We start from the raw sequence: 106,607 nt of genomic DNA, 5'->3' as shown, positions 1-106,607 counted from the left end.
TTCAGGATTCTTAGTGGGCTTGAACAGGGTAGATGGGATGTTGTTTCACTTTGTGGAACAGTCTAGACCAGAGGGCAACCTCTCGGAATCAAGGATCGCACTTTTTAAGGCCGAGATGAGGAGGCATTGCGTTTCCCCGAGGGTGGTGAGTCTGAAGTTGTTTCTGGCAGAAGGATGTTGAGGCTCGGTTACTGAGTGTATTCAAGGCCGAGATCAATATTTTAACGAATCAAGGGTTATGGGGAAAAGGTATGAAAATGGAATTGAGAATTTATCAGATCAGCCATGATCTCATTGAATGGAACAGCAGACTTGGTGGGCTGAATGGCCGCCTCCTCCTCCTGGATATTATGGTCTTAAGTTAGGAATAGATAGTTGGTTTATCGAAATATCAGCATGGAGCAAGTGTTGAAATATAATCTTGTTACAATTTAAACTCGACAATCCTCATTAATGAATAAGCCTCATGGCCTACCATCTCTTTGACATGTTGGAGTAATAAAGCTGCACTTATTAAAAGCACTTTTTTGCGGCAGGTTTCCCTGTTTGGACTGAATGTCAGCAGGCGGTGTCTGACTCCTCCTCACTCCTGTTTGTTTTCATTGTAGGACCAGAAGTTAGGTCTGCAGCTGATCACGGGGACATCCGGGGTGCTTTCCTACTCCTTTACACCCCTGAACGTGCAGCCTTGCTTTGTAAACAGTGTAACTGAGGGCTCACTAAAAGCCAGGACAAACGCTGTGAGTAACGGCCCCAGCTCCACGCACAAGGTAAGCTCATCCATCGCTTCAGTAGCTTCCTTAACACCAGCTCAAAGATATATCCACAGACTATTTCACTGGGGGGATGGTGGAGGGGGGTCACGTGTGAGAGAGTAAGAGAAAATCTTGTCTCCCTCACCTAACCCCCCTCCAAGGTGCTGCATCATCATTTCACTGCACTGACTGGCCTCCCTAGAGAGTTATGAACCCTCCAGGGTTAGTCTGCTGGTTTTGGGAATTGAAGATTAACCTCCCGGACATTGTGGGAGGGTCACCGAGGAAGTGCACCCTAAATCTGGTCGTCCTCAACATTTCTGGAACAATGTCTGTCATATCATCAAATTTTCCAGTACAGCTGGAGGCCATTTGGCCCATTGTCCATGCCGAGTCCTGAAAGGGCTACCCAGCCGTATCTCTGTAGCCTCTAAATACTTTTATTTTCAAATATATATTCGGCTCTTTTGAAACCATCTATGGAATCTGCCTCCCATCCTTCTCCCAGGCAGCACCTTCCAAATCCTAACAATTCCTTGAGTAAAGAAATTTCTCATCTCACTCCTAGCTCTCTCGTTGGCATTGTGACCCCTTAGTTATGCCAACTAGTGAAACAGCATGTCCTCCTTTACTTTGTCAAAACAGTTCATGATGTTGAATACCTCAGTGAGGTCTGGAGCAGGGAACGTTAAGCCCAGTGTCTCTTTCCAATCTCAATCTTTCTGTTTATCTAAAATCCCTCATTCTGGGTATCCTTGTAGGCAATCTCTTTTGAAGTCTCTCCAGGGCTTTAACTCCTTCCATACATATAGTGCCCAGAATCGAACTTAATGAAAATCTATGTAATATCATTAACCATCTCAACATCATGTGTTACTAGTTGTCAACAACAACTATATCTTGTTAAGCACCAGAGACTCTTCCAGTTAGACTAGGAAGTGGTTTTCCTCTGCTACACTAGCAGTTGTCACTTTCTACTTGAACAGGATCTTATCAGTAACACTCATCATGAGCATCAATTTATACATTGCCATTAACTGGCCCTGGCCCTGGCCCTACAACAGTTATAATCTGAAATGTACCACCCCATCAGGCTGGTTAAAGCAGATGAAATAGAAAGTATTGTGACTCGTGAGAAGTATACCGAGGGCATAGATGGGCAGCCTCATGGCCAATAAAGTGTAATGCAAAGAAATTATGGATTTTAGTGGGGAGAAAGGAGATGAAGAAATGTTTTTAAAAGGGTACAATTCTGAAGGGTGCAGTAGACATCATGGAAAAGGCGCAGCGGGAGCACATGAAGTGATTGGGGAGGAATGAAAAAAAATTAAGACAAAGAGGAACTATGAAGCCAAATAATCGAGATTAAAAAAAACAAATTAGCAAAATGTTCTGAAGGCAGATAAAGAAAAGGAAAGCCAAAGGGGCAGTAAAGGATGGTGTCAGGATAAAATCACAGGTACATTTGCACAATTGTCATCGTTTTGCTTCAGTATTTATTTGGAAAGTTGGTCAGGTGGGCGTGGTATCTCAAGATGAAATTAGAAGTGATGTGATTGTGATTAAAATTAGAGCAGCAACCCTTGCCTGAATCAATTACGTTCCTGTATTGTAAAAGAATCTGGGCAAGAAATAGCAGATGCATTTTTTAACACATTTGATAATTTATCAGAAAAATGGAGTAGTGAATTACTCATGCTGTAACTGTATGTTAGGAGGGAAGTTTGAACAGTATAGGGCGCAGGCTGCGACAGACCTGGTCAGTTTAATAATGGAGGTTGGAACAATAATGGCGCCCCCACAATAGGGAGGAGAAGTGAAGCATCTGGAAAGCAGAAATATAATTAAAAATGAATGGTCCTAAGGATTTAGAAGGGGTTACTTGGCCAACCCTCTTGAGTTTTTGAAGAGTTAATAATAAGCAAGATTGCTCGTAAAGCCTCTGGTAAGGTATCACAATAGACCAGTGGACTAAGTTAAAGCATGTACAGTCGGGGCAATGAGAATGGATTGCTACTTGGCTGCCAGACCAAAGGCAGAGTGTGGAAGTACAGAGTACCAGATCAGAATGATGGAAAATAGGAAATGAAGTCCCACATAAATCAGAGAGAGAGAGCAGTCTCAGTCAGAGTCAGCAGTCACACAGCGCCAGGTTATAGTCCAGCAGGTTTGTTGGCAATCACAAGCTTTCGGAGGACTGCTCGATCATCGCAGCATTCCGAAAGCTTGTCATTCCCAATAAACCTTTAGATTAGACTTACAGTGTGGAAACAGGCCCTTCGGCCCAACAAGTCCACACCGACCCACCGAAGCGCAACCCACCCATACCCCTACATTTACCCCTTACCTAACACTACGGGCAATTTAGCTTGGCCAATTCACCTGACCCGCACATCTTTGGACTGTGGGAGGAAACCGGAGCACCCGGAGGAAACCCACGCAGACACGGGAGAACGTGCAAACTCCACACAGTCAGTCGCCTGAGTCGGGAATTGAACCCGGGTCTACAGGCGCTGTGAGGCAGCAGTGCTAACCACTGTGCCACCGTGCCGCCCACAAACCTGTTGGACTTTAACCTGGCGTTGTATGACTTCTGACTTTGTCCACCCTAGTCCAATACAGGCAGCTTCACATCATGTCTCAGTCAGGATGGGGCCAAACACCATGGCATGTCTCCTGTGGCATTGTGTCTCAAGCTCGTGCCTAATCATAGACCAGACAGGTCAGCAATTTTCACTCTGTTCAGAGATTGTTGTTATTCCCATCTCCATGACACGTGTAGAAATCTCTGGGACTTGGCATTGGGCCTCAGCACTTGTTCTAACCATTGATGGGACCCAGTTCATTGGTGGTTGGTACTGGTCTGGTGCAGCTTTTGTGCCAAGGAGGAGCTTTTCTGAAACTGGATGTGCCAGTTTTCCCCCCTCATCGGGGTGAAGTAATTTAGTGTCACACCTCACGTCATCTCCATAGGCCTAACTTGAAACCGGACAGGTGCATTCTCCCCACTGGCAGCTTGGTCCCATCAGTGTTTCAGGCTCATGGCTCTCAGCAGGGGATTCATCTGTTAACACCAGGCAAGTGGCTACTGAACAATCTGACCCCTGTGGCTTCCTGCTTGGGAGTTGTCACATTGCAGCACCTTCATTGGTTCTTTCCAATATTAGTTTGCACTCGGTAATGACTCCACTGTTTTTACTGCCCTCAGGAAAACTCCAGAAGCCAACAAATGGATGATTTGTTTGATATCCTCATTGAAAGTGGAGGTAGGTTCATGCTGTCTACACATATGCTTGCTTCGCTAAAAGCTTTAAAGCCGAGCTGTTCAAGATGATTGCCTGTAAGATCCCACCCGGCTGTCAATGTGCCTCTGATAGGTACCCCCTCAACCGTGGACTGGTGAAGTTACTCTCCCACCCCACGCCCCCTCGTTGAGCTGGGCCGCAGTGTTAGTATAATGGAGGATCCTTACTTGGAGATTTACATTCTAAATCTTACCACCTTGCACCTGCAATCCTTTTTAAGGTGTACCTCCCTGATCAGGCTTCTGAACGCTCACCCTAATATATTCTGATGGGCTTCAGGGCAAGCTTTGTCTAAGAATGTGACAGAGGAAGAATCTTGGGCTGTCTCGCTGTGAGAAAGATGCTGTATAAATGTGTGTTGTTATAATTTATACTCTCGGCCCCTTGTGTTGAAAATTCCATTGGTTCCCCAAGAATCTCCCAAGTTACTGAAGGATGTGGCCATCAATGAGGCAGCAGTGCTATGAGGATTGTGCTTTCGAAGCTCCCTGGCTCATGTCGAGTGTGGCCGAAGCAAAGTTCTGTATAAGTTGGTCATTGCTGCCAACTCTATTTCTCTAAAACCCTAATTTCTGCTTATGCTCCTTTTGGCCTGACCACTTTGAGTTGCTAGTTTTGATAGTTTTTGTCTCTCTATTTCCCATCTTGCTGTGCTCCCCATCCTAAGTCGCTGCCTTTTACCTTCTAAAAGTAAATCCTCTCTGAATTTCTCCTGTGCTTCCATAAAACTGCTGTTAGCATGAAGCCAGATAGTGAGTGCTACCATTGCAGGACGTACGTGGCCAACTCTGAACCTTTCTGGCTGTTTGCCAGTGAATCACGATCAGGAGTGTAGTTTTAGATTGAAAACCCCGGTCCCTGAAATTAGTTGTACCATAATTGCCTGAGCCCTGTGCCCTCCATGTCTTTGGTGAAACTCTGTATATTGGCTGACTGAGACCGACCCGTCCAAGGGTCTGAGGAACTGAGCTTGGATTACGGAACCAACTGAGTTGTTTATTCTCTTTGACAGAAATTTCGCTCAACGCCAAGGACATTTCCACATCTTTAAATACGCCGTCTCCCCAGAACGTCTCGCCCACGCTGGCCGTCTCTTCGCCGCCGCCAGTGGCCAAAGCACAGCTGCCGTCACCTCAGTTGCTGCTGGAACCTGTCACCGACAGTCAGCCCATTGACCACGAGAACCGGCTCGAGGACTTCCTCGTGAGCACCACCGGCGTGCCGCTGTTATCGGTGGATAACGACGGGACGGAGCCCCTCTCCCTCATCGATGACCTACACAACCAAATGCTGAGCAGCTCCAGTATTCTCGAGCACCCTCATTCTCCCATGGACACTTCAGACATGCACTTCACGGCAGACAGCACCAGCCTGGCTCTGGACCTCACTGACACTAACCTGGACAACATGGAGTGGCTCGACCTGACGATGGGCAGCACTCCTGTGGGTCTTGCTCCTTTGAGCTCCGTAGCCCCCAGTGTCTTTTCTACTGACTTTCTAGACAGTCAAGACCTGCAGCTGCACTGGGATTAACATCAAACAGCCAGAACGTGGAGGGCGATTTGTTTGCGAAATCCCCAGGTCCGTGTGGGCCTTCAGTGCATGGGACCTGATCAGATTCACTTCCAAGTGTGCGCTTTTCGCGGTCACTTTAATTGACCGGGAAATACACGTGCGCTGGGAACGCAGGACCCTTGGCTAAACATCAGAGGATTTTCGCTGTTTCAGAGTTGCAGGCAAGAATGGGCTGGAGCTCATGACTCGACTCTGGGCCTGACCATCTCTGCTGGGAATCTACAACTGGACAAGATTCCCAACTCTGAGCCTGCCCGCTGATTGACCTGGGCAGCGTGGGTTTCTTTGACCTTCACAAGGCTCAAGAGCTTGGTCCTAATGAAGCAGGATCACCCTCTCAGCGCCTACCCACTATTTGGTTTCTACGTTGCCAAGGTTGTGTTTTTGCACTGATTGGGGAGGGTGGGTATGTTTTTTTTAGAAAAAAGAAATAAATTAATACAAAAAACCCAAAGGTACACTAAGTGAGCAGGTATCAAAATTAACTGACCCCTCCCCTTTCATCCCAAACACCAAGCTGTTCAGGCCAAGTCCAATGGGTGTTGCCTGCACCCGGGACAGGTATCTTGGTCCTCCCCATGTTCTCTTGTACTTCGCAAAGCGAGTAACCACAGTATCATGACTTGTCAAGAAATAGTTCCCTTTTGTTTTATCCTGAGGTGGGAGGTAGACTTTATCCCCAGGGGACAGCTGCTCACAATCATTGTACCACTTATTCTGGAGTCACACTCGGAGCTGTTTCATCGGACTGAGGGACGTGGGCTCTCGTGCTCTGCCCAACATCAGCGACAGCTTTCCCCATCGATTCTGAAAACGCAGAGCCTAAAATACAAACCCCTCGAGGCTACAAAATGAAACAAGTTAGGGTGCAATCCTGTTGGGTGGATGTGACACGTTGACCTACCGAGAAGTGAATCCACCAAGTCCCTGAGTTGTGCGGGGGAGGTGGCATGAGCCTGTTCTCCTGGTCTTTGTAGCACTGATGGCAAATCAGCACTTCAGGCCATGCGCCACTCAAGTGCAGACAGTGCTCAACCGATAAATAGCTACCACTGCCAACTGGGGTCTTGGAGCCTGGTGCATGTTCTCTGGGTCTTCTGGTTGCAGAGTTAGGAAGGAGGAGGGGTTGTCTGCCCAGATTTCACTCCCCCACAGACTGAAGCAACACGGCCTATGTGGGAAAGTCGTCCACCACCTGCCCACCTTGCCTTTCAGAGTGGGGGAACAGTTATTGTCACCCAGTGTAGTATTTCTCAAATGAAGGAGGATACAGCAGGAGGGGGAGGAGGATTCTTGAACCTTGCCAGCCAATCCAAGGATCTCTTTTAAATCTGTAAAGTTACAATCATTTAGAATGTAAAATGATTGCACGATGTAAAACGTGCAGTTTAATCATATCTGTGTATAGGTCACATCGCTGACGAGCATGGCACTGGTGTACAAGCTTTGCTTGTCACTTCATACCTTGGTTATGAGCATCAAACGATATAATCTATCCGGCCTGCTCAAATGCTTCAAGCTTTCTGGTATCCGAGCTTGGAATGATTCTCCAGTTTGTCACCCGCACATGAAGCATTTGCTTGCGAGCCCTTGGCCAAGCTGATGCATTTCCCTCTCTCACCAGGTGTCCCTCCTGGCTGAGAAATGGATGGTAATTAGCTTTGGAGCTGGGGAAGTGTGTGTGTGGGGGGGTTACGTCTTCTGGGCATGGACACTAAGCTGAAGGAGACTCTTAGATCATGAACCCTTGGAGAGTTGGACGTGGTGATGGAGATTTGAAAATCAATTGAATGAAAATTGTCTTGAAAGTCTGGTTTTAAAGTCTAGTTAGATCGATCATTGATTGCTGTCAACATTGCGGCAAATTTTTTTTGGAAAAAAGAATACACAGCCACCAATTCTCACTGTGGGTCTTGTGGTCGTAAGCAGTATTGCAAATTAGTGGCCAACGTACTCTTCGCAGTAGCCAAAGTTGAAGTTACTGTGGCCATTACCTAGCCGGAAGGAAAGTGATTGGGTGTTGCTGCTTTAGTCACCAGCATTGTCTTGTTTCCCTCGAGCACTGGCTGGGTTGTTGTTTTGTGGTCAAGGTTGAGGGAAAGGAACAATTGTACTGTCCAGGTCTTGTCGTCCTCCTGTGCTGAATCCAAGAGCAATCCTATCTGAAACAGGGCAAGATCATTCTGAGATGTGAAGTGGGATGTCAAGTGTTGACAGTTTGTGTTATTCTTCCAAACTGAGATGCAGGGGATCCTTCTCTAAATGTTGTCAGTGTGTCAACTGGAGCAGGAGGAGTTTGGGTTACTGTTGAAAGTTCCTAATGTCACTCGTCCCTAAAACCTTTATGATGTTGGGAATGAATCTTGCATTGAAAGGTGCAATACACCAGTTAAATTCTTCAACATCCCCGAACAAGAGCTCAGTTGTTTTAGTGCGCCTCATTGTATTTTCTCATCAAATTTGTCATGCGTGCTATTTAGTGCTGGAAAGGCCGGCTCTCAAATACTAAGGGTTTCAGACTCTTTTCCCTGAAAAATCCTTGTTCCTGATCTACACAAAGCAAAGGACCTTTTTAATATCTGCATGCTGAGTCGTTTTCACTGCACTGCTTTCCCCCCCTCACCGCCGGGTTACTTGGCCAGGAATGTCAATGATCTGCACAGAAATGAATAATTTTCTGGGATTGGCAGATTGTCTTTGGCAGGAAGAACCCTTTGGAATGCAGAGCTCTGAGCCATTAGGGAGTAACGGGGGTTTGAGGGTTTCCAAACCATTTAGCTGCTACCTGACATCCCTGCCCACAGCCAAGTCCTCTGACGAGCCAAAGAATCTCCGACCCATCCCACACCAAGTATTGATAGCAGGTTATAGCAGCGGATGCTGGAAATCAGAAATACAATGAGAAAGTGCTGGTGAACCTCAGCAGGTCTGGCAGCTTTGATGAAGACAGAAGCAGAGTTAACGTTTTGAGTCAGTTATGACTCTTCAGTTCTGAAGAATAATCAACTTCATCTTGAAAGGTTACCTGTGCATCTCTCTCGACGGATACTGAATACTACTGCCTGCGTTGGATCAATATTAGTGGCAATCCTATTAATGTTTTGTAATTGTTGACTCTTGGTAATCCATTGATTTTAAGTGTTGAATCCTATTAAAGCCCATTAATACAGTCAGGTAGCCAGCAATAATATGAAGCAAGATTGTATTGATTCAGTTGTCCAATCATGGTCTGCAACCTTCAGTGGCACCAATCAAAATTATGGCAACTCAGTACCAGTGCTCAATGTTTTTAACTTGTAACTGTTTGGGGTTTGTGGATCACTGTGCAATATTTGGTGCCTTCATTGGGATGCACGGGTTTGTTACCATCACTGGGTTTTAGCTGCTTGAGGAACCAAAAAAAAGGTCACATTGCAATCTGAGACAATCCAAGGCCAGTAGCCTTCGCCTGATGGTAAAGCTGTCGCTGCTATTCTAGTCGCAGGCTCGTGACTCCTGGGGGCCAGGATGTAAATGAAACACAAACAGGAATGCAGTTCCGAAGGCCCTTGGAATGGGGAAGCTCTGGTCAGGGGGTGGTGGCTGTGAAGCTGAAGGCACTGCATTCCCCAGGCCAGTGAGGGGAGTATCATTGGTTTCCTCCTCTTTTATGTCCTGCACATCAGCTTATGGAAGACACTATATGCAGAATGCAAGGCAGGATACACTAATTTGGATGCGTTCTGCTCTTTCTCCTTACATATATGTCTTTCTGCTTCATTCACTTGACCCATCCCCAACCCTGTGCCCATGCACCCCTGAACTGCTGTCTGAATCTTAATGCTTACACTGCCATGAGTTTGAATGTGAAATAGAGTTGTGTTGCAGAGTTAGAATGCCAGACTGCACTCTTGTACAATTCTGATAATCTTTCACTGCATCTTTGGTGGCTCTGCCTTTAGCTACCTTGATCCAAAATTCTGGACTCCCTCCCTAAACCTTCTTCCTGTCCTCCCTCCTTTTGAGGCACTCTTTAAAACCTACCTCTTTGACCAAACTACCACTATTGTTCGAATATCTCTTCTATGTTGGTCAGTATCTTTGTAAACTGCTCCTGTAAAGCACCTTGGGATATTTTACGTGTCCAGACTGTCAACAATAGAGTTTCTACTCATTAAGCTAAGGTCCTGTGGCGCAGTTGTAGTGCCCCTATTTCTGAGCAAGGAGGCCCCAGTTCAAGTCCCACCTGCTCCAGCGACGTGCAGTGCAGAAATTCAGGAAGGCTCCTCAGACAGCACGTTCCAAATCCGTGCCCACTCCCAGCTCATGGGACAAGAGTAGCTGATACATCCACCTTCTGCAAGTTCTTCTTGAAGCCTCTCCCCATCCTAACTTGGAAATGTCTCTCAGTTTCTTCAGTGTCACTGGGTCAAAATCCTGCCATTCCTCCACAGCAGTGTGGGTGGGTCTGCCTACATCAGATGAGCTGTAGTAGTTCATAAAGGCAACTCACCACCAGTTTCGCAAAGCTAGCTAGGAATAGGCAACAAATATTGGTCCACACGCCCTCATTTAAAACAAAAGATGTTTGTCATTTCTGACATCTGAAATGGTCAGGCAAAAACTAGGCTCAAGAGCAATTAGGGAACAGATAACAAATGCTGGACTTTCCCGTGGCTCCAGCATCCCGTGAAAGAAATGAGACCATACACTGACCTACTGGACATCAATCTGTAGATCCCGATGCCATACTGAGACCAGAGAGACAGACATTCACTGAAGATGAGGATGTGGGCAATGAGGAGACATTGTGGATCCTCATCAAATCTGATGTTCTTAAATCTGTCACAAAAGTGGAATATAAACCAGGAGAAGAGATGCGAGCTTATCTCTAAATCCTTAAATAAATCATGGTGTAAGAATTGATGTAGATTGGATAAAAATAAGTAAAATCATGGTGGAGCGAGGCACTTCTTTAAATACACACCGTTTAATATTTTTATTATATATTCTTGGCTGCCTGTTGAGTGGTTGGTTTTGTGACACCGCATTGATCAGTTGGGGTGCTTTGAAGCGATAAAACTGGATTTGCTGTACGTGCCGTTTGTGTGCATGAGCACAGGCAGTGTCCAGAGGAGCTGCTGGGATCTCAGCACTTCCATCTGCCCTCTGAGAGTTGCTGTTGAGTGGTCCAGTTATAACCACTCGCTCTCTCTCAGCAGCAGCAGTGGTAGAATAGGCAGGATCACTCTGGAGTCTGGGCTGGGGGAAGTGGAGGCCCCTTTGTGTAAATCTATAAAGAAAATGCAAAAATTGATCTACTTGAACAATGGGCTCTGACCCACACAATGCTCTTTTGGGAAAAATACACGAGTTCATCCAGACCAGGGTGGAAAGTGTCTGGTTCAATCCCAGGCTTCCGAACAGGTAGATGATGCTAAATTGGCCTTTGCATGGGAATCATGGCTGGGGGAGGGGCCTGAATGTTGACTGTTTTCAAAGTGTATCACTGATTTATATAACACAAGTTGTTGGGTGGCTTTTCAGGTTCATATTCTCCACAGGTTCCACAGCCTGACCCAGGCTGGGTGGATTAATTGGGAGGGACACTGAAATACCTGGTCCCAGTGCTTGTAGCAAACAACTTTCCTTTCATTACTCCATCCCATAATTCTAGATAGGAACCTGCTTTTTCTGCAAATTTCCATGTGGCAAATCACTAGCGGCTAAAACTGGAGTAATGTTGTCTTTGTTGTAATGAGTCCTTTGTTGTTACTTGCAGGAAAGACATGATTTAATGTATCATGGAGGGCACCTTGTTACGGTTGAATGGGCTAGTTACATGGTATGTCTAATGTTCCCTGACTGAAATCTTGCTTTGGCATTCTTGATGCCATTGAAAACTGATGGCTGCACACTCGCATGTGTACCATGTCCAGCCCATGTATCCTGTACACACTCAGGGCTGATCAGTTACTGATTCATATCCCTTCTGTTCTCTGGGCAGTGTTAGCTTGGGTTTGTGGACAAATTGTAAGCTGACCGTGTCCGTTACCTTCACTGTCCCCCTCGGGGCACATGATAAGAATGAACTAGTGTAACCGTCCCACTCTTGACTTCTGTGGAGAGAGGTGGGAGATGAAAAATCAAGGAGGGAAAATGTGTTCAACCCTGCCATGGCAGAGAAACAACAGCATGCAAGAGAGGCGACAGTGTCCTGTGGTTGGGTGAATGCCTGTATCGAGGAAGCAGTTGGAATCACAGGCCACAGGAATCCAGTGATCCAGTCAAGGTTCCAGTGTGAGAAGGTTTTTGTTCTGTTCATGTTTTGCCTTTTAATTTATCTTGCACTCTAATCATCAAACACCCTTCCTTTGCAGTTGGGGTGGAGACCAGCAATAGACACCTGTATGGATGATGAGACCAAGCTCTCCAACCCCCCACCCCCCCCCCCCCCCCCCCCCAAAAATGGCCCAGCCGAGCTACAGCAGCCAGGGGCATATCTTTGTGTACTCGCAGGATCACTCTGGAGAGTGGCCAGAGACTTGGTCCCAGAGTGGGAAAGAGAGGACTGTAGATGTTGCAGGTCAAAGTCAAAAAGTGTGGTGCTGGAAAAGCACAGCTGGCCTTGCAGCATCCGAGGAGCAGGAGAGTCAACGTTTTGAGCATAAGCTGTTCATCAAGAATTCTTGATGAAGACCTTATGCTTGAAAGGTTGACTCTCCTGCTCCTCAAATGCTGCCTGACCGGCTGTGCTTTTCCAGCGCCACACTTTTTGACGTGGTACCAGAGCCTAGTTCCGAGCAGTTTGGTGTGAGTGTGCCATCTAGATCATCAAAGCCTCAAGTCTGTCACTTCCTGCAAGCCTGTCTTAGGCTAAGGGCAACCCTCATGGGTCTCGGTGTTGGTGAAGGGAGAAGATCGGTCACAGATACTGCCTTTTATGGACATGGTTACCACTGCGAAGTGATACCGTCCACTACAGGTTGGCTCGGACTGTTGATACATTCAAAACGTGTGCTGGGACCCTTGGTTTGGACTCTGGGATGGGAGAGGGTGAGGACTGCAGATCAGGGTCAAAAAGTGTGGATGAAGAGTTTAAATCTGGATCCCTGATGAAGAGCTCGGAACGTCGATTCTCCTGCTTCTCGGATGCTGCCTGACCGGCTCTGCTTTTCTAGCACCATATGTTTTGACTCTGGGATGAGAAACCCGGGGCTGATAAAATCTGTGGAGCAATACCTGACCCCCCCCCCCCCCCCCCCCCCCGTAAGAGCCAACAACCCCAGCAGCGTAGCAAGGAAATTGGAGACCGTTGAATACTCCTCATTTATTTCAGTGCCACGATGTGAAGCTTGCCCTTACCTGTGGAATGTTGCTGATGATGGTAGATAAGGCAAGTGACTTTGCAGAGCCATACCCACTAGCGGCGGTGCCCTTTGCTAATCTGTGTGTACTGTGGGTGTCATGAGTTGCGCTAATGTTGCTGCGACTTTGTGTTAAAAAAAACTTCTAGGGTAGTGAAAAATGTCGGTGCCTGAGTGATAATCAGTCTCTTGCTGTACATGAGCACTTTGTGAAAAATTCAGAATTCTGAAGTGAAGCGGTAACCAATCAGTTTGCTGTACAGGAGCGGAGGTCCTCACATCAGACTGGTGTGCCAGAACTTTTGTACAAACCCTTTCCCTTTTTAATGCCACTGTGAATGTGTATATTCCAACTCTTGAGGTGTAAACATTTATTGGGAAACCATTTGGAGGAATGTATTTGGATCTTCCTTCCTTTTCAAATTGTAGTGACTCTCTCTTCGTGGTCAGCCATTAGCAAGGAAAAGGGGGAGGGGTAGAGTCAGAAAGCAGATGTAATGAATGAATTTTACTGCTTGCTTTTCTCTTTATCTTTTTATCTTTTTTAACTGTCTGTAAACACTGTTTTGTGTTGAACTTTTTAAAAAACTTTTTTTAAAGAAATATCGTGTTTGTGTTATTCAGACTTCCTCTGATTTAATTACAATCTTCAGTGATGTGAAGTTGTTATCCATCCCCATCAGCTTTTAATTGAAGGTTTTATGGGGGTGTGCTGCTATAGTAGATGGGGCAGATCAGTTTAATTTTGTGCCGGGGAAGGTGGACTTTATCATGTCACTCCACTGCGTTAGAGAGAAGGAAAGGGCAACAGAAGTCAGTCAAACCTCCAACACTTACCACCATCCCGTGTGAACGGTAAAGTCACTGAACCTTGGCTCAGTATTTGTTTCTGAGCGAGATGGCTGTGATATTTCACACAATTTAGGTCAACAGCCCAGTGCGCTGTAGGAGGAGTTGTCTCTTGTATGCGACTTTAAACGCTCTGGACCTTCTCTGGTACAGGCACTTTGTGGAGCCGGCAATTCTGCTGTCCTGGGCATTTCAGATCTCTGCATTGAGAGCCTGCAATGGCCAATGAACTCACTGCGCATCTGTCTGCTTTTCTTTTCCCCCTCAGTCTCTCCACCCCCAACATTAATGCAACCCCCCACCCTTCCCATTTCCCTGCAAAATCATTGGGGGACACTTAATTTGATTGAGTTTCTTTAGGGGAGGTGGAAGATGCCACATTGCATTTAGTAGAATGTTCCAGCACCTTGGCCCATGTAAGTTGGTGTTTGTATCAGCATGAGTCTCTTACCACTGGCTCCCTTTCCTCCTCTCACCTACACACGTCAAACCTTCCCTTTACTGAATCGCTTCTCTCTTTCAGTAACTCATGGGTGGCAGAGTATCATATTTTTGCTACTGTAAAATTTCTGCTAAATTCTTTGATCTTATTGTCGCTACCTGCTCTACACTCCTATGTGCAAAACCAGTGCATTTAAATGATTGATGTACTTGTTCTGGCCCATTTTAATTTCATAGATCCCAAGAAATGAATGGTCTCTTTGTATTTCCAACCATAGTCATCCACTCTGTTCTATTGAATGTCAAGTTTATCTATCTTCCTTCATTCTGCCACAGTATGGTATACTCCCACCACCTCTCTTCCCTCCCCCCTCTCCCACCCCCACCCCCAAGGTTCTAAAACAGTCACTACATTATTGTGAATATCATTGAGACAGTAGACCATTAGTATTGCACTAGAATAACAAGCTGGAGGTCTGTGCAAATGTTCTGAGGACCCAAGTTCAAATCCAATCATGGCAGCTGGTTGAATATCAGTTTAATTAATTATTAAAAATCTGGAATTGAAAACTAGTCTCAGTCTTGGTGATCGTGAACCTATCATTTCCTGATTTGAGAAAAAACAATCTGGTTCAGTGATGACCTTCAGAAAATCTGCCCACTTTACTCATCTTGGCCTACATGTGACTCCAGACCTACAGCAAAATTGCTGATTCATAACTGTCCTCTGAAATGATCCAGCAAAACCACTCAGTTCAAGGGTTTTTGGGGATGGGTAATTATTACTGGCCTTGCCAATGATGCCTTCGTTCAGTGATGGGAAAGGAGATTCCTACTTGCTGCTAATTTCAGCAGTCCTGCACTTCACCATTAATGTAACTGCACTCTGGTGCATGTGAAGAAATGCCTTTAAAAGGATCTGGAGGTCCTTGTGAATCAGAACCCAGTTAGGAGTCACCTTTTGAGTTGAGGGAAGAAACTTTAAGGGGAGGGAGAAGTTTTTGAATGTAAATATTTCATTGGAGGAGGGGGAGGGGGAAGAAAATGGCAGCTGTATGGGGGGGGAAGGTGCGGCACTAATTAGATCAATCAGAAAGCTGGCACATTGTTAGGGCTGAATGGCCTATGACTGTGCTGTACGATTCTACAATGCTGAGATGAGTTGGCAATAACTGTGCTGTAGAACCTGACACTATCTAGACTAATCGGACACACTTACCCTCCCCCAAAGCACCATTAGGGTGAGGGCTTGATGCTGCTATTGCAAATTTATCCAGTAGAGAAACAGCTTAAACTCCATTGTAACACTGTCTTGCTCACCCACCTTCGAAAACTGCAGTTTTTACCTCTATCACAGGATGGTGGTGTTGGAGTTGTATTTGGAATGTAGCCATATATGTTGTAGGTTTGGGGACCCCAAAGATCGGAGGCTCACTGGAATTTCAGTGCCAGAATTATCAACAGGGAACTGTTCCTGGAGGTTCAATCAGCTGCCTCTCTGTATATCTCCCATTGCCCGATCAAACAGTCTTCCCTGCCCCCAGATCCAGTCCTGTTGGAATGAGTCAACAGTATTACGCTTTTCCTTGGGGTGGGGCGGGGGGGGGCAAGCAAATTATCCTTAAACTCTTAGAGACTCTCAGACAATCCCAGAGGGATGGCAATCAATGTGAATTGGAGCTGTCAATGACTCCTAAGTTTAATATCTGCCTGAATCTAATCCTGCCTGTCCCCGAATCTTGATTCTTGTCAATTACACTGCTATTTCTCACGGAAGTAATCATTTCACATAATAAAATCCATAATTCATTTTTGATCTTGTCTGTTTCTTTTGTGTTGCAACTTTGAGGCTGACTGTTGGGATGGAGGCCGTTTGCTCCATAATATTGGTACTGACTCGATGAATCTTTCTCCACTCCAGGTGGACCCTCTAAGCAATGTTTCAATCAAGATTTCTTCATGACTTTAACCAGTTAGCAGTTTGACCATTTCACCTGTTACAGTCTTTAGTATTGGTAATTAATTCTCCCAACGCATTTGCAAACCTAAGCCCTATCTACAGTATTTCACATGTACTGTAAAATGCATACACACTCAGTAATCATGTCACAAACACGGAGCAACATAAGCAGCTAAATTCAGTGGGTCAGGAGGAAGTGGGGAATTAAAAGGAATATTGAATTAAAATTGCAAACTGATATAACATTCCAGATGTTGAATTATGTAGAATTTGCCCTTTCCAATTAAAGCTCAAAGAATGTAAACAATAGACTGCATTATTCACCTTTCTAACTAAAAACTGAAAAGAACTGCAGATGCTGAAAATCAGAAACAAAAATAAATTGCTAGATTATTAAACTTGGTCAGCCACCAAATGTAGTTCAGTTGTATTAAATGCACTGGACATGGTGTTGGTGGCCAGTTGGCTTGATAAGTGATTAAGTTTATAAGAATTTTTCTGAACTCAGCACAAATGTTAATTCCTCTTCTTCAGTGACACAGGAAGGGTGTGTTCATAGGTGTGTCCCTATTTACAGTCAGAACGTTCATTGGTTTAACCACCTCCTGTACCTTCTCTTCAGTGGAAGTAATCTTAATATCGCAAGTGTGCAAACTGTAATTTAATTCTTGTTATACTGGTGCTTTCCGAAGCATCAGTTCCCTTTGTACCACAGGAACTAAAACTGTATGTGTGCTCTTGACAAAGCCTAACCCACATCACCTCATACAGATATTTTCTAATCAGCTTGTTCAGGGATAGAATGGCGCAATTATAGAGATGTACAGCACGGAAACAGACCCTGAGGTCCAACTCATCCAGGCCAACCAGATATCCCAACCCAATCTTCTGGAGCAAGTGGGACTTGAGCACAGGTCTCCTGGCTCAGAGGTTGGGACACTGCCACTGTACCACAAGAGCACTCTTGACATCTCGTCCACATAATACCTTTGAGTCTCTGCATCTATTTATAATGGGTTTGGTTAGGTGGTTAATAGATGAAAATAAAATAGGTGATTGGGCTTTAAGTAGACATTCAGTTGTGCGTGAGGATGGGTAATAAATGCTGAGCTAAGCAGTGACCCTCGCATTCTATGAATAATTTTCAAAAAATACTTCTGGGTATAAAAGTTAAAGAATTTAAAAGGATAAAAGAGGTATTTTAAATTCTGCATAACTCACTTAAACAACAACTCATTCACAAAGCGCCCTTAAGCCACAGTGGTGACCCATAGATCTGTTACTAAACAAGATATCACATTGTGCCATGTGCAATGGCTCAATGGGTGACATGGTGGTTTAGTGGTTAGCACTGCTGCCAGGGACCTGGTTTCAATTCCAGCCTCTGGTGACTGACATTTTTTTGCATGGTCCTCCCTGTGTCTATATGGTTTCCACCAACAGTTCAAAGATGTGCAGGTTAGGTAGATTGTCAATGATAAATTGCCCCGTAGTATCCGAGATGTGCAGGCTAGGCGGATTAGCCTCGGGAAATGTGGGAGTTAAGAGAAAGAGTGGGTCTGGGTTGGATGCCCATCGGAGGGCTGGTGTGGACTCGATGGCTGAATGGTGTCTTGCTGCACTGTGGGAATTCTGGGTAAGTTGGAGTTCCTAAAGACAAAGCCAATTAGGCAGGATTTAGGGCAATGCTTCACAAACTATTCCCCCATTTGCAAATTGTCATGAACCCCTCATCGAGGTGAAGTTTGAAAGTCAGAACAGGGGTGGGTGGGGGTGGGGTGTGGTAGCTGTTATAGCTCCGGTCAAAGCTCCGTGACTAACTGGCACAACCTGGAAACTTTGCAGTCTAACATTTCAACTTGTGACTCTGCTTAGGGTCCCAACCCCCACTTTGGGGAGCCTTCATTTCCAAGGAGGGGCTGGATAGAAAGAGGGCAAGGATGGGTTTAGAGAGGAAATGATAGGGACTTAAGGTCATGTCTGCCAGTGATTACCCCCAAAAATAAACTGGGGATGGAACAATTGGAAGAATTTACATTGCAGTGAGCTGGAGGGATGGGACAGGTTACAAAGCTAGGAAGGGGGTAAGACTGTGAAAGGGGTTTGAGAGCCAATGCAGTTCTTGTGCATTTGCTTGTTGCTCAGTTTGTTTGCAGTGTGATTATCGAACTTGTTAATGTTGGGAAACAGACTACAGCTAACTGAATAGATGTATCAATTGCAATATTTGGAGGCTAGCTCATACACACAGCTGCTGTAACAGTGCAGGGGTATCTATAATGGGAGGAAGAGAACATTATTTTGACTTTAGGCAGTATGTAGTGTGAGAATCTGTTGTATCAGACATTTATACAGACATCATCGACAATGTTCCCATACAAGCTGGAAGTCTGAAATGTTTTCAGATTTTTCATCATCTGTGAGTCATGACCTATTACTCAGAGCACCCATACACTTGGCTATTCCTTACAGAATGTTGCAATGTGGCTGCAGTAAATTTTCGCTCCGATTCTTCTTTCAAGCATTTAGTTGTGCATAGCAGTAATCTGTGGAATGGGAATCCAGACCAGACTGCTTTCTGTCCTCAGCACTAACATTCACTTAACACAGTCAGCAAAAGTGTAAATTCTTGGAGTTGTGGGATAATGTAATCTAGAAGGCATGTTCGGTTTGTGGTCGGTCTTTCAAAACCCCACACTAAAAATAAGTTTTGGCTGCTTTATGAAATTCTTCAAATCAATTTCCCTTCTCACCTCTCAATGTTCCCCTTTCCAAGTATCTTACCTAGAAATGTTGTGGAGGTAGGTTTACAATTTGAGCAAGATGCCACACTCTAAGTGCAGTAGAAACTCTAAGACGTTGGAATTCTCATCACTCATAGTCACACAGCACAGAAACAGACTCTTTGGTTCAACTCATCTATACCGACAAAGTTTCCCAAACTAATCTAGTCCCATTTGCCCGCGTTAGACCCATATCCCTCTAAACTTTTCCTATTCACGTACCTGTCCAAATGTCTTTTAAATGTAATTGTACCAGCCTCCACCACTTCCTCTGGCAGCTCATTCCATACACGTACCACCCTCTGTGTGAAAAAGTTGCCCCTTAGCTCCCTTTTATATCTTCCCCCTAAAACTATGCCCTTTAGTTTTGGATTCCCCTACCCTAGGGAAAAGACCTTTACTGTTCATCTTATCTATAACCTTTGTGATTAACCTCTATAAGGTCACCCCTCAGCCTCTTCTACAGCACCTTCCCTGGTGACTCCAGGGAAAATAGTTCCAGCTTCTCCCTACAACAGGGTGGCACAGTGGTTAGCACTAATGCCTCATTGCACCAGGGTCCCAGCCTCGGGTGACTGTGTGGAGTTTGCACATTCTCCCTGTGTCCTGTAGGTTTCCTCCGGATGCTTCGGTTTACTCCCACAGTCTAAAGATGTGCAGGTCGGGTGAATTGGCCATGCTAAATTGCCCATAGTGTTAGGTGCATTAGTCAGAGGGAAATGGGTCTGGGTGGGTTACTCTTCGGCGGGTCGGTGTGGATTAGTTGGGCAGAAGGGCCTGTTTCCACACTGTAGGAAATCTAATTTAAAAATTTTTTAAACCCAAACTCACTATACCTGGTGATATCTTTGTAAGTCTGTTTTGCACCCTGTCCAATTTAAGAATATCCTTCAATCCACCATTTACATTGTAGATCAGATTTGAGGATTTTGATTGAATTGGTAGCTACAGGTTATTGTGAAAAGATTGTGAATGTCGATTAGATTCCTTGCATGAGATGTTGGAAACTTTCTCATTGTCCAGGTTGCTGAGATAAATAACATTGAAACCTCAAAACTACATGTGAAAAATTAAGTCCTCCATTCTGTTAATTTTCAAAAATCCGCAATTTGAACAATGTACAAGTTTTCTTTTTGCAGTGTTGAAATGTCATTCAGCCTGTGTGTTTCTATTCTTTATGCTGTCCCTAAATTCCACCGTGACTGTCACCCCTTTCCCTCAATCTCCTCTTAACCAATTGCTTTCCCCTTCAAGTTTTTCAAACTTTCTGATAAAGACGTTGATGCTATTCATCTTGACAACTCCAGGTGGCAGCAAATTCCACATTTTCAACACCAGATGCTTATCCTGATTTGGAGGTGCCGATGTTGGACCGGGTGGACACAGTTAAAAATCACACAACACCAGGTTATAATCCAACAGGTTTATTTGGAAGCACTAGCTTTCGGAGCACTGCTCCTTCATCAGATGCTTATCCTGTTGGGTTTACAGGACTGCACTAGAATAATCTCCACCTGCCTGGCGGATTGTAGCTCCAGCAACACTGAAGAAAGCTTGATGACACTCAGGACAAACAGCTCAACCCCACCAATTGCTTCTACATTTGCTCACTGCCAGAAGTGAGCACCAATCTCCAAGATACAGTGCAGCAACTTGCCAAGGCTCCTTCTACAGCACCTTCCAAACCCATCACCTGCAAGTTCCCCTCTGTCTTGCAAATACAAGGCCATTCCTTCAGAGTCGAAGAGGGTGGTGCTGGAAAAGCACAGCCGGTCAGGCAGCATTAGAGGAGCAGGAGACTTGACGTTTCAGCTCTTCCCAAAATGTCGACTCTCCTGCACTTGACCGGCTGTTCCAGCACCACACTCTTCAACTCTGATCTCCAACATCTGCAGTGCTCACTTTCTCCCCATTCCTTCAGTGTTCCTGTGTTGCAATCCTGGTGCTGTCTTCCACACCCCGAGGGGCGCAGAGGTTTGGAAAGGCAGCTCACCACCACCTTTTATAAATAGCAAATAGGAATAGGCAATAAATGGTGCCTCAGTCTCACCCCGTGAACACATAGTGACTCCAATGACAAAAACAGAGTCCATACAGCCCCAACAAGTCCACATTCACCCCTCCGAACAGTAACCCACCCAGACCCATTCCCCTACCCTATATTTACCCTTGATTAATGCATCTAAGTACACATCACTGAACACTATGCGCAATGGCCAATCCACTCTAAACTGCTCATCATTGGATTGTGGGAGGAAACCCACACAGACACGGGGAGAACGTGCAAACTCCACACAGACAGTTCCCCAAGGCCAGAGTCGAACCCAGGTCCCTGGCACTGTGAGGCAGCAGTGCTAACCACTGAGCCAATGTGCCACCTGACACCAAGTCCTTTTTAAATCTTTCCCCTCTCACCTTAATCCTACGCCCTCACATTTTGGACACCCTTACCCTGGGGAAAAAGACCTTGGCTATTTCACCCTACCTATGCCCCATCATGATTTTACAAAACTGTATGGGGTCACCCCTCAGGCTCTAATGGTCCAGGGACAATAGCCCCAGTCGATACAGCCTCTCCCTACAACTCAATCAGCAACATTCTTGTAAGTCTTTTCTGTATCCTTTCAAGTTTAAAAACACCCTTTCCATAGCAGGGAGACCAAAATTGTATGTAGTATTCTAAAAGCGGCCTGACCAATGTCACCCACAACATGATAACCCAACACCTGTACTGTCTGACCAATGAAGGCAAGCATACCAAATGCCTTCTTCATTATCCTGTCTCCCTTTGACTCCAATTTCATGGAACTATGCATCTGCACTCCCCACTCTCTCTGGTCAGCACCACATCCCAGAACCCTACCATTAAGAGTATAACTCCTGACCTGGTTTGCCTTACCAAAATGCACCACCTCACATTTATCTGAATTAAACTCCATCTGCCACTCCTCGGCCCATTGGCCCATCTGGTCCAGATCCTGTTGTACACTGAGATAACCTTCTTGAGTGTCCACTACACCTCCAATTTTGGTGTCATCTGCAAATTACTAACCATACCTCCTATATTAACATCCAAATCATTTATATCAATGACAAAAAGCAATGGACCCAGCACCAATCCTTGCAGTACTCTGCTGATCACAGGCCTCCAATCTAAAATATAATCCTCTATCACCTTCTATCTCCTACCTTCAAGCCAATTTTATATACAATTACACAAGCAGGAGGCTGGAAGAACACAGCAAGCCAGACAGCATCAGGAAGTGAAGAGCTCAATGTTTCAGATGTAACCCTTCTTCAGGACTGGGGGTAGGTGTGCGGACAACAGTGGCCTAACCAATGTCCTGTACAGCCACAACATGACCTCCCAACTCCTGTACTCAATACTCTGACCAATAAAGGAAAGCATACCAAACGCCTCCTTCACTATCCTATCTACCTGCGACTCTACTTTCAAGGAGCTATGAACCTGCAATCCAAGGGCTCTTTGTTCAGCAACACTCCCTAGGACCTTACCATTAAGTGTATAAGTCCTGCTAAGATTTGCTTTCCCAAAATGCAACACCTTACATTTATGTAAATTAAACTCCATCTGCCTCTCCTCGGCCCATCTGATCAAGATCCCGTTGTACTCTGACATAACCTTCTTTGCTGTCCACTACACCCCCAATTTTGGTGTCACCTGCAAACTTACTAACTATACCTCCTATGTTCACATCCAAATCATTTAAATAAACGATGAAAAGCAGTGGACCCAGCACCGATCCTTGTGGCACTCCATTGGTCACAGGGCTCCTGTCTGAAAAACAACCCTCCACCAACACCACCCTCTGTCTTCTACCTTTGAGCTAGTTCTGTATCCCTGTATTCCATGAGATCTAACCTTGCTAAGCAGTCTACTATGGGGAACCTTATCGAACGCCTTACTGAAGTCCATATAGATCATATCTACTGCTCTGCCCTCATCAATCCTCTTTGTTACTTCAAAAAAAAAACTATCAAGTTTGTGAGACATGATTTCCCACGCACAAAGCCATGGTGACTATCCCTAATCAGTCCTTGCCTTTCCAAATACATATACATCCTGTCCCTCAGGATTCCCTCAAACAATTTGCCCACCACCGATGACAGACTCATTGGTCTATAGTTCCCTGGCTTTTCCTTACCACCTCTCTTAAACAATGGCACCACGTTAGCCAACTTCTGGTCTTTTGGCACCTCACCTGTGACTATCGATGATCCAAATATCTCAGCAAGAGGCCCAGCAATCACTCGGGCACATCTGATCAGGTCCTGGGGATTTATTCATTTTTATTCACCGAACGGAGAATTCAGCACGAAGGTATACAGGAAAGCCACACACACAGACCAAATCCTGAACTATGAAAGCAACCACCCCAACACACACAAACGAAGTTGCATCAGGACACTATTCAAAAGGGCCACAACACACTGCAGCACACCAGAACTGCAAAAAGAGGAAGAAGAACATCTATATAAGGTATTCACCAAAAACGGATACCCGTGCAATTTCATCAACAGATGCCTAAGGGAAAGACAACAGAATGAGGACATGCCACAACCCAAAGGACTGGCCACACTCCCATACATCAGGAGCATTTCCGAACTGACAGCCAGACTGCTGCAACCACTAGGACTCATAACAGCACACAAACCAACAGCCACTCTCAGATAACAACTCACCAGGACAAAGGACCCGATACCCAGCATGAGCAAAACCAACGTAGTGTACAAAATCCCATGCAAAGACTGCACAAAACACTACATAGGACAAACAGGAAGACAGCTAACGACCCGCATCCATGAACACCAACTAGCCACAAAACGACACGACCAGCTATCCTTAGTAGCCACACACACTCAGGTGACAAACAACATGAATTCGACTGGGACAACACTACTATTATAGGGCAAGCCAAACAGAGAACAGCCAGGAAATTCCTAGAGGCATGGCACTCATCCACAGATTCTATCAACAAACACATCTACCTGGACCCAATATACCGGCCACTGCAGCAGACAGCAACTGAGAACCGGTAGCAGCAGAGACACACCACTATAAATGCCGGAGGAAACATCACAGAAGCGCTTCACAGGAGGCTCCCAACCACTGAGGATGTCACCTAGAAAGGGGACGAAACGTTTGCAACAAAAACTCCCAGCTCGGCGAACAGAACCACAACAACATCTTTATGTGTTTTAAGATATCCAGCACTTCCTCCTCTGTAATATGGACATTTTGCAAGGTGTCACCATCTATGTCCCCACATTCTATATCTTCCATATCCTTTTCCACAGTAAACACTGATGCAAAATACTCGTTTAGTATCTCCCCCATCTCCTGCGGCTCCACATAAAGGCTGCCTTGCTGATCTTTGAGGGGCCCTGTTCTCTCCCTAGTTACCCTTTTGCCCTTAATAATTTGTAAAAATCCTTTGGATTCTCCTTAATTCTATTTGCCAAAGCTATCTCATGTCCCCGTTTTGCCCTCCTGATTTCCCTCTTAAGTATACTCCTACTGCCTTTATGCACTTCTACGGATTCACTCGATTTATCCTGTCTATACCTGACATATGTTTCCTTTTTTTCTTAACCAAACCCTCAATTTCTTTAGTCATCCAGCATTCCCTATAGCTACCAGTCTTCCCTTTCACCCTGACAGGAATATACTTTCTCTGGATTCTTGTTATCTCATTTCTGAAGGCTTCCCATTTTCCAGCCGTCCCTTTACCTGCGAACATCTGCCTCCAGCTTTTGAAAGTTCTTGCCTAATACCGTCAAAATTGGTCTTTCTCCACTATTTTAAATCCAGTAGAATTATGGTCGCTGGCCCCAAAGTGCTCCCCTACTGACACCTCAGTCACCTGCCCTGCCTTATTTCCCAAGAGTAGGTCAAGGTTTGCAACTTGTCTAATAGGTATATCCACAAAGTGAATCAGAAAGTTTTCTTGTACACACTTAACAAATCCCTCTCCATCTAAACCCTTAACACGGTGGCAAGTCCCAGTCGATGTTTGGAAAGTTAAAATCCGCTACCATACACGGCAGCATGATGGCCCAGTGGTTAGCACTGCTGCCTCACAGCAGCAGGATCACAGGTTCGATTCCAGCCTCGGACGACTGTCTATGTAGAGTTTGCACATTCTCCCTGTGTCTGCATGGGTTTCCTCTGGGTGCTTCGGTTTCCTCCCAAAGATGTATAGGTTAGGTGAATTGGCCATGTTAAATTGCCCATAGTGTTAGGTGCATTAGTCAGAGGGAAATGGGACTGGGTGGGTTACTCTTTGGAGGGTCGATGTTGGGCTGAAGGGCCTGTTTCCCCACTGTGGGGAATCTAATCTAGTAACGTCCTATTATTCTTACAGATAGCTGAGATCTCTTTACAAGTTTGTTTCTCAATTTCCCTCTGACTATTAGGGGGTCTATAATACAATCCCAATAAGGTGATCATCCCTTTCTTATTTCTCAGTTCCATCCAAATAACTTCCCTGGATGTATTTCCGGGAGTATCCTCCCTCAGCACAGCTGTAATGCTATCCCTTATCAAAAACACCACTCCCCCATCTCTCTTGCCTCCCTTTCTATCCTTCCTGTAGCATTTGTATCCTGGAACATTAAGCTGCCAGTCCTGCCCATCCCTGAGCCACGTTTCTGTAATTGCTATGGTATCCCAGTTCCATGTTTCTAACCATATCCTAAGTTCATCTGCCTTTCCTGTTAGACCTCTTGCATTGAAATAAATGCAGTTTAATTTATCAATCCTACCTTGTTCTCTGTTTTGTTCCTGCCTGCCCTGACTGTTTGACTTGCTCCTTTTCCTAACAGTATCAGTCTCAGATTGATCTCTTTCCTCACTACCTGGGTCCCACCCAAACCCCCCACCATCACCTTACCAGTTTAAGTCCTCCCACACAGCTCTCACACATCTCCCTATCAGTAATATTAAACCCCTTCCGTTTCAGGCGCAATCCGTCCTTCTTGTACAGGTCACTTCTACCCCAGAAGAGATTCCAATGATCCAAAAATGTGAATCCTTCTCCCATACACCAGCTCCTCAGCCATGCATTCATCTGCTCTATCCTCTTATTCCTGCCCTCACTAGCTCCTAGCACCGGGAGTAATCAGATATTACTACCCTCAAGGACCTCCTTTTTAAATTCCTGCCTAACTTTCTATATTTTCCCTTCAGAACCTAATCCTTTTGCCTTCCTATGTCATTGGTTCCAATGTGTACAATGACCTCCTGCTTGTCCCTCTCCCCTTTGAGAACATTCTGCACCCTCTCTGAGACATCCTTGATCCTGGCCCCAGGGAAACAACACACCATTCTGATGTTTTCCTGCTGGCTGCAGAAACGTCTGTCTGTGCCTCGGACTAGAGCGCCCCCTATCACAATGGGTCACTTGGAATCCAACATACCTCTCATTTACATTAGAGCCTGTCTCAGTACCAGAAACTTGGCTGTTTGTGCTGTATTGCCCTGAGAATCCATCACCAATATTTTCCAAAACAACGTACTTGTTTGAGATGGGGATAGCCACAGGAGGCTCCTACACTTCCTGCCTCCCTCTCCTACCTTTCCTGGACCTCACCCCTCTGCCTGTGTTTTAATACCTCCAGCACCCACTCTTCTATAATATGGACACTTTTCAAAACATCACTATTTATTTCCCTAAGCTTCCTAGATTCCATGTCCTTCTCCACGGTAAATACTGACTCGAAAAATTCATTTAGCATCTCACCCATTCCCTGTGGGTACACATATTAATAGCCTGACTGATCTTTAAGGGGCCCTATTCTCTCCCCAGTTACGCTTCCACCCACAACATACTTGTAGAATCTCTTTGGAATCTTAACCCTATTTGTCAAAGCTATCTCTTGTCCCCTTTTTGCCCTCCTGATTTCCCTCTGCCTTTATATTCCGACTGCCTGCATATTCTTGTAGGGATTCACTTGATCTCTCCTGTCTATATTTGACATACACTTCCTTCTTATTCTTAACCAAACCCTCAATTTCTTTAGTCATCCAGCGTTCCCTATACCTACCTGCCTTGCCCTTAACCCTAACAGGAACGTACTGCCTCTGGAAAGCTCCTCACTGTCCAACAGTCCCTTTACCTGCAAGTAGTGCTCCCCCAATCAACTTGTAAAAATTTCTGCCTAATGCTGTCAAAATTGGCCTTACTCCAATTGAAAACTTTAACTTTTAAAGGATCTGTTTAAGAAAGGGATCCTGATATCTTTTGATCAGCTGCATCAGAAATTTGGATGACCTAATGGTGATCTCATTTGATACTTCCAAATTCGAGATTACATACAGAAGAAGACCACGTTATTAGATAGTCTTTATAAATCAGATAGAGAACGTAGAGTGCTATGGCCAATGGGGGTATCTTCGGTCAGCATTCTTTATCATTTATTACATGATGAAGTATCGGGAGATATGGGCAATCTGCTTAAAACATGGGATCAGGATTTGGGACTAGAAATCGCTATAGAAACGTGGAATGACATTTGGGAAAACGCCAGAAAAATCACCATCTGTAACAGAACTCAGGCTATCCAGCTGAAGATGCTTCATAGGGCCCATATAGCACCGGACCGATTGGCAAAATTTAAGGTAGGAGCATCTCCAATGTGTCCCAAATGTAAAATAGAGGTGGGCACTCTTGTACATTGCCTATGGACCTGTCGTAAGATCCGTAGATATTGGACTAAAGTAGCAAGTGCTCTGACAGAAACCTTAGAAACGGAAATTAAAGTGGACCCTGTATCTCTCCTTTTAGGCTTTTTGAACTTTCCCTCCCTGGATATGCACGGGAAGAGATTATTTTCTGTTCTCTCTTTCTGTGCAAGGAAAAATATTTTGGTGAACTGGGTGGCTGAGGGCCCCCCTGGACTTTCAAATTGGCACAGATTAATTATGGAATGTATTTCCCCCTGTCTTCCTTACAAATATGGTGCACCGAAAGACCAAATTATTTCTTAAAATATGGCAGCCCTTTTAGAATTACAAAAATACAGATATTTCGGCCATCCTAACAAGGGCTTTTATTTAATTGAGATGGTGAACCTGGCTGGTCCGTGGCCCCTTGGGAGAGGAATCCCGCACGAATACGGGTTTTGTTACGATTTGATGTTAATACATTCCGAGCATGTATCTCACTATCCAATTTCTGTGTTCCCCTTCAGTTTTTTTTCTCTTCTTTGAATAATGTAAGAGACTTAATTATACACTCTAGATTAGATTAGGAGTTAATTGAGTTTTGTTTTTTCTCTCTCGGTATCTTTTCTTCTCTGTTTGATAAATTTTTGTTATTATTTATTTAAGATTTAATTGTATATCAATGTTTATACTTAAGGTTTTTTCTTATTGTAAACTTGTAAAAATATGTTACATTTTCAATAAAAATATCTATATATATAAAAAGACAATTCCCCCAGTGCTCAGGGTCAGCCAAGTGAACCTTCTCTGTCCTGGCTCCAATGCCAGGAATATCTCTCCTCTGGTAACAAGACCCGAACAGTATTGCAGCTTTGGTCTGACCTGTACAAATGAAGTGAAAACTCTACATGTATATATTCCGTTCCCTTTGAAGTAACAGCCAACATTCCCAATTTCCGGCTGAACTTGGAGCCTCGCTTTTCCTGATTCCCCTATATCCTGCAGCTTTCTGCTGCCCTTCTCCATGTCAATAATATTCAGCTCTTCTGTTTTTCCTGCCAAAATGCATGACCTCACATTTTCCCACATTGTATTCCATCTGGAAAGTTTTTGCCCATTCATTTAACCCTCTCTGTCCCTCTGTAGACTCTTGGTTTCATCTTCAATGCTTACCCTCTATTTTTGTGTCAGTTGCAAACTGGGTGATAGTGCGTTCACTTCCCACAGCCAAGTCATTAATAAATATTGTAATTATTTGTGGCCCCAGCTCTGATCCCTGAGGCACAGGTAGCCATCCTGAAAATGCTCCCTTTATTCCAACTCTCAAAGTTCTATTCATTGGCAAATCCTCAAAACATACTAAATCAGCTCTAAACACCAAATCCTATTATCTGATTAAGAAGCCTAATGTGTGGTACCTTAACACACGTTAGCCAAATATATTACATCTACTGCTTCCCCCTTATCTATCCTTCTTCCATCCTCAAACAATTCTAGTAAATGGGTCAGACAGGCCATGCTGACCCTGCTTGAAAATAGAACATAGAACAATACAGCGCAGAACAGGCCCTTCAGCCCTCGATGTTGTGCCGACCTGTGAACTGTTCTCAGCTCATCCCCCTACATGATCCCATCATCATCATCCATGTGCTTATCCAAGGATTGTTTAAATCTCCCGAATGTGGCTGAGTTGACTACATTGACAGGAAGGGCATTTTACGCCCTTAGCACTCCCTGAGTAAAGAATCTACCAAGTGGAACCTTATCAAAGGCTTTATGAAGTCCATGTACACCACATCAACTGCCCTACCCTTATCCATATGCTTGGTCACCTTCTCAAAAAACTCAGATGTTTGTGGGACATGACCTGCCCTTGACAAAACCATATTGACTATTTCCAATCAAATTGTTGCTTGCGAGATGACTATAAATCTTATCTCTTATAATCCTTTCTAAAACTTTCCTTCCAACAGATGTAAGGCTCACTGATCTATAATTACCTGGGTCATCTCTACTGCTCTTCTTGAACAAGGGTACAATCCATCAGTCCTCTGGTAGATGAGATTATATTACTGACTGTGTGAAATCAGTCCAACAAGTCCACACCGCAAACCACCCAGACTCATTCCCCTACACCTAACACTACGGGCAACACCCAACCTGCACATTTTTTTCCTTTAGACTGTGGGAGGAAACCAGAGAAAACCCACGCAGACACGGGGAGAATGTGCAAACTCCACACAGTCAGTCGCCTGAGGTGGGAATTGAACCTGGGTCTCTGGCACTGTGAGGCAGCAGTGCTAACCACTGTGCCACCGTGCCGCCCGGTACTAAACCTGTAGACAATGATGACTCAAATATCAAAGCCAAAGGCTCCAACACCTCCTCCCTAGCTTCCCAGAGAATTCTCGGATAAATTCCACCCAGCCCAAAGGACTTGTCTACTTTCACTCCTTCCAGAATTGATAATACCTCTTCCTTACTAACCTCAACCTTTTCTGATCTAATATCTCGTCTCTCATTCTTCTCCTTGATAATATTCTCCTTTTCCTGAGTGAAAATCGATGAGAAATATTCATTTAGCACCTCTATGATTTCCACAAAGTCCGCACACAACTTCCCACTTCTGTCTTTGACTGATCCTATTCCTACCCTAGTTATCCTTTTATCCCTCACATACTTATCAAAAGCTTTAGGGTTCTCCTTTATCCTACCTGCTAAAGACTGCTCATGTCCCCTCCTTGCTCTTCTTAATTTTCTCTTTAAATCCTTCCGAGCTCTCCATCGCCTCACCTGAACCATGTCCTCTCATCATCACATAAGCCTCCCTCTTCCGCGTAACAAGAGATGCAATTTCTTGAGTAAACCACGGTTCCCTTGCCTTATCACTTTCTCCCTGCCTGACAGGGACATACCTTTCAAGGACACGCAATATCTGTTCCTTAAACCAGCTCCACATTTCAATCACCCCCACCCCCTGCATTTTGCCAAACCATTCTACACATCCTAAGTCTTGCCTAATCGCATTATAATTGCCCTTGCCCCATCGATAACTCTTGCCCTGTGGCATGTACCGATCCATTTGCATCGCTAATCTAAATGTGCTGACTTATGGTCACTCTCTGTAAAGTGCTCCCCTAACACTAACTCAAACACCTGGTCTGGTTCATGCCCAAGCACCAGGTCCAGTGTGGCCTCCCCTCTTGACAGCCCTTCGACATACTGCGTCAGGAAACCCTTGATGATATTATCTATTTCTAAACACTCTGCTATTACCTCCTTTAATAGATTTTAACATTTCCCCCCAAATCAAACATGAAGCTAACTGGCTTTATAGTTTAGATTAGATTAGATTACTTAGATTAGATTAGATTACTTACAGTGTGGAAACAGGCCCTTCGGCCCAACAAGTCCACACCGACCCGCCGAAGCGCAACCCACCCATACCCCTACATTTACCCCTTACCTAACACTACAGGCAATTTAGCATGGCCAATTCACCTGACCTGCACATCTTTGGACTGTGGGAGGAAACTGGAGCACCCGGACGAAACCCACACAGACACGGGGAGAATGTGCAAACTCCACACAGTCAGTCGCCTGAGGTGGAAAATGAACCCGGGTCTCTGGCGCTGTGAGGCAGCAGTGCTAACCACTAACAGTTGTCTGTTTCTGTTTCACCCCACTGCCATTCGAAATAAAAAAAAATGACATTGCCAGTTTTCCAATCCCCTGGGCTTGTCCAGAATCAATGGAGTTGTGGTCGGGTGGTACAATTGCCAGACTGGTCATGTTCTGGGGACACAGTTTTGAAAACAAGTATCGACAGATTTAAGAACAGCTTCTTCCCCGCTGTTATCACACTCACAAATGGACCTCTCATATGTTAGAGTTGATTTTTCTCTGCACTTTCTCTCTGTATCTGTGTCAAATTGAATTGGCTTTATTGCCACGTGTATTCAAATGAGTACAGTGAAAAGTTTACAGTCGCCCCCATTACAGCACCATCTGAGGGACTGAGGTACAGATCCTTAAGATCGAATTCTTAGGAAACAAAATACAATGAGGTAAGAATGACATATTCCAGCATTATAGTTCATAGGAATAAATTAGAAAAATAAAGTAAAATGTTCAGAATGTTAGTCTTTCCTGCCCAGTCTATGCCAGCCCCAATTCCCCCCCGCCCACACTGCTCCCCCCGACTGCCTCAGTGCAGCTGAGGATGGAGCCAACAATATAGACCTCACTCCACTGTAGGAGCCATCTCTTCACCGCTGGGCCCACTCTGCTAACGCCACTGAACCCACACTCGCCCTTTTACCCACAGGCCCCGGCTCTGCTCCCAGGCCAGGCCAGGCCAGGACACCAGGCCCACTTTGGTGGCAGACATCACCTGGAAGACTCCGCTGCTGCCATTCCACCATCGCTGGAGCAGCTTTGCTGCCATCGGCCTCGCTGCCAGGAGAATGACCAGTCAAGTCAGGTTGTGGGATCCCATGACTCAGCCAATGTCAAATGGCTATCAGATCAGCCCCCACAGCCCCTTCCCAACCCCCGCCCCACCCCCGACGCATCAAATTGATCCAAATATTTTCTTGAACAAGAAAGAAATGTCTTTGGTCTGTTTCCTGAATAGAGTGAAACCTCCATCTCTGTTTGTTTCTTCGCAAACTACTGTACGGAAGCGACCTGCTTTAGTAGCTACGTCTGTACGTAAAGATTATTCACGCAGACGATCGCCCAAGGCTGGAACTGGCTTCAGCTCCCTGGTGCCACCAGGCAGCCGTACTAACCACTGATCCACTGTGCCACCCGTACGATTTGGAACGATTTGTCATCATTTGCGGTGCAAGTAGCGAAACAGTTGTCAGTTTGTCAACTGGGTCGGATTATAATGTTGTCAGCGATCTGCAGCAATGTGAACGGAGATGTCGAATCGAGCTGCTGGTGGTGATGAGGCGCGCTTGCAGCGTGACATGTTTACACGGGGAGATCAGCTCCCTCCCCATTCTCCACAGAGAGTCGGATACAAGTAGAGAGGATATTGAAAGTCTATGATAAATAAAGGGGGCACAGATGTAATTTACTAACACAACTTTTCAGATTGATGTGGAATGCCAACGAGCGAAACCTGTAAGTAAAAACCTGGTCATCAGGTGTGAGGCACTGTCAGTGTTGTGAAATGTGGCGCAGGTCTGGCCTATTCCCAGAACCTGTGTCATCGCAGTCACCTGGGCCATCTTCCATTTTGTATGGAGATCAAAGATGGACCTGGTCCGAAGGGACTCGCTATACAAAGATCTGGGCAACGGGGGAAAAATACACCCAATGCCACCCTCACCCTGATGGCCACCTTTGTGTGTGGCTGCATCAAGCTGTGCGTGGATCCCCGGTACGCAAATACCAAGTGTCACTACGTACTGAGGTTCTACCTGTCCCCGGTGTTGCGAAGGATGGGCCTGGCCTCGCTGCCGCGGAACGCTCCGAGTAGTTGGACCGTTCCGTGTCACCTGTCCTTCGTGGAGAAATTTATGAAGGAAAACACCTTTGACCACAAGTCCATCAGGAAGTGGTCAGCACGTAGCATCCTTGAGATTGGAGAGGGAAGAAAGGTACACCAAAGACTGTTCCAGCAAATTTGGAGGAGTTAACAGAGCAGGGACAAATTGTAGCAGAACAGCACCGCCTACTGGGAAAACACAACTCTGATTCTATCTTGCGTTTGGAAATCAGGGGAGAGCGCGAACGCAGTCCCCCACTACCACAAATGTTGCAGTCGAGTATCCCACCTGTGGGGACATCGCAGGCGTCGGCACACCCAAAGTGCAATGGGATCACCTCGTCCTGGGAGCGCCACCTTTTTATTTATTTCAAAAATATACTCTATTCATAAAATAATTTGATGATCTGTACATTTGGTCATGCCATACATACGTAAATGTTTACCTTGGCCCCCGAGGCCCGTTCGAACTGGTCACAAATGCACATGAGTCTGCGCACGGACAGCGGATCCGAGCAGAAAACGGCGACGTCATCCATGTACAGGGAGGCCTTAACCTGCTGGCCCCCGCTGCCCGGAATAGTCACCCCTCTCAGGCTCGCATCCTTCCTGATGGACTCGGCAAATGGCTCTATGCAGCACACAAACAAGGCAGGAGAGAGAGGGCAGCCCTGCCTGACTCCAGATCTGACTGGGAAGCTATCTGATTCCCACCCATTGATTGAGACTGCACTTACGATGTTGGTGTAGAGCAGTCTGATCCAATTGCAGATTCCCTCCCCAAAGCCCATTTTGGAGAGAACATCTCTCATATACATGTGTGATATCCTGTCAAAGGCTTTCTCCTGGTCCAGGCTGATCAGGCAGGCGTCCAACCCTCTGTCCTGCACGTAGGCGATCGTATCCCTGAGGAGTGCGAGACTCTCAGCGATCTTCCTGCCTGGCACAGCACAGGTTTGGTCAGGGTGAATCACCGACCCCAGAGCAGACCTGACCCGGTTGGCAATTACCTTTGACAGGATTTTGTAATCTGCATTCAACAGTGTGATCGGTCTCCAATTTTTGAGTTCCTCGCTCTCCCCCTTCCGCTTATAGATGAGGGTGATGATGCCTTTCCTCATGGATTCGCTCATGGTACCTGCCCGAAGCATACTGACATACACCTCCAGCAGGTCCTGGCCAATCAAGTCCCACAGAGCGGAATAGAGCTCGACCGGTAAGCCATCGCTTCCGGGAGTTTTATTCTTTTCGAAGGACTCGAGGGCCTTGGTCAGCTCGTCCAGAGATAGCGGCTGGTCCAGCCTCTCGCGTGTTCTGTCGTCTAAGACCTCCGTGATAGACGACAGGAACGACTGGGAGGCCGCGCTGTCGGTCGGCTTCGCGTCATACAGACTGGCATAGAAGGATTTACTGATCCTCATGACGTCAGCCTGAGATGACGTTGTCGAGCCGTCTTCTTCCTTCAGGCTGCTGAGCACAGAGCTCCCTTTGTGCACCTTCTGGAAGAAGAAACGTGAGCACGTCTCGTCCTGCTCCACCGAGCGGACCCTGGACCGGAAGATTATCTTGGAGGCCTCTGAGGCAAAGAGCGAGGCTTGCTGGCCCTTCACCTCCTTGAGGTCCTCCGTGACATCGACCCCCATCGTCTGCAGCAGGAGCAGGTTCTGCATATTTTCCTGGAGCTGGGACAGTTTTCCCCGCCTCTCTCTCGCCTCCTGAACACCTTTGAGGATGAAGAACCTCTTGATGTTCCCTTTAACTGTTTCCCACCAGTCTGCTGGAGACTCAAAGAGGGGCTTCACGGTTCTCCAACCTGCGTAGTCCCTCTTGAGCTCCTCAATGTTTCCCGGGGTCAACAGCTTAGTGTTCAGCTTCCACGTTCCCTTACCCGCCCGCTGCTCGTCCTGTAGGTGACAGTCGGCCAGCAGGAGGCAGTGGTCAGAGAAGAACACCGGCTTGACGTCGGTGGATCTGACCGAGAGCGTTCGGGACACAAACAGGTAATCTATCCTTGAGCGGATAGACCCGTCTGCCCGTGACCAGGTGTATCTACGCTGCGCTCCGTCTGCAGGGGTGCTGAAGACGTCGTGCAGCTTGGCATCTTTTACCGCGTCCATCAGGGCTCTGGACGTGGCGTCCAGTTTACTGTCCCCCCCGCCGGATCGTCCATCTGCATCAATGATACAGTTGAAGTCTCCGGCCAGAATGACCGGCCTGGACGTAGCCAGCAACAGTGGAAGCTGCTGCAGGACGGCCAACCGTTCACTCTTACCCACTGGGGCGTACACATTGATCAGTCTCAGGGGAGCATTCCTGTACATAACGTCGGCGACGAGGAGGCGCCCGCCCACCACCTCCTTAACCTCGGAGATGGTGAAGTTGCTTCCTCGCAACAGGATACCCAGGCCGGAGGCGCGGCTATCGTTGCCCCCCGACCAAACTGACTGCCCATGGGCCCACAAGCTCGACCATCTCCTGTAGCTGCTGAGGTGCGGTATCCCACACTCCTGCAGAAACAGGAGGTCGGCTTTAACGCTGGCCAGGAAGGCCATCGTTGAAACACATCGCGTAGCCGATTTGATGCTACGCACATTGATGCTGGCAACTTTAAACCCCATTTTAACAATTTACAAGGTTAATAGTGTCCATTTGCTGCTGGTCTTGCTCCTCTGGGGTAGCTGCGTGCATCCCCGTGGTGACGGCAAACTGCTGGACCATCCCAGGGCTGAGGTAGCTGTCCGGCTCCACGCTGGAGCCATTTCCCCGCTCTGGTGTCTTTGTGTCAAGCCCAGGGTCCGCACCGTCCAGTTCTCCATCTGACAGTGGGGCTGTCACAGGACCGCTGCTCCCAGTTACCTGGAGCTGTGGGCCGGTGGACACCTCTTGGTTCTCACCGGGTAGGGGGAGGCCTTTACCCATCCCCACAGAGGGATCGTCTTTCCCTTCTTGGGTGGTGCTGCCCTCCTTTCTCCCCATGGCGCTCTGTCTCTTCCTCTGGTGGCGACCCTTCTTGCGCCCGTCCTCACCATCAGAAGAGCTGCCTGTATCCTCGGCTTGGAGGTGTCGTTTCCCCCTTCTCTGGGTGGCTTTGGGGCCCGAGACAGGTTTCCTCTTCCTATTTCTGACTGTGATCCAGTCATCTGCCTCCTTTGATTCCTCCTCTTCCATTTCCTCCGTCTGCCTTGAAGGAGCTTGGATCGGCTGCTGTACCTCCCCGCTGTCTGCCGTCTGCTCCGCTACCGCCTGCTCTTCCTTCTGGGTGTCTCCAGGCACCGTTTCCGTGCTATCTTGTGGTGCCCTGCTGTGCTTTGGCGGTCCCCGGCTCGTGTTGCCACCTCTGGCCATCTGTGCGTAAGTGGCGGCTCCTCGTCTTGGGCAGGCCTTGTACATGTGGCCCGCCTCTCCGCACAGGTTACAGTTCTTGGCCTCCTTGCAATCCTTGGTCAGGTGGCCTTCCTGTTTGCAATTTCGGCATACAGTCACCTTACAGTCGGCCGCCATGTGGCCTGACCTCCCGCAGGTTCGGCACACCTTCGGCTGCCCTGCGTATGTCAGGTAACCTCTGCTTCCTCCGATGGCGAAGCTGGAGGGTGGGTGGAGGATGTTCCCGCTGGCATCGACCCTCAGGGTTACCTTGACCTGCCGCTTACTGGTCCAGATCCCGAAAGGATCGAACACATCGGTGCTTTCGCTTTCAATCTGGACATACCTCTTCAAGAAGGTGAGAACATCTGCCGCTGGGACGTAAGGGTTGTACATTTGGATTGTCACAACCCGACTCCTCTGCGCAGGAAGCACACACAACGGGACCGCCGACAAGATGGAGAACAGAGGTTCCCCTTCCTTCTCCTTGAAGACCTTCAGGAGCTGCTCACAATGCTTCACGCTCCTGAAGGTCACGTCGAAGTAGCCTGCCCCAGGGAAATCCTGCAGGCAGTACACATCCTTTTTTTTTTATTTCAAAATATACTTTATTCGTAAATATTCATAAATAATTTGATACACTGTACATTGGGTAATGCCATACATATGTTCACATTAACATACACAGTTTAGAATTTTCCTTTTTATATGCAAGTCTGTGCATTTCTCACTCCTATGCCCTTATATTGGGCTGAGGCGTCAGCAGAGCCCAAATGACTGCATGGGCCCCCTGATCTTCTTTAGACAGGCAGATGTTAAACGGTGGTCTTTCCCCACCGCGCCTTGGCGGCAGCTGCCCCAAGCTTCAGCGCGTCCCTCAACACGTAGTCTTGGACCTTGGAATGTGCCAGTCTGCAACACTCAGTCGGGGTCAACTCCTTCAGCTGGAAGATCAACAGGTTTCGGACCACCCAGAGAGCGTCCTTCACCGAGTTGATGATCCTCCAGGCGCAGTTGATATTCGTCTCGGTGTGCGTCCCGGGGAACAGGCCGTAGAGCACGGAGTCCCGTGTCACGGCGCTGCTCGGGACGAACCTCGACAAATACCACTGCATTCCTCTCCAGACTTCCTCTGCATAGGCACATTCCAGAAGGAGGTGTGTGACAGTCTCGTCCCCCCCGCAGCCACTTCGAGGGCAGCGTGCGGTGCGGCAGAGAGTCCGGGCGTGCATAAACGATCTCACGGGTAGAGCCCTTCTCACCACCAGCCAAGCCATGTCTTGGTGCTTGTTAGAAAGTTCTGGCGATGAGGCATTCTGCCAAATTGCTTTGACAGTCTGCTCAGGGAACCACTCAACAGGATCCGCCCTCTCCTTTTCCCGAAGGGTCTCAAGGACACTACGTGCTGACCACTTCCTGATGGACTTGTGGTCAAAGGTGTTTTTCTTCAGAAATTTCTCCACGAAGGACAGGTGGTACGGAACGGTCCAACTACTCGGAGCGTTCCGCGGCAGCGAGGCCAGGCCCATCCTTCGCAACACCGGGGACAGGTAGAACCTCAGTACGTAGTGACACTTGGTGTTTGCGTACCGGGGATCCACGCACAGCTTGATGCAGCCACACACAAAGGTGGCCATCAGGGCGAGGGTGGCATTGGGAGTGTTTTTTCCCCCATTGCACCGGTCTTTGTACATGGTGTCTCTTCGGACCCGGTCCATCTTTGATCTCCACATGAAGTGGAAGATGGCCCGGGTGACTGCGGCAGCACAGGTTCTGGGGATAGGCCAGGCCTGTGCCACATACAACAATACTGAGAGTACCTCGCACCTGATGACCAGGTTTTTCCCCGCGATGGAGAGCGACCGTTGCTCCCATCTGCCTAGTTTCTGTCTCATCTTCCTGATCCGCTCCTCCCAGGTCTTGGCGCACGCCCCAGCACCCCCGAACCAAATACCCAGCACCTTCAGGTGGCCAGTCCTGACGGTGAAGGGGATATAGGATTGGTCGGTCCAGTTCCCGAAGAGCATGGCCTCGCTCTTCCCTCGGTTTACCTTGGCCCCCGAGGCCCGCTCGAACTGGTCGCAGATGCACAGGAGTCTGTGCACGGACAGCGGATCCGAGCAGAAAACGGCGACGTCATCCATGTACAGGGAGGCCTTAACCTGTAGGCCCCCGCTGCCAGGAATAGTCACCCCTCTCAGGCTCGCATCCTTCCTGATGGATTCGGCAAATGGCTCTATGCAACATACAAACAAGGCAGGAGAGAGTGGGCAGCCCTGCCTGACTCCAGATCTTACAGAGAAGCTATCTGATTCCCACCCATTGATTGAGACTGCACTGACAATGTTGGTGTAGAGCAGTCTGATCCAATTGCAGATTCCCTCCCCAAAGCCCATTTTGGAGAGGACATCCCTCATATATGTATGCGATATCCTGTCAAAGGCTTTCTCCTGGTCCAGGCTGATGAGGCAGGTGTCCACCCCCCTGTCCTGCACGTAGGCGATCGTATCCCTGAGGAGTGCGAGGCTCTCAGAGATCTTCCTGCCCGGTACAGCACAGGTTTGGTCGGGGTGGATCACCGTTCCCAGAGCAGACTTGACCCGGTTTGCGATGACCTTTGACAAGATTTTGTAGTCTGTGTTTAGCAGTGAGATCGGTCTCCAATTTCTAATTTCATCCCTCTCCCCCTTCCGCTTATAGATGAGGGTGATGATGCCTTTCCTCATGGATTCACTCATGGTACCTGCCCGAAGCATACTGACATACACCTCCAGCAGGTCCCGGCCAATCAAGTCCCAAAGAGCGGAATAGATCTCGACCGGTAAGCCGTCGCTTCCGGGAGTTTTATTCTTTTCGAAGGACTCGAGGGCCCTGGTCAGCTCATCCAGAGATAGCGGCTGGTCCAGCCTCTCTCGCGTTCCGTCCTCTAGGACCTCCGTGATAGAGGACAGGAACGACTGTGAGGCCGTGCTGTCGGTTGGCTTCGCGTCATACAGGCTGGCATAGAAGGATTTACTGATCCTCATGACGTCAGCCTGAGATGACGTTACCGAGCCATCTTCTTCCTTCAGGCTGCTGAGCACGGAGCTCTCTTTGTGCACCTTCTGGAAGAAGAAACGTGAGCACGTCTCGTCCTGCTCTACCGAGCGGACCCTGGACCGGAAGATTATCTTGGAGGCCTCCGAGGCAAAGAGCGAGGCTTGCTGGCCCTTCACCTCCTTGAGGTCCTCCGTGACATCGACCCCCAACGTCTGCAGCAGGAGCAGGTTCTGCATACTTTCCTGGAGCTGGGACAGTTTTCCCCGCCTCTCTCTCGCCTCCTGAACACCTTTGAGGATGAAGAATCTCTTGATGTTCCCTTTTACTGTTTCCCACCAGTCTGCTGGAGACTCAAAGAGACACTTCGCGGTTCTCCAACCTGCGTAATCCCTCTTGAGCTCCTTGATGTTTCCCGGGGTCAACAGCTTAGTGTTCAGTTTCCACGTTCCCTTGCCCGTCCGCTGCTCGTCCTGTAGGTGACAGTCGGCCAGTAGGAGGCAGTGGTCAGAGAAGAACACCGGCTTGACGTCGGTGGTTCTGACCGAGAACGTTCGGGACACAAACAGGTAATCTATCCTTGAGCGGATAGACCCGTCTGCCCGTGACCATGTGTATCTACGCTGCGCTCCATCTGCAGGGGTGCTGAAGACGTCGTGCAGCTTGGCATCTTTGACCGTTTCCATCAGGGCTCTGGACGTAGCGTCCAGTTTACTGTCCCCCCCGCCGGATCGTCCATCTGCATCAATGATGCAGTTGAAGTCTCCGGCCAGAATGACCGGCCTGGACGTAGCCAGCAGCAGTGGAAGCTGTTGCAGGACGGCCAACCGTTCACTCTTATCCGCTGGGGCGTACACGTTGATTAGTCTTACGGGAGCGTTTCTGTATTTAACATCCACGACGAGGAGGCGCCCGCCCACCACCTCCTTAACCTCGGAGATAGTGAAGTTACCTCCCCGCAAAAGGATCCCTAGGCCTGAGGAGCGGTTATCGTTGCCCCCCGACCACACTGACGGCCCATGGGCCCACAAGCTCGACCACCTCCTGTAACTGCTGAGGTGGGGTATCCCGCACTCCTGCAGAAACAGGACGTCGGCTTTGACGCTGGCCAGGGAGGCCAGTGTTGAAACGCATCGCGTAGCCGATTTGATGCTACGCACGTTGATGCTAGCAATTTTCAACCCCATTTTAACAGTTTACAGGTTTACCGGTGTCCGTTTGCTGCTGGTCCTGCCCTTCTGGGGTAGCTGCGTGCATCCCTGTGGTGGCGGCAAACTGTTGGACCTTCGCAGGGCTGAGGTAACTGTCCAGCTCCGCGCTGGAGCCATTACCCCACTCTGTTGTCTTCGTGTCGGGCCCGTGGTCCGCACTGACCAGTTCTCCGTCTGACAGCAGGGCTGTCATAGGACCGCTGCCCCCAGATACCTGGAGCTGTGGGCCGGTGAGTACCTCCTGGTTCTCACCGGGTAGGGGGAGGCCATTACCCGTCCCCTCAGAGGGATCGTCCTTTCCTTCCTGGGCGGTGCTGCCCTCCTTTCTCCTCACAACGCTCTGCCTCTTCCTCTGATGACGACCCTTCTTGCGCCCATCCTCACCATCGGAAGAGCTGCATGCGTCTTCGCCTTGTAGGTGTCGCTTTCCCCTTCGCTGGGTGGCTTTGGGGCCCCCAAGAGGTTTCCTCTTCCTGTTTTTTACTGTGATCCAGTCCTCTGCATCCTTTGATTCCTCCTCTTCCATTTCCTCTGACTGCATTGACGGAGCTTGGATCGGCTGCTGCACCTCCCCGCTGTCTGCCGTCTGCTCCGCTACTGCCTGCTCTTCCTTCTGGGTGCCTCCAGGCACCGTTTCCACGCTATTTTCATTTGCCTTCCTCGCCTTTGTTGGTCCGCGGCTCGTATTCGTGTTGCTACCTCCGGCCATCTGTGCGTAGGTAGCGGCTCCTCGTCTTGGGCAGGCCTTGTACATGTGGCCCGCCTCTCCGCACAGGTTACAGTTCTTGGCCTCCTTACAATCCTTGGTCAGGTGGCCTTCCTGCTTGCAATTTCGGCATACGGTCACCTTGCAGTCGGCCGCCATGTGGCCTGACCTCCCGCAGGTTCGGCACACCTTCGGCTGCCCTGCGTACGTCAGGTAGCCTCTGCTCCCTCCAATTGCGAAGCTGGAGGGTGGGTGGAGGATGTTCCCGCTGCCATCGACCCTCAGGGTTACCTTGACCTGTCTTTTACTTGTCCAGATCCCGAAAGGATCAACGACATCAGTGCTTTCTCCTTCAACCTGGACATACCTCTTCAAGAAGGTGAGAACATCTGCCGCTGGGACGTAGGGGTTGTACATTTGGATTGTAACAACCCGACTTCTCTGCGCAGGAAGCACACACAACGGGACCGCCGACAAGATGGAGAACAGAGGTTCCCCTTCCTTCTCCTTGAAGACCTTCAGGAGCTGCTCACAATGCTTCACGCTCCTGAAGGTCACGTCGAAGTAGCCTGCCCCAGGGAAATCCTGCAGGCAGTACACGTCCGCTGCTGCAAACCCACAGCACTCCAGCAAGACCTTCTTCACAAACACCGTCCGATCGACCGGTGTGTGCTCCTCCACCTTCTTCACAGTCACCCTGACTGTGTTGCGAATGCCCTGGCCAGGGCTGCGAATGGCTGCTGAGGCCATGGCTCCAAGATTGGCTGGTCCCTGAATTGGCGTTAGGCCGAAGCCAGCATGAAGATCCACCAATAGCAGGTCAGCACAACCAAACGATCCTCCAACGTCCAATCACGATCCAGCGATGGTCTCTCCACTAGCTCTGATGACTCGCAACTCGACACCTGTCCTGATAAGAACAGACACTTGATCTTAGCCAAAAGGCCGAGAAGCGATAGCACATCAATACTCCAACGGTGGAGGTCATATTTGCCGACTATCCTTTCCATCAGTTTGATGATATTCAAAGTTCCTTTATTCCCTTACCGTCTACCTTCCTTCCAAGATATCCAACCAGACCGGAAGATCACTCTGCAGCAGTCGCTGTGCTTTCCCCGTGCTTTTCTCTCCATCTGTTACGTAGCCGCGTAGGTCGCGCTGACGACCAATCAGATGGCACGGGCCGGAGCCACCGCACGTCAGGTCGACTGCAGAGAGGTTTCTCCCGGTGATCGGGGACAGCGGCGGCGGCAGGGTCATTCATTCCCCCGGCATCTACAAGATTCACCAGAATTCCTCAGGCAGCACCTTGCAAACCCATGGCCAACGCAGCCTCGAAGGATGACGGCAGCAGATCCACGGGAACACCACCATTCGCAAGTTCTCCCCCCCCTCCGAGACACTCGCTGTCCTGAATTGCAAATATGTCTTTGTTCCTCCGGTGTTACCGGGTCAAAATCGGGAATCCCCGCCCAAACAGCATCGCGGGGCTACCGACAGCACTTGGACTGCAGCGGTTCGAGAGAGCAGCTCACCACCAGGCTGATCTCGGCATGGGCGAGAAATGTTGGCCTTGACGGAAAGATCCTATTCATTGCCTCCCCTTGTGTTGGTGTAGCTTGCCCATAAATGCCAATCATCGTTTCCCTCACGTACAGGATTTGCTCCTCGGCATTCCGCATCAATCCGAAAAGTTGCGAAAAGCGAATTACGTCCGTGCACCCTTTCTTTATCGTCCACTCTCAATATCCTCTCTACTTGTATCCGACTCTCTGGAGAATGGGGAGGGAGCTGATCTCCCCGTGTAAACATGTCACGCTGCAAGCGCGCCTCATCACCACCAGCAGCTCGATTCGACATCTCCGTTCACATTGCTGCAGATCGCTGACAACATTATAATCCGACCCAGTTGACAAACTGACAACTGTTTCGCTACTTGCACCGCAAATGATGACAAATCGTTCCAAATCGTACGGGTGGCACAGTGGATCAGTGGTTAGTACGGCTGCCTGGTGGCACCAGGGAGCTGAAGCCAGTTCCAGCCTTGGGCGATCGTCTGCGTGAATAATCTTTACGTACAGACGTAGCTACTAAAGCAGGTCGCTTCCGTACAGTAGTTTGCGAAGAAACAAACAGAGATGGGGGTTTCACTCTATTCAGGAAACAGACCAAAGACATTTCTTTCTTGTTCAAGAAAATATTAGGATAAATTTGTTGCCTCGGGGGTGGGGGGGGAGGCGGGGGGGTTGGGAAGGGGCTGTGGGGGCTGATCTGATAGCCATTTGACATTGGCTGAGTCATGGGATCCCACAACCTGATTTGACTGTGTTAAAAATCCCACAACACCAGGTTTCAGCCCAACGGGGTTCTTTGAAATTACAGCAGTCACCCCACCCCCCGCCACCGCCGTACCATCGGTGGGATACGTTCCAAGAACGACCGCAGAAGCCCAAAACGGCAGACAAGGGCAAATCCATTCATTTAAATTGGCAAGTTACCTTCCTGGCAGGCCCCTGGTTCCAGAATGTTCCCTGTAGCACGTTGGGGTTACCCCTGTCCTGGCTTTCTGCGTGCTGCACCTTCATCAGGTAACTGCAGAGCAGGTTCATAAGACAGAAAACCCGTAACAAAAGACGATAGTTTCCTGCAACTGAAAAGACAATAGATGCAACAATCACTGACTGCCATCAACACGGCAAACTAGCAAAGGCAAGAGATTCACATTGCATTCACCTGCTTTTGAACTTGGGTAAGCGTTGGGTGCACCATTCCTGGAAACACTGCAATACCAGGCTGATACATGGAGAGGACAGAGCAAGCCCTTAAGCCATCTCCCTGCTCCAAAAATCCATTTAATACAAACACTCCCACCTTCGGGAGATATCAGCGATTAAACTGATAAGAACAGAATTTTTTTTTTTTTATTTCAAAATATACTTTATTCGTAAATATTCATAAATAATTTGATACACTGTACATTGGGTAATGCCATACATATGTTCACATTAACATACACAGTTTAGAATTTTCCTTTTTATATGCAAGTCTGTGCATTTCTCACTCCTATGCCCTTATATTGGGCTGAGGCGTCAGCAGAGCCCAAATGACTGCATGGGCCCCCTGATCTTCTTTAGACAGGCAGATGTTAAACGGTGGTCTTTCCCCACCGCGCCTTGGCGGCAGCTGCCCCAAGCTTCAGCGCGTCCCTCAACACGTAGTCTTGGACCTTGGAATGTGCCAGTCTGCAACACTCAGTCGGGGTCAACTCCTTCAGCTGGAAGATCAACAGGTTTCGGACCACCCAGAGAGCGTCCTTCACCGAGTTGATGATCCTCCAGGCGCAGTTGATATTCGTCTCGGTGTGCGTCCCGGGGAACAGGCCGTAGAGCACGGAGTCCCGTGTCACGGCGCTGCTCGGGACGAACCTCGACAAATACCACTGCATTCCTCTCCAGACTTCCTCTGCATAGGCACATTCCAGAAGGAGGTGTGTGACAGTCTCGTCCCCCCCGCAGCCACTTCGAGGGCAGCGTGCGGTGCGGCAGAGAGTCCGGGCGTGCATAAACGATCTCACGGGTAGAGCCCTTCTCACCACCAGCCAAGCCATGTCTTGGTGCTTGTTAGAAAGTTCTGGCGATGAGGCATTCTGCCAAATTGCTTTGACAGTCTGCTCAGGGAACCACTCAACAGGATCCGCCCTCTCCTTTTCCCGAAGGGTCTCAAGGACACTACGTGCTGACCACTTCCTGATGGACTTGTGGTCAAAGGTGTTTTTCTTCAGAAATTTCTCCACGAAGGACAGGTGGTACGGAACGGTCCAACTACTCGGAGCGTTCCGCGGCAGCGAGGCCAGGCCCATCCTTCGCAACACCGGGGACAGGTAGAACCTCAGTACGTAGTGACACTTGGTGTTTGCGTACCGGGGATCCACGCACAGCTTGATGCAGCCACACACAAAGGTGGCCATCAGGGCGAGGGTGGCATTGGGAGTGTTTTTTCCCCCATTGCACCGGTCTTTGTACATGGTGTCTCTTCGGACCCGGTCCATCTTTGATCTCCACATGAAGTGGAAGATGGCCCGGGTGACTGCGGCAGCACAGGTTCTGGGGATAGGCCAGGCCTGTGCCACATACAACAATACTGAGAGTACCTCGCACCTGATGACCAGGTTTTTCCCCGCGATGGAGAGCGACCGTTGCTCCCATCTGCCTAGTTTCTGTCTCATCTTCCTGATCCGCTCCTCCCAGGTCTTGGCGCACGCCCCAGCACCCCCGAACCAAATACCCAGCACCTTCAGGTGGCCAGTCCTGACGGTGAAGGGGATATAGGATTGGTCGGTCCAGTTCCCGAAGAGCATGGCCTCGCTCTTCCCTCGGTTTACCTTGGCCCCCGAGGCCCGCTCGAACTGGTCGCAGATGCACAGGAGTCTGTGCACGGACAGCGGATCCGAGCAGAAAACGGCGACGTCATCCATGTACAGGGAGGCCTTAACCTGTAGGCCCCCGCTGCCAGGAATAGTCACCCCTCTCAGGCTCGCATCCTTCCTGATGGATTCGGCAAATGGCTCTATGCAACATACAAACAAGGCAGGAGAGAGTGGGCAGCCCTGCCTGACTCCAGATCTTACAGGGAAGCTATCTGATTCCCACCCATTGATTGAGACTGCACTGACAATGTTGGTGTAGAGCAGTCTGATCCAATTGCAGATTCCCTCCCCAAAGCCCATTTTGGAGAGGACATCCCTCATATATGTATGCGATATCCTGTCAAAGGCTTTCTCCTGGTCCAGGCTGATGAGGCAGGTGTCCACCCCCCTGTCCTGCACGTAGGCGATCGTATCCCTGAGGAGTGCGAGGCTCTCAGAGATCTTCCTGCCCGGTACAGCACAGGTTTGGTCGGGGTGGATCACCGTTCCCAGAGCAGACCTGACCCGGTTTGCGATGACCTTTGACAAGATTTTGTAGTCTGTGTTTAGCAGTGAGATCGGTCTCCAATTTCTAATTTCATCCCTCTCCCCCTTCCGCTTATAGATGAGGGTGATGATGCCTTTCCTCATGGATTCACTCATGGTACCTGCCCGAAGCATACTGACATACACCTCCAGCAGGTCCCGGCCAATCAAGTCCCAAAGAGCGGAATAGATCTCGACCGGTAAGCCGTCGCTTCCGGGAGTTTTATTCTTTTCGAAGGACTCGAGGGCCCTGGTCAGCTCATCCAGAGATAGCGGCTGGTCCAGCCTCTCTCGCGTTCCGTCCTCTAGGACCTCCGTGATAGAGGACAGGAACGACTGTGAGGCCGTGCTGTCGGTTGGCTTCGCGTCATACAGGCTGGCATAGAAGGATTTACTGATCCTCATGACGTCAGCCTGAGATGACGTTACCGAGCCATCTTCTTCCTTCAGGCTGCTGAGCACGGAGCTCTCTTTGTGCACCTTCTGGAAGAAGAAACGTGAGCACGTCTCGTCCTGCTCTACCGAGCGGACCCTGGACCGGAAGATTATCTTGGAGGCCTCCGAGGCAAAGAGCGAGGCTTGCTGGCCCTTCACCTCCTTGAGGTCCTCCGTGACATCGACCCCCAACGTCTGCAGCAGGAGCAGGTTCTGCATACTTTCCTGGAGCTGGGACAGTTTTCCCCGCCTCTCTCTCGCCTCCTGAACACCTTTGAGGATGAAGAATCTCTTGATGTTCCCTTTTACTGTTTCCCACCAGTCTGCTGGAGACTCAAAGAGACACTTCGCGGTTCTCCAACCTGCGTAATCCCTCTTGAGCTCCTTGATGTTTCCCGGGGTCAACAGCTTAGTGTTCAGTTTCCACGTTCCCTTGCCCGTCCGCTGCTCGTCCTGTAGGTGACAGTCGGCCAGTAGGAGGCAGTGGTCAGAGAAGAACACCGGCTTGACGTCGGTGGTTCTGACCGAGAACGTTCGGGACACAAACAGGTAATCTATCCTTGAGCGGATAGACCCGTCTGCCCGTGACCATGTGTATCTACGCTGCGCTCCATCTGCAGGGGTGCTGAAGACGTCGTGCAGCTTGGCATCTTTGACCGTTTCCATCAGGGCTCTGGACGTAGCGTCCAGTTTACTGTCCCCCCCGCCGGATCGTCCATCTGCATCAATGATGCAGTTGAAGTCTCCGGCCAGAATGACCGGCCTGGACGTAGCCAGCAGCAGTGGAAGCTGTTGCAGGACGGCCAACCGTTCACTCTTATCCGCTGGGGCGTACACGTTGATTAGTCTTACGGGAGCGTTTCTGTATTTAACATCCACGACGAGGAGGCGCCCGCCCACCACCTCCTTAACCTCGGAGATAGTGAAGTTACCTCCCCGCAAAAGGATCCCTAGGCCTGAGGAGCGGTTATCGTTGCCCCCCGACCACACTGACGGCCCATGGGCCCACAAGCTCGACCACCTCCTGTAACTGCTGAGGTGGGGTATCCCGCACTCCTGCAGAAACAGGACGTCGGCTTTGACGCTGGCCAGGGAGGCCAGTGTTGAAACGCATCGCGTAGCCGATTTGATGCTACGCACGTTGATGCTAGCAATTTTCAACCCCATTTTAACAGTTTACAGGTTTACCGGTGTCCGTTTGCTGCTGGTCCTGCCCTTCTGGGGTAGCTGCGTGCATCCCTGTGGTGGCGGCAAACTGTTGGACCTTCGCAGGGCTGAGGTAACTGTCCAGCTCCGCGCTGGAGCCATTACCCCACTCTGTTGTCTTCGTGTCGGGCCCGTGGTCCGCACTGACCAGTTCTCCGTCTGACAGCAGGGCTGTCATAGGACCGCTGCTCCCAGATACCTGGAGCTGTGGGCCGGTGAGTACCTCCTGGTTCTCACCGGGTAGGGGGAGGCCATTACCCGTCCCCTCAGAGGGATCGTCCTTTCCTTCCTGGGCGGTGCTGCCCTCCTTTCTCCTCACAACGCTCTGCCTCTTCCTCTGATGACGACCCTTCTTGCGCCCATCCTCACCATCGGAAGAGCTGCATGCGTCTTCGCCTTGTAGGTGTCGCTTTCCCCTTCGCTGGGTGGCTTTGGGGCCCCCAAGAGGTTTCCTCTTCCTGTTTTTTACTGTGATCCAGTCCTCTGCATCCTTTGATTCCTCCTCTTCCATTTCCTCTGACTGCATTGACGGAGCTTGGATCGGCTGCTGCACCTCCCCGCTGTCTGCCGTCTGCTCCGCTACTGCCTGCTCTTCCTTCTGGGTGCCTCCAGGCACCGTTTCCACGCTATTTTCATTTGCCTTCCTCGCCTTTGTTGGTCCGCGGCTCGTATTCGTGTTGCTACCTCCGGCCATCTGTGCGTAGGTAGCGGCTCCTCGTCTTGGGCAGGCCTTGTACATGTGGCCCGCCTCTCCGCACAGGTTACAGTTCTTGGCCTCCTTACAATCCTTGGTCAGGTGGCCTTCCTGCTTGCAATTTCGGCATACGGTCACCTTGCAGTCGGCCGCCATGTGGCCTGACCTCCCGCAGGTTCGGCACACCTTCGGCTGCCCTGCGTACGTCAGGTAGCCTCTGCTCCCTCCAATTGCGAAGCTGGAGGGTGGGTGGAGGATGTTCCCGCTGCCATCGACCCTCAGGGTTACCTTGACCTGTCTTTTACTTGTCCAGATCCCGAAAGGATCAACGACATCAGTGCTTTCTCCTTCAACCTGGACATACCTCTTCAAGAAGGTGAGAACATCTGCCGCTGGGACGTAGGGGTTGTACATTTGGATTGTAACAACCCGACTTCTCTGCGCAGGAAGCACACACAACGGGACCGCCGACAAGATGGAGAACAGAGGTTCCCCTTCCTTCTCCTTGAAGACCTTCAGGAGCTGCTCACAATGCTTCACGCTCCTGAAGGTCACGTCGAAGTAGCCTGCTCCAGGGAAATCCTGCAGGCAGTACACGTCCGCTGCTGCAAACCCACAGCACTCCAGCAAAACCTTCTTCACAAACACCGTCCGATCGACCGGTGTGTGCTCCTCCACCTTCTTCACAGTCACCCTGACTGTGTTGCGAATGCCCTGGCCAGGGCTGCGAGCGGCTGCTGAGGCCATAGCTCTGAGGTTGGCTGATACCTGAATTGGCGTTAGGCCGAAGCCAGCATAAAGATCCACCAAGAGCAGGTCAGCACAACCAAACGATCCTCCAGCGGCCAATCACGATCCAGCGATGGTCTCCAGCAGCTCCAACGACTCGCAACACGAACCCCTTGGTTTTTCTCCCGCCAGCGCACTTCTGCAGCGTCAAACCTGCAGCTCTCGAGCAGAATCTCTTCCTCTGGACCTCAGGAACTACACATATTCCAAGAATCTTCAGATAATGACCAGGAACAAACCATACAAAAGGCGAAAGATTTATACTCTCTGAAGAGAAACCAGAACAGAAACTACACATATTCCAAGCCAAAAGGCCGAGAAGCGATAGCACATTAATACTCCAACGGTGGAGGTCATATTTGCCGACTATCCTTTCCATCAGTTTGATGATATTCAAAGTTCCTTTATTCCCTTACCGTCTACCTTCCTTCCAAGATATCCAACCAGACCGGAAGATCACTCTGCAGCAGTCGCTGTGCTTTCCCCGTGCTTTTCTGTCCATCTGTTACGTAGCCGCGTAGGTCGCGCTGACGACCAATCAGATGGCACGGGCCGGAGCCACCGCACGTCAGGTCGACTGCAGAGAGGTTTCTCCCGGTGATCGGGGACAGCGGCGGCGGCAGGGTCATTCATTCCCCCGGCAGGGTCATTCATTCCCCCGGCATCTACAAGATTCACCAGAATTCCTCAGGCAGCACCTTGCAAACCCATGGCCAACGCAGCCTCGAAGGATGACGGCAGCAGATCCACAGGAACACCACCATTCGCAAGTTCTCCCCCCTCCCCACCCCCCGAGACACTCGCTGTCCTGAATTGCAAATATGTCTTTGTTCCTCCGGTGTTACCGGGTCAAAATCGGGAATCCCCGCCCAAACAGCATCGCGGGGCTACCGACAGCACTTGGACTGCAGCGGTTCGAGAGAGCAGCTCACCACCAGGCTGATCTCGGCATGGGCGAGAAATGTTGGCCTTGACGGAAAGATCCTATTCATTGCCTCCCCTTGTGTTGGTGTAGCTTGCCCATAAATGCCAATCATCGTTTCCCTCACGTACAGGATTCGCTCCTCGGCATTCCGCATCAATCCGAAAAGTTGCGAAAAGCGAATTACGTCCGTGCACCCTTTCTTTATCGTCCACTCTCAATATCCTCTCTACTTGTATCCGACTCTCTGGAGAATGGGGAGGGAGCTGATCTCCCCGTGTAAACATGTCACGCTGCAAGCGCGCCTCATCACCACCAGCAGCTCGATTCGACATCTCCGTTCACATTGCTGCAGATCGCTGACAACATTATAATCCGACCCAGTTGACAAACTGACAACTGTTTCGCTACTTGCACCGCAAATGATGACAAATCGTTCCAAATCGTACGGGTGGCACAGTGGATCAGTGGTTAGTACGGCTGCCTGGTGGCACCAGGGAGCTGAAGCCAGTTCCAGCCTTGGGCGATCGTCTGCGTGAATAATCTTTACGTACAGACGTAGCTACTAAAGCAGGTCGCTTCCGTACAGTAGTTTGCGAAGAAACAAACAGAGATGGGGGTTTCACTCTATTCAGGAAACAGACCAAAGACATTTCTTTCTTGTTCAAGAAAATATTAGGATAAATTTGTTGCCTCGGGGGTGGGGGGGGAGGCGGGGGGGTTGGGAAGGGGCTGTGGGGGCTGATCTGATAGCCATTTGACATTGGCTGAGTCATGGGATCCCACAACCTGATTTGACTGTGTTAAAAATCCCACAACACCAGGTTTCAGGCCAACGGGGTTCTTTGAAATTACAGCAGTCACCCCACCCCCCGCCACCGCCGTACCATCGGTGGGATACGTTCCAAGAACGACCGCAGAAGCCCAAAACGGCAGACAAGGGCAAATCCATTCATTTAAATTGGCAAGTTACCTTCCTGGCAGGCCCCTGGTTCCAGAATGTTCCCTGTAGCACGTTGGGATTACCCCTGTCCTGGCTTTCTGCGTGCTGCACCTTCATCAGGTAACTGCAGAGCAGGTTCATAAGACAGAAAACCCGTAACAAAAGACGATAGTTTCCTGCAACTGAAAAGACAATAGATGCAACAATCACTGACTGCCATCAACACGGCAAACTAGCAAAGGCAAGAGATTCACATTGCATTCACCTGCTTTTGAACTTGGGTAAGCGTTGGGTGCACCATTCCTGGAAACACTGCAATACCAGGCTGATACATGGAGAGGACAGAGCAAGCCCTTAAGCCATCTCCCTGCTCCAAAAATCCATTTAATACAAACACTCCCACCTTCGGGAGATATCAGCGATTAAACTGATAAGAACAGAAACTACACATATTCCAAGCCAAAAGGCCGAGAAGCGATAGCACATTAATACTCCAACGGTGGAGGTCATATTTGCCGACTATCCTTTCCATCAGTTTGATGATATTCAAAGTTCCTTTATTCCCTTACCGTCTACCTTCCTTCCAAGATATCCAACCAGACCGGAAGATCACTCTGCAGCAGTCGCTGTGCTTTCCCCGTGCTTTTCTCTCCATCTGTTACGTAGCCGCGTAGGTCGCGCTGACGACCAATCAGATGGCACGGGCCGGAGCCACCGCACGTCAGGTCGACTGCAGAGAGGTTTCTCCCGGTGATCGGGGACAGCGGCGGCGGCAGGGTCATTCATTCCCCCGGCAGGGTCATTCATTCCCCCGGCATCTACAAGATTCACCAGAATTCCTCAGGCAGCACCTTGCAAACCCATGGCCAACGCAGCCTCGAAGGATGACGGCAGCAGATCCACGGGAACACCACCATTCGCAAGTTCTCCACCCTCCCCCCCCCCGAGACACTCGCTGTCCTGAATTGAAAATATGTCTTTGTTCCTCCGGTGTTACCGGGTCAAAATCGGGAATCCCCGCCCAAACAGCATCGCGGGGCTACCGACAGCACTTGGACTGCAGCGGTTCGAGAGAGCAGCTCACCACCAGGCTGATCTCGGCATGGGCGAGAAATGTTGGCCTTGACGGAAAGATCCTATTCATTGCCTCCCCTTGTGTTGGTGTAGCTTGCCCATAAATGCCAATCATCGTTTCCCTCACGTACAGGATTCGCTCCTCGGCATTCCGCATCAATCCGAAAAGTTGCGAAAAGCGAATTACGTCCGTGCACCCTTTCTTTATCGTCCACTCTCAATATCCTCTCTACTTGTATCCGACTCTCTGGAGAATGGGGAGGGAGCTGATCTCCCCGTGTAAACATGTCACGCTGCAAGCGCGCCTCATCACCACCAGCAGCTCGATTCGACATCTCCGTTCACATTGCTGCAGATCGCTGACAACATTATAATCCGACCCAGTTGACAAACTGACAACTGTTTCGCTACTTGCACCGCAAATGATGACAAATCGTTCCAAATCGTACGGGTGGCACAGTGGATCAGTGGTTAGTACGGCTGCCTGGTGGCACCAGGGAGCTGAAGCCAGTTCCAGCCTTGGGCGATCGTCTGCGTGAATAATCTTTACGTACAGACGTAGCTACTAAAGCAGGTCGCTTCCGTACAGTAGTTTGCGAAGAAACAAACAGAGATGGGGGTTTCACTCTATTCAGGAAACAGACCAAAGACATTTCTTTCTTGTTCAAGAAAATATTAGGATAAATTTGTTGCCTCGGGGGTGGGGGGGGAGGCGGGGGGGTTGGGAAGGGGCTGTGGGGGCTGATCTGATAGCCATTTGACATTGGCTGAGTCATGGGATCCCACAACCTGATTTGACTGTGTTAAAAATCCCACAACACCAGGTTTCAGGCCAACGGGGTTCTTTGAAATTACAGCAGTCACCCCACCCCCCGCCACCGCCGTACCATCGGTGGGATACGTTCCAAGAACGACCGCAGAAGCCCAAAACGGCAGACAAGGGCAAATCCATTCATTTAAATTGGCAAGTTACCTTCCTGGCAGGCCCCTGGTTCCAGAATGTTCCCTGTAGCACGTTGGGGTTACCCCTGTCCTGGCTTTCTGCGTGCTGCACCTTCATCAGGTAACTGCAGAGCAGGTTCATAAGACAGAAAACCCGTAACAAAAGACGATAGTTTCCTGCAACTGAAAAGACAATAGATGCAACAATCACTGACTGCCATCAACACGGCAAACTAGCAAAGGCAAGAGATTCACATTGCATTCACCTGCTTTTGAACTTGGGTAAGCGTTGGGTGCACCATTCCTGGAAACACTGCAATACCAGGCTGATACATGGAGAGGACAGAGCAAGCCCTTAAGCCATCTCCCTGCTCCAAAAATCCATTTAATACAAACACTCCCACCTTCGGGAGATATCAGCGATTAAACTGATAAGAACAGAATTTTTTTTTTTTTTTTTTATTTCAAAATATACTTTATTCGTAAATATTCATAAATAATTTGATACACTGTACATTGGGTAATGCCATACATATGTTCACATTAACATACACAGTTTAGAATTTTCCTTTTTATATGCAAGTCTGTGCATTTCTCACTCCTATGCCCTTATATTGGGCTGAGGCGTCAGCAGAGCCCAAATGACTGCATGGGCCCCCTGATCTTCTTTAGACAGGCAGATGTTAAACGGTGGTCTTTCCCCACCGCGCCTTGGCGGCAGCTGCCCCAAGCTTCAGCGCGTCCCTCAACACGTAGTCTTGGACCTTGGAATGTGCCAGTCTGCAACACTCAGTCGGGGTCAACTCCTTCAGCTGGAAGATCAACAGGTTTCGGACCACCCAGAGAGCGTCCTTCACCGAGTTGATGATCCTCCAGGCGCAGTTGATATTCGTCTCGGTGTGCGTCCCGGGGAACAGGCCGTAGAGCACGGAGTCCCGTGTCACGGCGCTGCTCGGGACGAACCTCGACAAATACCACTGCATTCCTCTCCAGACTTCCTCTGCATAGGCACATTCCAGAAGGAGGTGTGTGACAGTCTCGTCCCCCCCGCAGCCACTTCGAGGGCAGCGTGCGGTGCGGCAGAGAGTCCGGGCGTGCATAAACGATCTCACGGGTAGAGCCCTTCTCACCACCAGCCAAGCCATGTCTTGGTGCTTGTTAGAAAGTTCTGGCGATGAGGCATTCTGCCAAATTGCTTTGACAGTCTGCTCAGGGAACCACTCAACAGGATCCGCCCTCTCCTTTTCCCGAAGGGTCTCAAGGACACTACGTGCTGACCACTTCCTGATGGACTTGTGGTCAAAGGTGTTTTTCTTCAGAAATTTCTCCACGAAGGACAGGTGGTACGGAACGGTCCAACTACTCGGAGCGTTCCGCGGCAGCGAGGCCAGGCCCATCCTTCGCAACACCGGGGACAGGTAGAACCTCAGTACGTAGTGACACTTGGTGTTTGCGTACCGGGGATCCACGCACAGCTTGATGCAGCCACACACAAAGGTGGCCATCAGGGCGAGGGTGGCATTGGGCGTGTTTTTTCCCCCATTGCACCGGTCTTTGTACATGGTGTCTCTTCGGACCCGGTCCATCTTTGATCTCCACATGAAGTGGAAGATGGCCCGGGTGACTGCGGCAGCACAGGTTCTGGGGATAGGCCAGGCCTGTGCCACATACAACAATACTGAGAGTACCTCGCACCTGATGACCAGGTTTTTCCCCGCGATGGAGAGCGACCGTTGCTCCCATCTGCCTAGTTTCTGTCTCATCTTCCTGATCCGCTCCTCCCAGGTCTTGGCGCACGCCCCAGCACCCCCGAACCAAATACCCAGCACCTTCAGGTGGCCAGTCCTGACGGTGAAGGGGATATAGGATTGGTCGGTCCAGTTCCCGAAGAGCATGGCCTCGCTCTTCCCTCGGTTTACCTTGGCCCCCGAGGCCCGCTCGAACTGGTCGCAGATGCACAGGAGTCTGTGCACGGACAGCGGATCCGAGCAGAAAACGGCGACGTCATCCATGTACAGGGAGGCCTTAACCTGTAGGCCCCCGCTGCCAGGAATAGTCACCCCTCTCAGGCTCGCATCCTTCCTGATGGATTCGGCAAATGGCTCTATGCAACATACAAACAAGGCAGGAGAGAGTGGGCAGCCCTGCCTGACTCCAGATCTTACAGGGAAGCTATCTGATTCCCACCCATTGATTGAGACTGCACTGACAATGTTGGTGTAGAGCAGTCTGATCCAATTGCAGATTCCCTCTCCAAAGCCCATTTTGGAGAGGACATCCCTCATATATGTATGCGATATCCTGTCAAAGGCTTTCTCCTGGTCCAGGCTGATGAGGCAGGTGTCCACCCCCCTGTCCTGCACGTAGGCGATCGTATCCCTGAGGAGTGCGAGGCTCTCAGAGATCTTCCTGCCCGGTACAGCACAGGTTTGGTCGGGGTGGATCACCGTTCCCAGAGCAGACCTGACCCGGTTTGCGATGACCTTTGACAAGATTTTGTAGTCTGTGTTTAGCAGTGAGATCGGTCTCCAATTTCTAATTTCATCCCTCTCCCCCTTCCGCTTATAGATGAGGGTGATGATGCCTTTCCTCATGGATTCACTCATGGTACCTGCCCGAAGCATACTGACATACACCTCCAGCAGGTCCCGGCCAATCAAGTCCCAAAGAGCGGAATAGATCTCGACCGGTAAGCCGTCGCTTCCGGGAGTTTTATTCTTTTCGAAGGACTCGAGGGCCCTGGTCAGCTCATCCAGAGATAGCGGCTGGTCCAGCCTCTCTCGCGTTCCGTCCTCTAGGACCTCCGTGATAGAGGACAGGAACGACTGTGAGGCCGTGCTGTCGGTTGGCTTCGCGTCATACAGGCTGGCATAGAAGGATTTACTGATCCTCATGACGTCAGCCTGAGATGACGTTACCGAGCCATCTTCTTCCTTCAGGCTGCTGAGCATGGAGCTCTCTTTGTGCACCTTCTGGAAGAAGAAACGTGAGCACGTCTCGTCCTGCTCTACCGAGCGGACCCTGGACCGGAAGATTATCTTGGAGGCCTCCGAGGCAAAGAGCGAGGCTTGCTGGCCCTTCACCTCCTTGAGGTCCTCCGTGACATCGACCCCCAACGTCTGCAGCAGGAGCAGGTTCTGCATACTTTCCTGGAGCTGGGACAGTTTTCCCCGCCTCTCTCTCGCCTCCTGAACACCTTTGAGGATGAAGAATCTCTTGATGTTCCCTTTTACTGTTTCCCACCAGTCTGCTGGAGACTCAAAGAGACACTTCGCGGTTCTCCAACCTGCGTAATCCCTCTTGAGCTCCTCGATGTTTCCCGGGGTCAACAGCTTAGTGTTCAGTTTCCACGTTCCCTTGCCCGTCCGCTGCTCGTCCTGTAGGTGACAGTCGGCCAGTAGGAGGCAGTGGTCAGAGAAGAACACCGGCTTGACGTCGGTGGTTCTGACCGAGAACGTTCGGGACACAAACAGGTAATCTATCCTTGAGCGGATAGACCCGTCTGCCCGTGACCATGTGTATCTACGCTGCGCTCCATCTGCAGGGGTGCTGAAGACGTCGTGCAGCTTGGCATCTTTGACCGTTTCCATCAGGGCTCTGGACGTAGCGTCCAGTTTACTGTCCCCCCCGCCGGATCGTCCATCTGCATCAATGATGCAGTTGAAGTCTCCGGCCAGAATGACCGGCCTGGACGTAGCCAGCAGCAGTGGAAGCTGTTGCAGGACGGCCAACCGTTCACTCTTATCCGCTGGGGCGTACACGTTGATTAGTCTTACGGGAGCGTTTCTGTATTTAACATCCACGACGAGGAGGCGCCCGCCCACCACCTCCTTAACCTCGGAGATAGTGAAGTTACCTCCCCGCAAAAGGATCCCTAGGCCTGAGGAGCGGTTATCGTTGCCCCCCGACCACACTGACGGCCCATGGGCCCACAAGCTCGACCACCTCCTGTAACTGCTGAGGTGGGGTATCCCGCACTCCTGCAGAAACAGGACGTCGGCTTTGACGCTGGCCAGGGAGGCCAGTGTTGAAACGCATCGCGTAGCCGATTTGATGCTACGCACGTTGATGCTAGCAATTTTCAACCCCATTTTAACAGTTTACAGGTTTACCGGTGTCCGTTTGCTGCTGGTCCTGCCCTTCTGGGGTAGCTGCGTGCATCCCTGTGGTGGCGGCAAACTGTTGGACCTTCGCAGGGCTGAGGTAACTGTCCAGCTCCGCGCTGGGGCCATTACCCCACTCTGTTGTCTTCGTGTCGGGCCCGTGGTCCGCACTGACCAGTTCTCCGTCTGACAGCAGGGCTGTCATAGGACCGCTGCTCCCAGATACCTGGAGCTGTGGGCCGGTGAGTACCTCCTGGTTCTCACTGGGTAGGGGGAGGCCATTACCCGTCCCCACAGAGGGATCGTCCTTTCCTTCCTGGGCGGTGCTGCCCTCCTTTCTCCTCACAACGCTCTGCCTCTTCCTCTGATGACGACCCTTCTTGCGCCCATCCTCACCATCAGAAGAGCTGCATGCGTCTTCGCCTTGTAGGTGTCGCTTTCCCCTTCGCTGGGTGGCTTTGGGGCCCCCAAGAGGTTTCCTCTTCCTGTTTTTTACTGTGATCCAGTCCTCTGCATCCTTTGATTCCTCCTCTTCCATTTCCTCTGACTGCATTGACGGAGCTTGGATCGGCTGCTGCACCTCCCCGCTGTCTGCCGTCTGCTCCGCTACTGCCTGCTCTTCCTTCTGGGTGCCTCCAGGCACCGTTTCCACGCTATTTTCATTTGCCTTCCTCGCCTTTGTTGGTCCGCGGCTCGTATTCGTGTTGCTACCTCCGGCCATCTGTGCGTAGGTAGCGGCTCCTCGTCTTGGGCAGGCCTTGTACATGTGGCCCGCCTCTCCGCACAGGTTACAGTTCTTGGCCTCCTTACAATCCTTGGTCAGGTGGCCTTCCTGCTTGCAATTTCGGCATACGGTCACCTTGCAGTCGGCCGCCATGTGGCCTGACCTCCCGCAGGTTCGGCACACCTTCGGCTGCCCTGCGTACGTCAGGTAGCCTCTGCTCCCTCCAATTGCGAAGCTGGAGGGTGGGTGGAGGATGTTCCCGCTGCCATCGACCCTCAGGGTTACCTTGACCTGTCTTTTACTTGTCCAGATCCCGAAAGGATCAACGACATCGGTGCTTTCTCCTTCAACCTGGACATACCTCTTCAAGAAGGTGAGAACATCTGCCGCTGGGACGTAGGGGTTGTACATTTGGATTGTAACAACCCGACTTCTCTGCGCAGGAAGCACACACAACGGGACCGCCGACAAGATGGAGAACAGAGGTTCCCCTTCCTTCTCCTTGAAGACCTTCAGGAGCTGCTCACAATGCTTCACGCTCCTGAAGGTCACGTCGAAGTAGCCTGCCCCAGGGAAATCCTGCAGGCAGTACACGTCCGCTGCTGCAAACCCACAGCACTCCAGCAAAACCTTCTTCACAAACACCGTCCGATCGACCGGTGTGTGCTCCTCCACCTTCTTCACAGTCACCCTGACTGTGTTGCGAATGCCCTGGCCAGGGCGGCGAACGGCTGCTGAGGCCATGGCTCCAAGATTGGCTGGTCCCTGAATTGGCGTTAGGCCGAAGCCAGCATGAAGATCCACCAATAGCAGGTCAGCACAACCAAACTATCCTCCAACGTCCAATCACGATCCAGCGATGGTCTCTCCACTAGCTCTGATGACTCGCAACTCGACACCTGTCCTGATAAGAACAGACACTTGATCTTAGCCAAAAGGCCGAGAAGCGATAGCACATTAATACTCCAACGGTGGAGGTCATATTTGCCGACTATCCTTTCCATCAGTTTGATGATATTCAAAGTTCCTTTATTCCCTTACCGTCTACCTTCCTTCCAAGATATCCAACCAGACCGGAAGATCACTCTGCAGCAGTCGCTGTGCTTTCCCCGTGCTTTTCTCTCCATCTGTTACGTAGCCGCGTAGGTCGCGCTGACGACCAATCAGATGGCACGGGCCGGAGCCACCGCACGTCAGGTCGACTGCAGAGAGGTTTCTCCCGGTGATCGGGGACAGCGGCGGCGGCAGGGTCATTCATTCCCCCGGCAGGGTCATTCATTCCCCCGGCATCTACAAGATTCACCAGAATTCCTCAGGCAGCACCTTGCAAACCCATGGCCAACGCAGCCTCGAAGGATGACGGCAGCAGATCCACGGGAACACCACCATTCGCAAGTTCTCCCCCCCCTCCGAGACACTCGCTGTCCTGAATTGCAAATATGTCTTTGTTCCTCCGGTGTTACCGGGTCAAAATCGGGAATCCCGGCCCAAACAGCATCGCGGGGCTACCGACAGCACTTGGACTGCAGCGGCTCGAGAGAGCAGCTCACCACCAGGCTGATCTCGGCATGGGCGAGAAATGTTGGCCTTGACGGAAAGATCCTATTCATTGCCTCCCCTTGTGTTGGTGTAGCTTGCCCATAAATGCCAATCATCGTTTCCCTCACGTACAGGATTCGCTCCTCGGCATTCCGCATCAATCCGAAAAGTTGCGAAAAGCGAATTACGTCCGTGCACCCTTTCTTTATCGTCCACTCTCAATATCCTCTCTACTTGTATCCGACTCTCTGGAGAATGGGGAGGGAGCTGATCTCCCCGTGTAAACATGTCACGCTGCAAGCGCGCCTCATCACCACCAGCAGCTCGATTCGACATCTCCGTTCACATTGCTGCAGATCGCTGACAACATTATAATCCGACCCAGTTGACAAACTGACAACTGTTTCGCTACTTGCACCGCAAATGATGACAAATCGTTCCAAATCGTACGGGTGGCACAGTGGATCAGTGGTTAGTACGGCTGCCTGGTGGCACCAGGGAGCTGAAGCCAGTTCCAGCCTTGGGCGATCGTCTGCGTGAATAATCTTTACGTACAGACGTAGCTACTAAAGCAGGTCGCTTCCGTACAGTAGTTTGCGAAGAAACAAACAGAGATGGGGGTTTCACTCTATTCAGGAAACAGACCAAAGACATTTCTTTCTTGTTCAAGAAAATATTAGGATAAATTTGTTGCCTCGGGGTGGGGGGGGAGGCGGGGGGGTTGGGAAGGGGCTGTGGGGGCTGATCTGATAGCCATTTGACATTGGCTGAGTCATGGGATCCCACAACCTGATTTGACTGTGTTAAAAATCCCACAACACCAGGTTTCAGGCCAACGGGGTTCTTTGAAATTACAGCAGTCACCCCACCCCCCGCCACCGCCGTACCATCGGTGGGATACGTTCCAAGAACGACCGCAGAAGCCCAAAACGGCAGACAAGGGCAAATCCATTCATTTAAATTGGCAAGTTACCTTCCTGGCAGGCCCCTGGTTCCAGAATGTTCCCTGTAGCACGTTGGGGTTACCCCTGTCCTGGCTTTCTGCGTGCTGCACCTTCATCAGGTAACTGCAGAGCAGGTTCATAAGACAGAAAACCCGTAACAAAAGACGATAGTTTCCTGCAACTGAAAAGACAATAGATGCAACAATCACTGACTGCCATCAACACGGCAAACTAGCAAAGGCAAGAGATTCACATTGCATTCACCTGCTTTTGAACTTGGGTAAGCGTTGGGTGCACCATTCCTGGAAACACTGCAATACCAGGCTGATACATGGAGAGGACAGAGCAAGCCCTTAAGCCATCTCCCTGCTCCAAAAATCCATTTAATACAAACACTCCCACCTTCGGGAGATATCAGCGATTAAACTGATAAGAACAGAAACTACACATATTCCAAGCCAAAAGGCCGAGAAGCGATAGCACATTAATACTCCAACGGTGGAGGTCATATTTGCCGACTATCCTTTCCATCAGTTTGATGATATTCAAAGTTCCTTTATTCCCTTACCGTCTACCTTCCTTCCAAGATATCCAACCAGACCGGAAGATCACTCTGCAGCAGTCGCTGTGCTTTCCCCGTGCTTTTCTCTCCATCTGTTACGTAGCCGCGTAGGTCGCGCTGACGACCAATCAGATGGCACGGGCCGGAGCCACCGCACGTCAGGTCGACTGCAGAGAGGTTTCTCCCGGTGATCGGGGACAGCGGCGGCGGCAGGGTCATTCATTCCCCCGGCAGGGTCATTCATTCCCCCGGCATCTACAAGATTCACCAGAATTCCTCAGGCAGCACCTTGCAAACCCATGGCCAACGCAGCCTCGAAGGATGACGGCAGCAGATCCACGGGAACACCACCATTCGCAAGTTCTCCACCCTCCCCCCCCCCCCCGAGACACTCGCTGTCCTGAATTGCAAATATGTCTTTGTTCCTCCGGTGTTACCGGGTCAAAATCGGGAATCCCCGCCCAAACAGCATCGCGGGGCTACCGACAGCACTTGGACTGCAGCGGTTCGAGAGAGCAGCTCACCACCAGGCTGATCTCGGCATGGGCGAGAAATGTTGGCCTTGACGGAAAGATCCTATTCATTGCCTCCCCTTGTGTTGGTGTAGCTTGCCCATAAATGCCAATCATCGTTTCCCTCACGTACAGGATTCGCTCCTCGGCATTCCGCATCAATCCGAAAAGTTGCGAAAAGCGAATTACGTCCGTGCACCCTTTCTTTATCGTCCACTCTCAATATCCTCTCTACTTGTATCCGACTCTCTGGAGAATGGGGAGGGAGCTGATCTCCCCGTGTAAACATGTCACGCTGCAAGCGCGCCTCATCACCACCAGCAGCTCGATTCGACATCTCCGTTCACATTGCTGCAGATCGCTGACAACATTATAATCCGACCCAGTTGACAAACTGACAACTGTTTCGCTACTTGCACCGCAAATGATGACAAATCGTTCCAAATCGTACGGGTGGCACAGTGGATCAGTGGTTAGTACGGCTGCCTGGTGGCACCAGGGAGCTGAAGCCAGTTCCAGCCTTGGGCGATCGTCTGCGTGAATAATCTTTACGTACAGACGTAGCTACTAAAGCAGGTCGCTTCCGTACAGTAGTTTGCGAAGAAACAAACAGAGATGGGGGTTTCACTCTATTCAGGAAACAGACCAAAGACATTTCTTTCTTGTTCAAGAAAATATTAGGATAAATTTGTTGCCTCGGGGGTGGGGGGGGAGGCGGGGGGGTTGGGAAGGGGCTGTGGGGGCTGATCTGATAGCCATTTGACATTGGCTGAGTCATGGGATCCCACAACCTGATTTGACTGTGTTAAAAATCCCACAACACCAGGTTTCAGGCCAACGGGGTTCTTTGAAATTACAGCAGTCACCCCACCCCCCGCCACCGCCGTACCATCGGTGGGATACGTTCCAAGAACGACCGCAGAAGCCCAAAACGGCAGACAAGGGCAAATCCATTCATTTAAATTGGCAAGTTACCTTCCTGGCAGGCCCCTGGTTCCAGAATGTTCCCTGTAGCACGTTGGGGTTACCCCTGTCCTGGCTTTCTGCGTGCTGCACCTTCATCAGGTAACTGCAGAGCAGGTTCATAAGACAGAAAACCCGTAACAAAAGACGATAGTTTCCTGCAACTGAAAAGACAATAGATGCAACAATCACTGACTGCCATCAACACGGCAAACTAGCAAAGGCAAGAGATTCACATTGCATTCACCTGCTTTTGAACTTGGGTAAGCGTTGGGTGCACCATTCCTGGAAACACTGCAATACCAGGCTGATACATGGAGAGGACAGAGCAAGCCCTTAAGCCATCTCCCTGCTCCAAAAATCCATTTAATACAAACACTCCCACCTTCGGGAGATATCAGCGATTAAACTGATAAGAACAGAAACTACACATATTCCAAGCCAAAAGGCCGAGAAGCGATAGCACATTAATACTCCAACGGTGGAGGTCATATTTGCCGACTATCCTTTCCATCAGTTTGATGATATTCAAAGTTCCTTTATTCCCTTACCGTCTACCTTCCTTCCAAGATATCCAACCAGACCGGAAGATCACTCTGCAGCAGTCGCTGTGCTTTCCCCGTGCTTTTCTCTCCATCTGTTACGTAGCCGCGTAGGTCGCGCTGACGACCAATCAGATGGCACGGGCCGGAGCCACCGCACGTCAGGTCGACTGCAGAGAGGTTTCTCCCGGTGATCGGGGACAGCGGCGGCGGCAGGGTCATTCATTCCCCCGGCAGGGTCATTCATTCCCCCGGCATCTACAAGATTCACCAGAATTCCTCAGGCAGCACCTTGCAAACCCATGGCCAACGCAGCCTCGAAGGATGACGGCAGCAGATCCACGGGAACACCACCATTCGCAAGTTCTCCCCCCCCTCCGAGACACTCGCTGTCCTGAATTGCAAATATGTCTTTGTTCCTCCGGTGTTACCGGGTCAAAATCGGGAATCCCCGCCCAAACAGCATCGCGGGGCTACCGACAGCACTTGGACTGCAGCGGTTCGAGAGAGCAGCTCACCACCAGGCTGATCTCGGCATGGGCGAGAAATGTTGGCCTTGACGGAAAGATCCTATTCATTGCCTCCCCTTGTGTTGGTGTAGCTTGCCCATAAATGCCAATCATCGTTTCCCTCACGTACAGGATTCGCTCCTCGGCATTCCGCATCAATCCGAAAAGTTGCGAAAAGCGAATTACGTCCGTGCACCCTTTCTTTATCGTCCACTCTCAATATCCTCTCTACTTGTATCCGACTCTCTGTGGAGAATGGGGAGGGAGCTGATCTCCCCGTGTAAACATGTCACGCTGCAAGCGCGCCTCATCACCACCAGCAGCTCGATTCGACATCTCCGTTCACATTGCTGCAGATCGCTGACAACATTATAATCCGACCCAGTTGACAAACTGACAACTGTTTCGCTACTTGCACCGCAAATGATGACAAATCGTTCCAAATCGTACGGGTGGCACAGTGGATCAGTGGTTAGTACGGCTGCCTGGTGGCACCAGGGAGCTGAAGCCAGTTCCAGCCTTGGGCGATCGTCTGCGTGAATAATCTTTATGTACAGACGTAGCTACTAAAGCAGGTCGCTTCCGTACAGTAGTTTGCGAAGAAACAAACAGAGATGGGGGTTTCACTCTATTCAGGAAACAGACCAAAGACATTTCTTTCTTGTTCAAGAAAATATTAGGATACATTTGTTGCCTCGGGGGTGGGGGGGGAGGCGGGGGGGTTGGGAAGGGGCTGTGGGGGCTGATCTGATAGCCATTTGACATTGGCTGAGTCATGGGATCCCACAACCTGATTTGACTGTGTTAAAAATCCCACAACACCAGGTTTCAGCCCAACGGGGTTCTTTGAAATTACAGCAGTCACCCCACCCCCCGCCACCGCCGTACCATCGGTGGGATACGTTCCAAGAACGACCGCAGAAGCCCAAAACGGCAGACAAGGGCAAATCCATTCATTTAAATTGGCAAGTTACCTTCCTGGCAGGACCCTGGTTCCAGAATGTTCCCTGTAGCACGTTGGGGTTACCCCTGTCCTGGCTTTCAGCGTGCTGCACCTTCATCAGGTAACTGCAGAGCAGGTTCATAAGACAGAAAACCCGTAACAAAAGACGATAGTTTCCTGCAACTGAAAAGACAATAGATGCAACAATCACTGACTGCCATCAACACGGCAAACTAGCAAAGGCAAGAGATTCACATTGCATTCACCTGCTTTTGAACTTGGGTAAGCGTTGGGTGCACCATTCCTGGAAACACTGCAATACCAGGCTGATACATGGAGAGGACAGAGCAAGCCCTGAAGCCATCTCCCTGCTCCAAAAATCCATTTAATACAAACACTCCCACCTTCGGGAGATATCAGCGATTAAACTGATAAGAACAGAAACTTTTTTTTTATTTCAAAAATATACTTTATTCATAAAATATGCATAGAATAATTTGATACACTGTACATTAGGTAATGCCATTCATATTTCCACATTTACATACACAGCTCCGAATTATCATTATTCCATACAGATCAGTGCATCTCTCACTCATATATTGAGCTGAGGCGTCAGCAGAGCCCAAATGACTGCATGGGCCCCCTGCTTTTCTTTCGACAGGCAGATGTTAAACGGTGGTCTTTCCCCACCGCGCCTTGGCGGCAGCTGCCCCAAGCTTCAGCGCGTCCCTCAACACGTAGTCCTGGACCTTGGAATGTGCCAGTCTGCAACACTCAGTCGGGGTCAACTCCTTCAGCTGGAAGATCAACAGGTTTCGGACCGCCCAGAGAGCGTCCTTCACCGAGTTGATGATCCTCCAGGCGCAGTTGATGTTCGTCTCGGTGTGCGTCCCGGGGAACAGGCCGTAGAGCACGGAGTCCCGTGTCACGGCGCTGCTCGGGACGAACCTCGACAAATACCACTGCATTCCTCTCCAGACTTCCTCTGCATAGGCACATTCCAGAAGGAGGTGTGTGACAGTCTCGTCCCCCCCGCAGCCGCTTCGAGGGCAGCGTGCGGTGCGGCTGAGAGTCCGGGCGTGCATAAACGATCTCACAGGTAGAGCCCTTCTCACCACCAGCCAAGCCATGTCTTGGTGCTTGTTGGAAAGTTCTGGCGATGAGGCATTCTGCCAAATTGCTTTGACAGTCTGCTCAGGGAACCACTCAACAGGATCCGCCCTCTCCTTTTCCCGAAGGGTCTCGAGGACGCTACGTGCTGACCACTTCCTGATGGACTTGTGGTCAAAGGTGTTTTTCTTCAGAAATTTCTCCACGAAGGACAGGTGGTACGGAACGGTCCAACTACTCGGAGCGTTCCGCGGCAGCGAGGCCAGGCCCATCCTTCGCAACACCGGGGACAGGTAGAACCTCAGTACGTAGTGACACTTGGTGTTTGCGTACCGGGGATCCACACACAGCTTGATGCAGCCACACACAAAGGTGGCCATCAGGGTGAGGGTGGCATTGGGTGTATTTTTTCCCCCGTTGCCCAGATCTTTGTACAGTGACTCCCTTCGGACCCGGTCCATCTTTGAACTCCATATGAACTGGAAGATGGCCCGGGCGACTGCAGCGGCGCAGGTTCTGGGAATAGGCCAGACCTGTGCCACGTACAACAGCAATGACAGTGCCTCACACCTGATGACCAGGCTTTTTCCCGTGATGGAGAGCAACCGTAGCCTCCATCTGCCCAGTTTCTGCCTCACTTTACTGATACGCTCCTCCCAAGACTTGGCGCACGCCCCAGCCCCTCCGAACCAAATACCCAGCACCTTCAGGTGGGCGGTCCTGACGGTGAAGGGGATCGAGGATTGGTCGGCCCAGTTCCCGAAGAGCATGGCCTCGCTCTTGCCTCGGTTTACCTTGGCCCCCGAGGCCCGTTCGAACTGGTCACAAATGCACATGAGTCTGCGCACGGACAGCGGATCCGAGCAGAAAACGGCGACGTCATCCATGTACAGGGAGGCCTTAACCTGCTGGCCCCCGCTGCCCGGAATAGTCACCCCTCTCAGGCTCGCATCCTTCCTGATGGACTCGGCAAATGGCTCTATGCAGCACACAAACAAGGCTGGAGAGAGAGGGCAGCCCTGCCTGACTCCAGATCTGACTGGGAAGCTATCTGATTCCCACCCATTGATTGAGACTGCACTTACGATGTTGGTGTAGAGCAGTCTGATCCAATTGCAGATTCCCTCCCCAAAGCCCATTTTGGAGAGAACATCTCTCATATACATGTGTGATATCCTGTCAAAGGCTTTCTCCTGGTCCAGGCTGATCAGGCAGGCGTCCAACCCTCTGTCCTGCACGTAGGCGATCGTATCCCTGAGGAGTGCGAGACTCTCAGCGATCTTCCTGCCTGGCACAGCACAGGTTTGGTCAGGGTGAATCACCGACCCCAGAGCAGACCTGACCCGGTTGGCAATTACCTTTGACAGGATTTTGTAATCTGCATTCAACAGTGTGATCAGTCTCCAATTTTTTGAGTTCCTCGCTCTCCCCCTTCCGCTTATAGATGAGGGTGATGATGCCTTTCCTCATGGATTCGCTCATGGTACCTGCCCGAAGCATACTGACATACACCTCCAGCAGGTCCTGGCCAATCAAGTCCCACAGAGCGGAATAGAGCTCGACCGGTAAGCCATCGCTTCCGGGAGTTTTATTCTTTTCGAAGGACTCGAGGGCCTTGGTCAGCTCGTCCAGAGATAGCGGCTGGTCCAGCCTCTCGCGTGTTCTGTCGTCTAAGACCTCCGTGATAGACGACAGGAACGACTGGGAGGCCGCGCTGTCGGTCGGCTTCGCGTCATACAGACTGGCATAGAAGGATTTACTGATCCTCATGACGTCAGCCTGAGATGACGTTGTCGAGCCGTCTTCTTCCTTCAGGCTGCTGAGCACAGAGCTCTCTTTGTGCACCTTCTGGAAGAAGAAACGTGAGCACGTCTCGTCCTGCTCCACCGAGCGGACCCTGGACCGGAAGATTATCTTGGAGGCCTCTGAGGCAAAGAGCGAGGCTTGCTGGCCCTTCACCTCCTTGAGGTCCTCCGTGACATCGACCCCCATCGTCTGCAGCAGGAGCAGGTTCTGCATACTTTCCTGGAGCTGGGACAGTTTTCCCCGCCTCTCTCTCGCCTCCTGAACACCTTTGAGGATGAAGAACCTCTTGATGTTCCCTTTAACTGTTTCCCACCAGTCTGCTGGAGACTCAAAGAGGGGCTTCACGGTTCTCCAACCTGCGTAGTCCCTCTTGAGCTCCTCAATGTTTCCCGGGGTCAACAGCTTAGTGTTCAGCTTCCATGTTCCCTTACCCGCCCGCTGCTCGTCCTGTAGGTGACAGTCGGCCAGCAGGAGGCAGTGGTCAGAGAAGAACACCGGCTTGACGTCGGTGGATCTGACCGAGAGCGTTCGGGACACAAACAGGTAATCTATCCTTGAGCGGATAGACCCGTCTGCCCGTGACCAGGTGTATCTACGCTGCGCTCCGTCTGCAGGGGTGCTGAAGACGTCGTGCAGCTTGGCATCTTTTACCGCGTCCATCAGGGCTCTGGACGTGGCGTCCAGTTTACTGTCCCCCCGCCGGATCGTCCATCTGCATCAATGATACAGTTGAAGTCTCCGGCCAGAATGACCGGCCTGGACGTAGCCAGCAACAGTGGAAGCTGCTGCAGGACGGCCAACCGTTCACTCTTACCCACTGGGGCGTACACATTGATCAGTCTCAGGGGAGCATTCCTGTACATAACGTCGGCGACGAGGAGGCGCCCGCCCACCACCTCCTTAACCTCGGAGATGGTGAAGTTGCTTCCTCGCAACAGGATACCCAGGCCGGAGGCGCGGCTATCGTTGCCCCCCGACCAAACTGACTGCCCATGGGCCCACAAGCTCGACCATCTCCTGTAGCTGCTGAGGTGCGGTATCCCACACTCCTGCAGAAACAGGAGGTCGGCTTTAACGCTGGCCAGGAAGGCCATCGTTGAAACACATCGCGTAGCCGATTTGATGCTACGCACATTGATGCTGGCAACTTTAAACCCCATTTTAACAATTTACAAGGTTAATAGTGTCCATTTGCTGCTGGTCTTGCTCCTCTGGGGTAGCTGCGTGCATCCCCGTGGTGACGGCAAACTGCTGGACCATCCCAGGGCTGAGGTAGCTGTCCGGCTCCACGCTGGAGCCATTTCCCCGCTCTGGTGTCTTTGTGTCAAGCCCAGGGTCCGCACCGTCCAGTTCTCCATCTGACAGTGGGGCTGTCACAGGACCGCTGCTCCCAGTTACCTGGAGCTGTGGGCCGGTGGACACCTCTTGGTTCTCACCGGGTAGGGGGAGGCCTTTATTAAACTGATAAGAACAGAAACTACACATATTCCAAGCCAAAAGGCCGAGAAGCGATAGCACATCAATACTCCAACGGTGGAGGTCATATTTGCCGACTATCCTTTCCATCAGTTTGATGATATTCAAAGTTCCTTTATTCCCTTACCGTCTACCTTCCTTCCAAGATATCCAACCAGACCGGAAGATCACTCTGCAGCAGTCGCTGTGCTTTACCCGTGGTTTTCTGTTACGTAGCCGCGTAGGTCGCGCTGACGACCAATCAGATGGCACGGGCCGGAGCCACTGCACGTCAGGTCGACTGCAGAGAGGTTTCTCCCGGTGATCGGGGACAGCGGCGGCGGCAGGGTCATTCATTCCCCCGGCAGGGTCATTCATTCCCCCGGCATCTACAAGATTCACCAGAATTCCTCAGGCAGCACCTTGCAAACCCATGGCCAACGCAGCCTCGAAGGATGACGGCAGCAGATCCACGGGAACACCACCATTCGCAAGTTCTCCCCCGCGCCGAGGCACTCGCTGTCCTGAATTGCAAATATGTCCTTGTTCCTCCGGTGTTACCGGGTCAAAATCGGGAATCCCCGCCCAAACAGCATCGCCGGGCTACCGACAGCACTTGGACTGCAGCGGTTCGAGAGAGCAGCTCACCACCAGGCTGATCTCGGCATGGGCGAGAAATGTTGGCCTTGACGGAAAGATCCTATTCATTGCCTCCCCTTGTGTTGGTGTAGCTTGCCCATAAATGCCAATCATCGTTTCCCTCACGTACAGGATTCGCTCCTCGGCATTCCGCATCAATCCGAAAAGTTGCGAACAGCGAATTACGTCCGTGCACCCTTTCTTTATCGTCCACTTTCAATATCCTCTCTACTTGTATCCGACTCTCTGTGGAGAATGGGGAGGGAGCTGATCTCCCCGTGTAAACATGTCACGCTGCAAGCGTGCCTCATCACCACCAGCAGCTCGATTCGACATCTCCGTTCACATTGCTGCAGATCGCTGACAACATTATAATCCGACCCAGTTGACAAACTGACAACTGTTTCGCTACTTGCACCGCAAATGATGACAAATCGTTCCAAATCGTACGGGTGGCACAGTGGATCAGTGGTTAGTACGGCTGCCTGGTGGCACCAGGGAGCTGAAGCCAGTTCCAGCCTTGGGCGATGGTCTGCGTGAATAATCTTTACGTGCAGACGTAGCTACTAAAGCAGGTCGCTTCCGTACAGTAGTTTGCGAAGAAACAAACAGAGATGGGGGTTTCACTCTATTCAGGAAACAGACCAAAGACATTTCTTTCTTGTTCAAGAAAATATTAGGATAAATTTGTTGCCTCGGGGTTGGGGGGGGAGGCGGGGGGGTTGGGAAGGGGCTGTGGGGGCTGATCTGATAGCCATTTGACATTGGCTGAGTCATGGGATCCCACAACCTGATTTGACTGTGTTAAAAATCCCACAACACCAGGGTTCAGCCCAACGGGGTTCTTTGAAATTACAGCAGTCACCCCACCCCCCGCCACCGCCGTACCATCGGTGGGATACGTTCCAAGAACGACCGCAGAAGCCCAAAACGGCAGACAAGGGCAAATCCATTCATTCAAATTGGCAAGTTACCTTCCTGGCAGGCCCCTGGTTCCAGAATGTTCCCTGTAGCACGTTGGGGTTACCCCTGTCCTGGCTTTCAGCGTGCTGCACCTTCATCAGGTAACTGCAGAGCAGGTTCATAAGACAGAAAACCCGTAACAAAAGACGATAGTTTCCTGCAACTGAAAAGACAATAGATGCAACAATCACTGACTGCCATCAACACGGCAAACTAGCAAAGGCAAGAGATTCACATTGCATTCACCTGCTTTTGAACTTGGGTAAGCGTTGGGTGCACCATTCCTGGAAACACTGCAATACCAGGCTGATACATGGAGAGGACAGAGCAAGCCCTTAAGCCATCTCCCTGCTCCAAAAATCCATTTAATACAAACACTCCCACCTTCGGGAGATATCAGCGATTAAACTGATAAGAACAGAAACTACACATATTCCAAGCCAAAAGGCCGAGAAGCGATAGCACATTAATACTCCAACGGTGGAGGTCATATTTGCCGACTATCCTTTCCATCAGTTTGATGATATTCAAAGTTCCTTTATTCCCTTACCGTCTACCTTCCTTCCAAGATATCCAACCAGACCGGAAGATCACTCTGCAGCAGTCGCTGTGCTTTCCCCGTGGTTTTCTGTTACGTAGCCGCGTAGGTCGCGCTGACGACCAATCAGATGGCACGGGCCGGAGCCACCGCACGTCAGGTCGACTGCAGAGAGGTTTCTCCCGGTGATCGGGGACAGCGGCGGCGGCAGGGTCATTCATTCCCCCGGCAGGGTCATTCATTCCCCCGGCATCTACAAGATTCACCAGAATTCCTCAGGCAGCACCTTGCAAACCCATGGCCAACGCAGCCTCGAAGGATGACGGCAGCAGATCCACGGGAACACCACCATTCGCAAGTTCTCCCCCCGCCGAGGCACTCGCTGTCCTGAATTGCAAATATGTCCTTGTTCCTCCGGTGTTACCGGGTCAAAATCGGGAATCCCCGCCCAAACAGCATCGCGGGGCTACCGACAGCACTTGGACTGCAGCGGTTCGAGAGAGCAGCTCACCACCAGGCTGATCTCGGCATGGGCGAGAAATGTTGGCCTTGACGGAAAGATCCTATTCATTGCCTCCCCTTGTGTTGGTGTAGATTGCCCATAAATGCCAATCATCGTTTCCCTCACGTACAGGATTCGCTCCTCGGCATTCCGCATCAATCCGAAAAGTTGCGAAAAGCGAATTACGTCCGTGCACCCTTTCTTTATCGTCCACTTTCAATATCCTCTCTACTTGTATCCGACTCTCTGTGGAGAATGGGGAGGGAGCTGATCTCCCCGTGTAAACATGTCACGCTGCAAGCGCGCCTCATCACCACCAGCAGCTCGATTCGACATCTCCGTTCACATTGCTGCAGATCGCTGACAACATTATAATCCGACCCAGTTGACAAACTGACAACTGTTTCGCTACTTGCACCGCAAATGATGACAAATCGTTCCAAATCGTACGGGTGGCACAGTGGATCAGTGGTTAGTACGGCTGCCTGGTGGCACCAGGGAGCTGAAGCCAGTTCCAGCCTTGGGCGATGGTCTGCGTGAATAATCTTTACGTGCAGACGTAGCTACTAAAGCAGGTCGCTTCCGTACAGTAGTTTGCGAAGAAACAAACAGAGATGGGGGTTTCACTCTATTCAGGAAACAGACCAAAGACATTTCTTTCTTGTTCAAGAAAATATTAGGATAAATTTGTTGCCTCGGGGTTGGGGGGGGAGGCGGGGGGGTTGGGAAGGGGCTGTGGGGGCTGATCTGATAGCCATTTGACATTGGCTGAGTCATGGGATCCCACAACCTGATTTGACTGTGTTAAAAATCCCACAACACCAGGGTTCAGCCCAACGGGGTTCTTTGAAATTACAGCAGTCACCCCACCCCCCGCCACCGCCGTACCATCGGTGGGATACGTTCCAAGAACGACCGCAGAAGCCCAAAACGGCAGACAAGGGCAAATCCATTCATTCAAATTGGCAAGTTACCTTCCTGGCAGGCCCCTGGTTCCAGAATGTTCCCTGTAGCACGTTGGGGTTACCCCTGTCCTGGCTTTCAGCGTGCTGCACCTTCATCAGGTAACTGCAGAGCAGGTTCATAAGACAGAAAACCCGTAACAAAAGACGATAGTTTCCTGCAACTGAAAAGACAATAGATGCAACAATCACTGACTGCCATCAACACGGCAAACTAGCAAAGGCAAGAGATTCACATTGCATTCACCTGCTTTTGAACTTGGGTAAGCGTTGGGTGCACCATTCCTGGAAACACTGCAATACCAGGCTGATACATGGAGAGGACAGAGCAAGCCCTTAAGCCATCTCCCTGCTCCAAAAATCCATTTAATACAAACACTCCCACCTTCGGGAGATATCAGCGATTAAACTGATAAGAACAGAAACTACACATATTCCAAGCCAAAAGGCCGAGAAGCGATAGCACATTAATACTCCAACGGTGGAGGTCATATTTGCCGACTATCCTTTCCATCAGTTTGATGATATTCAAAGTTCCTTTATTCCCTTACCGTCTACCTTCCTTCCAAGATATCCAACCAGACCGGAAGATCACTCTGCAGCAGTCGCTGTGCTTTCCCCGTGCTTTTCTGTTACGTAGCCGCGTAGGTCGCGCTGACGACCAATCAGATGGCACGGGCCGGAGCCACCGCACGTCAGGTCGACTGCAGAGAGGTTTCTCCCGGTGATCGGGGACAGCGGCGGCGGCAGGGTCATTCATTCCCCCGGCAGGGTCATTCATTCCCCCGGCATCTACAAGATTCACCAGAATTCCTCAGGCAGCACCTTGCAAACCCATGGCCAACGCAGCCTCGAAGGATGACGGCAGCAGATCCACGGGAACACCACCATTCGCAAGTTCTCCCCCGCGCCGAGGCACTCGCTGTCCTGAATTGCAAATATGTCCTTGTTCCTCCGGTGTTACCGGGTCAAAATCGGGAATCCCCGCCCAAACAGCATCGCGGGGCTACCGACAGCACTTGGACTGCAGCGGTTCGAGAGAGCAGCTCACCACCAGGCTGATCTCGGCATGGGCGAGAAATGTTGGCCTTGACGGAAAGATCCTATTCATTGCCTCCCCTTGTGTTGGTGTAGATTGCCCATAAATGCCAATCATCGTTTCCCTCACGTACAGGATTCGCTCCTCGGCATTCCGCATCAATCCGAAAAGTTGCGAAAAGCGAATTACGTCCGTGCACCCTTTCTTTATCGTCCACTTTCAATATCCTCTCTACTTGTATCCGACTCTCTGTGGAGAATGGGGAGGGAGCTGATCTCCCCGTGTAAACATGTCACGCTGCAAGCGCGCCTCATCACCACCAGCAGCTCGATTCGACATCTCCGTTCACATTGCTGCAGATCGCTGACAACATTATAATCCGACCCAGTTGACAAACTGACAACTGTTTCGCTACTTGCACCGCAAATGATGACAAATCGTTCCAAATCGTACGGGTGGCACAGTGGATCAGTGGTTAGTACGGCTGCCTGGTGGCACCAGGGAGCTGAAGCCAGTTCCAGCCTTGGGCGATGGTCTGCGTGAATAATCTTTACGTGCAGACGTAGCTACTAAAGCAGGTCGCTTCCGTACAGTAGTTTGCGAAGAAACAAACAGAGATGGGGGTTTCACTCTATTCAGGAAACAGACCAAAGACATTTCTTTCTTGTTCAAGAAAATATTAGGATAAATTTGTTGCCTCGGGGTTGGGGGGGGGGGGGGGGGGGTGGGCACGGGGCTGTGGGGGCTGATCTGATAGCCATTTGACATTGGCTGAGTCATGGGATCCCACAACCTGATTTGACTGTGTTAAAAATCCCACAACACCAGGGTTCAGCCCAACGGGGTTCTTTGAAATTACAGCAGTCACCCCACCCCCCGCCACCGCCGTACCATCGGTGGGATACGTTCCAAGAACGACCGCAGAAGCCCAAAACGGCAGACAAGGGCAAATCCATTCATTCAAATTGGCAAGTTACCTTCCTGGCAGGCCCCTGGTTCCAGAATGTTCCCTGTAGCACGTTGGGGTTACCCCTGTCCTGGCTTTCAGCGTGCTGCACCTTCATCAGGTAACTGCAGAGCAGGTTCATAAGACAGAAAACCCGTAACAAAAGACGATAGTTTCCTGCAACTGAAAAGACAATAGATGCAACAATCACTGACTGCCATCAACACGGCAAACTAGCAAAGGCAAGAGATTCACATTGCATTCACCTGCTTTTGAACTTGGGTAAGCGTTGGGTGCACCATTCCTGGAAACACTGCAATACCAGGCTGATACATGGAGAGGACAGAGCAAGCCCTTAAGCCATCTCCCTGCTCCAAAAATCCATTTAATACAAACACTCCCACCTTCGGGAGATATCAGCGATTAAACTGATAAGAACAGAAACTACACATATTCCAAGCCAAAAGGCCGAGAAGCGATAGCACATTAATACTCCAACGGTGGAGGTCATATTTGCCGACTATCCTTTCCATCAGTTTGATGATATTCAAAGTTCCTTTATTCCCTTACCGTCTACCTTCCTTCCAAGATATCCAACCAGACCGGAAGATCACTCTGCAGCAGTCGCTGTGCTTTACCCGTGGTTTTCTGTTACGTAGCCGCGTAGGTCGCGCTGACGACCAATCAGATGGCACGGGCCGGAGCCACCGCACGTCAGGTCGACTGCAGAGAGGTTTCTCCCGGTGATCGGGGACAGCGGCGGCGGCAGGGTCATTCATTCCCCCGGCAGGGTCATTCATTCCCCCGGCATCTACAAGATTCACCAGAATTCCTCAGGCAGCACCTTGCAAACCCATGGCCAACGCAGCCTCGAAGGATGACGGCAGCAGATCCACGGGAACACCACCATTCGCAAGTTCTCCCCCGCGCCGAGGCACTCGCTGTCCTGAATTGCAAATATGTCCTTGTTCCTCCGGTGTTACCGGGTCAAAATCGGGAATCCCCGCCCAAACAGCATCGCGGGGCTACCGACAGCACTTGGACTGCAGCGGTTCGAGAGAGCAGCTCACCACCAGGCTGATCTCGGCATGGGCGAGAAATGTTGGCCTTGACGGAAAGATCCTATTCATTGCCTCCCCTTGTGTTGGTGTAGATTGCCCATAAATGCCAATCATCGTTTCCCTCACGTACAGGATTCGCTCCTCGGCATTCCGCATCAATCCGAAAAGTTGCGAAAAGCGAATTACGTCCGTGCACCCTTTCTTTATCGTCCACTTTCAATATCCTCTCTACTTGTATCCGACTCTCTGTGGAGAATGGGGAGGGAGCTGATCTCCCCGTGTAAACATGTCACGCTGCAAGCGCGCCTCATCACCACCAGCAGCTCGATTCGACATCTCCGTTCACATTGCTGCAGATCGCTGACAACATTATAATCCGACCCAGTTGACAAACTGACAACTGTTTCGCTACTTGCACCGCAAATGATGACAAATCGTTCCAAATCGTACGGGTGGCACAGTGGATCAGTGGTTAGTACGGCTGCCTGGTGGCACCAGGGAGCTGAAGCCAGTTCCAGCCTTGGGCGATCGTCTGCGTGAATAATCTTTACGTACAGACGTAGCTACTAAAGCAGGTCGCTTCCGTACAGTAGTTTGCGAAGAAACAAACAGAGATGGGGGTTTCACTCTATTCAGGAAACAGACCAAAGACATTTCTTTCTTGTTCAAGAAAATATTAGGATAAATTTGTTGCCTCGGGGTTGGAGGGGGAGGTGGGGGGGTTGGGAAGGGGCTGTGGGGGCTGATCTGATAGCCATTTGACATTGGCTGAGTCATGGGATCCCACAACCTGATTTGACTGTGTTAAAAATCCCACAACACCAGGTTTCAGCCCAACGGGGTTCTTTGAAATTACAGCAGTCACCCCACCCCCCGCCACCGCCGTACCATCGGTGGGATACGTTCCAAGAACGACCGCAGAAGCCCAAAACGGCAGACAAGGGCAAATCCATTCATTCAAATTGGCAAGTTACCTTCCTGGCAGGCCCCTGGTTCCAGAATGTTCCCTGTAGCACGTTGGGGTTACCCCTGTCCTGGCTTTCAGCGTGCTGCACCTTCATCAGGTAACTGCAGAGCAGGTTCATAAGACAGAAAACCCGTAACAAAAGACGATAGTTTCCTGCAACTGAAAAGACAATAGATGCAACAATCACTGACTGCCATCAACACGGCAAACTAGCAAAGGCAAGAGATTCACATTGCATTCACCTGCTTTTGAACTTGGGTAAGCGTTGGGTGCACCATTCCTGGAAACACTGCAATACCAGGCTGATACATGGAGAGGACAGAGCAAGCCCTTAAGCCATCTCCCTGCTCCAAAAATCCATTTAATACAAACACTCCCACCTTCGGGAGATATCAGCGATTAAACTGATAAGAACAGAAACTACACATATTCCAAGCCAAAAGGCCGAGAAGCGATAGCACATTAATACTCCAACGGTGGAGGTCATATTTGCCGACTATCCTTTCCATCAGTTTGATGATATTCAAAGTTCCTTTATTCCCTTACCGTCTACCTTCCTTCCAAGATATCCAACCAGACCGGAAGATCACTCTGCAGCAGTCGCTGTGCTTTCCCCGTGGTTTTCTGTTACGTAGCCGCGTAGGTCGCGCTGACGACCAATCAGATGGCACGGGCCGGAGCCACCGCACGTCAGGTCGACTGCAGAGAGGTTTCTCCCGGTGATCGGGGACAGCGGCGGCGGCAGGGTCATTCATTCCCCCGGCAGGGTCATTCATTCCCCCGGCATCTACAAGATTCACCAGAATTCCTCAGGCAGCACCTTGCAAACCCATGGCCAACGCAGCCTCGAAGGATGACGGCAGCAGATCCACGGGAACACCACCATTCGCAAGTTCTCCCCCGCGCCGAGGCACTCGCTGTCCTGAATTGCAAATATGTCCTTGTTCCTCCGGTGTTACCGGGTCAAAATCGGGAATCCCCGCCCAAACAGCATCGCGGGGCTACCGACAGCACTTGGACTGCAGCGGTTCGAGAGAGCAGCTCACCACCAGGCTGATCTCGGCATGGGCGAGAAATGTTGGCCTTGACGGAAAGATCCTATTCATTGCCTCCCCTTGTGTTGGTGTAGATTGCCCATAAATGCCAATCATCGTTTCCCTCACGTACAGGATTCGCTCCTCGGCATTCCGCATCAATCCGAAAAGTTGCGAAAAGCGAATTACGTCCGTGCACCCTTTCTTTATCGTCCACTTTCAATATCCTCTCTACTTGTATCCGACTCTCTGTGGAGAATGGGGAGGGAGCTGATCTCCCCGTGTAAACATGTCACGCTGCAAGCGCGCCTCATCACCACCAGCAGCTCGATTCGACATCTCCGTTCACATTGCTGCAGATCGCTGACAACATTATAATCCGACCCAGTTGACAAACTGACAACTGTTTCGCTACTTGCACCGCAAATGATGACAAATCGTTCCAAATCGTACGGGTGGCACAGTGGATCAGTGGTTAGTACGGCTGCCTGGTGGCACCAGGGAGCTGAAGCCAGTTCCAGCCTTGGGCGATGGTCTGCGTGAATAATCTTTACGTGCAGACGTAGCTACTAAAGCAGGTCGCTTCCGTACAGTAGTTTGCGAAGAAACAAACAGAGATGGGGGTTTCACTCTATTCAGGAAACAGACCAAAGACATTTCTTTCTTGTTCAAGAAAATATTAGGATAAATTTGTTGCCTCGGGGTGGGGGGGGAGGCGGGGGGGTTGGGAAGGGGCTGTGGGGGCTGATCTGATAGCCATTTGACATTGGCTGAGTCATGGGATCCCACAACCTGATTTGACTGTGTTAAAAATCCCACAACACCAGGGTTCAGCCCAACGGGGTTCTTTGAAATTACAGCAGTCACCCCACCCCCCGCCACCGCCGTACCATCGGTGGGATACGTTCCAAGAACGACCGCAGAAGCCCAAAACGGCAGACAAGGGCAAATCCATTCATTCAAATTGGCAAGTTACCTTCCTGGCAGGCCCCTGGTTCCAGAATGTTCCCTGTAGCACGTTGGGGTTACCCCTGTCCTGGCTTTCAGCGTGCTGCACCTTCATCAGGTAACTGCAGAGCAGGTTCATAAGACAGAAAACCCGTAACAAAAGACGATAGTTTCCTGCAACTGAAAAGACAATAGATGCAACAATCACTGACTGCCATCAACACGGCAAACTAGCAAAGGCAAGAGATTCACATTGCATTCACCTGCTTTTGAACTTGGGTAAGCGTTGGGTGCACCATTCCTGGAAACACTGCAATACCAGGCTGATACATGGAGAGGACAGAGCAAGCCCTTAAGCCATCTCCCTGCTCCAAAAATCCATTTAATACAAACACTCCCACCTTCGGGAGATATCAGCGATTAAACTGATAAGAACAGAAACTACACATATTCCAAGCCAAAAGGCCGAGAAGCGATAGCACATCAATACTCCAACGGTGGAGGTCATATTTGCCGACTATCCTTTCCATCAGTTTGATGATATTCAAAGTTCCTTTATTCCCTTACCGTCTACCTTCCTTCCAAGATATCCAACCAGACCGGAAGATCACTCTGCAGCAGTCGCTGTGCTTTACCCGTGGTTTTCTGTTACGTAGCCGCGTAGGTCGCGCTGACGACCAATCAGATGGCACGGGCCGGAGCCACTGCACGTCAGGTCGACTGCAGAGAGGTTTCTCCCGGTGATCGGGGACAGCGGCGGCGGCAGGGTCATTCATTCCCCGGCAGGGTCATTCATTCCCCCGGCATCTACAAGATTCACCAGAATTCCTCAGGCAGCACCTTGTAAACCCATGGCCAACGCAGCCTCGAAGGATGACGGCAGCAGATCCACGGGAACACCACCATTCGCAAGTTCTCCCCCGCGCCGAGGCACTCGCTGTCCTGAATTGCAAATATGTCCTTGTTCCTCCGGTGTTACCGGGTCAAAATCGGGAATCCCCGCCCAAACAGCATCGCGGGGCTACCGACAGCACTTGGACTGCAGCGGTTCGAGAGAGCAGCTCACCACCAGGCTGATCTCGGCATGGGCGAGAAATGTTGGCCTTGACGGAAAGATCCTATTCATTGCCTCCCCTTGTGTTGGTGTAGATTGCCCATAAATGCCAATCATCGTTTCCCTCACGTACAGGATTCGCTCCTCGGCATTCCGCATCAATCCGAAAAGTTGCGAAAAGCGAATTACGTCCGTGCACCCTTTCTTTATCGTCCACTTTCAATATCCTCTCTACTTGTATCCGACTCTCTGTGGAGAATGGGGAGGGAGCTGATCTCCCCGTGTAAACATGTCACGCTGCAAGCGCGCCTCATCACCACCAGCAGCTCGATTCGACATCTCCGTTCACATTGCTGCAGATCGCTGACAACATTATAATCCGACCCAGTTGACAAACTGACAACTGTTTCGCTACTTGCACCGCAAATGATGACAAATCGTTCCAAATCGTACGGGTGGCACAGTGGATCAGTGGTTAGTACGGCTGCCTGGTGGCACCAGGGAGCTGAAGCCAGTTCCAGCCTTGGGCGATCGTCTGCGTGAATAATCTTTACGTACAGACGTAGCTACTAAAGCAGGTCGCTTCCGTACAGTAGTTTGCGAAGAAACAAACAGAGATGGGGGTTTCACTCTATTCAGGAAACAGACCAAAGACATTTCTTTCTTGTTCAAGAAAATATTAGGATAAATTTGTTGCCTCGGGGTGGGGGGGGAGGCGGGGGGGTTGGGAAGGGGCTGTGGGGGCTGATCTGATAGCCATTTGACATTGGCTGAGTCATGGGATCCCACAACCTGATTTGACTGTGTTAAAAATCCCACAACACCAGGTTTCAGCCCAACGGGGTTCTTTGAAATTACAGCAGTCACCCCACCCCCCGCCACCGCCGTACCATCGGTGGGATACGTTCCAAGAACGACCGCAGAAGCCCAAAACGGCAGACAAGGGCAAATCCATTCATTCAAATTGGCAAGTTACCTTCCTGGCAGGCCCTGGTTCCAGAATGTTCCCTGTAGCACGTTGGGGTTACCCCTGTCCTGGCTTTCAGCGTGCTGCACCTTCATCAGGTAACTGCAGAGCAGGTTCATAAGACAGAAAACCCGTAACAAAAGACGATAGTTTCCTGCAACTGAAAAGACAATAGATGCAACAATCACTGACTGCCATCAACACGGCAAACTAGCAAAGGCAAGAGATTCACATTGCATTCACCTGCTTTTGAACTTGGGTAAGCGTTGGGTGCACCATTCCTGGAAACACTGCAATACCAGGCTGATACATGGAGAGGACAGAGCAAGCCCTTAAGCCATCTCCCTGCTCCAAAAATCCATTTAATACAAACACTCCCACCTTCGGGAGATATCAGCGATTAAACTGATAAGAACAGAAACTACACATATTCCAAGCCAAAAGGCCGAGAAGCGATAGCACATTAATACTCCAACGGTGGAGGTCATATTTGCCGACTATCCTTTCCATCAGTTTGATGATATTCAAAGTTCCTTTATTCCCTTACCGTCTACCTTCCTTCCAAGATATCCAACCAGACCGGAAGATCACTCTGCAGCAGTCGCTGTGCTTTCCCCGTGGTTTTCTGTTACGTAGCCGCGTAGGTCGCGCTGACGACCAATCAGATGGCACGGGCCGGAGCCACCGCACGTCAGGTCGACTGCAGAGAGGTTTCTCCCGGTGATCGGGGACAGCGGCGGCGGCAGGGTCATTCATTCCCCGGCAGGGTCATTCATTCCCCCGGCATCTACAAGATTCACCAGAATTCCTCAGGCAGCACCTTGCAAACCCATGGCCAACGCAGCCTCGAAGGATGACGGCAGCAGATCCACGGGAACACCACCATTCGCAAGTTCTCCCCCGCGCCGAGGCACTCGCTGTCCTGAATTGCAAATATGTCCTTGTTCCTCCGGTGTTACCGGGTCAAAATCGGGAATCCCCGCCCAAACAGCATCGCGGGGCTACCGACAGCACTTGGACTGCAGCGGTTCGAGAGAGCAGCTCACCACCAGGCTGATCTCGGCATGGGCGAGAAATGTTGGCCTTGACGGAAAGATCCTATTCATTGCCTCCCCTTGTGTTGGTGTAGATTGCCCATAAATGCCAATCATCGTTTCCCTCACGTACAGGATTCGCTCCTCGGCATTCCGCATCAATCCGAAAAGTTGCGAAAAGCGAATTACGTCCGTGCACCCTTTCTTTATCGTCCACTTTCAATATCCTCTCTACTTGTATCCGACTCTCTGTGGAGAATGGGGAGGGAGCTGATCTCCCCGTGTAAACATGTCACGCTGCAAGCGCGCCTCATCACCACCAGCAGCTCGATTCGACATCTCCGTTCACATTGCTGCAGATCGCTGACAACATTATAATCCGACCCAGTTGACAAACTGACAACTGTTTCGCTACTTGCACCGCAAATGATGACAAATCGTTCCAAATCGTACGGGTGGCACAGTGGATCAGTGGTTAGTACGGCTGCCTGGTGGCACCAGGGAGCTGAAGCCAGTTCCAGCCTTGGGCGATGGTCTGCGTGAATAATCTTTACGTGCAGACGTAGCTACTAAAGCAGGTCGCTTCCGTACAGTAGTTTGCGAAGAAACAAACAGAGATGGGGGTTTCACTCTATTCAGGAAACAGACCAAAGACATTTCTTTCTTGTTCAAGAAAATATTAGGATAAATTTGTTGCCTCGGGGTGGGGGGGGAGGCGGGGGGGTTGGGAAGGGGCTGTGGGGGCTGATCTGATAGCCATTTGACATTGGCTGAGTCATGGGATCCCACAACCTGATTTGACTGTGTTAAACATCCCACAACACCAGGGTTCAGCCCAACGGGGTTCTTTGAAATTACAGCAGTCACCCCACCCCCCGCCACCGCCGTACCATCGGTGGGATACGTTCCAAGAACGACCGCAGAAGCCCAAAACGGCAGACAAGGGCAAATCCATTCATTCAAATTGGCAAGTTACCTTCCTGGCAGGCCCCTGGTTCCAGAATGTTCCCTGTAGCACGTTGGGGTTACCCCTGTCCTGGCTTTCAGCGTGCTGCACCTTCATCAGGTAACTGCAGAGCAGGTCATAAGACAGAAAACCCGTAACAAAAGACGATAGTTTCCTGCAACTGAAAAGACAATAGATGCAACAATCACTGACTGCCATCAACACGGCAAACTAGCAAAGGCAAGAGATTCACATTGCATTCACCTGCTTTTGAACTTGGGTAAGCGTTGGGTGCACCATTCCTGGAAACACTGCAATACCAGGCTGATACATGGAGAGGACAGAGCAAGCCCTTAAGCCATCTCCCTGCTCCAAAAATCCATTTAATACAAACACTCCCACCTTCGGGAGATATCAGCGATTAAACTGATAAGAACAGAAACTACACATATTCCAAGCCAAAAGGCCGAGAAGCGATAGCACATCAATACTCCAACGGTGGAGGTCATATTTGCCGACTATCCTTTCCATCAGTTTGATGATATTCAAAGTTCCTTTATTCCCTTACCGTCTACCTTCCTTCCAAGATATCCAACCAGACCGGAAGATCACTCTGCAGCAGTCGCTGTGCTTTCCCCGTGCTTTTCTGTTACGTAGCCGCGTAGGTCGCGCTGACGACCAATCAGATGGCACGGGCCGGAGCCACTGCACGTCAGGTCGACTGCAGAGAGGTTTCTCCCGGTGATCGGGGACAGCGGCGGCGGCAGGGTCATTCATTCCCCCGGCAGGGTCATTCATTCCCCGGCATCTACAAGATTCACCAGAATTCCTCAGGCAGCACCTTGCAAACCCATGGCCAACGCAGCCTCGAAGGATGACGGCAGCAGATCCACGGGAACACCACCATTCGCAAGTTCTCCCCCGCGCCGAGGCACTCGCTGTCCTGAATTGCAAATATGTCCTTGTTCCTCCGGTGTTACCGGGTCAAAATCGGGAATCCCCGCCCAAACAGCATCGCGGGGCTACCGACAGCACTTGGACTGCAGCGGTTCGAGAGAGCAGCTCACCACCAGGCTGATCTCGGCATGGGCGAGAAATGTTGGCCTTGACGGAAAGATCCTATTCATTGCCTCCCCTTGTGTTGGTGTAGCTTGCCCATAAATGCCAATCATCGTTTCCCTCACGTACAGGATTCGCTCCTCGGCATTCCGCATCAATCCGAAAAGTTGCGAAAAGCGAATTACGTCCGTGCACCCTTTCTTTATCGTCCACTTTCAATATCCTCTCTACTTGTATCCGACTCTCTGTGGAGAATGGGGAGGGAGCTGATCTCCCCGTGTAAACATGTCACGCTGCAAGCGTGCCTCATCACCACCAGCAGCTCGATTCGACATCTCCGTTCACATTGCTGCAGATCGCTGACAACATTATAATCCGACCCAGTTGACAAACTGACAACTGTTTCGCTACTTGCACCGCAAATGATGACAAATCGTTCCAAATCGTACGGGTGGCACAGTGGATCAGTGGTTAGTACGGCTGCCTGGTGGCACCAGGGAGCTGAAGCCAGTTCCAGCCTTGGGCGATCGTCTGCGTGAATAATCTTTACGTACAGACGTAGCTACTAAAGCAGGTCGCTTCCGTACAGTAGTTTGCGAAGAAACAAACAGAGATGGGGGTTTCACTCTATTCAGGAAACAGACCAAAGACATTTCTTTCTTGTTCAAGAAATATTAGGATAAATTTGTTGCCTCGGGGTGGGGGGGGGGGGGGGGGGTTGGGAAGGGGCTGTGGGGGCTGATCTGATAGCCATTTGACATTGGCTGAGTCATGGGATCCCACAACCTGATTTGACTGTGTTAAAAATCCCACAACACCAGGTTTCAGCCCAACGGGGTTCTTTGAAATTACAGCAGTCACCCCACCCCCCGCCACCGCCGTACCATCGGTGGGATACGTTCCAAGAACGACCGCAGAAGCCCAAAACGGCAGACAAGGGCAAATCCATTCATTCAAATTGGCAAGTTACCTTCCTGGCAGGCCCCTGGTTCCAGAATGTTCCCTGTAGCACGTTGGGGTTACCCCTGTCCTGGCTTTCAGCGTGCTGCACCTTCATCAGGTAACTGCAGAGCAGGTTCATAAGACAGAAAACCCGTAACAAAAGACGATAGTTTCCTGCAACTGAAAAGACAATAGATGCAACAATCACTGACTGCCATCAACACGGCAAACTAGCAAAGGCAAGAGATTCACATTGCATTCACCTGCTTTTGAACTTGGGTAGGCGTTGGGTGCACCATTCCTGGAAACACTGCAATACCAGGCTGATACATGGAGAGGACAGAGCAAGCCCTTAAGCCATCTCCCTGCTCCAAAAATCCATTTAATACAAACACTCCCACCTTCGGGAGATATCAGCGATTAAACTGATAAGAACAGAAACTACACATATTCCAAGCCAAAAGGCCGAGAAGCGATAGCACATCAATACTCCAACGGTGGAGGTCATATTTGCCGACTATCCTTTCCATCAGTTTGATGATATTCAAAGTTCCTTTATTCCCTTACCGTCTACCTTCCTTCCAAGATATCCAACCAGACCGGAAGATCACTCTGCAGCAGTCGCTGTGCTTTACCCGTGGTTTTCTGTTACGTAGCCGCGTAGGTCGCGCTGACGACCAATCAGATGGCACGGGCCGGAGCCACCGCACGTCAGGTCGACTGCAGAGAGGTTTCTCCCGGTGATCGGGGACAGCGGCGGCGGCAGGGTCATTCATTCCCCCGGCAGGGTCATTCATTCCCCCGGCATCTACAAGATTCACCAGAATTCCTCAGGCAGCACCTTGCAAACCCATGGCCAACGCAGCCTCGAAGGATGACGGCAGCAGATCCACGGGAACACCACCATTCGCAAGTTCTCCCCCGCGCCGAGGCACTCGCTGTCCTGAATTGCAAATATGTCCTTGTTCCTCCGGTGTTACCGGGTCAAAATCGGGAATCCCCGCCCAAACAGCATCGCGGGGCTACCGACAGCACTTGGACTGCAGCGGTTCGAGAGAGCAGCTCACCACCAGGCTGATCTCGGCATGGGCGAGAAATGTTGGCCTTGACGGAAAGATCCTATTCATTGCCTCCCCTTGTGTTGGTGTAGATTGCCCATAAATGCCAATCATCGTTTCCCTCACGTACAGGATTCGCTCCTCGGCATTCCGCATCAATCCGAAAAGTTGCGAAAAGCGAATTACGTCCGTGCACCCTTTCTTTATCGTCCACTTTCAATATCCTCTCTACTTGTATCCGACTCTCTGTGGAGAATGGGGAGGGAGCTGATCTCCCCGTGTAAACATGTCACGCTGCAAGCGCGCCTCATCACCACCAGCAGCTCGATTCGACATCTCCGTTCACATTGCTGCAGATCGCTGACAACATTATAATCTGACCCAGTTGACAAACTGACAACTGTTTCGCTACTTGCACCGCAAATGATGACAAATCGTTCCAAATCGTACGGGTGGCACAGTGGATCAGTGGTTAGTACGGCTGCCTGGTGGCACCAGGGAGCTGAAGCCAGTTCCAGCCTTGGGCGATGGTCTGCGTGAATAATCTTTACGTGCAGACGTAGCTACTAAAGCAGGTCGCTTCCGTACAGTAGTTTGCGAAGAAACAAACAGAGATGGGGGTTTCACTCTATTCAGGAAACAGACCAAAGACATTTCTTTCTTGTTCAAGAAATATTAGGATAAATTTGTTGCCTCGGGGTTGGGGGGGGAGGCGGGGGGGGTTGGGAAGGGGCTGTGGGGGCTGATCTGATAGCCATTTGACATTGGCTGAGTCATGGGATCCCACAACCTGATTTGACTGTGTTAAAAATCCCACAACACCAGGGTTCAGCCCAACGGGGTTCTTTGAAATTACAGCAGTCACCCCACCCCCCGCCACCGCCGTACCATCGGTGGGATACGTTCCAAGAACGACCGCAGAAGCCCAAAACGGCAGACAAGGGCAAATCTATTCATTCAAATTGGCAAGTTACCTTCCTGGCAGGCCCCTGGTTCAGAATGTTCCCTGTAGCACGTTGGGGTTACCCCTGTCCTGGCTTTCAGCGTGCTGCACCTTCATCAGGTAACTGCAGAGCAGGTTCATAAGACAGAAAACCCGTAACAAAAGACGATAGTTTTCCTGCAACTGAAAAGACAATAGATGCAACAATCACTGACTGCCATCAACACGGCAAACTAGCAAAGGCAAGAGATTCACATTGCATTCACCTGCTTTTGAACTTGGGTAAGCGTTGGGTGCACCATTCCTGGAAACACTGCAATACCAGGCTGATACATGGAGAGGACAGAGCAAGCCCTTAAGCCATCTCCCTGCTCCAAAAATCCATTTAATACAAACACTCCCACCTTCGGGAGATATCAGCGATTAAACTGATAAGAACAGAAACTACACATATTCCAAGCCAAAAGGCCGAGAAGCGATAGCACATTAATACTCCAACGGTGGAGGTCATATTTGCCGACTATCCTTTCCATCAGTTTGATGATATTCAAAGTTCCTTTATTCCCTTACCGTCTACCTTCCTTCCAAGATATCCAACCAGACCGGAAGATCACTCTGCAGCAGTCGCTGTGCTTTACCCGTGGTTTTCTGTTACGTAGCCGCGTAGGTCGCGCTGACGACCAATCAGATGGCACGGGCCGGAGCCACTGCACGTCAGGTCGACTGCAGAGAGGTTTCTCCCGGTGATCGGGGACAGCGGCGGCGGCAGGGTCATTCATTCCCCCGGCAGGGTCATTCATTCCCCGGCATCTACAAGATTCACCAGAATTCCTCAGGCAGCACCTTGCAAACCCATGGCCAACGCAGCCTCGAAGGATGACGGCAGCAGATCCACGGGAACACACCATTCGCAAGTTCTCCCCCGCGCCGAGGCACTCGCTGTCCTGAATTGCAAATATGTCCTTGTTCCTCCGGTGTTACCGGGTCAAAATCGGGAATCCCCGCCCAAACAGCATCGCGGGGCTACCGACAGCACTTGGACTGCAGCGGTTCGAGAGAGCAGCTCACCACCAGGCTGATCTCGGCATGGGCGAGAAATGTTGGCCTTGACGGAAAGATCCTATTCATTGCCTCCCCTTGTGTTGGTGTAGATTGCCCATAAATGCCAATCATCGTTTCCCTCACGTACAGGATTCGCTCCTCGGCATTCCGCATCAATCCGAAAAGTTGCGAAAAGCGAATTACGTCCGTGCACCCTTTCTTTATCGTCCACTTTCAATATCCTCTCTACTTGTATCCGACTCTCTGTGGAGAATGGGGAGGGAGCTGATCTCCCCGTGTAAACATGTCACGCTGCAAGCGCGCCTCATCACCACCAGCAGCTCGATTCGACATCTCCGTTCACATTGCTGCAGATCGCTGACAACATTATAATCCGACCCAGTTGACAAACTGACAACTGTTTCGCTACTTGCACCGCAAATGATGACAAATCGTTCCAAATCGTACGGGTGGCACAGTGGATCAGTGGTTAGTACGGCTGCCTGGTGGCACCAGGGAGCTGAAGCCAGTTCCAGCCTTGGGCGATCGTCTGCGTGAATAATCTTTACGTACAGACGTAGCTACTAAAGCAGGTCGCTTCCGTACAGTAGTTTGCGAAGAAACAAACAGAGATGGGGATTTCACTCTATTCAGGAAACAGACCAAAGACATTTCTTTCTTGTTCAAGAAAATATTAGGATAAATTTGTTGCCTCGGGGGTGGAGGGGGAGGCGGGGGGGTTGGGAAGGGGCTGTGGGGGCTGATCTGATAGCCATTTGACATTGGCTGAGTCATGGGATCCCACAACCTGATTTGACTGTGTTAAAAATCCCACAACACCAGGTTTCAGCCCAACGGGGTTCTTTGAAATTACAGCAGTCACCCCACCCCCCGCCACCGCCGTACCATCGGTGGGATACGTTCCAAGAACGACCGCAGAAGCCCAAAACGGCAGACAAGGGCAAATCCATTCATTCAAATTGGCAAGTTACCTTCCTGGCAGGCCCCTGGTTCCAGAATGTTCCCTGTAGCACGTTGGGGTTACCCCTGTCCTGGCTTTCAGCGTGCTGCACCTTCATCAGGTAACTGCAGAGCAGGTTCATAAGACAGAAAACCCGTAACAAAAGACGATAGTTTCCTGCAACTGAAAAGACAATAGATGCAACAATCACTGACTGCCATCAACACGGCAACTAGCAAAGGCAAGAGATTCACATTGCATTCACCTGCTTTTGAACTTGGGTAAGCGTTGGGTGCACCATTCCTGGAAACACTGCAATACCAGGCTGATACATGGAGAGGACAGAGCAAGCCCTTAAGCCATCTCCCTGCTCCAAAAATCCATTTAATACAAACACTCCCACCTTCGGGAGATATCAGCGATTAAACTGATAAGAACAGAAACTACACATATTCCAAGCCAAAAGGCCGAGAAGCGATAGCACATTAATACTCCAACGGTGGAGGTCATATTTGCCGACTATCCTTTCCATCAGTTTGATGATATTCAAAGTTCCTTTATTCCCTTACCGTCTACCTTCCTTCCAAGATATCCAACCAGACCGGAAGATCACTCTGCAGCAGTCGCTGTGCTTTCCCCGTGCTTTTCTGTTACGTAGCCGCGTAGGTCGCGCTGACGACCAATCAGATGGCACGGGCCGGAGCCACCGCACGTCAGGTCGACTGCAGAGAGGTTTCTCCCGGTGATCGGGGACAGCGGCGGCGGCAGGGTCATTCATTCCCCCGGCAGGGTCATTCATTCCCCCGGCATCTACAAGATTCACCAGAATTCCTCAGGCAGCACCTTGCAAACCCATGGCCAACGCAGCCTCGAAGGATGACGGCAGCAGATCCACGGGAACACCACCATTCGCAAGTTCTCCCCCCCCCCCCGAGGCACTCGCTGTCCTGAATTGCAAATATGTCTTGTTCCTCCGGTGTTACCGGGTCAAAATCGGGAATCCCCGCCCAAACAGCATCGCGGGGCTACCGACAGCACTTGGACTGCAGCGGTTCGAGAGAGCAGCTCACCACCAGGCTGATCTCGGCATGGGCGAGAAATGTTGGCCTTGACGGAAAGATCCTATTCATTGCCTCCCCTTGTGTTGGTGTAGATTGCCCATAAATGCCAATCATCGTTTCCCTCACGTACAGGATTCGCTCCTCGGCATTCCGCATCAATCCGAAAAGTTGCGAAAAGCGAATTACGTCCGTGCACCCTTTCTTTATCGTCCACTTTCAATATCCTCTCTACTTGTATCCGACTCTCTGTGGAGAATGGGGAGGGAGCTGATCTCCCCGTGTAAACATGTCACGCTGCAAGCGCGCCTCATCACCACCAGCAGCTCGATTCGACATCTCCGTTCACATTGCTGCAGATCGCTGACAACATTATAATCCGACCCAGTTGACAAACTGACAACTGTTTCGCTACTTGCACCGCAAATGATGACAAATCGTTCCAAATCGTACGGGTGGCACAGTGGATCAGTGGTTAGTACGGCTGCCTGGTGGCACCAGGGAGCTGAAGCCAGTTCCAGCCTTGGGCGATGGTCTGCGTGAATAATCTTTACGTGCAGACGTAGCTACTAAAGCAGGTCGCTTCCGTACAGTAGTTTGCGAAGAAACAAACAGAGATGGGGGTTTCACTCTATTCAGGAAACAGACCAAAGACATTTCTTTCTTGTTCAAGAAAATATTAGGATAAATTTGTTGCCTCGGGGTTGGGGGGGCGGGCGGGGGGGGGTTGGAAGGGGCTGTGGGGGCTGATCTGATAGCCATTTGACATTGGCTGAGTCATGGGATCCCACAACCTGATTTGACTGTGTTAAAAATCCCACAACACCAGGGTTCAGCCCAACGGGGTTCTTTGAAATTACAGCAGTCACCCCACCCCCCGCCACCGCCGTACCATCGGTGGGATACGTTCCAAGAACGACCGCAGAAGCCCAAAACGGCAGACAAGGGCAAATCCATTCATTTAAATTGGCAAGTTACCTTCCTGGCAGGCCCCTGGTTCCAGAATGTTCCTGTAGCACGTTGGGGTTACCCTGTCCTGGCTTTCAGCGTGCTGCACCTTCATCAGGTAACTGCAGAGCAGGTTCATAAGACAGAAAAACCCGTAACAAAAGACGATAGTTTCCTGCAACTGAAAAGACAATAGATGCAACAATCACTGACTGCCATCAACACGGCAAACTAGCAAAGGCAAGAGATTCACATTGCATTCACCTGCTTTTGAACTTGGGTAAGCGTTGGGTGCACCATTCCTGGAAACACTGCAATACCAGGCTGATACATGGAGAGGACAGAGCAAGCCCTTAAGCCATCTCCCTGCTCCAAAAATCCATTTAATACAAACACTCCCACCTTCGGGAGATATCAGCGATTAAACTGATAAGAACAGAAACTACACATATTCCAAGCCAAAAGGCCGAGAAGCGATAGCACATCAATACTCCAACGGTGGAGGTCATATTTGCCGACTATCCTTTCCATCAGTTTGATGATATTCAAAGTTCCTTTATTCCCTTACCGTCTACCTTCCTTCCAAGATATCCAACCAGACCGGAAGATCACTCTGCAGCAGTCGCTGTGCTTTCCCCGTGCTTTTCTGTTACGTAGCCGCGTAGGTCGCGCTGACGACCAATCAGATGGCACGGGCCGGAGCCACCGCACGTCAGGTCGACTGCAGAGAGGTTTCTCCCGGTGATCGGGGACAGCGGCGGCGGCAGGGTCATTCATTCCCCCGGCAGGGTCATTCATTCCCCCGGCATCTACAAGATTCACCAGAATTCCTCAGGCAGCACCTTGCAAACCCATGGCCAACGCAGCCTCGAAGGATGACGGCAGCAGATCCACGGGAACACCACCATTCGCAAGTTCTCCCCCCCGCCCCGAGGCACTCGCTGTCCTGAATTGCAAATATGTCTTTGTTCCTCCGGTGTTACCGGGTCAAAATCGGGAATCCCCGCCCAAACAGCATCGCGGGGCTACCGACAGCACTTGGACTGCAGCGGTTCGAGAGAGCAGCTCACCACCAGGCTGATCTCGGCATGGGCGAGAAATGTTGGCCTTGACGGAAAGATCCTATTCATTGCCTCCCCTTGTGTTGGTGTAGCTTGCCCATAAATGCCAATCATCGTTTCCCTCACGTACAGGATTCGCTCCTCGGCATTCCGCATCAATCCGAAAAGTTGCGAAAAGCGAATTACGTCCGTGCACCCTTTCTTTATCGTCCACTTTCAATATCCTCTCTACTTGTATCCGACTCTCTGTGGAGAATGGGGAGGGAGCTGATCTCCCCGTGTAAACATGTCACGCTGCAAGCGTGCCTCATCACCACCAGCAGCTCGATTCGACATCTCCGTTCACATTGCTGCAGATCGCTGACAACATTATAATCCGACCCAGTTGACAAACTGACAACTGTTTCGCTACTTGCACCGCAAATGATGACAAATCGTTCCAAATCGTACGGGTGGCACAGTGGATCAGTGGTTAGTACGGCTGCCTGGTGGCACCAGGGAGCTGAAGCCAGTTCCAGCCTTGGGCGATCGTCTGCGTGAATAATCTTTACGTGCAGACGTAGCTACTAAAGCAGGTCGCTTCCGTACAGTAGTTTGCGAAGAAACAAACAGAGATGGGGGTTTCACTCTATTCAGGAAACAGACCAAAGACATTTCTTTCTTGTTCAAGAAAATATTAGGATAAATTTGTTGCCTCGGGGGTGGGGGGGGAGGGCGGGGGGGGGTTGGGAAGGGGCTGTGGGGGCTGATCTGATAGCCATTTGACATTGGCTGAGTCATGGGATCCCACAACCTGATTTGACTGTGTTAAAAATCCCACAACACCAGGTTTCAGCCCAACGGGGTTCTTTGAAATTACAGCAGTCACCCCACCCCCCCACCGCCACCGCCGTACCATCGGTGGGATACGTTCCAAGAACGACCGCAGAAGCCCAAAACGGCAGACAAGGGCAAATCCATTCATTTAAATTGGCAAGTTACCTTCCTGGCAGGCCCCTGGTTCCAGAATGTTCCCTGTAGCACGTTGGGGTTACCCCTGTCCTGGCTTTCTGCGTGCTGCACCTTCATCAGGTAACTGCAGAGCAGGTTCATAAGACAGAAAACCCGTAACAAAAGACGATAGTTTCCTGCAACTGAAAAGACAATAGATGCAACAATCACTGACTGCCATCAACACGGCAAACGAGCAAAGGCAAGAGATTCACATTGCATTCACCTGCTTTTGAACTTGGGTAGACGTTGGGTGCACCATTCCTGGAAACACTGCAATACCAGGCTGATACATGGAGAGGACAGAGCAAGCCCTTAAGCCATCTCCCTGCTCCAAAAATCCATTTAATACAAACACTCCCACCTTCGGGAGATATCAGCGATTAAACTGATAAGAACAGAAACTACACATATTCCAAGCCAAATGGCCGAGAAGCGATAGCACATTAATACTCCAACGGTGGAGGTCATATTTGCCGACTATCCTTTCCATCAGTTTGATGATATTCAAAGTTCCTTTATTCCCTTACCGTCTACCTTCCTTCCAAGATATCCAACCAGACCGGAAGATCACTCTGCAGCAGTCGCTGTGCTTTACCCGTGCTTTTCTGTTACGTAGCCGCGTAGGTCGCGCTGACGACCAATCAGATGGCACGGGCCGGAGCCACCGCACGTCAGGTCGACTGCAGAGAGGTTTCTCCCGGTGATCGGGACAGCGGCGGCGGCAGGGTCATTCATTCCCCCGGCAGGGTCATTCATTCCCCCGGCATCTACAAGATTCACCAGAATTCCTCAGGCAGCACCTTGCAAACCCATGGCCAACGCAGCCTCGAAGGATGACGGCAGCAGATCCACGGGAACACCACCATTCGCAAGTTCTCCCCCGCGCCGAGGCACTCGCTGTCCTGAATTGCAAATATGTCTTTGTTCCTCCGGTGTTACCGGGTCAAAATCGGGAATCCCCGCCCAAACAGCATCGCGGGCTACCGACAGCACTTGGACTGCAGCGGTTCGAGAGAGCAGCTCACCACCAGGCTGATCTCGGCATGGGCGAGAAATGTTGGCCTTGACGGAAAGATCCTATTCATTGCCTCCCTTGTGTTGGTGTAGCTTGCCCATAAATGCCAATCATCGTTTCCCTCACGTACAGGATTCGCTCCTCGGCATTCCGCATCAATCCGAAAAGTTGCGAAAAGCGAATTACGTCCGTGCACCCTTTCTTTATCGTCCACTCTCAATATCCTCTCTACTTGTATCCGACTCTCTGTGAGAATGGGGAGGGAGCTGATCTCCCCGTGTAAACATGTCACGCTGCAAGCGCGCCTCATCACCACCAGCAGCTCGATTCGACATCTCCGTTCACATTGCTGCAGATCGCTGACAACATTATAATCCGACCCAGTTGACAAACTGACAACTGTTTCGCTACTTGCACCGCAAATGATGACAAATCGTTCCAAATCGTACGGGTGGCACAGTGGATCAGTGGTTAGTACGGCTGCCTGGTGGCACCAGGGAGCTGAAGCCAGTTCCAGCCTTGGGCGATGGTCTGCGTGAATAATCTTTACGTGCAGACGTAGCTACTAAAGCAGGTCGCTTCCGTACAGTAGTTTGCGAAGAAACAAACAGAGATGGGGGTTTCACTCTATTCAGGAAACAGACCAAAGACATTTCTTCTTGTTCAAGAAAATATTAGGATAAATTTGTTGCCTCGGGGTTGGGGGGGGAGGGGCGCGGGGGGGTTGGGAAGGGGCTGTGGGGGCTGATCTGATAGCCATTTGACATTGGCTGAGTCATGGGATCCCACAACCTGATTTGACTGCGTTAAAAATCCCACAACACCAGGGTTCAGCCCAACGGGGTTCTTTGAAATTACAGCAGTCACCCCACCCCCCCCGCCACCCCGCCGTACCATCGGTGGGATACGTTCCAAGAACGACCGCAGAAGCCCAAAACGGCAGACAAGGTCAAATCCATTCATTCAAATTGGCAAGTTACCTTCCTGGCAGGCCCCTGGTTCCAGAATGTTCCCTGTAGCACGTTGGGGTTACCCCTGTCCTGGCTTTCAGCGTGCTGCACCTTCATCAGGTAACTGCAGAGCAGGTTCATAAGACAGAAAACCCGTAACAAAAGACGATAGTTTCCTGCAACTGAAAAGACAATAGATGCAACAATCACTGACTGCCATCAACACGGCAAACGAGCAAAGGCAAGAGATTCACATTGCATTCACCTGCTTTTGAACTTGGGTAAGCGTTGGGTGCACCATTCCTGGAAACACTGCAATACCAGGCTGATACATGGAGAGGACAGAGCAAGCCCTTAAGCCATCTCCCTGCTCCAAAAATCCATTTAATACAAACACTCCCACCTTCGGGAGATATCAGCGATTAAACTGATAAGAACAGAAACTACACATATTCCAAGCCAAAAGGCCGAGAAGCGATAGCACATCAATACTCCAACGGTGGAGGTCATATTTGCCGACTATCCTTTCCATCAGTTTGTTGATATTCAAAGTTCCTTTATTCCCTTACCGTCTACCTTCCTTCCAAGATATCCAACCAGACCGGAAGATCACTCTGCAGCAGTCGCTGTGCTTTCCCCGTGCTTTTCTGTTACGTAGCCGCGTAGGTCGCGCTGACGACCAATCAGATGGCACGGGCCGGAGCCACGCACGTCAGGTCGACTGCAGAGAGGTTTTCTCCCGGTGATCGGGGACAGCGGCGGCGGCAGGGTCATTCATTCCCCCGGCAGGGTCATTCATTCCCCCGGCATCTACAAGATTCACCAGAATTCCTCAGGCAGCACCTTGCAAACCCATGGCCAACGCAGCCTCGAAGGATGACGGCAGCAGATCCACGGGAACACCACCATTCGCAAGTTCTCCCCCCCCCCGAGGCACTCGCTGTCCTGAATTGCAAATATGTCTTTGTTCCTCCGGTGTTACCGGGTCAAAATCGGAATCCCCGCCCAAACAGCATCGCGGGCTACCGACAGCACTTGGACTGCAGCGGTTCGAGAGAGCAGCTCACCACCAGGCTGATCTCGGCATGGGCGAGAAATGTTGGCCTTGACGGAAAGATCCTATTCATTGCCTCCCCTTGTGTTGGTGTAGCTTGCCCATAAATGCCAATCATCGTTTCCCTCACGTACAGGATTCGCTCCTCGGCATTCCGCATCAATCCGAAAAGTTGCGAAAAAGCGAATTACGTCCGTGCACCCTTTCTTTATCGTCCACTCTCAATATCCTCTCTACTTGTATCCGACTCTCTGTGAGAATGGGGAGGGAGCTGATCTCCCCGTGTAAACATGTCACGCTGCAAGCGTGCCTCATCACCACCAGCAGCTCGATTCGACATCTCCGTTCACATTGCTGCAGATCGCTGACAACATTATAATCCGACCCAGTGACAAACTGACAACTGTTTCGCTACTTGCACCGCAAATGATGACAAATCGTTCCAAATCGTACGGGTGGCACAGTGATCAGTGGTTAGTACGGCTGCCTGGTGGCACCAGGGAGCTGAAGCCAGTTCCAGCCTTGGGCGATCGTCTGCGTGAATAATCTTTACGTGCAGACGTAGCTACTAAAGCAGGTCGCTTCCGTACAGTAGTTTGCGAAGAAACAAACAGAGATGGGGGTTTCACTCTATTCAGGAAACAGACCAAAGACATTTCTTTCTTGTTCAAGAAAATATTAGGATAAATTTGTTGCCTCGGGGTTGGGGGGGGGAGGCGGGGGGGGTTGGGAAAGGGGCTGTGGGGGCTGATCTGATAGCCATTTGACATTGGCTGAGTCATGGGATCCCACAACCTGATTTGACTGTGTTAAAAATCCCACAACACCAGGGTTCAGCCCAACGGGGTTCTTTGAAATTACAGCAGTCACCCCACCCCCCCGCCACCGCCGTACCATCGGTGGGATACGTTCCAAGAACGACCGCAGAAGCCCAAAACGGCAGACAAGGGCAAATCCATTCATTTAAATTGGCAAGTTACCTTCCTGCAGGCCCCTGGTTCCAGAATGTTCCCTGTAGCACGTTGGGGTTACCCCTGTCCTGGCTTTCAGCGTGCTGCACCTTCATCAGGTAACTGCAGAGCAGGTTCATAAGACAGAAAACCCGTAACAAAAGACGATAGTTTCCTGCAACTGAAAAGACAATAGATGCAACAATCACTGACTGCCATCAACACGGCAAACGAGCAAAGGCAAGAGATTCACATTGCATTCACCTGCTTTTGAACTTGGGTAGCGTTGGGTGCACCATTCCTGGAAACACTGCAATACCAGGCTGATACATGGAGAGGACAGAGCAAGCCCTTAAGCCATCTCCCTGCTCCAAAAAATCCATTTAATACAAACACTCCCACCTTCGGGAGATATCAGCGATTAAACTGATAAGAACAGAAACTACACATATTCCAAGCCAAAAGGCCGAGAAGCGATAGCACATCAATACTCCAACGGTGGAGGTCATATTTGCCGACTATCCTTTCCATCAGTTTGATGATATTCAAAGTTCCTTTATTCCCTTACCGTCTACCTTCCTTCCAAGATATCCAACCAGACCGGAAGATCACTCTGCAGCAGTCGCTGTGCTTTCCCCGTGCTTTTCTGTTACGTAGCCGCGTAGGTCGCGCTGACGACCAATCAGATGGCACGGGCCGGAGCCACCGCACGTCAGGTCGACTGCAGAGAGGTTTCTCCCGGTGATCGGGGACAGCGGCGGCGGCAGGGTCATTCATTCCCCGGCAGGGTCATTCATTCCCCCGGCATCTACAAGATTCACCAGAATTCCTCAGGCAGCACCTTGCAAACCCATGCCAACGCAGCCTCGAAGGATGACGGCAGCAGATCCACGGGAACACCACCATTCGCAAGTTCTCCCCCCCCCCGAGGCACTCGCTGTCCTGAATTGCAAATATGTCTTTGTTCCTCCGGTGTTACCGGGTCAAAATCGGGAATCCCCGCCCAAACAGCATCGCGGGGCTACCGACAGCACTTGGACTGCAGCGGTTCGAGAGAGCAGCTCACCACCAGGCTGATCTCGGCATGGCGAGAAATGTTGGCCTTGACGGAAAGATCCTATTCATTGCCTCCCCTTGTGTTGGTGTAGCTTGCCCATAAATGCCAATCATCGTTTTCCCTCACGTACAGGATTCGCTCCTCGGCATTCCGCATCAATCCGAAAAGTTGCGAAAAGCGAATTACGTCCGTGCACCCTTTCTTTATCGTCCACTTTCAATATCCTCTCTACTTGTATCCGACTCTCTGTGGAGAATGGGGAGGGAGCTGATCTCCCCGTGTAAACATGTCACGCTGCAAGCGCGCCTCATCACCACCAGCAGCTCGATTCGACATCTCCGTTCACATTGCTGCAGATCGCTGACAACATTATAATCCGACCCAGTTGACAAACTGACAACTGTTTCGCTACTTGCACCGCAAATGATGACAAATCGTTCCAAATCGTACGGGTGGCACAGTGGATCAGTGGTTAGTACGGCTGCCTGGTGGCACCAGGGAGCTGAAGCCAGTTCCAGCCTTGGGCGATGGTCTGCGTGAATAATCTTTACGTACAGACGTAGCTACTAAAGCAGGTCGCTTCCGGACAGTAGTTTGCGAAGAAACAAACAGAGATGGGGTTTCACTCTATTCAGGAAACAGACCAAAGACATTTCTTTCTTGTTCAAGAAAATATTAGGATAAATTTGTTGCCTCGGGGGTTGGGGGGGGGCGGGGGGTTGGGAAGGGGCTGTGGGGGCTGATCTGATAGCCATTTGACATTGGCTGAGTCATGGGATCCCACAACCTGATTTGACTGTGTTAAAAATCCCACAACACCAGGGTTCAGCCCAACGGGGTTCTTTGAAATTACAGCAGTCACCCACCACCCCCGCCACCCCGCCGTACCATCGGTGGGATACGTTCCAAGAACGACCGCAGAAGCCCAAAACGGCAGACAAGGGCAAATCCATTCATTTAAATTGGCAAGTTACCTTCCTGGCAGGCCCCTGGTTCCAGAATGTTCCCTGTAGCACGTTGGGGTTACCCCTGTCCTGGCTTTCAGCGTGCTGCACCTTCATCAGGTAACTGCAGAGCAGGTTCATAAGACAGAAAACCCGTAACAAAAGACGATAGTTTCCTGCAACTGAAAAGACAATAGATGCAACAATCACTGACTGCCATCAACACGGCAAACTAGCAAAGGCAAGAGATTCACATTGCATTCACCTGCTTTTGAACTTGGGTAAGCGTTGGGTGCACCATTCCTGGAAACACTGCAATACCAGGCTGATACATGGAGAGGACAGAGCAAGCCCTAAAGCCATCTCCCTGCTCCAAAAATCCATTTAATACAAACACTCCCACCTTCGGGAGATATCAGCGATTAAACTGATAAGAACAGAAACTACACATATTCCAAGCCAAAAGGCCGAGAAGCGATAGCACATTAATACTCCAACGGTGGAGGTCATATTTGCCGACTATCCTTTCCATCAGTTTGATGATATTCAAAGTTCCTTTATTCCCTTACCGTCTACCTTCCTTCCAAGATATCCAACCAGACCGGAAGATCACTCTGCAGCAGTCGCTGTGCTTTCCCCGTGCTTTTCTGTTACGTAGCCGCGTAGGTCGCGCTGACGACCAATCAGATGGCACGGGCCGGAGCCACCGCACGTCAGGTCGACTGCAGAGAGGTTTCTCCCGGTGATCGGGGACAGCGGCGGCGGCAGGGTCATTCATTCCCCCGGCAGGGTCATTCATTCCCCCGGCATCTACAAGATTCACCAGAATTCCTCAGGCAGCACCTTGCAAACCCATGGCCAACGCAGCCTCGAAGGATGACGGCAGCAGATCCACGGGAACACCACCATTCGCAAGTTCTCTCCCCCCCCGAGGCACTCGCTGTCCTGAATTGCAAATATGTCTTTGTTCCTCCGGTGTTACCGGGTCAAAATCGGGAATCCCCGCCCAAACAGCATCGCGGGGCTACCGACAGCACTTGGACTGCAGCGGTTCGAGAGAGCAGCTCACCACCAGGCTGATCTCGGCATGGGCGAGAAATGTTGGCCTTGACGGAAAGATCCTATTCATTGCCTCCCCTTGTGTTGGTGTAGCTTGCCCATAAATGCCAATCATCGTTTCCCTCACGTACAGGATTCGCTCCTCGGCATTCCGCATCAATCCGAAAAGTTGCGAAAAGCGAATTACGTCCGTGCACCCTTTCTTTATCGTCCACTTTCAATATCCTCTCTACTTGTATCCGACTCTCTGGAGAATGGGGAGGGAGCTGATCTCCCCGTGTAAACATGTCACGCTGCAAGCGCGCCTCATCACCACCAGCAGCTCGATTCGACATCTCCGTTCACATTGCTGCAGATCGCTGACAACATTATAATCCGACCCAGTTGACAAACTGACAACTGTTTCGCTACTTGCACCGCAAATGATGACAAATCGTTCCAAATCGTACGGGTGGCACAGTGGATCAGTGGTTAGTACGGCTGCCTGGTGGCACCAGGGAGCTGAAGCCAGTTCCAGCCTTGGGCGATCGTCTGCGTGAATAATCTTTACGTACAGACGTAGCTACTAAAGCAGGTCGCTTCCGTACAGTAGTTTGCGAAGAAACAAACAGAGATGGGGGTTTCACTCTATTCAGGAAACAGACCAAAGACATTTCTTTCTTGTTCAAGAAAATATTAGGATAAATTTGTTGCCTCGGGGTTGGGGGGGGAGGCGGGGGGTTGGGAAGGGGCTGTGGGGGCTGATCTGATAGCCATTTGACATTGGCTGAGTCATGGGATCCCACAACCTGATTTGACTGTGTTAAAAATCCCACAACACCAGGTTTCAGCCCAACGGGGTTCTTTGAAATTACAGCAGTCACCCCACCCCCCGCCACCCGCCGCCGTACCATCGGTGGGATACGTTCCAAGAACGACCGCAGAAGCCCAAAACGGCAGACAAGGGCAAATCCATTCATTTAAATTGGCAAGTTACCTTCCTGGCAGGCCCCTGGTTCCAGAATGTTCCCTGTAGCACGTTGGGGTTACCCCTGTCCTGGCTTTCTGCGTGCTGCACCTTCATCAGGTAACTGCAGAGCAGGTTCATAAGACAGAAAACCCGTAACAAAAGACGATAGTTTCCTGCAACTGAAAAGACAATAGATGCAACAATCACTGACTGCCATCAACACGGCAAACTAGCAAAGGCAAGAGATTCACATTGCATTCACCTGCTTTTGAACTTGGGTAAGCGTTGGGTGCACCATTCCTGGAAACACTGCAATACCAGGCTGATACATGGAGAGGACAGAGCAAGCCCTTAAGCCATCTCCCTGCTCCAAAAATCCATTTAATACAAACACTCCCACCTTCGGGAGATATCAGCGATTAAACTGATAAGAACAGAAACTACACATATTCCAAGCCAAAAGGCCGAGAAGCGATAGCACATTAATACTCCAACGGTGGAGGTCATATTTGCCGACTATCCTTTCCATCAGTTTGATGATATTCAAAGTTCCTTTATTCCCTTACCGTCTACCTTCCTTCCAAGATATCCAACCAGACCGGAAGATCACTCTGCAGCAGTCGCTGTGCTTTCCCCGTGCTTTTCTGTTACGTAGCCGCGTAGGTCGCGCTGACGACCAATCAGATGGCACGGGCCGGAGCCACCGCACGTCAGTCGACTGCAGAGAGGTTTCTCCCGGTGATCGGGGACAGCGGCGGCGGCAGGGTCATTCATTCCCCCGGCAGGGTCATTCATTCCCCCGGCATCTACAAGATTCACCAGAATTCCTCAGGCAGCACCTTGCAAACCCATGGCCAACGCAGCCTCGAAGGATGACGGCAGCAGATCCACGGGAACACCACCATTCGCAAGTTCTCCCCCCCCGCCGAGACACTCGCTGTCCTGAATTGCAAATATGTCTTGTTCCTCCGGTGTTACCGGGTCAAAATCGGGAATCCCCGCCCAAACAGCATCGCGGGGCTACCGACAGCACTTGGACTGCAGCGGTTCGAGAGAGCAGCTCACCACCAGGCTGATCTCGGCATGGCGAGAAATGTTGGCCTTGACGGAAAGATCCTATTCATTGCCTCCCCTTGTGTTGGTGTAGCTTGCCCATAAATGCCAATCATCGTTTCCCTCACGTACAGGATTCGCTCCTCGGCATTCCGCATCAATCCGAAAAGTTGCGAAAAGCGAATTACGTCCGTGCACCCTTTCTTTATCGTCCACTTTCAATATCCTCTCTACTTGTATCCGACTCTCTGTGGAGAATGGGGAGGGAGCTGATCTCCCCGTGTAAACATGTCACGCTGCAAGCGCGCCTCATCACCACCAGCAGCTCGATTCGACATCTCCGTTCACATTGCTGCAGATCGCTGACAACATTATAATCCGACCCAGTTGACAAACTGACAACTGTTTCGCTACTTGCACCGCAAATGATGACAAATCGTTCCAAATCGTACGGGTGGCACAGTGGATCAGTGGTTAGTACGGCTGCCTGGTGGCACCAGGAGCTGAAGCCAGTTCCAGCCTTGGGCGATCGTCTGCGTGAATAATCTTTACGTACAGACGTAGCTACTAAAGCAGGTCGCTTCCGTACAGTAGTTTGCGAAGAAACAAACAGAGATGGGGTTTCACTCTATTCAGGAAACAGACCAAAGACATTTCTTTCTTGTTCAAGAAAATATTAGGATAAATTTGTTGCCTCGGGGTGGGGGGGGAGGCGGGGGGGTTGGGAAGGGCTGTGGGGGCTGATCTGATAGCCATTTGACATTGGCTGAGTCATGGGATCCCACAACCTGATTTGACTGTGTTAAAAATCCCACAACACCAGGTTTCAGCCCAACGGGGTTCTTTGAAATTACAGCAGTCACCCCACCCCCCCGCCACCGCCGTACCATCGGTGGGATACGTTCCAAGAACGACCGCAGAAGCCCAAAACGGCAGACAAGGGCAAATCCATTCATTCAAATTGGCAAGTTACCTTCCTGGCAGGCCCCTGGTTCCAGAATGTTCCCTGTAGCACGTTGGGGTTACCCCTGTCCTGGCTTTCAGCGTGCTGCACCTTCATCAGGTAACTGCAGAGCAGGTTCATAAGACAGAAAACCCGTAACAAAAGACGATAGTTTCCTGCAACTGAAAAGACAATAGATGCAACAATCACTGACTGCCATCAACACGGCAAACTAGCAAAGGCAAGAGATTCACATTGCATTCACCTGCTTTTGAACTTGGGTAAGCGTTGGGTGCACCATTCCTGGAAACACTGCAATACCAGGCTGATACATGGAGAGGACAGAGCAAGCCCTTAAGCCATCTCCCTGCTCCAAAAATCCATTTAATACAAACACTCCCACCTTCGGGAGATATCAGCGATTAAACTGATAAGAACAGAAACTACACATATTCCAAGCCAAAAGGCCGAGAAGCGATAGCACATTAATACTCCAACGGTGGAGGTCATATTGCCGACTATCCTTTCCATCAGTTTGATGATATTCAAAGTTCCTTTATTCCCTTACCGTCTACCTTCCTTCCAAGATATCCAACCAGACCGGAAGATCACTCTGCAGCAGTCGCTGTGCTTTCCCCGTGCTTTTCTCTCTGTTACGTAGCCGCGTAGGTCGCGCTGACGACCAATCAGATGGCACGGGCCGGAGCCACCGCACGTCAGGTCGACTGCAGAGAGGTTTCTCCCGGTGATCGGGGACAGCGGCGGCGGCAGGGTCATTCATTCCCCCGGCAGGGTCATTCATTCCCCCGGCATCTACAAGATTCACCAGAATTCCTCAGGCAGCACCTTGCAAACCCATGGCCAACGCAGCCTCGAAGGATGACGGCAGCAGATCCACGGGAACACCACCATTCGCAAGTTCTCCTCCCCGCGCCGAGGCACTCGCTGTCCTGAATTGCAAATATGTCCTTGTTCCTCCGGTGTTACCGGGTCAAAATCGGGAATCCCCGCCCAAACAGCATCGCGGGGCTACCGACAGCACTTGGACTGCAGCGGTTCGAGAGAGCAGCTCACCACCAGGCTGATCTCGGCATGGGCGAAATGTTGGCCTTGACGGAAAGATCCTATTCATTGCCTCCCCTTGTGTTGGTGTAGCTTGCCCATAAATGCCAATCATCGTTTCCCTCACGTACAGGATTCGCTCCTCGGCATTCCGCATCAATCCGAAAAGTTGCGAAAAGCGAATTACGTCCGTGCACCCTTTCTTTATCGTCCACTTTCAATATCCTCTCTACTTGTATCCGACTCTCTGTGGAGAATGGGGAGGGAGCTGATCTCCCCGTGTAAACATGTCACGCTGCAAGCGCGCCTCATCACCACCAGCAGCTCGATTCGACATCTCCGTTCACATTGCTGCAGATCGCTGACAACATTATAATCCGACCCAGTTGACAAACTGACAACTGTTTCGCTACTTGCACCGCAAATGATGACAAATCGTTCCAAATCGTACGGGTGGCACAGTGGATCAGTGGTTAGTACGGCTGCCTGGTGGCACCAGGGAGCTGAAGCCAGTTCCAGCCTTGGGCGATCGTCTGCGTGAATAATCTTTACGTACAGACGTAGCTACTAAGCAGGTCGCTTCCGTACAGTAGTTTGCGAAGAAACAAACAGAGATGGGGGTTTCACTCTATTCAGGAAACAGACCAAAGACATTTCTTTCTTGTTCAAGAAAATATTAGGATAAATTTGTTGCCTCGGGTTGGGGGGGAGGCGGGGTGGTTGGGAAGGGGCTGTGGGGGCTGATCTGATAGCCATTTGACATTGGCTGAGTCATGGGATCCCACAACCTGATTTGACTGTGTTAAAAATCCCACAACACCAGGTTTCAGCCCAACGGGGTTCTTTGAAATTACAGCAGTCACCCCACCCCCCGCCACCCCGCCGTACCATCGGTGGGATACGTTCCAAGAACGACCGCAGAAGCCCAAAACGGCAGACAAGGGCAAATCCATTCATTCAAATTGGCAAGTTACCTTCCTGGCAGGCCCCTGGTTCCAGAATGTTCCCTGTAGCACGTTGGGGTTACCCCTGTCCTGGCTTTCAGCGTGCTGCACCATCATCAGGTAACTGCAGAGCAGGTCATAAGACAGAAAACCCCTAACAAAAGACGATAGTTTCCTGCAACTGAAAAGACAATAGATGCAACAATCACTGACTGCCATCAACACGGCAAACTAGCAAAGGCAAGAGATTCACATTGCATTCACCTGCCTTTTGAACTTGGGTAAGCGTTGGGTGCACCATTCCTGGAAACACTGCAATACCAGGCTGATACATGGAGAGGACAGAGCAAGCCCTTAAGCCATCTCCCTGCTCCAAAAATCCATTTAATACAAACACTCCCACCTTCGGGAGATATCAGCGATTAAACTGATAAGAACAGAAACTACACATATTCCAAGCCAAAAGGCCGAGAAGCGATAGCACATTAATACTCCAACGGTGGAGGTCATATTTGCCGACTATCCTTTCCATCAGTTTGATGATATTCAAAGTTCCTTATTCCCTTACCGTCTACCTTCCTTCCAAGATATCCAACCAGACCGGAAGATCACTCTGCAGCAGTCGCTGTGCTTTACCCGTGCTTTTCTGTTACGTAGCCGCGTAGGTCGCGCTGACGACCAATCAGATGGCACGGGCCGGAGCCACCGCACGTCAGGTCGACTGCAGAGAGGTTTCTCCCGGTGATCGGGGACAGCGGCGGCGGCAGGGTCATTCATTCCCCCGGCAGGGTCATTCATTCCCCCGCATCTACAAGATTCACCAGAATTCCTCAGGCAGCACCTTGCAAACCCATGGCCAACGCAGCCTCGAAGGATGACGGCAGCAGATCCACGGGAACACCACCATTCGCAAGTTCTCTCCCCCCGCCCGAGGCACTCGCTGTCCTGAATTGCAAATATGTCCTTGTTCCTCCGGTGTTACCGGTCAAAATCGGAATCCCCGCCCAAACAGCATCGCGGGGCTACCGACAGCACTTGGACTGCAGCGGTTCGAGAGAGCAGCTCACCACCAGGCTGATCTCGGCATGGGCGAGAAATGTTGGCCTTGACGGAAAGATCCTATTCATTGCCTCCCCTTGTGTTGGTGTAGCTTGCCCAAAATGCCAATCATCGTTTCCCTCACGTACAGGATTCGCTCCTCGGCATTCCGCATCAATCCGAAAAGTTGCGAAAAGCGAATTACGTCCGTGCACCCTTTCTTTATCGTCCATTTCAATATCCTCTCTACTTGTATCCGACTCTCTGTGGAGAATGGGGAGGGAGCTGATCTCCCCGTGTAAACATGTCACGCTGCAAGCGCGCCTCATCACCACCAGCAGCTCGAATCGACATCTCCGTTCACATTGCTGCAGATCGCTGACAACATTATAATCCGACCCAGTTGACAAACTGACAAACTGTTTCGCTACTTGCACACCGCAAAAGATGACAAATCGTTCCAAATCGTACGGGTGGCACAGTGGTCAGTGGTTAGTACGGCTGCCTGGTGGCACAGGGAGCTGAAGCCAGTTCCAGCCTTGGGCGATCGTGCTGCGTGAATAATCTTAACGTACAGACGTACTACTAAAGCAGGACGCTTCCGTACAGTAGTTTGCGAAGAAACAAACAGAGATGGGGTTTCACTCTATTCAGGAAACAACCAAAGACATTTCTTTCTTGTTCAAGAAAATATTAGGATAAATTTGTTGCCTCGGGTTGGGGGGAGGCGGGGGGGTT

At 50.5% G+C, this 106,607-nt stretch overlaps 1 protein-coding gene, 22 non-coding genes and 3 pseudogenes across 23 annotated transcripts; 1 reads left to right on the top strand and 25 right to left on the bottom strand.

The window, feature by feature from the left end:
• Positions 1-608: 608 nt before the first annotated feature.
• On the top strand, positions 609-12,282 carry LOC132810032 (myocardin-related transcription factor A-like; the record flags this gene model as incomplete). The annotated part of the gene is made up of 3 exons (XM_060822615.1): positions 609-770; positions 3,964-4,021; positions 5,073-12,282. Coding segments are annotated over 3 exons (741 nt in total), but the record flags the coding sequence as incomplete, so codon positions are not given.
• A 21,148-nt stretch (positions 12,283-33,430) lies between these two features.
• Positions 33,431-33,568, bottom strand: LOC132810033 (U1 spliceosomal RNA; annotated as a pseudogene).
• A 10,703-nt stretch (positions 33,569-44,271) lies between these two features.
• Positions 44,272-44,451, bottom strand: LOC132810055 (U2 spliceosomal RNA; annotated as a pseudogene).
• A 7,292-nt stretch (positions 44,452-51,743) lies between these two features.
• Positions 51,744-51,935, bottom strand: LOC132810050 (U2 spliceosomal RNA). Its single transcript, XR_009642667.1, has one exon. It is a non-coding gene; the product is annotated as a U2 spliceosomal RNA (small nuclear RNA).
• Positions 51,936-53,760: 1,825 nt separating this feature from the next.
• On the bottom strand, positions 53,761-53,945 carry LOC132810056 (U2 spliceosomal RNA). The gene has a single exon (XR_009642670.1). It is a non-coding gene; the product is annotated as a U2 spliceosomal RNA (small nuclear RNA).
• A 7,123-nt stretch (positions 53,946-61,068) lies between these two features.
• On the bottom strand, positions 61,069-61,260 carry LOC132810049 (U2 spliceosomal RNA). Its single transcript, XR_009642666.1, has one exon. It is a non-coding gene; the product is annotated as a U2 spliceosomal RNA (small nuclear RNA).
• A 1,828-nt stretch (positions 61,261-63,088) lies between these two features.
• LOC132810048 (U2 spliceosomal RNA) lies at positions 63,089-63,280 on the bottom strand. Its single transcript, XR_009642665.1, has one exon. It is a non-coding gene; the product is annotated as a U2 spliceosomal RNA (small nuclear RNA).
• A 1,821-nt stretch (positions 63,281-65,101) lies between these two features.
• LOC132810054 (U2 spliceosomal RNA) lies at positions 65,102-65,280 on the bottom strand (annotated as a pseudogene).
• Positions 65,281-71,057: 5,777 nt separating this feature from the next.
• Positions 71,058-71,249, bottom strand: LOC132810047 (U2 spliceosomal RNA). The gene has a single exon (XR_009642664.1). It is a non-coding gene; the product is annotated as a U2 spliceosomal RNA (small nuclear RNA).
• Positions 71,250-73,060: 1,811 nt separating this feature from the next.
• LOC132810046 (U2 spliceosomal RNA) lies at positions 73,061-73,252 on the bottom strand. Its single transcript, XR_009642663.1, has one exon. It is a non-coding gene; the product is annotated as a U2 spliceosomal RNA (small nuclear RNA).
• A 1,812-nt stretch (positions 73,253-75,064) lies between these two features.
• LOC132810044 (U2 spliceosomal RNA) lies at positions 75,065-75,256 on the bottom strand. The gene has a single exon (XR_009642661.1). It is a non-coding gene; the product is annotated as a U2 spliceosomal RNA (small nuclear RNA).
• A 1,812-nt stretch (positions 75,257-77,068) lies between these two features.
• Positions 77,069-77,260, bottom strand: LOC132810043 (U2 spliceosomal RNA). The gene has a single exon (XR_009642660.1). It is a non-coding gene; the product is annotated as a U2 spliceosomal RNA (small nuclear RNA).
• Positions 77,261-79,071: 1,811 nt separating this feature from the next.
• LOC132810041 (U2 spliceosomal RNA) lies at positions 79,072-79,263 on the bottom strand. The gene has a single exon (XR_009642659.1). It is a non-coding gene; the product is annotated as a U2 spliceosomal RNA (small nuclear RNA).
• Positions 79,264-81,072: 1,809 nt separating this feature from the next.
• On the bottom strand, positions 81,073-81,264 carry LOC132810040 (U2 spliceosomal RNA). Its single transcript, XR_009642658.1, has one exon. It is a non-coding gene; the product is annotated as a U2 spliceosomal RNA (small nuclear RNA).
• A 1,809-nt stretch (positions 81,265-83,073) lies between these two features.
• LOC132810039 (U2 spliceosomal RNA) lies at positions 83,074-83,265 on the bottom strand. Its single transcript, XR_009642657.1, has one exon. It is a non-coding gene; the product is annotated as a U2 spliceosomal RNA (small nuclear RNA).
• Positions 83,266-85,073: 1,808 nt separating this feature from the next.
• LOC132810038 (U2 spliceosomal RNA) lies at positions 85,074-85,265 on the bottom strand. The gene has a single exon (XR_009642656.1). It is a non-coding gene; the product is annotated as a U2 spliceosomal RNA (small nuclear RNA).
• A 1,812-nt stretch (positions 85,266-87,077) lies between these two features.
• LOC132810037 (U2 spliceosomal RNA) lies at positions 87,078-87,269 on the bottom strand. The gene has a single exon (XR_009642655.1). It is a non-coding gene; the product is annotated as a U2 spliceosomal RNA (small nuclear RNA).
• A 1,809-nt stretch (positions 87,270-89,078) lies between these two features.
• On the bottom strand, positions 89,079-89,270 carry LOC132810036 (U2 spliceosomal RNA). The gene has a single exon (XR_009642654.1). It is a non-coding gene; the product is annotated as a U2 spliceosomal RNA (small nuclear RNA).
• A 1,813-nt stretch (positions 89,271-91,083) lies between these two features.
• On the bottom strand, positions 91,084-91,275 carry LOC132810035 (U2 spliceosomal RNA). Its single transcript, XR_009642653.1, has one exon. It is a non-coding gene; the product is annotated as a U2 spliceosomal RNA (small nuclear RNA).
• Positions 91,276-93,096: 1,821 nt separating this feature from the next.
• On the bottom strand, positions 93,097-93,288 carry LOC132810051 (U2 spliceosomal RNA). The gene has a single exon (XR_009642668.1). It is a non-coding gene; the product is annotated as a U2 spliceosomal RNA (small nuclear RNA).
• A 1,815-nt stretch (positions 93,289-95,103) lies between these two features.
• LOC132810034 (U2 spliceosomal RNA) lies at positions 95,104-95,295 on the bottom strand. The gene has a single exon (XR_009642652.1). It is a non-coding gene; the product is annotated as a U2 spliceosomal RNA (small nuclear RNA).
• A 1,810-nt stretch (positions 95,296-97,105) lies between these two features.
• On the bottom strand, positions 97,106-97,298 carry LOC132810052 (U2 spliceosomal RNA). Its single transcript, XR_009642669.1, has one exon. It is a non-coding gene; the product is annotated as a U2 spliceosomal RNA (small nuclear RNA).
• Positions 97,299-99,108: 1,810 nt separating this feature from the next.
• On the bottom strand, positions 99,109-99,300 carry LOC132810045 (U2 spliceosomal RNA). Its single transcript, XR_009642662.1, has one exon. It is a non-coding gene; the product is annotated as a U2 spliceosomal RNA (small nuclear RNA).
• Positions 99,301-101,113: 1,813 nt separating this feature from the next.
• LOC132810059 (U2 spliceosomal RNA) lies at positions 101,114-101,305 on the bottom strand. Its single transcript, XR_009642673.1, has one exon. It is a non-coding gene; the product is annotated as a U2 spliceosomal RNA (small nuclear RNA).
• Positions 101,306-103,112: 1,807 nt separating this feature from the next.
• On the bottom strand, positions 103,113-103,304 carry LOC132810058 (U2 spliceosomal RNA). Its single transcript, XR_009642672.1, has one exon. It is a non-coding gene; the product is annotated as a U2 spliceosomal RNA (small nuclear RNA).
• Positions 103,305-105,118: 1,814 nt separating this feature from the next.
• Positions 105,119-105,310, bottom strand: LOC132810057 (U2 spliceosomal RNA). Its single transcript, XR_009642671.1, has one exon. It is a non-coding gene; the product is annotated as a U2 spliceosomal RNA (small nuclear RNA).
• Between the last annotated feature and the right edge of the window lie 1,297 nt (positions 105,311-106,607).

Source organism: Hemiscyllium ocellatum, unplaced genomic scaffold (assembly GCF_020745735.1).
Source record: "Hemiscyllium ocellatum isolate sHemOce1 unplaced genomic scaffold, sHemOce1.pat.X.cur. scaffold_1507_pat_ctg1, whole genome shotgun sequence".
NCBI classification, from domain to species: domain Eukaryota; kingdom Metazoa; phylum Chordata; class Chondrichthyes; order Orectolobiformes; family Hemiscylliidae; genus Hemiscyllium; species Hemiscyllium ocellatum.
The sequence above is the reverse complement of the archived record's forward strand: the minus strand, read 5'-3'. Positions and strand labels throughout refer to the sequence as shown.